At 43.2% G+C, this 144179-nt stretch overlaps 2 protein-coding genes and 2 pseudogenes across 2 annotated transcripts in view; 2 read left to right on the top strand and 2 right to left on the bottom strand.

Annotated features, from left to right (window-relative positions):
* Positions 1-705, top strand: part of LOC146607928 (mid1-interacting protein 1-B-like) — a 1608-nt gene extending 903 nt beyond the window's left edge. Inside the window, exon 2 of the mRNA XM_085347837.1 lies at positions 1-705. This exon is cut by the window's left edge and continues 103 nt beyond it. Coding sequence (XP_085203963.1) covers positions 80-562 — 483 coding nt within the window. The 5' untranslated portion in view covers positions 1-79 and the 3' untranslated portion in view covers positions 563-705.
* Positions 706-32304: 31599 nt separating this feature from the next.
* Positions 32305-44900, top strand: LOC146607927 (uncharacterized; annotated as a pseudogene).
* A 624-nt stretch (positions 44901-45524) lies between these two features.
* On the bottom strand, positions 45525-46286 carry LOC146607926 (uncharacterized; annotated as a pseudogene).
* Positions 46287-50762: 4476 nt separating this feature from the next.
* LOC146607925 (BCL-6 corepressor-like) lies at positions 50763-97683 on the bottom strand. The gene is made up of 11 exons (XM_085348041.1): positions 94081-97683; positions 86740-86998; positions 82115-82555; positions 81793-82020; positions 70629-70984; positions 65102-65260; positions 59537-59703; positions 58818-58963; positions 57282-57359; positions 56219-56402; positions 50763-52059 (listed from the first exon to the last, which is right to left on the bottom strand). The coding sequence occupies exons 1-11, from the start codon at positions 97657-97659 to the stop codon at positions 50763-50765; spliced, it is 6894 nt and encodes a 2297-aa protein (XP_085204167.1). The 5' UTR covers positions 97660-97683.
* Positions 97684-144179: the final 46496 nt, after the last annotated feature.

The following is a 144179-nucleotide window of genomic DNA, read 5'->3' as shown; positions in this document are numbered from 1 at the left end:
GTAATCCTTTAAGGAGCATTAGCGGGCTAAGTTTGGCGCTGCGACCGCTGGCCAACACGGGCCCTCACCAGCCGCCGTCATGCAGATACCTGACTCCTACAACCAGAAAAACTCGCTCTTCAACGCCATGAACCGCTTCATTGGCGCTGTCAACAACATGGACCAGACAGTGATGTTGCCCAGCCTGCTGCGGGACGTCCCGCTGGACGACAGGGATGACCTGAAGCCGACAGAGAACGGAGATGGTGGGGATGACGGTGGTGGCACAGGTAGCACCAGCCCCACTCACGACAGCGCCTACTTCCAGCCTGATACTGACATGTACAGCTCATACATCCTGCTTAAATCCATCCGCAATGACATCGAGTGGGGCGTCGTGCAAGGCGAGGAGTTGCGGAAGGAGAAGGCGGGTGTGGCCAGCATGGTGGTGGCAGAGGAGGATGACCTGGAGAAGCAGTTTCACTTCCACCTGAATGGACTCCACGCGGTTCTGTCGAAACTGACGCATAAAGCTAACACACTGACGAATCGCTACAAGGAGGAGATCGGCTGCAGAAACTGAGCGCTGAATGTCCTGACGGTTGGCGCTCTATGGGTTTTAGCTCAGTAACTACAAGCGAAGGAAGGAGCATGTGCAGACGCCAGAATTCACTTAAAAGCTTTTTCACAGCCCACAGTGGTGGATATCATTGTGTTAAATTAACTAGCCAGTCCCAAAAACGGTGAATAAAAATATCTGCAGATTGATTGTGTGACTGGAACAATTTGGGCATTTTTTGTCAAATAATGAGAACTACAATTTTAATAACAGTTATTCAGTCAACTGAGTCCTTGTAAGGGTCGTTAAATCATCTTAAATGCCACGTTTTTGTATTCACCGGCAGCTTTTTGGATCTCATTTTGGCACATGCACTGATGCTGACTTCATTCATTATAGCCGATTTATGCTTTGGTCTTTTTGAAGAGACTTGGCAGGGACATCAGTATATGTCACTAAGCACAAAGCTGATTCAAGCTTTAAAATTCTGAATTAAGTCTGGATCTGTGCTACTAAAGTCAGTACAGTAATGAATTTGTAGAGAATGTTTTCACATGAAATCAAATCACCTCAAATTAATACGTTTAAGAGATAGATGATGGGTATGCAGGAGAAGGACAAAGGATCTAAAATTGATTAATTTTGAATATTTGGGTGGTTTCATCAGAAGAAATCTGTTGCACTTCTAAACTACTGTAAACAAACATAACCTTAAAAAAACAAACAAACCCTAAACTAAACCATTTTAAATGAAATAGGATCCTGGTATAATCCCTGTGGAATGCCACTGATCCAAAAATCTGTCTCTGATTCCAATAACTCTTTCTTTGGCATACTTTAAACACCTGAATCCACTGTTTGTCTTCTGGATATGACATCTTGTTAAGATTCGGCAGATTAGAGTGTCTCTGCTCTGACCTCCCTACAGCAGTTTGTAGTTAAAGAGCTAAAACATGTTCTTCATGGACTTCCCTTTTTTTTTTTTTTTTTTTTTTTTTTTTTTTCTCCCTTGAAGACTTCGTCGAGGTGGTGGGCTGCTTGCATTCTATTTTCAGGGTTGACGTCTGTCCGTTTAAAAGAAACAAAAAAAAAATCTCCTGACATCCTTCATTTCATGCTGCAAATTCCAAACTATGCAAACACACGAGAGCACAAAAGAAGCTGGCTTGACATTTCTGTACAGCTTTAGACGCACAAAAAGGAGAAAATATGAATCCTTAAATTTCCCAATCGTAATAAGAACCCAGTTCTCATGGTGCATGATCGTTCATAACCTGTTAACATCTCCTGACAATCGATTGTAACCAGACCACAAATTCTCAGTTCTTTGGTTTAACTTAAATGTGGAAGTTCTGATATTTTAAAGATGCCACAGTTTGTCCATTTATTAAAGGACTAAAGCACCTTATTTTTAAAATTTTAAGGAGTTTGGCAGAAACCCATTGTTTTTGTCTGGTTTCAGCTGAATAAAAGAGAAGGTGTAATGAATGGTTATTGGCTGATTTTTGAACTGAACTTAAAGAAGCGAATGTTTTGTTTGTCGTCTCAAAGCTTTGTTAATGAATTGAACACTGTGCTTGATGGTCGATGACATGTGAAGGCGTTCTGGAGTCTGTGTGTGTGAAGAATGCTGGGTGTACATATACTGATGTTTATTGGTTTTTCTATTTCTGTCCAGTTTGACCATTAAAAGATTTTGGTGTGTATTTTTGGTCTTTTCGTTCATCAAAACTTACTGACCACATTTGGGGGAAAAAATGGTTTCCGTATTGCTGCAACCATCTACAGCTCCAGACCACGTGTTACCATGACAGCACTAGTGGCATGTCAGCATGCCGAAGAAAGGTGACACTGTGACGTTTTCTGTTCTCATTTCTGTCTCTGCGCTTGAAACAGAGCTTCTTCCTGGAGTTTTTAGAAAAGTGGCAACTGTTGTAGTTTAACCCCAACAATGATCTTTGTCCAACACTAACCCAGCAGTTTTAATGGTAATTAAAAACTGAATCTGCTAAGTTTCAGAGGTAGAGGTGGTTTCAGATGCTTTTTTAAGGGATCATTTTGCATTTCATTATGTTGTGGTTTTGCAGACATGTGACCACTAACCACATGACATTAAGTTATGGTAAATGGTCTATATTTGTATAGCGCTTTTACTAGTCCCCAAGGACCCCAAAACGCTTTACACAACCAGTCATCCACCCATTCACACACACATTCATACACTGGTGATGGCAAGCTACATTGTAGCCACAGCCACCCTGGGGCGCACTGACAGAGGCGAGGCTGCCGGACACTTGCCCACTGACCACCACCAGTGGGCAACGGGTAAAGTGTCTTGCCCAAGGACACAATGACAGAGACTGTCCAAGCCAGGGCTCGAACCGGCAACCTTCCGATTACAAGGCGAACTCCCAAGTTATCATTTGTGATGTGTGACAATCATGGTAACTGAATGATCAAGTAAATAAGGCCCCAGTCACAGGCCTAGAAACCAGTCTGAAACCACTTGTCATGAAGGAATTCATATTATTGTTATTAAGTATTTACCAACTGTTTGCTGATGGTTGATTGCATTCAAAGGGGAAATGATAGCTAAAGCCTCTGTTACACAGTCATGTTAGTGACCACCTGGCACTAGGAACAAATGTCTATTCCCCAACCAGGTGACAAATACCTCCTTATGCTTGGTTTAGTTGTTGGCGTCTTGCAGAGGTCATATTTTGCTTTGAAGTGATGGATTTGTCCACAAACTCCATCCAGCTGCCCTCTGAGCTGTAGTGAAACAAAAAATGTAACGAACTGGAAATGGCGGCCCTTTGCCTCATGCCTTGTGGGCACGACATCACATGAGAAACCTCAGCAGAAAACCCCTTAATAAATGTTTTAGGCGGAATATCTGGGAGCATGTTTCTATGAATGTGGACTCCCAGAAGTGAAGCTCTAGGTAAAGTATTTAGATATCTGGCAGCAGATTTGCCTGTAGAAACCAGAGCTTCTCATGTACGAGGCACATATTCACAGGGCTCACCACAGCAGGTAGCGCCACATGTTTGATTTGGCATATTTATGCCAGATGCCCCGTAAGGATTTGTGTATCCTCCTGGTCTCAAACCTTCATGTGTTAAGGAACATAATATCTTTGAAATAATGCAGGTAGTTTCACAGATATCAAAACAAATGTCCAACTTCATTGTGATATTCCCCATGTATGACACCATACACCAAATCCAGATGGACTTCTTTAGACAATGGAAATTTCTAATAAATAAATAAGTGCATCTTTGCCCTGAAATGTGTTTCCAGGCAAATCTGTGATGGTCAGGTGGGAGGAATTTAATGAGCTGGCATTGAATGACCCAGTTTTATTTAAAGAGCAAGGAAGCTCCAGTAAAAAGACATGTATTTTTAAAGTTCAACAAATATATGACAGTTAAGTGAATGAATAGTTACAATTATGTTTGTTTTTGCTGAGTTTTGCCTAAATTGAGCAGCCCGACCTTCAGGTTTAGGGTTTGACATTATATTAGTCATAACCTATAAGATACAGCAAAGACTGGGGATCTTACAGATGGCTCTAGATGTATTAATAAATAAAAAAAATAACTAATAAATCTAGGTCATCCACAGCAAATTGGTACAAATTAAAGATATAAGCAACATCTCTCCAAAATCCTAACATATTAAAAATTAACCAGTGCTGATAATCTTTTTCTTCAGATTTTTTGCTTGCTCTAAACTCCAGAAAGGTTCCCATTAATGCCCTGTGTGACAAAGAAAAGCATCAAATACTGTCTTAATCTTTTTTTTTTTTTTTTTGATCTGTAAAAATGCTGATTAACAGGAAGTCGTCATCGCCGGGTTATTCTGGGTTGTATCAGATCAGCAGGTGAATCTTGTCGATCATTAAATTCATGGAAAGACTAACAGGACATCTGCAGCCAATCACACCTCCATTCACCTGTAATCTTCCATAATCCCTCCGACCTCGGAGCTGAAATGACTAAACTCAGCTGCCAGATAGTTTCCAGCACAGAGGAGTCAGTGAACGCCCCTTCACCCGCCAGAAACCATCTGCTGCTTAGTGTTATGGAGCGATTGTGGCTCAAGAGTTGGCAGTTTGTCTTGTAATCGGAAGGTTGCTGGTTCGAGCCCCGGCTCGGACAGTCTCAGTCGTTGTGTCCTTGGGCAAGACACTTCACCCATTGCCTACTGGTGGTGGTCAGAGGGCCCGGTGGCGCCAGTGTCTGGCAGCCTCGCCTCTGTCAGTGCGCCCCAGGGCGGCTGTGGCTACAATGTAGCTTGCCATCACCAGTGTGTGAATGGGTGGATGACTGAATGTGTAAAGCGCTTTGGGGTCCTTAGGGACTAGTAAAGCGCTATACAAATACAGGCCATTTACCATTTATGTTGATTCATCAGTTATTTATACATAAAGAAAATAATATATAAAGAAGAAAAACTAATTAAGGAACAAATATTAAGAAGAGTAGCCTTATAGAAGGTTAGAAAAGTGACCAAAAAAAATTATTTTAATGTTTTTAAGATGGACCAATTTTATTATATTTTACTATTATATTATTTAATATTATATTATTATATTTTACTATAACAGTATGACAGGTTTGGATAGGAACACTCCCCTTAATTTGTTTGTCTCAATTAGGTAAAATACCATTCAGGTGAATCAGCCATGCAATGAGCACATAATGCCCATCCAAAAGTCACTGAATAGCTCCGTGAAATCACCTGGCCTAAGATGATGTTTGGATAATGTTGGTTTCTGTTTTTACTTCTTCTGGGCCTCAAACAAAACCCATAAATATCAAAACGTTACATTCAAAATGTAGGGTTATTGTCTCAAAATTTTAGGTAATTGTCTCAACACTGTCAAAATTTGGGGTCATTATCTAAAGATTTAGGGTTATCTCAAAATTTGTGTTCACTATTCCAGATTTCAGATAGTTTACTTCAAATTTAGGGTTAGTATGTCAGGATTGTGGGTTATCTCAAAATATTGGGTCATTATCTCTTTTTTTTTGTTTGTTTAGATTATCTAAAATGCTTGGTAAATGTTCTAAAAAATTGCCATTTATCTAAAAGGCCTGGGTTACCTCAAAACATGGGGTTAATATCTCAGTATTTTGGGTAAATTATATCAAATTTATAGATCATTTATCCCACATGTCTAAAATTTAGGGTTTTCTCAAGATCTTGGGTGAACATTTCAAATTTTTGAGATAGTTTACCCCAAATTTATGGTATCTCAGAATGTTTGGTTATTATTTGAAAATATTGGGTAAATAGCTCATAATTCTGGGTTATGAAAACCTTTTGGTCATCATCTCAATATTTTGAGTGAATTATCTGAAATTGTTTGGTCAATTGTCATCTCAAAATTTTGAGATTTACCCAATAGTTCTGATTAGTATCTCAAATCTCATTTTAAGATTATTGTCTCAAAATACTGGTCAATTATCTCAAAATAATAATTCACTACTGCATGTTTTTGGTTCACCAGAATTTATCAGGCTTTCTGTGAAGTGCAACCTGGTGGTGGAAAAAAAGGGATAAAGTTGTTGGGCCATTTCAACAATATAGTTAATGGAAATTTGTCTTGGTGTGCTCACACATACAGCAAAGTCAAGTTTATTTATACAGCACATTTCCAAAGTCCATGATGCAAGTGCTTAACAATGTAAAATGCCACTAAAATAAATAAAATGCACAACAACAATGCAGTAAAATATAGAAAAATTAATTAATAAATAAAATAGTCAATAAAAACAACTAAAACAACAACCACAAAAACCAAAATGTTTAGGTCAATGTGTTTTAAATGCTAGACTATAAAAATGTGTCTTTAGTAAAGGTTTAAAGTGTTTGAGCATTTGTATGATCTAATATTAAGAGGAAGACTATTCCAGAGTCTGGGACCTGCCACAGAGAAGGCTCTGTCACCATGAGATTTCAGTTTAGCGCGTGGAATAGTTAAAGGGTAGTTTTGACCTGGACCTCACGGTTCTTTCTGGAGCATAATTAAATAGGAGCTCAGACAGGTAAGAAGGAGTTTGGCCGTTAAGTGATTTAAAAACAAAAAGTAAGATTTTAAATTGGATCCTGTAAGGAACAGGAAGCCAGTGTAGAGAGGCCAACACTGAGGTAATATGCAGCTGCAGTTTGGACCAACTGGAGACGATACAGTAAGGCACATAACAGCACAACATGATACAAAACACAAGTGCATGCAACCCTGTCATACTACAGGGGGTGTCCCTATCTTTAAAGTGCTTTTCAGTGCAATGAGTTGCAGTCAAGATTGCAGGAGTGAAAAGCCCATACTGCAGAAGGTACAGTTAATGTTGCAAGTGCATGATGCATATGTATGAGATTCAGGGCATAATACACTCTGACTTCAAAATAAAAGCCCAGAGGGTTTTTTAAAGAAGGCTGCCAGGTAGTAAGACTTACCTATAAAGGGACTGGATTGACGCCCGAAAACAACATGCTTGATCTAAATAAAACAATGTTCTAATTTTTTTTAAATCTAAAATTGTTTTTTATACATTTTATTGAAAGTTAAAGTTTCCATTCATTTAATTTATTGCAGTTTGTCCTCTAACAGACTTCAATAAAAATGTCAGCAGGGGGCGCTGTGGTAACACCACTGTACACACACACACACACACACACACACACACCTCATATCACTGTGCAGCAGAGTGAGTGTGTGTATGTGTCTGTGTGTGTGTGCGTGTCAGAGTGCCAATTAGTGTTTGGGAGGTTGGGCCCAGAATAATTAACACACACATACACACACCCACACACAAAAACGGTTTTCATTAGTTTGTGTGTAAATGTTTGCGTGCGGAGGAATGAAGGCAAAGTGTGAAAATTAAAGGTCAAAGGTCAGCAGCAGGAGGGGGTGGAGGAGCGTGTTTAAAGTTTTTGTGTGATTGATTGCTGATCAGTGTGTGTGTGTGTGTGTGTGTGTGTGTGTGTGTGTATTTGTACTTTAAACCTAATCCCAGCCCTCCTCTTTATGTGTGTGTGTGTGTGTGTGTGTGTGTGTGTGAGTGTGTGTTTCTTTGTGTGCGTGTCTCCGGCGTTGTCGGTGCTGTCAGGCCTCGTTTCCGTGACGGCCGGCGCTGCAGCTCTGATTATTCACCTGTCACGCCGCTCGCTCTCTCTCCCACACGATGTTTCTCGCCTGCGCGCGTGTGTCTCCCTCCTCCCTCTGCGGCTCACTGCTTTGACAGACAGTCGGAGGTTTCCACAGCCTGTACACACACACACACATGCACACATCCCAAATGTCTCTGTTATGACAGCTTTCACACATTTTCTAGGTAAAATTTTTTTAATCACAATCCGACCACCAGGGGGCACCAAAACAAGAACTGTATTGTTACACTAAAAAACACCTTTTTTGCCAAGTTAACAGCAAATAATTTATGATAATAAAAAGTAGAAGAATAAAAATTATGTTATTTATTTTACTCAAGTATCTGACCTAACATGACCTTCATGTTTGTAGCTACTGTGGTCAATATTTTTAATCATCTTTCTGCCATTATTGGATTGACTGACGGATTAAATCTTTCGGGTCAATTTCCTATTTGTTAATGGGCATCCAAATGTCCAGAGTCAAGCATTGCTTTGTCACTGGCAGATGATCGCTGGTGCCCATCGAAGGTTCTAGGTGGATAAGTAACGTTTTCATTTGTCACTTAACTGTATCCCTTACTCTTATTAGTAGTCACTTAAGTCGCTTTCCTTCAAGCTGAGAAATGTTTACTTCAATTGTTCCACTTTGCATCGCCGGAAATTTCTTCACCTGCTATCTTGTGGAGCTGCTGAACATCATAAACTTTTAATGGTTCACAATCCAGCCTTGACGACCTGGCCAGAGTGTGTCCCAACTCTTGCCCAGTGACAGCTGGGATAGGCTCCATCACCCAGGCGACACTGATAAAGAAAGGAGAAAGAAAAGCAGAAGAGAATGGATGGCCGTATGGATGGATGATCATGGATGATTCATGAGCACAACATCTCTGCTAGTCACTTCCTGTGTGGACTTCCTTTTAGATTGTGTTTCTTCAAGCTAACATTAGTTTAATTGCTAAGAGGAGAATGAAACACAAATATAGCTTGACATCACCCATTGGTTAGAGAAGCCCCAATCCGAAGCCTCAAAAATGAATTTGATCACCTCTGCCTAGTTTGCAGTCAAGTGACCACTAATGACATTAATTTATCCACCTTTTTGGGCGTATGACAATGTAAAGTCAATCCAGATCTGATCCATGACTGTTTGCTATGTGGTTGCTGGAGACTGATGAGAGTTAGATAGTGACTGATCAGTGAGAACCTGGTAACCTCTGCCTCCTATGGAAAAATTTGTATTCCCCGAATGGTTGGTGAATGTCTTCTGGCAAACACTTTGGTTGTTAGCAGATTGCCGTGGTTGTCTGTGCTTTCCACTGAAGACGGCTACTTTAGTGAAACACGAAAATGGAGAACATTTGCCTTCAAAGTCTAAAGTAAGTATGTAAGTAGTGGCACAATTTTACTCTGGTTGCCAGCAGAATTATTTTAAGTTTTAGTACCATTTGGCTAATAGTCAGCAAGTGCTTGCAGACAAATCACTCTCTGCCAGACAAACTATGGGAAACTGATAACCAAAAAGGGAGTGGCAAGTGTAACCTTTGTTTTTTTTAACCATGGGTAGCTTGTGTTCAAAATAGTTCACAGTCACTTTCTGTTATTTAGGCGAGAGTCTGTTTGTTGACTAACATTAGTAAACATTAGTTAATGTTCCACTTGTTTTTGGCTTGTTATTGTTTTTTTTTTTTGTTGTTTTTTTTTTTATTATATTTTATTTTCAGATGTTACAGACGGGACAGACATGAGTGAGGGATAGGAAAGGGAGAAAGAAAGAGGAAGGAAAGGAAAAACAGAAGGGGAGAGGGACAGTGAGAAAGGGGGGGAGAAAAAAAATAAAAATCTCCTGGATCACCTGTTGAGAGAGGAATAGAAAACAAGCAAAAAAGACAAAAAAAACAAAACAAAGCAACATACTAAACACAACACCATCGCATTAATCTAGCTAAGTGTAAACAGCAGTAAATACTAAATATTCAATGTTGTTGTGCAGCACGCAGGACAGATGTGCCTCGAAGTAGCAGCCAAGAAAGGTGTAATTTGGGTCTACGAGCAGTGAACACCCGTGTGCATACCTGTGTGGATCAGCGCGCTTGTATTCCAAAGGTTTCTCCATGTAACGATCTGCTAGGGAGTGTGGGGGGGCCACAGCCCTGTCCTCCAGGGTGTGAAGCAGGTATGGAGGAGATCAAAACTCCAGACATCCAGAGGCCCCCAGAACACAAGAGACCATGGAAGACCAACAGAGGGGCAGCCGCGCCACTGTCCCAGAAAGAGCTGAGGAGAGTCCCAGATGAGGGCTCACTCAGCAGCCGCGGAGCAGAAGCCAGGGGGAGTTGCAGTGATGCGCCCATGAGCTCCGCCGGCCGCCAGCTGTTCCTGAGTGACCGAGCCCCAGGCCGAGAGGCCGGGGGCACCCCACCTCCGAAGTGGCCCGAGCGAGCCCCAGGCTCCAGGCCCCGATAAGCGGCCGCCAAGGAGTGAGCCGGTGTGTACCTGGACGCCTATCCCCAGACACAAAGAACCACCAACGCACCGACACCTGAGGGAGTCCGCCACCGGCAGGGGAAGTGGTGGTGGGTGGAGATAGGCCTCCAAACCTTGGAGGGCCTGAGGTGTCCCCAGAGAGGTGGTGTCTGATACCCAACCTGACATATAGACACAGACATACAGGCACACACAGACACAAACATCCATTCCCCCCCTCATGCTCTCATATGCACTCACTCCACACTCAACCAACGTGGAGACAGACATAAAGAGACGCTGTACACACGATCACACGCCCCAAGCGTACTCTACAAACCGGGTCTAGGTACCCTTGCCCCTGGAGGGGGGAACTGCACCCAGACCCAGGTGGTGTTACCCTTTTCCCTGCGGTGGGGGGAGGCAGACCGCCCCGACTCCACAGCAGCAGGGAGGCCCCACACTCCAGACCGCAGTCGGACGGCCAACTCCTCCTAGCCCTCCCGCTCCAGCAGGCCGCAGAGAATGGGGGTGGGAGAAGACTCCAAACCTCCCTCCACCCGCTCATTGTAGTGTTGATGCATGTGTGTTCTAAAGTGCAATTAAAACCCAGGAGGGCATGGAGCTACCTGCCAAGGAGCAGCAGGTAAGCGCATAGTCCCTCCTGCTAGCCCTCAATGTCTAAGTGTGTTTAAAATTGAGAGGTGGGCAACGACGCCAGGGGTGAGGTGTACACCCTGATGGTAATTTGGACTCCGTGATTGTGCCCACCCCCAAGATCCTATATGTATGTGTAATGAGAGTGTGAATAATGTGAATGTCTAAGTTGTGGGATAAAATTGAGGCAGAGGCAGCCAGAAGGGGACAGAGGGGGGGGGGGGGGGGGGGGGGGTAGCCTCCTCTGCACCCTGGTGACATACCCCTACTCCAAGGCCCTGCATGTGTGGGTGGTTGTGGTGGAGCGGGAAGAGGGAGGCAGCTGGAGATGGGGAGGGAAGGAAGGGAGGGGCAGGTAACCCCTCCCTGGGGCCAGCTCCCCCGCTGACCCCAGTAGGCACTCCCACACTCCGCGACCCGCCAGGGAAAGGGGGCCCAGGCCCATCCAGACCGGGGCCCAGTGCAGCAGCGCCCCCCAGCCCCACAGAGCCCGGGACAGTCCACCCAACCCCACCACAGAGAAAACTGCACCCACCCCACCATCCACTCATCTTCCAGACTACATAAGACAGTAAACGCCCAGGCTGAGATCTTCCTCCACCTCTCCTGTATCTCCCCCTCCTGCAGAGAGAGTTCCTGAAGAGAGGAAAGCTCCTGCAAGATGTGACCATCTCCCCCACCAGTTGAAGGGCCCCCCAGGTGGCTCGACACACCGGTGGCACCCTGCTCCAGGGCTGGGCCCCCATGCACCCACCCGCCCGCCCACAACCCTGGCAACACACCAACCAGGACCCAAGCCCCCGAGGCCCGGCCCGGGCCCCAGCCCAGAGACGGAGCGCCCCCAGAACCTCACGCCCATCCCGGACCCACCCAGGGCCAGCCAGGCTACCAGGTCAGTAACCCACGTCCGTCAGCACAGACCCTCCCCTAGCCCCGCTGCACGCAGCCACGAGGACACAGTCACCTGAGAGCCAACAGAGCCCCCAACCGGACATGACCGCTACCCCGGGTTGAGCCCCCCAAGGAAGATGCCTCCGGGGAACCCCCCGACGCCCTAAGCCTGTCCCTACCCCCACACCAATCACAACAGTGAATTGAGAGGTGGCTTGTTATTGTTGCCGCATCCATTTCTGCTCACCATTATGGATGTGGCTCATTACCGGTGGTGCAAGAGAAGAAGTCAAAACTGGAAATAATGTAATTGCATTTGAGTTTTTTTCCACAAACTGGATTTTTTTCCCAACCGTTGTAACATTTCTATCATGTATGATGTCAGATATCGACATTGTCAAAGCAACATCAGTGCGTCAAGTCGTAAAATCTGTGTACCACAAGTGTATGATTGAATCTCTTCAAGTTGGCAATTTCATGCAAACTGTGCAAACTTTTAATAGTGCAGTAGTATAGTAGCTACAGCCTTGTCTTTATACAGTAATATCACAGAAATACAAACAGCTGAGTTGAGTCCCATGTGGCAAAAAGGGATGATGAGTTGCTTTCATCTGAGTTACATTGATAAGCTGCGATCAGATTGATTGCAATGTGTTGGCATTTACAAATTAGACTGCAATTATTTGCACACCTTCAACAATCTGTCTGAGACTGAGCTGTAGTCAGTGTGAATCAGACCGTGATTGTTTGCAGACAGGTTGCCTCCTATCAAGCAACCTGTGCTAGTGTGTTACAAAAGTGGTCGCCCAGAGCTTCAGAGTGTTGCTCACTGAACTGTGGGATGAACAGGTGCAACTGGTTGCCTAATGCAGCGGTCCCCAACCCCCGGGCCTCGGACCGGTACCGGTCCGTGAGTCGTTTGGTACCGGGCTGCGAGAGTTGAGGCTCAGGTGTGAAATGTATAGTTTAAGGTTTTTATCGGTTTCCAGCGTTATTTTGTTATCGTTTTTATCGTTAACTCGGTTTTCCTGGGTCTTTTCACGTGTGTTATAAATAAATCTTTTTTTCGGTACCGGTACTAGTTTTGTTTTGTTGTATTTATCCGTGACACCTTAAAGGCCGGTCCGTGAAAATATTGTCGGGCATAAACCGGTCCGTGGCGCAAAATGCAATGAATTTCAATGCAAAAACAAGGCATCCACCAATTTCCCCTAGTTGCAAAGAGGTTGCTGTCCTATTTTGACTCTAGAGGGACTGAGCCATTAGAGGCAACACAGAGTTTGATCAGCCCCTCTTAACCTTTCCTTCAGTCTGTTTTCCATCTTCTTGTTTCAGTTCTTTCTCCTTCTATCTCTGCTGTATCCTGTTGGCTCCTCCTGAAAGCACACACACACTCAAACATGCACACAGTGCCTGTCAGTTGCTGCACTGGGGGAAATTTGCAGCACGGCGATCAATTTGTCACACAGAATGTGTGTGATTTATGCGACCCTGTAGACATCCATTAGCCTCCGTCTCTTTCTGTTTCCCTCCGCTCGTCCTTTCTTCTCGCCTCTTTTCCATTTCTTTCCATCACCCCCTCTCTCTCTGCTACTGTTTCTCATGCCATCATCAGCGGTGATTAGATGCAAAATGAAATGAGCAGCAGAAGATCATAAAAACATGAAAAAAGAACAGCAGATTTTCACAGTTACAGTAAAGTGAAGTTTGCATGGAGAGTCGACACTGACATCATGCCGCAGCTCGTGTAGCACATGAAATCTGATAACACGTTCATCGCACAGAGAAACCCACTCCAAACACAAATCCTTAAAAGCAGGATGTAAATGTACACAATAAACTGATGGCCACATTAGTCTCATCATATTTGTTTTAAAACACCAAGATAGTGGTGGCAATATTTGACTTGAAGCTTTGTGACGGAAGTTTACTATCCAGTTAGTGAGATCACAGTACTTACATCCACATCCAGACCACATCCTCTGGTTGCTTTGGGAAGAATGTGCATTTCGTGAGTGGTTACTTACTGTTTCTAGGTAAAATCGGTAACTGAAAGGATGCTGCATCAATCCTTGCAATTAATTTTTCTAATAGATTCCCACAATTGCTCATGGTTTGCTTGGAAGATGCCAACTTGTCTGTGTAAAGTAGTCAGACTTGAACGTCAAGGAAGGTGGTAGGGAAGCAGACTATGCAGACATTTTAGGTTTCCAAGGTGAGCAATTTATTTACAGTGAACTTAATTTAATGTATAACTTAACAAAACTTCCCCCAAATCAATTCAATTAACAAAAGTCAACATAACATGGCTCTGGTGACACAGTTCTCCTCTCCTCTCCTGCATCTGGTAGAGACTGGCTTTAAATAGGGCCATCAATTTCCCTCCAATTGCCCAGCCAGTACCACTCACTCAACTGAGGGATCTAAAACTCTACACAGATTATCTAAAAACACAAAACCTCTACACACTTCTAACATGCACATTTACACAACTAAATGGCAGTATTAACAAAAGGAAAAACATTCAACAAATCTCTTTAAACATTAACACAGACAAAAGGAAGCATCTCTCTGGAAAAAGAAACCCCTCCACTTGGTTTGACCTGATGATGTCATGTGTGACATGATCAGGACTTTAAAATGAGGAAATGCCAGGCGGGCGTTTCCCCACACCTGACACTCATGATGACTGAAAAGACAAACAGCGTAAGTATGAACAAATGACTTAATCTGTAACATAATAAAGTATAAAGAAACATAACTTAGTATTTGTCTTAATTTGCAGAATGTTTGATTTGCCGGCAACAAAACGCTTACACAAACAAACCCGGGATAGTGAGTGAAGCAATGTTACTTGACAAATAGCAAATACCTAGAAACAGAATAATGTGTACAATGTGCAAAAAAAAGGTAAACACATATGGGACAAATGGAGAGAATTGCAACTGCTTCTCCACTTTGTCACAGTCTGCAAATAGTTGCCAACTGAAACTGAAAAGTGCAAAACGTCAGTATAAAAGTTAAGCCTCACTGATGCGGCCAACACATTTCAAAGGCACAACTTTTATTTTGAAGGTTAGCTTTTAACAGTTTGTATTACTGCCTGGCAAGTAGTTAACAAGTCAGCAGACAAGTTGGGATCTTCCATACAATCTATGGGCAACTGCAGCAACTTGCTAATGATAAATTCAAATTCAAATTCAAATTTTATTTGTCACGTACACAGTCATACACAGTACGATATGTAGTGAAATGCTTGGACAACTGCTCGTGACCTAAAGAGAACAAAAAAGGAAAAGGCTATGAATAAGATAGGAAATAAATATGAAAAATTAAAAAGGGTAAATTTAACTAGGAAGGAATAAAATATAAATTAAGGTTAAAAATGAAATAACTGTACAACACAAATTAGAATGAAGGGTAAATTTAACTGGGAAGAATAAGATAAAGATAAATATATAAATTAAAGTTGAAAATAAAATAACTGTACAACAAAATACACAATACACAATATAGAACTATATAAGAATGTATGAAGAAATCTAAATCTAAATAAATATATACACAATAACAGCAGCTGTACAAGTATTAACTGGAAATGAAGAATATAGTGACCAGTGTTGTGCAAAACCAAAGTCCAGAAAGTCCAGTGTGTGTGTAAGAACTGTGAGTGTGGGTCAGTACTGTGTGGTGGTGTGATTGAGAGACCGTATCGCCTGCGGGAAGAAGCTCCTCCTCAGTCTCTCTGTGTTGGTCTTCAGGGAGCGGAATCGCTTTCCTGACCTCAGCAGAGAGAACAGTCTGTTGTTGGGATGGCTGAGGTCCTTCACGATCTTCCTGGCCTTGGTCCAGCACCGCCTGCTGTAGATTGAGTGCAGGTCAGGGAGCTCGGAGCGGATGGTGCGCTCAGCTGACCGCACAACCCTCTGTAGAGCTCGTCTGTCCTGCATGGTGCTGTTCCCGAACCAGGTTAAGATGTTTCCCGCCAGGATGCTCTCTATGGTGCACGAGTAAAAGTTCCTGAGCACCTTGGAGGGCAGTTGGAAGTCTCTCAAGCGTCTGAGGTGGTAGAGACGCTGTCGGGCCTTTTTCACCACGGTGTTGATGTGACAGGACCATGACAGGTCCTGCGTGATGTGAACTCCGAGGTATTTGAAGCTGTCCACTCTCTCCACTGGGCACTCGTTGATGACGGGGGTCTGGTAGTTCCTCTCCTGCTTAGTGCTGAAGTCCACTATCAGCTCCTTTGTCTTACTGACGTTTAGAAGGAGGTTGTTCCTCTGGCACCAGTTCTCCAGATTCCTAATCTCCTTCGGGTAGGCCGTCTCGTTGTTATCAGAGATCAGGCCCACCACGACGGTGTCGTCAGCAAACTTGATGATGGTGGTGGAGCTGGTAGTGGCCACACAGTCATATGTGTACAAAGAGTACAGCAGGGGGCTCAGAACACACCCCTGGGGGGCTCCAGTGCTGAGAGTGGTGGAGGCTGAGACATGTCCGCCCATCCTTACTGCCTGTGGTCTGCCAGTTAGGAAGTTGGAGATCCACTGACACATAGATGAGCTGAGTCCCAGATGCTCCAGCTTGGTGGTGAGTGTGGAGGGAATTATGGTGTTAAATGCAGAGCTGTAGTCTATGAAGAGCATTTTAACATAATTCCCCCTTCTAGTGTCCAAGTGAGTGAGTGATGTGTGGAGGAGATGAGAGATGGCATCGTCTGTGGAACGATTTGGACGGTAAGCGAACTGTAGTGGGTCCAGTGTGTCTGGTAGTGAAGAAATGATGAAGTCTCTGACCAGGCGTTCAAAGCACTTCATCACTACTGAGGTGAGGGCTACAGGGCGATAGTCATTGAGAGAAGCAGGGTGGGGTTTCTTCGGGACAGGAACAATGATGGACTCTTTGAAGCATGTGGGGATCACCGACTGAGATAAAGAGATGTTGAATATCTCAGTAAACACAGGAGCTAGCTGGTATGCGCAGTCTCTTAGGATACGACCTGGGATGCCGTCTGGTCCTGCTGCTTTCCTGGTGTTCAAAGTAATCAAAAGTTTTTTGGTCAATTTTTACAATTTCACCTGGCTCCTAGATCATTACCCAACACGATGTTCACCGACTTCAGTGTTATCGTTGGTGTCTCAAAGTGATCAGGTCTAGAATCAAACTTTTTATCATTTTTGTGGTGACAGATTGAAGCGACTGTAAGTGACAGTGAAGGATACCAGCTTACAGAGTTACCCAAGCAACATGAACCAGAGACCCCCACATGACAATGCATTGTATGCTGAGTGAATTGCTTCATGAGTGGACGCCCGAAACAAAGAAGAGTTTAACCGCCAGGCTAAAACTGGGGTCAGTGTCAGCATAGATTGTCCGTTTTTGGGGATTAAATCCAGCTGTTGGAAAACATACATTCATGTATCAGTAAAGTAACCTGATGGAGCAGGGCAGCCTGTGGATGACTCATTAATGATTTGGTCGATGCTAGCACGTACACGGAGAGCAAATATCTGATGCGGCGTCATTAATAATGATTTATGATGGTTATGCAGAGAACCTTTAAATTCTTTCTCTCCGTCTCACCAACTAGTCCAATGTGCATTTCTATAAGGAGATGGAAAAAGGTAAGAGTGTGTGTGTGTTTGTGAGTGTGTGCGTGTGCAGAGTGATGCATGGTGGGAAATCGTTTAGCGCCCTCGCCGGTCCTCGGCGACAGCCCTCGGCGACGGGATGAGAAACGAGGCGGCAACGAGGATGTAATTTGAGAAGGAGAGAACGAGGGGGAGGAAGGAGTGACAGATCGGAGGACGAGAAGGAGGAGGAGGGGAGGAGGGGTGAGGGTGATGGAGAGAGGGATGAGGGAGAGGAAGAGGAAGGAGAGGAGGGTATAGTGAGTGACAGAGGAGACGGGGGCGGGAGAGGACAAAGGGACGGTGAATGACAGAACGAGGAGACGGAGGAGGAAGGCGGGAGGAGGGAGTGACAGATCGGGGAGCTCTCGCTCTGCCTCTCTCCCCCTCTCTTTCTCTGTTGAGGCGTAAACGAGGCGAGTGCGTCGTTTCTCCTTCGAGCCAATTTGAATAATGAGGCAGTCTAATTTCCCTCTCTCTCTCTCACACACACACACACACACACACACACACACACACACACACACACACACACACTTTTAGCCTTCCATGTGACGCCCTGATTGCCTGTGTGTGTGTGTGTGTGCTAATGCGCGCACACGGATGTTTTTTTTCCTCTGCAGCTGCGGGCGAAGCTCGGCTCTATTTTTCTCTTCCAGCCAGCAGCCGGCACACAGAAAAAGAAAACCCACCAGCAGGAGCAATAAATCCTGCAGGTTTGCTTAAAATACCACCTGCGACGCCTTAATGCAGCATAGCTAGGGGGCGCTACAGCGTGAAACTGTCATGTATTTAATGCTGCATGAGAGTAGCACAGCTCATTTGAATCTAAACTGTTTACAGGGTGAATAAACAACAAAAGAAAAATGCTAACATGAGCGGAACCTTGCAAAACACAGGACATTTTTTACAAAACGTCCACTAAAACATTGTTGCACAAAGTCTGTTGTTAGCATTTTTATGAGTACTGATCGATGAGCTCCAGTTGACTTCATGTTAATAAATTTGCACGAAACCTGTAGCACAGCAGAGGGCGCTGGTCCTTACTCTCTAGCTACAAATCCTTCTGCAAACATATGCCGTACCTGGCGTGCACCTCCATAGAAATGAAAGTACATGTCGTTCTGTACCTCCTACAGTGCTTGAACTGCCCATATTTCTTAAATTGACTACTAGATTGTTGTATTGCTGATAATGTTTGCACTCCGTGCTTACTGTCCCTTGTGGTCCACCGTAGTGGCAACGGGGAGTGTTTGCTGTCACGAAAGTGGGTGTGTTTTATGTTGAAATGGACGAGCGGCAATAAAGATAATGGTGGCTCACGAAGCAGATTATGAACACGTTATTCATAAGTTTGAGACAGAATATTACATGGTGTCAGAGTAAATCGAACTAAACGCCCACCGACAGAGCGAAATGGATTCGTCGGGAGTTCCTGCACCACGGATGGACTGGGATTCAGCCAATCTTCCCGATGCCTGGCGGAGGTTCGTGCAACATGTGAAGCTAATGTTTAGCGGCCCGCTAAGCGGCAAGCCCGAGGAGACCCAGTGCAGCTATCTTCTTCTGTGGGTAGGAGAAAGAGGCAGGGACATTTATAACACATGGCAGCTGTCTGATGAAGAAGCTAAAAAGCTGACCACATATCTCGACAGGTTTGAACAGTACCTCATGCCGAAAACGAACACCATTTTCGCCAGATACAAGTTTAATGAAAGACTCCAAGGTGAAGGGGAGTCATTTGAACACTTTGTGACCGAGTTAAAGTTACTCGTCAAGCAGTGTGGCTACGTTAACAGTGATGAAATGGTCCGAGACAGGATTGTCTTTGCAACCAGTTTACCACAAGTCAGAGAAAAGCTGCTGAGCCAAGGGTCAGATTTGACTCTAGAAAAAGCCATAGACATTGCACGCTCCTATGAGATCGCACGAGAGCAATTGAAAGCCATGGTTGACCCACACACGAGCCTGCAGGGAGCAGTGCCCGCGCATGCAGTATCCGCTAAGCGCCAGAGTACGCAGCAAAAAGATAGGAGGGCACCTCATTATAATAAGATGGGAAAAGTGTGTGGAAGATGTGCACGAGCACACAGCCAGAAGGAGGAGTGTCCTGCAAAAGGGAAGAGGTGCAAAAAGTGCAATAAAATGAACCACTTTGCCAAAGCATGCCGTTCACAAGCACCACACCAACCCAACCCAGTGTACTCTATTAACCCTGACACTCCAAGCGATGAAGCGGAGCTATTCATAGATTCCATAACAAAGTGCAACGAAGGGGAGGCCGATGAACAGGCTTACGCCGACGTAGAAGTAGGCTCACTGCATCACACCGTGAGTTTTAAGCTTGACACAGGAGCCACTGCTAACGTCATCCCTGCCCGATTGTTTAAGAAGTGTTTTAAGCAGGTTAGCTTGGCACCGCCCACACGCACACTATCTGGCTATGGAGGAGAAAAACTCAACATCAAGGGCACATGCCAGTTGAAGTGCAGGTGGAAAGGCATTCACAAGATGCTGACATTTGACATAGTAGACACTGCAGCACCCCCCATCCTAGGGTTGAGAGCATGCCTGGATCTAAACCTAGTCAAGCTGGTCATATCAGTACAGATCACAAATGTCATGGAGGAGTTTGCCGATGTGTTCGAGGGCATAGGGAAATTCCCAGGAGAATGCGACTTACACATTGACCCAGACGCCATGCCCGTTGTGTGCCCCCCCCCGGAGGATCCCTTTCACACTGCGGGAACGACTGAAACGGGAGTTGGATGACATGGAGAAAAACGGCATAATCATCAAAGTAAAAGAACCCACAGAATGGGTAAACGGACTGGTGGTCGCAGAGAAGCGTACTGGGAAGCTCAGAGTATGCCTCGATCCTCGCGAATTAAACAAAGCCATCAAAAGACCTCATTACCCGCTTCCAACATTGGATGACATCACACCAAAGCTGGCAGGAGCACAGTACTTCAGTGTCATGGATGCTCGCTCAGGCTATTGGGCCATCCAACTAACCACCAAGTCATCGCTCCTCACCACCTTCAACACGACCTTTGGCAGGTACCGTTTTCTGCGCCTTCCTTTTGGGATAATATCAGCACAGGACATTTTCCAAAGGAAAATCGATGAGACGTATGAAGGGCTCAATGGAGTGGCAGCCATCGTGGATGACATCCTCGTGTTTGGCAGGACAAAGGAGGAACACGACGAGAACCTCCGTGCCATGCTTGAGCGCACACGGGAGCGAGGAGTACGTCTCAATCCAGAGAAATGTGTCATAGGCGCCACAGAAGTGAGCTACTTTGGACACAAACTCACCCGGGAGGGCATCCAGCCAGACCCAAAGAAACTGCAGGCCATAAAGGACATGCCACCTCCTGAGAATAAGAATGAGCTTGAGACAATCCTTGGAATGGCGAACTACCTGTCCAGATTCGCACCACGACTATCAGAGGTGAACGCACCGCTGCGTCAGCTGCTCAAACAAGACTCAGAGTTCATCTGGGATCAGACCCACGACAGAGTCTTCCAGCAAATGAAAGATCTCATAACCAGAGAACCAGGCCCCATACTGGCATACTACGACACGACCAAGGAGCTACGGCTACAGGTAGATGCATCAAAGTATGGTTTGGGAGCTGTGTTAATGCAGGACGGACATCCAATAGCATATGCTTCAAAGACACTGACCCTAACAGAAGTCAACTATGCACAGATCGAAAAAGAGCTCTTTGCAGTGCTGTTTGGATGCAAGCGTTTCCACACGTACATATACGGCAGGAGAGTCATCGTAGAGTCGGACCACAAGCCGTTGGAGCACATACTGAAGAAACCAATCTCTGTAGCCCCTGCTCGTCTGCAGCGCATGCTGTTACAGCTGCAGAGATACGACATAGAGATCGTGCACCGGCCCGGAAAAGACATACCTGTGGCCGACACACTGTCCAGGAAACCATTGCCCGACCAAGACAGCACGCTGAGTGAAGGCATGGAGGACCAGATCCACTCGGTGATAAACAGCCTCCCAGTAAGTGACAAAAAACTCTCAGAGATACAGGCTGCAACAGGATGCGACCCGCAGCTCACCCTGCTGAAGCAAACTGTGCAGGATGGCTGGCCTGAGGACAGAAAAAAATGCCCCAAAACCCTTTTGGACTTCTGGACTTTCAGAGATGAAATTTCACACTCCCATGGCATCATCTTCAAAGGTGACAAAATTATAGTGCCAATAGCCCTAAGAAACAACATGCTGGAGAGAATCCACACTGGGCACATGGGGATTGAGAGGAGTAAGCAGAGAGCAAGGGACGCCCTCTTCTGGCCAGGCATGGGCAAGGACATAGCTGCCACGGTGGAAAACTGTTCCATATGTCAGGAGAGGCGCGCGGCGAATCCCAAAGAACCTCTCATCCCACACCAGATCCCTGAGAGGCCATGGCAGGCAGTGGCCTCAGATCTCTTCACATGGCGTGGACGGGACTACTTGGTAGTTGTGGACTACTACAGCCGCTACTTTGAGGTCGAAAGGCTATTCTCTACCACTGCAGGGTCCGTCATCAAAAAGCTCAAGGCCATATTCGCCAGACATGGTATACCAGAGACGCTTATCTCAGATAACGGCCCACAATACAGCTCTCGAGAGTTCAAGGATTTTGCAGTCACATGGGACTTTGTCCACACGACCTCAAGTCCTTTGTACCCGCAAAGCAACGGCCTTGCCGAAAGAACAGTCAAGACGGCCAAATCAGTTCTGGATAAAGCTCATGCTCAGGGAGTAGATCCCTACCTGTCCCTATTGGAGCAAAGGAACACGCCAGTCGACAGCTTCAGGTCACCCGCGCAGCTCCTCATGAGTCGACGTCTACGCTCAGTGCTTCCTGTTACCGGATGCCACCTGGTACCTCGCATCATAAGCCCGACGGTTGTGCAAAAAACACGGATGGAAAGACAAGAGCATCAGAGGCGTTACTACAATCGCAGCGCCACACCACTACCGAGGCTGCAGCAGGGGGACCACATTCGCTTTCAGCACGAGTCCGGAGCCTGGAAACCGGCTGTCATCATCCGACCTGCAGAGACTGCCCGCTCTTTCGTGATCCGCACTGGCGAGGGACAGACTATACGGCGTAACCGACGGCACCTGAGAGGCGCCAAGGCTTCACCGGCACCTTCAGCACCAACATCCGATCTGGTAACCCAGCCAGATAGTGCGGCTCAACAACAAGCAGAGCCCCTGTCACTATCTAGAGACACTACAACACCAACCATGGACACTAGCCCTGCACTGACCACCAGATCAGGACGAGTGGTCAAACCGAGGGTTATTCTTGACCTGTGATGTAAAGGGTGTAGGCGGATCGCTGCCCTAACAAAAAACAAAAAGGAAACATGTCAAATGTCCATGTACTAATGAGTGCATATCCCACATCGCATTGTTGTTGTTAGTTTAGGCCGCAGTAATTTTACACATGGCAATGTTGAAAGACTGTTCCTTATCCTCAGGTTCGGGATGTTCTATTTTGAAATGTATACCAGCTGTGTCACTGGTGGGCATCTAAAAAAAAAGGGAGATGTTGTATTGCTGATAATGTTTGCACTCCGTGCTTACTGTCCCTTGTGGTCCACCGTAGTGGCAACGGGGAGTGTTTGCTGTCACGAAAGTGGGTGTGTTTTATGTTGAAATGGACGAGCGGCAATAAAGATAATGGTGGCTCACGAAGCAGATTATGAACACGTTATTCATAAGTTTGAGACAGAATATTACATAGATAACTTGGAGAGAGAAACTCCACCACCAAACTATTGTTTTGACCATGAAATCACAGAGCAACACAAGCACACTGACAGTGGCACTGGCCATGTGCACAGGCTACATCCTAGGTGCTATGATCGAGGTTTCATTAATCAGGCAACGATTATGTGTACGAACTGAAAGAAACAGTTCCCCTTTAGTTTTTCCTACAGAAAAGCTGGTTTTGACCATAAAACACTGTTTGTAATACATGATGATTGGCCGGTTAAAGATTTAGGACAGTCAGGACATGCTCTCTTGATTGGCGTCCATTTAGAAACGATAACTCCATAAGGCGTTCGGAGTGTTGTTAAAGCCCAGAATTAACCTCTGTCGAGTGAAACCCTGGGAATACACAAAGTAGACATCTTTGACAACAGGACTTCGGTGCAGTTTTGTTCCGTCCCTTTTCTTTTGAAAATTGCACAGATACGGCAAACTGTTCATGTGTCCAACTTCCTACTATCCTCACCTAGTCTGTGGATTGTAACATAAAAAATATACCTGCTGTTATTGTAAGTGATCTAGAGTGACAGGTGCTGCAGCATTGCATGCTGGTGATCCTGCATTGTTTTTGAGTGGGTGTGGTCAGCACTGGAGCTGGAAAGGAGGATAAGAATTCCCAGGTTGCAAAGCAGCTGGTTGGGGTGGTTAAATATTAGGCCATCAGGAGGCTCTTGCTTGCATGCCTTATACCAAAATGATGGATTGGTGGATACTATAAAGTGGCTTCAATGTAGTTCAGTATGCAAACAACATACTTGAGTTTTGCAGTGTGAATACTTACTGGAAATAATGGTGGAAAGGTGTGTCCATGATTGTCTTGCTAGAGGTCACATTTTGTAGAATTGAAGGCTTTTGGCATCTTCAAAGAGTCTTCAGTCCATCAATCCATCTTCTTCTGCTTATCCATTTCAGGGTCATAAAGGGTTGGGGGGCTGGGAGTGTGCACCTTAGTTGTCATAGAGCAAGAGGTAGGGTACGCCATGGATAGATCACCAAAACTATTGCAAGTGTAACCAGTATGTAACAAAATATATAAACAATGGGCAAATCAGAAGATTTCAGGAACGGCAGAAGCCTAGAGGATGGCTAACCACAATGAAAACACAATCACAAATGATGAAGCAATGGTTCAACTGTATTTGAAATTTGTGTACTGTATTGCATTTAACAATAATAACCAAAATTGTGTGCGCGCGCACAGATACCCAAAATAAAAGAAAAGAAAGGAATGTCAGACCAGGGTCTTTTAAAGTGTCAATAGAATCCAGTTCAGGCCTGTTTGGTGATCTGGCAGTTTATTGATGTGAGTTCAGTCCTCGATCGATGTATGTTTTGCACAGTTTTGTCCTACCACCGTTCAGGCAACCAGAAGTCAAGATTCAGTTCCATATGGGCTGTGGCTCGCCATCCATTGCAATGGAAAATTATTCCTCTTCTATGGATTTCCACAAAGTCTGTAATCCAAAGTTCTCCATGGAGTCTCAGCTCCTTTCTCCAAATCAAAAAAAAAAACCTTACCAGTGCAAAGCACTTCGTAGTCATAAAATTAGCTTTGGATATCCAAATCTGGTGGCTAATCAAACAGCTTCACTGTTTCAACAGCAACTACGTTTTCCCACAGGTACAGCTATGGCGCGTGTGGTCTAAGCAGCCTTAGCAGCGCAACAAAACTGGAAAACACAAGGCGGGACAAACAATCCGATTGGTTGAACCGACAAAATATAACCTTTGAGAAACAAAAATAAATAAATAACACAAATAATACAATTCCATACAAAATAATTTGGGTTTTTTCTTTAGAGTCTCTCTCCAATTATGAGTGTTTTTAACTGAACAGAATAAAACCCCTTTAATAATAATTACAATAAACAGTCTCTAATTGCATCTGTTTGCCACTGGGCTACACTCTCCCCTCCTAAAGTCATGCAAGTCCCTTTGCATGGGAGATGGCTGTGACCTCACCACTTGAGAGAGTGGCTCCTGGCAAGTTCCAAACTCTTTACTCTCTTGCAAAGCATCAGTAAAAGCTAAGTTCAAGCCTTGGAATAAGAATTGCACAACAGATATCAGTGGATTTCTCAACTGGGTATACTGCAGTCTTTCTGGCGGAACTCTACTTCTCACTGAACGATGAAGAGTGTCCATTTTATCACCTTCCACACTTTGTTGCGAATCTTTGTTGTTAATGGCCTTAGGCTCAACGTCAGAGTCTTCTCTGCTTAGAAGAACATCTCCCTGAAAAGTAGATTTGTCTGCTAAGTCACTTTCACTTTCAGGAACATCAGCAGCCGAGCGTTTTTCACTCATGGCATCCAAGGCAGTATCCTCAACAATGATTTCTTGATTTTCATGAGACAAGTCTTCTCTGACTACTGTATCATCAACAGCTAAGCAGTCTTCAGTTAAATTCGTCTGTGCTGCCTCACCATCATCTGCATCAGAGCATGATTTTGGAACCTCGTACACTGTGGTGAATTGAATGGTTTCTTTGGGAAGCCTCTCACGAAACCAAATGGTATCCTCCTCTGTCTCAGAAGGTTCAGTCTCATCAGACTGTTTAGCTGATTGCCGTGTTACAGGCTTGCGTGTGAAGTTTGTCATAACAGGCTTCTCCTTAGTAGGTGTGACAAAACCACAAGGAAGTAGGAGGTCTCGATGGATAGTTCGCCAAGGAGCGTCCTTGTTCTCAGGTTTTGTGGTGTAAACTGGGAGTCCCGCCTGCTGTACCACATAAACATAAACATCTGATTCCCACTTATCAGCAAGTTTATTTTTCCTCTCAGGCATACAGCACGCACTAAAACTCTGTCTCCTTCTTCCAATTTAGAAGCAGTTACACGCAAGCCAAATCTGGTCTTATTCTTGTCAGCAATTTTTGCTACATTTTGTGCCGCGATCCTGTGACTCTCTTCCAGACGTGACTTCAAACTTTGCACATATTGCGAATGTGACTTGTAGCCGTTGTCTCTGAGGGGAAGACCAAAAGCCAGGTGGGCAATCTGGGTTTACGGCCATACATTAATTCATAAGGTGAGTATCCTGTTACGTCGTTCTTTGTACAATTGTACGCATGAACCAACGGTTTCACAAAGCTATGCCACTGTGATTTGTCCTTGTTTTCCAATGTACCAAGCATGTTCAACACCGTCCTATTACAATGCTCTACAGCAGCGGTCCCCAATCCCTGGGCCTCGGACCAGTACCGGTCCGTGAGTTGTTTGGTACCGGGCCGCGACAGTTGGGGCTCAGGTCTGAAATGTATGGTTTTCGGGGTTTTTAATCGGTTTTCAGCGTTCTTTTGTCATCGTTTTTATCATTAACTCGGTTTTCCTTGGTCTTTTCACGTGTGTTATAAATAAATCTTATTTTTTTCGGTACCGGTACTAGTTTTATTTTGTTGTATTTATCCGCGACACCTTAAAGGCCGGTCCATGCAAATATTGTCGGGCATAAACCGGTCCGTGGCGCAAAAAAGGTTGGAGACCGCTCCTCCACAGGGTTTCCCCTGAGATGGTAGGGTGTAGTATGGATCTTGTGAACACCCATGATGTTGCATAGTTCCTTGATGATGTGTGACTCAAAGTCAGGCCCTTGGTCACTATGCAAACGTTCAGGAATGCCATAGTGGACAATGAAATTATCCCACAGGCACTTAGCAACTGTTTGAGCTTTCTGATTGGGTGTTGGGACTGCAATGGCATAAAGTGGTCTGTAAGTACGAGAACATCCTTAATATTGCTCCTATCAGGCTCAGTGGACAAAAAGTCCATACAAACAAGCTCAAGAGGTCTGGTGGACTTTATTGTGACCAAAGGAGCAGCTCTTTCAGGGAGAGATTTTCTCAGAACACAGCGATCACAGGTTTGAACCTTTTTGTGAACATCTGCAGCCATCCTTGGCGAGTAAAACCTTGTTCTCACCAGGTCGAGAGTGCGTTGAATCCCTAAGTGGCCCATATCATCATGGAGGCTACGGAGGACTGTGTCTCGAAACTGCTCTGGAAGAACAAGTTGCCAGGTTACACAAACTCCATCTTGTTGTGTTCGGTACAGTATTTGATTGTGTAGCTCAAGGCGACTGAATTCCCTAATTAATAAGGGAATATCCAGCAGTTGCTTTCTAACGGTGGGTGGAACCTTGTTCCCAGTCTCAAATTGAGCAATAATTTCCCTCAAACATGGGTCAGCTCATTGTTCTGCTCTTAGATGCTCTACTGGCATATGGGGAATAATTGGTAAACCACCACACTGATCTTCATTCACAAACTCATCTGGTATAGCAGATGCAAACATGGCTAAAGAATCTACCAGGGTGAAAGCACAGTCCATCTCTTTGTTTTCACTTGGGCTACAGCCAGAGGTGCCTCTCACAGATAGCTGGGACCACATCTGGGCCAAGAGTGACTGCTTGACCAGACAGATGTGTTTCAATGAACCGCTGTATACGTTCCTGCTTTTTTTGTGAAATGGTGTCATTGAGCAGTCCTCCATTTGGTCATCTTGAAAGACCGTTTGCATCAGAATTTAACCTCCCAGCTCTGATTCAAGTAGCTACTGAAGTCAATGATTTTTGTATATATTTGAATAACTCAGTGTAGCTGAAATTATGTTTTGTTTTTGTTGTTTAAAAGACGGATATTTTGGTAGAACATTTTTAACATTTTGTTAAAACTTTCAGGATAAATGTTAAAGGCTGATCCTGCACTCTTATTTCTGCTCCATATGATATGTTAAACCTTCATAAACCCTCCGCCTGCATCAGTCGCAGCACTTCTAGTTGAACATCTAAAAACTGAACGTAACAAAACACCAGAAGATCTGAAAGACGAGAAGTCGGGTCCGTGCCGGATGAAATCGCCCACATCAGAAAGGACTGAAGGGGGGAGGGAGGAGGCGGGGGGAGAAGGAGGAGGTGGGGAGTCTAATTGATTTCCTCATTTTCCCTCCCTGGAAAGAGAGCGAGCAGGTCAGACGAGTGCAGCGGCGAGCGAGCGAGCAAGTGTCTGCATTTCAGCGAGAAAGAGAGCGAGAGAGAAAAGAGACCGTTGAAGGCTTTGGCAGTGAAGCATGAAAACGTGTGTGTGTGTGTGTGTGTGTGTGTGTGTGTGTGTGTGTGTGTGTGTGTGTGAGACCTTGTCTGGCAGCGTGTGTGTGTGTATGTGCGATAGAGAGAGAGCAAGACAACGAGGGCGAGCGAGCGAATAGAAAGGGGGAGCCTTGAAACTGTCTTGATTCCCTCCTCCATTATTCTCTCTCTCTCCCACACACATGCAGACACATACTCGCTTACCCTCGTGCATTCCTCCAAACCTTTTTCCTCTCCTTCTTTTCTCTTTGTGTTTGTTTGTCTCCTGCTGTCAGCACCGCCTCGGAGGTCACCCCCACTGACCTTTGCCCTCTTGCCTTCCTGTTGACGTGTAAACATTAAACGACCTCCCTTCCTCTTTCTCTTTGAAAGATGAGAGCTGAGAGAAGCAGCAATTATTGTGCCAGTGAAGCAAAAGCAGAGGGTGAAAGTGATGGAGGAAGTTTTTCATGACGCAAAGCCAAACTCCAGCATCCATTTCACTGAGCTGTATAGGCTGTGATTAATGGGTTTATATAATGGTTAATGCACCATTAACTTCAAATTTAGTCCCTTAATTGATGTGGAAATGCCTCCAAAAGAATGTTTTTAACTGAGCCTGATGAATCGCTATAATAAAGAAAGAGCCTACAGCTTCCACAGTAACAGTAAGTAACATTAAGATAAGTTACAGTTAAGTTACTAGCTTAGTTTAGCCAAGGGATTGTTTATAAAGATGGACGAAGCTCCTGCTTTGCAGCAACAAAACCCACATTTTTGATCACCCCTAGTGGTGGTTCTATATAGGTCATAAAACCGCATATTTAACATTCAGTTGTCAATCCCACCTCCTAAACTGGCATCTCAAGACTCGATTCAATGATTCTAACTTTATTTGCAGATTCACCCTCATGCAACTAGGCTGATTTGAAGGGATGTGTTTTTGTTGTTTGTTTGTTTGAGCTTGCTGAGCTTGTAGTAATAACTGGATGATATTGAGAAATAAAGAAAAACCCTGCAGTTTATCTAATTTCCATTTGAGGTAGACTCCTAAAGGGAGTCAGTTGCATGTTACCAGGAAATGATGGACCCGTCTTGCCTATCACCAACATCTCAGACTGCTGGTCATGTTATGGTGTGGGATATAATTTTGTGGCACTCTTTGCACTCATTAGTACCAAGGCAGCATTGTTTAACCACCAGAGCCTACCTGCTGAGTATTGTTGCTGACCATGTCCATCCCTTTATGACCACAGTCTACAACAGCTTCCAGCAGGACTCACTATTTCACAAAGCTGAAATCAAACTGGTTTCTTGATCATGTGAAGTTCACTGTACTCAAATGGCCTCCATTGTCACAAGATTTCAATTCAACAGAGTCTGTTTGGGATGGAATGTGAGACTCGCATGGATTTGCAGTTGAAGTAGCTGTCTAAGTAAGTAATCTGGGCGCTACAGCTTTAAGCAGCTGTGTGCACTCCCATGGACGGCAATCACTTTCTGGCAGACAATCACTGTTTGGCACAACACCTGGAGCTGAGGGGGCAAAACAATCGCATGAGTGCTGCTGTTTGAATGAGGAAGAATTAAAGTAATCGTGGTAAACCAATCACATGACCACTTCAAGATGACAAAGCAACAAGATGATATATACCAGTTTTTAAAATTGTGTTGATAGGCCACATAAAACCAGAGTCATGATAAACAATGTATACGCGGCGTTTTCTCCTGAATACTTTCGTCACATTTACTCTCTAAGGCCAGCGCTAGCAAGGACTCTCTGCTTATGACCAAAAAACAAAACAAAACAAACCTGTAATTTCTAACATTACACTGTGACAGGTTGCGGGTGGTAGTAACTATGTAATCAAGCTCTAAACCATTACACTTAATGAAGTCCAGGCTAGACATTCAGGACAACTGATTTGATGGTTGTAGGGCATTGCCCATGATGTGTAAATAGATTATAAGAAACTTGTCATGTTTTGACTCAAAATTAACAGAGAAAATAGACCTAAAAATTTTATTTATTTTGTTTTAATGCAAAAGTGGATTTACTTGGAAGAAGTTAATAGGTTGAAAGGGAGGTTTCACAGCAGGAACGTTACTGTAAGCTTTAACAGAGAAAAGCAAACCTGTTATAAGTGGCCAAGGTGACTATGAAGCGATAGCCTTGAACTTGTGACTTAATTCAAAGGTTACAGACTGGAATTAAAGTTTCAGAGGGGTTATCAGTAGGCAGGCAGGATTCTAACATGCCTGGGAATGCAATGGTAGAAGGTGGGCAGGCATGTGATTTACAGGTAAGTACTTTCCATTCCTTTGCAGGTACAGACATCAACATACCTGTTGATTAGGCTCAGGTTAGAGTGGCAGGTTTGTCCATTCAAACTGTCTTCCAATGGATGACTAGAAAGATAGCACAATAAACTGCTAGTTTCAAAGATTGCTTGATTACTACCATACCAGTGACGATAATCTGGTGGAGAACAGCAGTAGCCAGCCAGCCTTAAAATAGCATTCTAATGCGTTAACTCGGAGCAGGTGCAGGAAGGAAAGTACAGAAAAGAGAAGCTCCTGTGGACCAGGCCAGGCAGACCAGTGAGAAAATGCCAACCCACAACTTCATCGTGGCTCTGAGATAGATAGGCTTCCGTGGGAAGCCTATCTCAGGCCCATAACAAACAAACAAAAAAAGGAAAACATCACAAATCTGGTGGGACCAAGAGAAAACTGGGAGATCTTCCACTTCTGGGGAAGTTCCTGGACATTCAGCTCCAAAGTTAAAGCAGTATTTACTTTTTTAAAAACTTTTTTCATGGTTAATTGAGTCATTCTTATACAATTCTTTTCTATTCCACTTGAGCACTCAAATCACAAAATATCTTATACAGCAATTTACGCGCACATTTATACAAGCACTTTTTCCCCATGTCCAAGTGGTCTAACACATTCACACAACAATGGATTTACTGAGAGGAACTTGGGGTTCGGTATCTTGCTGAATGATACTGCAGCCTACAGACTGGAGCAGCCAGGGATGACACCACCAACCTTCCAATTAGTACCTCTAACTTCATCCAGAAAATGGAATATCATCTCCAGATGTGAACTAGCTAGCTAAATTCCTGCTAACGCTGATCTCTGTTAAACTTCATTAATTGTCTCCTTTCGTGTATGCCATGGTTGGCTGTGTGGCAGGCAGGCAAGCAGGAGTGGTGGACCCATGCGGACGGCAATGGGGAAACAGTTCTGGGGGCCGACCGTGCGGGCGGCAACGGCGGCGACGGGGAAACAGTTCTGGGGGCCGACCTCGATGGCGATGATGTCCAGCTGGTGGCCCGGAAAGTGGCCGGCGATTCCGAGGTGCAGAACGTGGCTTCGGCGGCGGCGTGGCAGCCGCAGGACCAGGCGAGGCCGACGCAGAAGCAGAGGCAGGACCAGGCGAGGCCGGCGCAGAAGCAGAGGCTGGACCAGGCGAGGCCGACGCAGAAGCAGAGGCTGGACCAGGCGAGGCCGACGCAGAAGCAGAGGCAACGGCGTAGGCGCTGCAGGCCACGGCGTGGCAGCCCCAGGTGGTGGCTGGACGGGCTCCTCGGGCCCCCCAGCCGACGTGGCATGAGGCTGGACGGGCTCCTCGGGCCCTCCAGCTGGTGTGGCATGACCAGTAGGGGCAGAGACCACTGGCTGAACAGAAGGCTGAGCAGGTGGTGGAACAAATGACTGAGCTGAACACTGGGGAGATGGCAGAGCTGCACAGTGTGCTAAGGGCTGAGCTAACGGTAACACAGGAAATTGAACTATGGACTGGGCTGCTAACAGAGCTAATGACTGAGCTATAGACTGAAGCAGAGGATGGAGTGGTGGTTGTTGTAATGAAGTTTGTGGTGGTGGTGGATAAGCATTAAGCTGTACTAGTTCTCCTAAGCCTCCAAAACATGAGGCACCTGCTGGACACTGGACGCTCCCACCTGAGGAGTAGGTACGGGTGCGGAGACGGGCTGTATCCTGGCTGACCTCACCCTGGAGACCGGCGTGGGTGCAGGGGTGGACTGGTTCACGGCCCCCCCTCACCCTGGAAGCCGGGACAGGCACCGGCAATGGCTGGGCAGCTGCTGTTCCCACCCAAGGAGCTGGTACGGGTGCAGAAACGGACAGAGCCTCAGCCGGCCTGGAAACCAGAGCAGGGACCAACTGGACCTCAGCCTCCCTCACCCGAGGAACTGGTACGGGTGCAGGGTTACGCTGGGCCCAAGCTGCCCTGGCAGCAGGAACACGAGCAGGCAAAGGAGCAGGCTCAGAAAAAACAGTCTTAGAATGGGCAGGCTCAGGGTTAATATGTACCGGGTCAACAAAAACAGGCCTATCAAAAATACATTTTGCATCTTTCCCACCACATTTTACAGTCTTTGTTTTAGTAGAGTTTGAAGGTTTTGAAGTGTGTGACTTGTCCTTAATTAAACCCCCATCCCAGGGAGCTAAATGAAAGTAATTTTCCCAGTCAATTTCATCATCCAAAAAGGAGATTCCAACAGTGTCTGGGGTGAGTTTATTGTTCTTTTCAGTTATGGCTTCAGGTGAAATGTGTAAAAGGCAGTCATTATAACTCACCACTGGGAGTTGCTCAGCAGGTGAAAAGTGACGGCGGCATGAGCGCCGCTTCCTCTGAGGTGAGGAATATGACGGGGTGTACAGCTGAGCCTCTGACTTGCGGGACGGCAATGCAGAGGCTGGAGCGTGAGCATCAGAAGAAAAACGGAGCACTCCCACCTGAAGCGGCCCAGGCTTGGATGCGAGCGGGGCAACAGGCGGAGGCTTTTGGCAACTTCGGGGACCTCCAAAAGCCAGCCGAGTTCCACGGAATATGTGCTCAAAATCTGGAGCGTGCCATGGCTTCCACCGGAGCTCCTCCTCCAGCTGGGCAATGGCTGCTTCCTGGCGCTCATACAGCTCACTGTCTGCTGGGTCCATGTAATGGTCGCATCGTTCTGTCATGGTTGGCTGTGTGGCAGGCAGGCAAGCAGGAGTGGTGGACCCAAAATGCAGGACTCAGACTGGAGGGATGAACTCAAAATACTCAGCTTTATTTGCTGGCACGGGAAAACAAGCATACCAAGCAAGCTAAACTAAACTGGGAAACAACATAAACTCACAGGAAACACAGGGAGATCCACACAGCATGAGGGTGGACTGACGTTAACAATGCAACAACAAGAACTAACTGACAGGGACTAAAATACACTGGCAGGCACATGAGGAAACGAGGAACAGGTGGGCACACAGCTGGGACTCATTAGGCTAGTAAGGACAAGGAAGTAAAACAGAATACGCTAACATGAGACAAGACCTTCAAAGTAAAACAGGAACTCCACAGGCAGGATTCAGAGACAATACTAACACAGTACAGAGGAAACAGGAGGAACATGAGGGTAGAACTAAACCTAAGAGCTAGAAATCACAACTCAGAAGGACAAGAAATCTAGAAAAGCAAAACAGAACCCAATAAACAATAATGTAGAATCAAAACACTGGGCCACAGGCCCAGGACCGTGACAGTGTATGTCTTTTCATTAAACTTTACTGTAACACCTGGGAGAACAGCTACACTGATCGTAGTCAAAGGATCTGACTACGATCTGACTATGACCTGGATGACTGAGAACCTTCACAGACATAGCTACACTGATCATTTTATTGGAATGTAGACTGCTTTTAACTGTTTTTAACTCTTAGGAACTTTCAGTTTTAATGACTGGACAATTGAGCAATGCTAATAACCAACCAAAAGTTGTTTATTGAAACATCTGACTTTCACAAAGTTTATGTCAGCAGTGGAACACTTTTTTGATATCAGCTCCAAACTTTTGGTTGAAACTGGTGAGTCTGGATTCAAAACAATGCTCGTAACAAATTCTTAGATGATCTAAGAAACTTTTACCAAATCTTGCAAAGATCAAGAAGATTCCTGTTCTGAAGCCTCACATTCAGGCTTCTGCAGTTTCCCATACAGCCTCAGAGTCGACTTGCGCTCGGATGCCGGCTGTTTCCAGCACACACTCCTCTCCAGCGCTGTGTACACAGACAGGCTATTCATCTTTCCCTTCACCAACATCAATAAATGATGGCTGCTCTCTCTCTCTCTCTCTCTCTCTGTTTAAATATTCATCGGCAGCGCTGCTCGTCTCGCTCGCTAAACAGCCTCGCATGCTTGCCAGCCAGACGAACCACACACACATACACACACAGATACACACACGCACACAATCCCTGAGGCGCATTAGCAATTCAATCCGTCATCTTCAGCATCGTGTTAGGCAGCCACACACACACACACAGACACACACACACGGATACGTTTAGAGACACACAATCACGGTTACACACTCATTATACACACACATACACACACAGAAAACCACACACAAAAAGCCGGAGAGTAAGCGGCAGCTTTGACAGAGCTGCATGAAAGTGTGTGCCTCTGATGGGGGAGGTGAGGGTGATGAAACCCAAAGCCGCTGGACGCCTCGTTTATCATCACTTAAAGGAACAGTCCGTCACGCTAGGAAGTTTCCCAGAATTATTAATTTTAAAAAATGTATTCATGTTTTAACTCTAAACTGAATTAGTGACACAACTGAAACTGCTGCTGGAGTCATTGTGTCCTTTGAGAGGAAAAGGTGTTTAAGGCTTTAATAAAAACACTATGTGTTTGAGCAGCACTTTGAAGCAACGAAAAAAATGAAGCTGAAGCTGGAGTGCTGAAGGCATACAACATATTTCCACCAACATTAACGCCCAAACACACACACACACACACACACACACACACACACACACACACACACACACACACACACACACACACACACACACACACACAGCTGGTTCATATTCACATCACTCTGTATTCATCTCCACCTCTTTCACTTGTTCGGTCTTTAAGACTTTTTTTTCCCCCTCGCTAATTAAGCTCAGTTTGTTGCCATGGAGTTTCACAATAATGGAATATGTCTGTGTTCATTGTTGGCGGGTCAGTGAAAACCACATTTTAAAAAGCAGGAACGCACATGAAGGTTCCTTCACAAACCAGCTAGATCACTGATTAAATGCAGGAACTAATCAATATAAAATTAAACCAACACGAAATCATAGTAAGAAAGGACATAGCCATCATTACATCACTTGCTGGTTTGTGGACTTGGCTTAATGGCTATCACCATGTTAGTTGGAAGCCAGAAGTGACCTTATTTGGAAGAGAAAATGGAGTGCTAAGTTAACAGCTGTTGCTAGCAAACTTAGTACGCTGCATCCATAAACTAATAACATTTTATTTTCACTCACAAAAACTAGAGTACAGACTTCCTAGTGAGTCTGTTAGTAAATTAACCTCACAGCATCCATATTTCTTGTAGAAATGGAGCCTTTTGGAATATCCAAAAGGCTCCATTAGGACAAAATCAGTCCAGATGTTGAGTTCAGGGACTCTGGTTAGCTGAGGTGAAGCCTAAAAGATGGCTGGGGTTCAGGTGTAACCATTTTAATTACACTATTGTTTATATATTTAAATAAAAACTTGTCAGGTGCTGTAAGCTTCCCCGCCGCGAATCGCTACCTCATCGTGGTGGAGGGGTTTGTGTGTCCCAGGGATCCCAGGGGCTAGGGTTTTATCCCCTGGTAGGGTCTCTCATGGCAAATTGGTGGTCCTGGGTGAGAGACAAGACAAAGAGCGATTCAGACCATCGAGGAAACAGTTCACCCTGCCCGGGATAGGGGCCTTAGTCCATGGGGCCCAGCCGGGCACAGCCCAAAAAAGGGACATGGGCCCACCTCCTGCAGGCCCCCCACCCGCAGGAGGCACTGTAGGGGTCAGGTGCAATGTGATCCGGGCGGCGGCCAGGAGGGGAGGTCCTGGCGGACCAATCCCCAGCTACTAAGACTGGCAATTGGGGCATAGAATGTCACCTTTCTGGTGGGGAAGGCGCCTGAGCTAGTACGTGGTAGGTTGAGAGGTACCGGCTAGATATAGTCGGGCTCACCTTAAGGCCTGGGTTCTGGAACCAGCCTCCTGGAGAGGGGCTGGACTCTGTCTCAGTCTGGAGTTGCCCTTGGTGAGAGGCAGCAGGCTGGGGTGGGTATCTTGGTATCCACTTGGCTTGCTGCTGGTATGTTGGGGTTTCTCCCAGTGGACGAGAGGGTTTGTTCCCTTCACCTTAGTGTCGGGGAACGGGTCCTGACCGTCGTCTGCACTTATGCGCCGAGCGGCAGTTCAGAGTCCCCAGCCTTCTTGGAGTCCCTGGGTGGGGCAATGGAGGGTAATCCATTATTGTAAATTTAAATGTTTTTAGGAAATAACAGGACAAAAGAGGGTTTTCAGGAAACACTGTTAAATGTTCAGGTTCTATGACATATGTTAGAACAAGATCTAGAGTGTGATTAAAGTGGTGGGTGGGTTCTTTTATATGTTGAGAGAAGCCAATTGAGTCTAATAATAGATTAAATACCGTGTTGAAGCTGTCATTTTTAGTATCTACATGGATGTGAAAGTCACCCACAATATTTATTTTACCTGAGCTGAGCACTAAATCACATAAAAAGTCTGCAAAATCAGACAGAAATGCTGAGTAAGGTCCAGCTGGACAATAGATAACAACAAAACCAGGCACATCTGGTCCAATCATGTGGCTAAAGGTCATATTAGGAAAAAGCTTTAGTTTTAGTATAGCCCTTGCTCTTGTTTAATCTGAGCCTCCCCTCACCCCTCTCCGAAAACCCCCCAAAACATCTGCTGCAGTAATACTAATCAATATAATACTAACGGTTATGTTTTTCAGCAGAATAAGCAGCTTTACTTTTGATAATATGTGTACAATTTGCTAACAGTACAGTTTTTATATGTAGTTCTTCACCCAGGAAGGAAGGAGTGAAGAAGAACTGTATCTGTCAGCAGTGTGGTCATCGTCTCTGCTAGTCTTTGTGTAAAAGTCATGGCTCACCATAAATGTGTAGATCTCTGTTGATCTAGACTAAAGTATCACCAACAAATTAATCTAATTAACGAGACTGACAACTTCCCAATTTATTGATCCACCAAATTAATATTTATCACAAGCAAGCCCACTAATTCATCACCCAATGCTCAACTACCATTCAACATCCAACAAAATGACATCAGTTTAATATACCAAGAGATTCACTGTCAACTGACCAACAAAATGAAGTAATTTATCACACAAAATATTTGACTCAGGAACTTTTATCTTGTAGTTTGTATGCGTTTAAAAGACTGGATATCTATAGTTTTAGTTTTATTCTGACAAGTCTATTAGTATTCTCAGGGAGAAAACCACAGATTGTGTGAGTGTTTGCTTTCTCCTTCCCACACCTTTGTATTGTGTTTTGTGAGTACACCTGTGAGGACATTGTTTTGTGAGGACATTGTGTGTGGTTTCAGACTGATCGATGGGCCTCACAAGGAGAGAAGACCAAATGCGTGTGTCTTTGAGAGAAAAGTGAATAATGTGTGAATGACTCATCTCTCTCTCTCTCTCTTTTTCTATCAGGATAAATAGGGTGTGGGCGATCAAAAGTGAAGACAGCTGAGTGAGGGAGGGCGTGCGAGGCCAGCAGACACAGAGGAGAGAAAACATCCAGGATGCATGAATGGCCTCGCTCTCTTTCATATAAGAGAAAGTAGTTTGTCCCAGTTTCTGAGAATCCAGTGAGTCACCTCGTTTGCACTTTCCGTGTCTTTGTGAGGAACATCGGTCTCTGACTATCACAGCTAAACGTTGAAGGCTGTTAATGTAAAGAATGCAGCTTTAAACTTCCTGAATAAAATGCATTCAGCATGTCTGTGAGGCTTTGAGGACACATTGAGTGAGCGCGGTCAACAACTATGGGGTAAAAACTTCACACGTGTTTACATTCTTTTCCGTCAGCAACACCACGAGGAGGTGTCTGATCATTCCTGATTTCCTGTCCAAGACAGGGCCTGACATCGAAAAACACGACAGCCACTGTTTGAAAGCCAGATTTTAAACCAGTTCAAATGCCAAAAAAACACTCCAATATAGTGTAAAACCTAGTTTGAGCCAAAGTCAAAATAGTCTGAAACAAACAAATGAACAAAAAAAGTGCATAATGAGTCTCAAACCAAGTCTAACGCTAAGTCTGACAAAAAGTCTCAAAAATGAGTGTAAAACCATCCCAGAGCCATATTCCAAACTAATCTAATCCACAACTGAAGCCAAGGAAATGGTCAGAAAAGAAACTGGACATAAGGTCCCAAAGCTTCAGTATTAAACAGCCTGATATCAAACTGGTATTAGGACCACTGTGGGTTAATCTTTGTAGTGATACTCACTCCTTTTTTTTTATTTAGACCTGGTTTAATTCTGGGATAGTTGAATATTTGTATATAATCACCACTGACTGTTTTAGATTATATCTAATATATCCTTATAATTACAAAATGTTTTATGTAAGATTTATGTTTTGTAATTTGTAATTTTGTAATTTCAATAATGTATTTTGTAACTGCAGTACACATAATACTCATTTTAAACAATTTTGTCCAGGTTCCTTGCCACCGGGGACTCCTTCAGGACCATCGCGTTCAGTTTTCGAGTCGGTGTGTCCACGGTGAGCTAGATCATCCCCCAGGTAGCGACAGCCATCTGGGACTGTCTAGTGGACGATTTCATGGCTGTGCCTTCAACTGAAGACTGGCGGTCCATCGCAGAGGGATTCCAGGAGCGCTGAAACTTCCCTCTCTGCTGTGGAGCTCTGGATGGGAAGCACGTCCAGACGAAGGCACCCCCCAACTCAGGATCCATGTTCCACAACTACAAGGGAACTTTTTCCATTGTTCTCCTTGCAGTTGTGGATGCAGAGCATCGCTTCCGCGTCATTGATGTTGGGGGGTACAGGAGGACCAGCGACGGTGATATTCTGGCCAACTCCACCTTTGGTCAGGCTCTTCGGGCTGGGACTCTCCATCTGCCTCCTGACCAGCCTCTACCTGGTGGAGAACACCAGGTAGAGGCTGGAAAGGCGTGGGTCATCGCGCCTTTCCATTGACTTTACATGTGAACCTGACGCTCTTCATCAGCCCCATGTCTTTGTGGCTGATGAAGCATTCCCGCTGCGGCGTGAGCTCATGAGACCTTTCCCTGGACGCCTCCTCCCTTTAGAGAAGAGGATCTTTAACTATCGCCTTTCCAGGGCCAGGATGATAGTGGAGGGTGCCTTCGGTATCCTCTCCTCACAGTGGAGGTTGTATCGGCGCGCTATGGAGCGCCGTCCTGAAATTGCGGAGAAGTGTGCTCTGTGTGGACGAGAGAGGGGCACCTGCTGTGAGAGGTGTGGCACCTGCTGTGGTGGAGCCGTTGCAAGGCCTGGGTCGTATGGCAGCAAACAACTCCTCCAGAGAGGCTGTCCTGGTGAGGGAGAAATTCATGGCTCACTTCTCGACAGAGGGAGCTGTGTCTTGGCAACCAAAGGAGTAGCCTGTTTGAAGTCCGAGTGACTTCCCCACAACGGCTCTTTTAAGAGCCACCCACAAACCTCTAAAGAGTGTTCCTGTCTTTTTAAATTTTTCATAATAAATGGAGCTCTACTCCAAAATAAACTAACCTCTTTTTACTCTCTTAAGTAACTTGTCTTCACTATGTTCCTATATACAGTGTGGTACGCTAACCAGATAATGCGTTTATTCAGAGGACATCTGCAGGAGAAAGTGGAAGAGCCTCAGGGACACATATAATAAGGAGAAGAGGACAGAGAAGGAGAAGAGGAGTGGGTCTGCAGCAGGATCGGGGAGGAGATGGAAGTTCTTCGCGGTCATGGGGTTTCTGGACCCCTTCCTCACCCCGCGGGAGACTAGCGGCAATATGGTGCGGACCGTGGAGAACTTCTCCCCCGAGGACCAGGGACAGCCCGAAGAGGCAGCAGGGGTGTGTCAGTCAGAAGGTATGTTTACAATGATGTAAGATGTAAGATGGCGCCGGTGAGGTCGGCTGCCGTCACGACTGCTCTGACCACTTTTTCTTTGTCTTTGTTTTTTAAGTTAGTTTTCAGCGTTTCTAAATCGGCAAAATCATCACCATTGGGTACATTAGGTATGACAGTGACACTCTTGTTTCTATTGGTATACAATGTACTCATAATTCGAAGTTTTTAACTCCGGATCCGAGCTGGCCGAGTGAGATCTTGAGGGAGAACAAAGGGAAGCGGCGGCGGCCTAGAGGGAAGCGAGCCGGCGTCAGGAACAGGCTGAGAGCTCGTGCACACCGCACACCTCTGCCTAGCATCCTGCTCGCCAACGTCCAGTCACTGGAGAACAAGCTTGATGACCTCAGGGCCAGGATAAAGTTCCAGAGAGACATTCGGGACTGCAATCTCCTCTGCTTCACCGAGACATGGCTGAACCCAGCGGTGCCGGACCACGCCATCCAGCCGGCCGAGTTCTTCTCGGTTCACCGCATGGACAGGACACGGGACTCGGGGAAGTCAAGGGGAGGCGGCGTATGTTTAATGGTGAACAACAACTGGTGCAACAGTACGAACGTCGTTCCTCTCACACGCTCCTGCACACCAAATCTGGAACTACTGTCCATCATGTGTCGTCCTTTTTATCTACCTCGGGAATTTACATCGGTCATTATAAGTGCCGTTTATATTCCACCACAAGCGGACACGGTCACCGCCTTATGCGAGCTGCATTAGGCACTCACACAGCATCAGACACAACACCGGGACGCTGCGCTTATTGTGACGGGGGACTTTAATAGCGCCAACCTCAAACGCGCAGCGCTGAACTTTTATCAACACATCACCTGCCCCACCAGAGGTGAAAGGACACTGGACCACTGCTACACTACGGTCAAGGATGGCTACAAGGCACAATCCCGCCCTCCGTTTGGCAAATCTGATCACGCCGCCATCTTCCTCATGCCAAAATACAAACAAAGGCTGAAACAGGAAGTTCCGGTTCAGAGGAAGGTCGCGCGCTGGACGGATCAATCGGTGGCCGCGTTACAGGACGCACTCGATGACGCAGACTGGGGCATGTTCAGAAACAGCTCTGATGATGATGTCAACGTGTTTACGGAAGCGGTTGTGGGATTCATCGGGAAACTAGCGGATGATACCGTGGAGACAAAGACTATCACAACGTTTCCCAACCAGAAGCCGTGGGTGGATAAAACCATCCGCGACGCTCTGAGATCCCGCACCGCTGCCTACAACACGGGACTCACGACGGGGGACATGGACCCATACGAAGCCGCGTCATATAACGTGCGGAGGGCGGTGAAAGAGGCGAAGCAGCGCTACGGGAGGAAACTAGAGTCACAACTCCAACAGAGTGACTCTAGGAGCCTATGGCGGGGACTAAGGACAATAACGGACTATAAAGCACCAACAACCGGTATGACGAACGCGACCGTGACTCTGGCAGACAAGCTGAACACTTTCTATGCTCGCTTCGAGGCTGCAGCTAAGGACTCCAACAATGCTAGTGCTAGCGGCGCTAACGGCTGCAGACAGGAAGATACTGCCAGCACCGGAAACGTGCTCGTCATCTCCGAGCATGAAGTAAGGAGAGCCTTCAAAAGAGTGAACACCAGGAAAGCAGCAGGACCAGATGGCATCCCAGGTCGCATCCTAAGAGACTGCGCATACCAGCTAGCTCCTGTGTTCACTGAGATATTCAACATCTCTTTATCTCAGTCGGTGATCCCCACATGCTTCAAAGAGTCCATCATTGTTCCTGTCCCGAAGAAACCCCACCCTGCTTCTCTCAATGACTATCGCCCTGTAGCCCTCACCTCAGTAGTGATGAAGTGCTTTGAACGCCTGGTCAGAGACTTCATCATTTCTTCACTACCAGACACACTGGACCCACTACAGTTCGCTTACCGTCCAAATCGTTCCACAGACGATGCCATCTCTCATCTCCTCCACACATCACTCACTCACTTGGACACTAGAAGGGGGAACAGAGGAACAACCTCCTTCTAAACGTCAGTAAGACAAAGGAGCTGATAGTGGACTTCAGCACTAAGCAGGAGAGGAACTACCAGACCCCCGTCATCAACGAGTGCCCAGTGGAGAGAGTGGACAGCTTCAAATACCTCGGAGTTCACATCACGCAGGACCTGTCATGGTCCTGTCACATCAACACCGTGGTGAAAAAGGCCCGACAGCGTCTCTACCACCTCAGACGCTTGAGAGACTTCCAACTGCCCTCCAAGGTGCTCAGGAACTTTTACTCGTGCACCATAGAGAGCATCCTGACGGGAAACATCTTAACCTGGTTCGGGAACAGCACCATGCAGGACAGACGAGCTCTACAGAGGGTTGTGCGGTCAGCTGAGCGCACCATCCGCTCCGAGCTCCCTGACCTGCACTCAATCTACAGCAGGCGGTGCTGGACCAAGGCCAGGAAGATCGTGAAGGACCTCAGCCATCCCAACAACAGACTGTTCTCTCTGTTGAGGTCAGGAAAGCGATTCCGCTCCCTGAAGACCAACACAGAGAGACTGAGGAGGAGCTTCTTCCCGCAGGCGATACGGTCTCTCAATCACACCACCACACAGTACTGACCCACACTCACAGTTCTTACACACACACTGGACATTCTGGACATTGTTTTCACTTCATCACTTAACCTCTGGGTGGTCTTGGGTTGATTTGTGCCATTTTTCATTGTTCGTATACACGCCATTTGCACTGTGTTGAATGGAATATAGCGAAAGTCTGCAAAAAAAAGTTTGGTCACATTTACTGTTAAAATTTCAGTATGACTTCCGGAAATTAGCTTCAGTGGCTAAGCTACAGACAAACTTACACTATTGGTCTTAGTGGTCGATTTGTGCCCCATTGAAACCCATTATAAACGCTATTTTTCACTGCAGATTAATTACGGTTAAAGGGATCGTGATCGTTCCACCTTCAGTCTTTGTGGGGAGCTTGCCAGCAGCTGGCCGCCTGGAGGGCTTTTTATGCTCCTGCAAAAAAAAAAAAAAAAAAGTGGATCGAAATACATGTTGGTGCTAACCCTAACCCTAACCCTTACAACAACGAAACTATAATTAAAACTTTGTATGAATATTTCAGGGAGAAGTAGTTTTAAAAGACTGGCTAATTTAAAGTGGAAAGAAATATTAATATATAATCTTTTTATAGCACTTTTTATGGCGTGGTCGATTTGTGGCTCTAAGACCAATAGTGTATGCATTTTTCTAGGACCTCCCAGAGGTTAAATCACTTTAAGCATATTTGCACTGCACAAGACATAATGTGGATTGCACAACACTGGTCACTACATTCTTCATTTCCGGTTAATACTTGTACAGCTGCTGTTATTGTGTATATATTTATTTATATTTATATTTCTTCATACATTCTTATATAGTTCTATATTGTGTATTTTGTTGTACAGTTATTTTATTTTCAACTTTAATTTATATATTTTATCTTATTCTTTCCCAGTTAAATTTACCCTTCATTCTAATTTGTGTTGTACAGTTATTTCATTTTTAACCTTAACTCATTCACTGCCAATGGCTGGCAGTGAATGAGTTAATTTATATTTTATCCCTTCCTAGTTAAATTTACCCTTTTTAATTTTTCATATTTATTTCCTATCTTATTCATAGCCTTTTCCTTTTTTGTTTTCTTTAGGTCACGAGCAGTTGTCCAAGCATTTCACTACATATCGTACTGTGTATGACTGTGTACGTGACAAATAAAATTTGAATTTGAATTTGAATTAATGTAGGCAGTTAATTTATGCGTGTTGTCATACAGGAATATATTTTGTTTATTAATAAACAGTATATAGTAGTCCCGCTGATGGACCGTCACTGCCTCGCCTTTTCGCTGATTTTTTTTTATTGCACCGTACAGCTTTCAACAATGCGCATTGCATTCTGCAGCCCAAATGACAAATGTCCTCCGTGTCGTGTCTCCTGCGCTTGCCAAACTTATCATGTTTGGTTTTGATAACCATCACGTCCAATAGGAAAAAACAGCACAAAAACACTCTTAACTATGACCCTCATTCGGAAATAGACACCTGCACCGGGAGCGAAAAAGGCACACAAAAGTGGCGCCGCAGACGGAGAAAAAGCGCGGCATAATACTTTTACGTTTTAACATCGACAAAGGTTTGCACTTTGAGAATCAACTTGTGAGAACTGTGACTACTGTTCATGTGCTGCAATAAATGAGAGACCACTATATATAATAATAAGTATATAATAATATAATATTCTCTATGACTATTGTCTTCAACCTGTTAACATTTAATATTGTCTTGATAGAGTCAAGTAATCATGCAGCAGAGTCCTCCCCTGTTGCTTCTCCTGGCTCCCCAGTCCCTGGTCCCTCAGCTCCTGCTGCTGCACCCACAGGTATGAACATCAAGCACTGATAGCTTTTTACTTGCTTGAATCCCCTTGTGATCACCTTTACTAAATATCTACAACCAATCTGTTCATATCCTGTTTTTTTTTTTCAATTTTGAAAATGAAAATCTGGTTGCAGCCTTCTCATTACTTTGTGGTGTTTTGTGCTGTGTTTTACAGGCCCACAGAGGAGGACAGCTCGAAGGCGGGCGAGGGACGGGTCCCAGGACGGTCCATCAGCGGTGGAGCTGACTATCCTGGAGTCCCTAAAGGCGAGGCAGTGACGGTCCATCAGCGGGACTACTGTATACTGTTTATTAATAAACAAAATATATTCCTGTATGACAACACGCATAAATTAACTGCCTACATTAATTCATTGTAAACATACCTTCTGACTGACACACCCCTGCTGCCTCTTCGGGCTGTCCCTGGTCCTCGGGGGAGAAGTTCTCCACGGTCCGCACCATATTGCCGCTAGTCTCCCGCGGGGTGAGGAAGGGGTCTAGAAACCCCATGACCGCGAAGAGCTTCCATCTCCTCCCCGATCCTGCTGCAGACCCACTCCTCTTCTCCTTCTCTGTCCTCTTCTCCTTATTATATGTGTCCCTGAGGCTCTTCCACTTTCTCCTGCAGATGTCCTCTGAATAAACGCATTATCTGGTTAGCGTACCACACTGTATATAGGAACATAGTGAAGACAAGTTACTTAAGAGAGTAAAAAGAGGTTAGTTTATTTTGGAGTAGAGCTCCATTTATTATGAAAAATTTAAAAAGACAGGAACACTCGTTAGAGGTTTGTGGGTGGCTCTTAAAAGAGCCGTTGTGGGGAAGTCACTCGGACTTCAAACAGGCTACTCCTTTGGTTGCCAAGACACAGCTCCCTCTGTCGAGAAGTGAGCCCTCCCTCACCAGGACAGCCTCTCTGGAGGAGTTGTTTGCTGCCATACGACCCAGGCCTTGCAATGGCTCCACCACAGCAGGTGCCACACCTCTCACAGCAGGTGCCCCTCTCTCGTCCACACAGCGCAGAAAATTGTGGAGAACACAAGTTGCCTTCACACACTTCTCCGCAATTTCAGGACGGAGCTCCATAGCGCGCCGATACAACCTCCACTGTGAGGAGAGGATACCGAAGGCACCCTCCACTATCATCCTGGCCCTGGAAAGGCGATAGTTAAAGATCTTCTTCTCTAAAGGGAGGAGGCGTCCAGGGAAAGGTCTCATGAGCTCACGCCGCAGCGGGAATGCTTCATCAGCCACAAAGACATGGGGCTGGGCTCCACGGTGTTCTCCACCAGGTAGAGGCTGGTCAGGAGGCAGATGGAGAGTCCCAGCCCGAAGAGCCTGACCAAAGGTGGAGTTGGCCAGAATACCACCGTCGCTGGTCCTCCCGTACCCCCCAACATCAATGACGCGGAAGCGATGCTCTGCACTGTACAACAGTGGGAAAATCGCGGGACAGTAGGCGGGCTTGCTAGCTTTTGCGTGGCTTCATCGGGTCAGTCTGAAAATTAAAAAGAAGAAAGAATGAACTTACCAGGTTGCCCGATCTCCTCACTTATGTGTCTCCAAGCTAGGTCCTTTTTATTCCTGTCTCGGTAGAAATAGTATCTAGCATCATAGAGCTCGGGATGATTTGCCACGGCACTGATTAGCTTTTCCTCCATATTGAATGAAGAATGAAGGGCTTTGGCTGGATCTGCCCCTTTGACCTAGGTCAGAGCCATGTCACCAGCAGTGTTGGGGAGTAACGGAATACATGTACCGCCGTTACATATTTAGAATACAAAATATGAGTAACTGTATTCCGTTACAGTTACCGTTTAAAAAGGTGGTATTCAGAATACAGTTACTTTGTTGAAATAAATGGAATACACTGGGGTACTTTCCTGTTTCATTTTGTCGCGGGTCAGGACTGTTTGGGTTTTGTTTGACAGCTACGATCTGTTGTTCCAGGCGGCAGCGTTACGGTTGCCATGGTTACAGGGCGACGCTCTCTCTCTCTCTGCGACTGTGTGTTTCCTGGGTGAGAGAGCGCCTTTTCGTTGTTGTTGTGCTAAGCTAACAGGCAGAATGCTACAAGCATAGCTCTAAAGAATGTAGCATCATGTTCAGTGTAGTCCGTGCTGCTGGGAGAATGGACTGCCATACCTGTTATGTGTCTGTGAGCGCTAGGAGGGAGAAAAAGGGGAGTGGAAAGGTACGAGCAGTCATCGAGCAAAAACGGGAGCTGGAAGCATGTAAATATAATAATAACCACTGCAGCCAAGAAGAGTGCCTGACGAGCCCAGTTGTAAGTAAGCTATTAAGACTCGACTGTACACCGTGTTCGTGTTTTCCTCCGAAAACAACAAGTTCCGTTGGAGCAGCCTTTCAACGCCTCTCTCTGTCTGTCGCAAGAAAAGTTGACCCACACAACAAAGTAGAGCTATTTTTCGGCTACCAGCCGACAGGGACCCCGCCGTATTATGCTGGGCTTACACTGTGCGATTTTTTCAGTCGCGCGATTCAGCTCCTGCTCAAACTGTACGATTGACTCGCAGGGGTTATTAGTTCATAGGTCACGATGCAGGGTCTCACACTATACGGCCCGATGCTCTGATGCGACCTGAGTGCTCACACTGTGCGTCCATAAAAATGAAGGTTATAACAGAAATTCTGTCGCTCGCTCTCCCTCTCCGTCTTTCACTCACACAGACACACCACCACCATCAACTTTGCTAAATTGCTAATGAAAAACATTGGTCAGGCAGCTGTGATTGAGCAGCAGTGTCGATCCAACTATTTTCACGGTTGTTGTGGTCGTGATAATTTTGTGAGGCCACATCGAAAGGGCTCGGATGGTTCTACAGGTTGTGCCTCCATCGCTTGTGTCCAGATCACACGCTGCACTGCCGTGCTACGCCGTCTTTTTCGCTGACATTTGTGTTTGCGCGTGCGCAGTGTGGCAAACTGCGGTGACACCCTCACGACCAAGCGATTGATGATCGGGAGCTGGTCGTGAGGTGTCAATCGCTTCTCGTTACCCCACGTATACTACACAATGCACGACGCACGATGAAGGCCAAAATCGGGCCGATCGCCAAAACGATCGCACGACTCAAAAATCGGCTCAAAATGGGCCAAAAATCGCACAGTGTGAGCCCAGCATTAGTCAGAGGTCCCTTTACTACAGTTCGGAGTCGCGGACCTTCAGTAATAGTAATAAATCACACAGCAATAGTACATTCACGTTGTTGTAAAAAGCATGATAATATTGTAGCGGGTCAGGGCTGTTCGGGGTTCTGCTTGTACAGTTATGTTTTGTGTATGTTGCCATGGTGACGGGTGACGCCCTCTCGCTGCGACGGTGTGTCCTTCCGGGGTCAGAGGGCGCCCTATGTGTGTTGTGGTTGCCGCGCTGAGCAGTTAGCTAGTGGCAGTGTGTTCTTCTGCAAATGTAATAAACGGCTGTGCTCCCTGGCTAGCTCACGGGAAGCAAGACCAAACGATACCTCCGTCTCCTCCTTGTCTGAACTCGCCACAATATATTAAGTAATCCAAAGTATTCAGAACACGTTACTGTCATTGAGTAACGTAACGGAATAGGTTACAGAATACATTTTGGGGCATGTATTCTGTATTCTGTAATGGAATACATTTTAAAAGTAACCTTCCCAACACTGGTCACCAGGCTCCTGATTGGTTGTCGCGGCGCGATTTGACGCTGGAGTTCAGATTTTTCCAACTCAAGCGGTAGACGCGTAACGCGCGTATGCACAAAATGCAACACAAAAACTGACACGCGTGGTTTTTTTCGCGAGTCAAACACTCCAAACGTGCTACACTGACGCACATTTCAGGCGTTTTGGCATTTTAGCGACGCAAATCTGCTTCCCAATTTTCGCGGGAGCCGCAAACGCGGGTCATCGCGCCTTTCCATTGACTTTACATGTGAACCTGACGCTCTATTCGCATCCATCGCGTTCGGTGTGAACACACCGTTAGAGTCGACTCTTTGAAGTGAACAACGTGAGCGTGTTTTTTCTCTCTTTCTCTCACTCTCTCACACTTTTTTTCGCTTCACTCCGCACATGAGCCTTGTGCTTGCGCTGGGGAGAGGGGGGAAGGGCGGTAGTTACACTGGCCGTAGCACAGGAACAGAGCCGGCGGGACACAACAGATAACAGGCAACAATACATTTATTACATTTTAATGAAATTTGCAGACTGTTTCGGTGGAGTTTAATAAACTCAGCCGTCTGCTCCTTGCTATCTAAAATGTAACAGGACACCGGAGTATGTTCTCGAGCATCTCACATTTCTGATAATCATTTGACTGCTTGACGTTTATTCAGCTGTGTAAAAACTAGAAGTTTAATCTCAGCCAAACCGATTTACTCAGGAACAAATAAATACAAAAAACAAAACAAAAACGAACATTTTTAAGTTATCTAAGTGACTTCTATATCATGTTTAACCTGAGTAGCGAAAGACAGCGGCGGGTTTGAAAACGATTTGCCGGGAGTCCGGTGTTCTCACGGGCTCTAGTGAGCCTTGAACCCCGGCTAACTATCGAGCTGGTGGGTAACAGACGTCTCCAAAAACATCTGAACGCTTTTGAAAATATGTGGTGTCTTGATAAACTGAGCAGATATTTGAAGTTTACACAGCTACATTCTCGCCTGAAAATATGTTAAACATTTATTTTGTGACTGAGAAAGAATAATAAGAATAATATTAAAACTAACTAGCATCCGCCATTGTTGGAAACTGAGCAGGGCCGTGCTATGAATTCTGGGATAGGTTGGGCAGCAAAGTATACACCCGACCCATCTTTCAAATCTGGGGAAATGAAGGGCACATTTGTCGGCCGCATTTGTCAGAGTCTTCGAATTTGGACAGTCTTCGTCGTGTCGCTGTAACATAATTGGCCTACAAATGTGGGCACAGGAGGATGCGGTTCCTGAATTTGGACACAGCTACGATACCGGACACTGCTTCTTCTTCTTTGGGGTTTAACGGCAGCTGGCATCCTTGTACATGCAGTGCTGCCATCTTCTGTTTCAGTCCGTTATTACACTCTTAAATCCTACTACTTATTCCTGCGTCTTTTGGGATTTTGCAAAGCTTCAAGCGATGAGTCGACTATTAAATTAGCCGTCTACGATTTTGATAGTCGACATAATTGTGACTAGTCGACTAATTGTGGCAGCCCTAATCTAGGGGCCACCATATATATTTATAGATATTGGGTTGGCATTCTCTCAGCTTTAAAATCACTCTGGGTCCTTGGTTAGCTTTGCATTAGCATGCCCCTTTGCAGTTGTTTGCAAAGAGCGGAAGTTCAGTTAGCAGCATAATGCAGTTTTTCTATCATGGCCCCTGTTGCAATTTACAATCACATCATACCTCAACATCACTGAAATGCTGAAATTAGGACCTTAATAGAGCTGTTAATTAATGAATGCCAACAAACCTCAGTGAATGTAAGTAATGCTGTAAAGAAAAGTGAGCCAGTAGTGCTCAACAAAGATACAAGGGAATAATAAAGTTATACATAAAAAAGACTGCATCAAGTTATTGCTACTGACGGTGGTTCTACGAGCTACTGGATCATGAGGTGTACCTAATTTGCACCGGATTACAAAATCCGGTGCAAATTTTATTTTTTACATGACTGTAAAAATGAGTATATAAACTCAAGTCTTTGCAGTTTGCTCAGGATAATTCAGACAGTTAACTCATTTGTTTTCTTTCCTCATATTTATTGGACAGTAATAGATTGGTGACAAAAGCCAACAGGATGCTGAATACAAAATTACACACAAAGGTAACAAACAGCTTCCCAGACGTGAACCAACAATCTTAGCATGTCAACAGGAATGCCATTGTATTTACACCAGACTGCATTTACAAAGAAAAAAAATGATCCGTCAATTCTGTGCTCATAAATTAAAAAACAAACAAAACCCCGAAACAAACAAAGACTATTTACAGTTTACATATAACACACATTTAATACTGGTACAGTCTTGCCACAGAGTTAACTGTCTTTTCAATGTCCAGATATTAATTTACAATGTTTTTACATGTATGTTGGAATGCTTCTCAGTTTATTTCTGTCAGGATATGTCTCTTCAAATTTCCTGGTGTTTTGTCATTTCATGACTTCCCTTTGATCCTGGCACCCTTCCCAACCACTTTACCTGGCTCTTTCTTTAAGTCTCTTGGAACAGTGCCAACTTTCATTCCCAAGTCCCTGATATGAACTCTAACATTCGTCAAGTTCCTCTGCCAAGCAGGGTCCATCTTTATGTTCTTAGTGCATTCACCTTGGGTGACACAGGGATTAGCCTCTCTTTTTGGTGCTCCACTGTTGCTGCCCATTCTCTTTATTCCTTGACATTCCCATGTGGTGGCATCCACCCTGACATCCGACTTTGCAGGGCCAGAGATCCCAGCATTCTTACTTCGCAGTCGCTGGGGTTCCCAAGCACTACAGTCAACTGCAGCAGCTGGGTTTGTAGAGTCCAAAACCCTGTTGCTTATGTTTCCTTGATTTTCCCGTTTCCACACATTAGCATCCACTGCACCATTTGAATGAGTGGGAGTGGAATTCCCAATGTTCTTATTCCGAAGTCGTGGTGTTTCTAATACTGCTGTGTCCAATTTAGCATCAGAAATCCCAGGATTTCGACTTCGTAGTCGCTGTGGTTCCCACATGCTAGTCCCAGCCATCACATCAGATTTGACCGAAGTGATTTGGACCGTTTTATTGCCTTGCTGCGGTTGTTCCCACAGGTTTGAGTCCATCTTAGAGTCCGGATTAGCAGAACCCATGACCTGAGGATTCTTAGAACGCTGTCTTTGTGGTTCCCACAGGCTAGCATTCAATGTCATGTTTGGCTTAGTGGTTGAAGGACCCACAGCAATTTTAATTCCTTGCTTTTGTGGTTCCCATATGCTGGGATTTAGTTTAGTTTCTGCCTTTTCTGCTGGAGTAGAATATCCCAGGTTTTTAAATCCCTGACCCCTGGACTCAGTCTGGCTCAGCACCACATTTCCCACCTTAGGACCAGCATCTGGTCCATGTTGCTCTGGGGATAATGGTGGTGGAACACGCTGCAGCGGTCTTGGTGAATGTGGTGGAGATGGAGTTGGTGGTGGCGAAGCTTCCAGTGAGTCCCAGCGACTATCCACAAACTCCACTGAAGAGCCTAGCATGCCAGCCAGCTCGGGTGTGGCCTCCACCAGCTCCAGAGGGTCTTTGACATCTGGCCTGAAGGAGGCCAACTCCTGTTCATCAGGACCTGTCAGGAGCTGTGACAAGGATGCCTGCCGGTAGAACTCGTCTTCAGGGATGGACTGGACGTTGAGCTGTGGGAAGAGGCGGCGAAAGGACCGAGAAGTCATCCGAAGGCGACCCAAGACATCTGCAAGAAGGAGCCAGTTCCTGGGACTGGAGGAAACAAGAAGGGGAAATGTACAGATCAATTTCAAATGGTGTTTTAAAAGGCTCATAGAGTGATAAGTTCGATGTCAATATATATATATATTTTAATTTTTTTAACACATTGAACAGGTTCCTATGATTTGAACAACTTGAGTGAGATTAGTGCGTGTAGCCCTAATTTTGTCCCTGTGCTTTTGGCCTCTTGGAGCAAAATAATAAGAATTCAGGGGTGCCAAAAGGTTGATCCTGTTCATCTGGACATAAGTGTTTTCAGTGGGAGAAACTTTTCGTCACTCATCCACGTGACCTCTTCAGTCTCAGCTGACTGCAGGTTTCCCCAACCTTATAAACAATAAGCCGTTAAACATTTCATTCCCCACTCCCACTGAAAACGCTACGCCCCGATGAACAAAATCAACCTATTGGGATTTTCTTACCCGGAATGATTGAGCATGCATCAAGACAATTCAGGGGTGTCTCGATACTTTTCCATGGTACGCTATCATGTCAAAACTTGAGGAAAATTTTTTTGTTTTATTGGTAAAAATCTGGTCAAGTGGCTTGAATATGCCACTACAAAAAGTTGTCAAACTTGCAGCTCCCGCATTAGGCTTCCACTACATGTAACAGTTTTTAAGAACACATGTATCGTGTTTAACAAGTAAGCAAGTTAATTTTACTGTGTCACTATTGTGCAATTTTTTACACTGACACAATCTCCCAATGCATCCTGATTGGCCAGTAATCACTACAACTGAAACCACTAAAAGTGAAATGAATTCTACTGCAGTTTCACAGGGCCCTATCTTGAGAGTACCGCGCGTGAAACCAACAATCCAGTCGTGACATATTAGTGAGTGTTCTCTACTGCCGCATAGTGTACATTGAAAAAATAAGACTTCAGGTTTGAAGAGGTCTACATTGCCCATAATAAAACCCCTCACCCACTCATTGCTGCTCGAGCCCATAATTTAATATTGAACACTTTGGACTGCTGTATAATGACTGCAGTGGTGCTTGACAGATTATATATTATATATTCAGCTGAGGCAAAATTTTAAATTTGGCTTCCACGGATGCCAAAGAGGGAAGAGGAAGGTGGGAGGAAAAAAGAAGGTGACAGCTCCTCTTTTATATATTCTGCTGTAGCAACTGAAAACATCAATGGAGCTGTTATTGATTCACAATGTCTGTCAATGTGTGCGCGTGTCAAGGGCAGATTAACACACACACACACACACACACACACACACACACACACACACACACACATTCAGTGCCATGGACAAGGCCACATGTTGCTTTAAAGCCAGTTGCTGCCTGAATTTTAAACAGCTCGGTGAAATGTGTGTCGCTGCCCGGTGGCCTTGTATCCAGGAAGAGCCATTAATACAACATCAGACGGCAGAGAGGAAAAAAGAGAGTGAGCGAAGAAGAGAAAGAGAGAGGCGGAGAAAAGCGACAGGGGAGGAAGACGGAGTGGAAGCCAATTAGCTGCGTCGCCACAGCGATGCAATCCTCGTTAACGACCTCTCCGTCTGTCCTCCCTCTCCTCCGCCGAGGATCTTTTTTCTCTCCTTCTCGCACCACCCTTCATCCATTCTCCCTCCTCCGCTGCTCCCTTCTTTCCTTTCCGAGCTGCTTTCCGCCGCCTTAATTGGTGTCTGAGTGTGTGCGAGTGTGAAAAGACGTGTTAGAACAACACTGAGGAGGAATGTGTGAGTGTGAAGAAGATAAAATGAGTGTGAATAAGAAACACAAAGTGTGTACACAGGTGGGGTATTTGCTAGTCCCTCTTTCTTTAGTCACATCCATTTAGCACTATTTCCTGTAGCCCTTGGTCTTTTAGAATTAGTGCCTGTAGCCCTAATTTAGTCCCAGTGTGTTTGTCCTAGTTCTGTAGCCCCAATATTATTAATAAATTAGTCTTTGGTCTTTTTTTTTTTTAATCTCAGGTTAGACTTACTTAACCTTGCTGCTTTAGTTTGAGTTTGTTAAGCCCAGTTCTCCTGTACTATGTAGTCCTTAAACCTAATATTTGGTGTTTCTTTTAGTCTTAGTCCTTTTGGTTATACACGGGTTAGTCCCCGTTCCTTTAACCTACATTTTTTTTGTCCCTAGTCCTCTTAGCTTTCTACCTAATATACTTAGTTACGTTTCTGTTTTCTTTACCTCCTGTAGTCATTTTTTTGTCCTTTGTCCTTTAACTCTGTCACAATCTGCGAAGGCAGACCGTGCGGTGGTGTGTGTGGTGGACCCAGGTGCGAACACACGAGAGTAGACTGGAGTAAACTTAACTGAAAGCGAGCCTTTATTGTGGCTGGTGACAAGGAGTGCAGACAAGGCAGAAAGGCAGTGACAAACTAAACTATGACTAAACTGGGAAAGTAAAACAATAAAAAAAACTATGAAGACACAGGAAACCATAACTATGAATACTAAGACTGGCTGTGACAACATGGAGGGTGGGAACACAGACGACGCGACACAGACTATATGAAACACAGAGACTAAATACACATGAGGGATGATCAGGGGAAGTGGCCACACATGGGAGCACAGCTGACACACATGAACCTAACGACAGGACAGGAGAATTGAAACTAAATACACTGACAATGAATACAGACTTTCAAAGTAAAACAGGAAACATGGAGATTAGACATGACATGAACTAAACATAACCACGCAGACATGACGCATGAACCAGGGAGACTTAGTACAGGGGGAGATGACTTAAACAACTAAGGAACAAGACTAAACAGCAATCTAGAAATTAACTAGGTGAGCTAAACTAGGGCACAAATGAATACAAAAGATACATATAAGAACTCAAACACTGGGTCACAGACCTAGCCCATGACACTAACATTCAGTCCTGAATTTAGTTCTAGTTCAGTTTCTTACGGTACATGTTGTTTAAGCCTGTTCGATCCTTGTTTGTTTAACGCATACATTTTAAGTTCTCGTTCATCTCGCTTTGGCTTTTGTCTTAGATCCTTTGGTCCTTTTGGATTTAGCCCTGGTTCTTCTCATCCCAGCCTTCTTAGTCTTGGCCTGGATCTTTTAATCATAACCCTAACACACTTATGGCCCTTTTGTTTATCCTATTTCCTTTACTTCTAATTCCTTGACCCAGTGGTCCTGTAGTACTTCTAGGCATTTCATTCTCTGTCAGTGCGCCCCAGGGCAGCTGTGGCTACAATGTACATGTTGTTTTAGTTAGAAAAGACTAGGCTATTTTATATAGACATCCTCCATGGTTACACATGCATATATATTTAGCATATATATATCTATATCTATATCTATCTATACCTATCTATCTATCTATCTATCTATCTATCTATCTATCTATCTATCTATATATATATATATATATATATATATATATATAGATAGATAGATATTATTATAATTAATTTTTTTTTTTTAACTTATGTCCCAGACACTAGTTTATTGAGGTCTAATTTATTTTATCCACCTAGTACCTACAGTAATAGTTAATCAGGAGCACCACTAATCCTAATCCCATTCTAATGCCTGTTAATTCTAATACAGTCGATCCAAGTTTCTGTTTCCGCTATTCCGATGTGTTTAATCTACATCCTTGAGTCCAAGATCTTTTACGACAACAAAATTTGACATTTGTCCCTTTTCTCCATCTTTTAGGCCCATCAGGTTTTATCCTCTATATCCACCTCGCATTGTTCTAACAAGCTTTAGTCTTTCATGTCATTTACCTCTTTTCCAACAATGAGCTGCAGGTGCCCAATAAGGAAACATTTATTTCATTTCCACCAACAAGATCTGGTGCCAGCACCAAAAAGCTGGCATGAGCATGACACCACAAAAGGCACACAGCTGCAACCCGCAGTTCCTTGTTCACATGGATATTTTCCCACCTTTATATGTAATGTTTGTTTCTCAGAGCTGTCAAAATGCAGGTTGATGTCAAAGGCATCAAGCCAGAGCTGGCTCTGCATGGACAAGTATACTGTGCTGGTGGAAAAAGCTACCTAAACTCTTGCTCTATTAAATCTGTCCTCATTATTAGATTCTTAAGTTGATATTCTGAGCATACTTGCTCCTGTTTTTGACCTTTACGTTCTGGTTATGTAAGCTTCTAAGAGGGACATAAGGACGGTGGGTATTTTGGACTTACCCTTGGGAAAGTGACACCTGGATGTTGTAGCAGGGAAGCAACGGTCGGTCGGAGAGTTCAAACTCAAACACTTCCCTCCTAGCACGTTGCTCCTCCTCCTCCTCCTCTTCTTCATCTTCTTCCTCCTCCTCTGGTCCCGGTGGATCAGCAAGGATATTATATACACCTTCTTCACTGGATGGCTCTGCACAAACAAGAGTCCACAACAACACATAAAAATCATCATCGAAGGTCCTTTTCTGCACTAGTCCCAGTTTTAGTCTGGCTTTCTTTCCCTATTGTGAGTTGCTTTAACACCAATGGCCTCCTTGTAAATACTCTGGGAGCTAGCAGTTTGACTTGGTCACCTGTGATTTCCATGGTTGATGCTGACGTGATGGCAAACAGCTGTCTACTGCTCACTACCATGTGGTCTTAATTCTTTAATTGTAACTTTCCAAAGACCATTAATTCTCGAGCCCCAAACCTTCAGTTTAAATTTCTTAGTCCTATCCTAAACTTCAGTTCAATTGTTACTGGACAACGAGCTGCTCTTGTATTTACACTTAATTCTCATTTAACTGTTAACTGAAATATCGATAAATGCAAATGTTTTCAGTACCAGTGTCTTAGAGTTGGAATCATTACACACAGTTTAGTAGTTATGAGTGGTGTAATGGTAGTTCTTGTCATTGCAGTTGGGTTAGGGGTAATTATATATTCCTAATTAAATTCATGGCAGTGCCTTTACTCTTAACTGGTTTAGAGGTTAGAGGTTAGCTCTAACCGGTTTTGTTGTAGTTCCATCAGCTGTAATTGAGTTTGCTGTGGTTCTTTTAGTCCCGGCTGGTTTATCAAAGCTTCCTTTTGTCCTGATTTTTTCTGAGTCCCTGGATTTTTTTTTTTTTTTTAACAAAAGTTCAACTGCATTTCTTTTCATCTAACTTTTGTCTTCAGCTGCAGGCCATGCAATTCCTTTAATCCTAAATTATTTATCTTTCCCAGCCTTCCTGCCTTTCTCCTCTGACGATGTCATTGGTGTGTATGTGTGTGCACGTGTGTGTGTGTTTGTGTGTAAACTAACCGCAGACTGAGCTGCCGTAAAATTCCCAGTAGATTCCCGGATCGCCCTCCGACCTTCCATGGAGGTCAGAGAGATAGTCTGCAGGGAGAGAACGGCAGAGTCAGTGGCTTTTGTGGCTGATCAAAGAGCCGACCAATCAGAGAGGATGAAGGCAGCGAGATGAAAACAATAGAGCCACACACAGACGCACACGCATAGACACGCACACACAGACTCGCACACACAGACCCACAGTGAAAGATGGGAAGAAGAAGATGAGTGTTTGTGTTCAGACGGTGCCGGCTCGTCGCCGCGGCGCTTGGCGCTGAGTAGACGGATGCTGGCAGGAGTGTGTGTGTGTGTGTGTCTGTGTGTGTAGCAGTAAGCTGTTCTGGGATTCAGTAGCCAAGCCTCATTAAACCCCTCTGGAGAGAGAGAGAGGGAAAAAAGGGAGATGGAGAGAGAGAACAAATAGAGGCAGGGAATGGTAATCAGACAGGCTGGCGAGCGCACACACTAACACACAGAAACACACACACTCAGGCTGCATCGCTTTCCTTTCTGTTTCCCCCTTGTTTACTCCACTGTTTTTCTCGCTCTCACGATATGTTTAATTCTTTGTTTTTTCCACTTTCTTTTGTTCATTTTTCTTCGGAGGACAAAGGACTTTTTATGTGTAAATTTTAATGACTTTTGTAAACACAGCGAAGCGCATCAGGACAGAAAATGGGAGCAAGTGGGACAGTCGGTGGTTTTATCCTGTTTTGTGGATCTGAGTGTTGACAGCTGGCAGCCTGACTGCTTCATGAGGTCCCTTCAAAAAGGCAAGCCTTTCAGAAATGTAGATTCTTGACTGTGACCAGAAAAAAGCAAGGAAAGACAACATATATGGTGTTCTGAGTGCACCTTATCGATTCATCTACAGTAGTTCCTGTTTCAGGACACCACTCTGTGGCTCTGTTATGTCTCTCAGCAAAGAAATTCTGACTTGATAATCGTTTATAGGGAACCTTACAGGAAAAGCACTGGTGGAGCAAGATGAAGCTATTTCTTACTAATAACTACATCCCTACAGTGAAGCATGGTGGTGGTAGCATCGTGCTGAAGGAATGGTTTTTGGTGACCGGGGCTGAGAAAAGATGAATTTAGAAATATACAGAGCGATCCTGAAAACCTTTTCAGGAGGACAAACGATCTCAGGGTTTAGGTGTACATTTTAAGACAAAAACAAACTGAAGAATACTGCCTGGCTTTACGAAAAAATTCATCACAATCTTGGACACGAACTCAGCTAGAGTCCAGACCTGAGCATGTGAAAACGTCTGTGTAGTGATGCTCCATATTCATAACTGGCAGAGTATGCAAGACCTGAAACTGTCACTGCCACCTAAAACTTTTAGTCAATTAATGGCTCTGAAAACTTAAGTCCATCTGACCAGATAAGAAAGTGACAGATGTCAAAACATTATCATCAGCAGCACTTGATTTATGTGTAAAAAACAGCAACAGTTAACAGACAGCACACACAAATGTTCTTCCTTCTCCTTATTGTCCTACCCTCCAGAAAGGTTTCCATGGCAGCGCTGTGGGTCATGTTGATTGGTGCTCGTCCTGAGTAGGAGGTCAGAGTAGGGTCAGCGCCACAGGCCAACAGGAAGCGCACCACCTCCACGTGGTCGTTTTCCACAGCGTCATGAAGTGGCCTGATGAGAAAAGAAGAAAGAGAGACTGAATCTGTCCTCATCACTTGAAGGACTTTTTAAAATCTGTTTCAGCAGCAGCTGTTGCTACCTGACTTTAAATTACTTTATTTTGTGCTTAACAGTTTCTAATATTAATGTGCTCACTGGAAGAAGACACATAACCCATTATATTCACATAACCTTATTTAATTTAGATAAGGTAGATAATAAGATGTGAATCTGGACTGGATTTGAGTTCTTGGACTAGCTCAAACATAATAAGGCATCTAAAACACTTCTGACTCTGTATTCACATGGACAAACAATAAAAGCAATTTCTAAATTTATAAAGGTTATTCATTTCTAAAATTTGGTTCAAATGTGATTAAGCCTGCAAAACATTTACGTTTGCTGCAAGTCCATCTGATTTTTCATGACCTCAGTTTCAGCTTTGTCCCCATTTACACATCTTTCATGAATTACCGATAGTGGATAGGATTCAAACATCCAGGAAACCTGTGCAAGAACTCATATTACACTTTAATTTTATATTTTAATCTAACAAATGCAGAAATCTCCTTTGATGCAAGGTACCTGGTTCCATCTTGAGCACTGCAGTTGACATTGGCTCCATGCTCCACCAAGTGGCGTACAATGCCCAGCCAGCCACGGGCACAGGCCTCATGTAGGGCACAGTACCCAGCATTGTCTCTATGGTTGACATCACAGATTCGCCGCTCGAGACAATACAAGACCACCTCCTGCAAATGTGGAAACAAATTGAGACCACAGTAAATTTTCCCTCCTGTCACAAACCCATCACAGAATATGAACAACTTTTCATCTTGCATTCATTCTAATGTTGTAATCCTTCTGCAATAGTCCAGTGTGCACAATTTTGGCTATACACGCAAGATGTTGTGTCAGGCTGCAGTCACACAAGCCTTGAGACCTCTGTGAATACATCCCCTATGATACCCTGGAAACCACAGGTCACAAGGGGGAAAAAAGTGTATTTTCTTGCCAGTTGTTGTGTGGTTGCTCAGGGCCGATGGTAGTCACCACATGGAATTTGTTCTAAAAAGGATGCTGCATCAAAAACTTTCTAGTAGACTGCCATAGTCCTCTGCAGTTTGCATGGAAAATGGTGATTTGTCTACAAAGACACAAAGTTTGATACAAACCATAAAAGGGGACTAGTCACCTTCAAAGTAAAGGTTGTACTTTTTAAATTGTGCTGGTTGCAGTTGTAAGGCTCAACCTTACCTTGAAGGTGAATGTTTGCCATTTCTGTTTTGCTTTGCACTTTATCAGGTCTCACTATTATTTGGCAAGTAGCTGGTAAGTATTTGCAGACTGCAGCAATCTGCCAGTGAACAAAGCAATTTCAAAGAGCTTTTTAGTTCAGCATCAAATACCACCTTATGACTAATTTTACCTAGCTACTGCCAGTAAGTACTTGCCAACCATTCAGGAAATACAGATTTTCTCTTAGTGACCAGTGGGTTTCTGGCTGTTTTCTAGGTCTGTGTGACTTAGCCAAACGTGGCCACCAGTAGCAACTCTGGTTTTAGAAAGAGGTGATTTTTGGCTACATTTACCAACCAGTGCCACCAGAAAAATTTACTGTCTTTAAAAGATGTCCCCAAGTTAACAGTGCAAATGATAACTACAAATTGTACAACAAATGTAGAAACGTCTCAACATTCATTTCCATCTTCCCTGAATGTGACTTCAATTCATCATGGGAATATTAATTCTGTTAGCTGCACCATATGTTATCAATCCACAAACATCGTGCACTGTTGCTGGAACCAATCAGCAAATGACCACAAGAAGTTACTGAAATCCAGGAGAGAAAAAAATGACCTAAAAACAACAGAATGCCTAATATTATTTCCAAAATAAAGAAAAGAGTTTACTAATAAAATACATATAAAATTGACTTATTGTGAATATCATTTCCACTCTTTACTCATGCTGACTCCCCCCCCCTTACACATCCCACTTGACCTTCTGCAAGAATTGCACAGGACTAAATATATATCACCACAAACACACAAAAAAGTGATCAGATAAACAATGTTTTGTTGGGTTAATGTGGTAATATTTAGTTGTCTCTATGTAGATGATACAGTCATCTATACAAACAATAAAACCAACCACCTCAATCAAATTGTCCTTAGCTCTAAAAAATATATAGTAGCCCTTAAAGACACACCTTTGTTTCACAGGGCTTTATTATTCCACACTATATGGAGAACATACCAACATGGAAACATCATGTTACAAGTAAAGAGCAGTTCCACCTTAAGAATATAATTAAAGCCTCACTGTTTCTGTTCTTCTATACGTGTGCACGGAAACCTGTGTGTTAATGTGTGTGTGTATGCGATGATGGATGATGGCTTCATATGCAAACTGAGCTCATTAGCTTCACTGCTGCACCTCAATGAGAGAGAGAGAGCGAGCGAGAAGCTAGGCGACACCTGTGAGCCCTGACAGGAGCCGTCACACAGAGCATGAAATATTCACACCATGTGAATGTGTGTGTGTGACCCTGAAAACCCCCCAAAACAAAACAAAAATCCCAAACTAATTTTCAAGCCCATTGAGTGAATTTGAGTGAAATAACAAAAAAAAAAAAAAGTGCTGTGATGTTTGTAACACAATGTCACAAATTCAAGTTGATGTTACCTGAGATGACAGCCAGGAAAGCGGGACAGTAATATCAGCCTGCTTCCAACAATAGTTTACAACATATATTTACTAGCAGGTGGATATTTTTATCAGACTTTTCTGAATCAGATGTTTAATGTTAAAATTATTAAAAACAACAATAAAAATAAAAACCTTCATTAATCATCAGTTCAGCATCATTTAGAGGTAATTTTGGTAGTTGGCTGGTTTTCTTGGCATTCTGATGGTGAAGGAAAACCAAGAAGTCAAGGGAACGGGACCAAAGCTAAATATGGTCCAATATAATATTACACTGTCTGATACACTGTAGATAACTTTAAGAAAACCAATTATCATGAGGTTAATCAGAAAAAAAGGCTTTAGTTTGCTAGGGAACATACATAGACCGGACTCTCAAGCAATGGAAAATGTCATGGCGTTTGATGAGTTCACATTTAGCCTGTTCAGAGGTATGGGTGCATAAAGGTACGACGAGAGGTGGATGAAGTGAAGCACCCATCACGCCTGTTGCCTAATTTACAAATCTAAGTGGGCAACAATATTATCTGTTGCATCAGTTGGTCAGGTCGAGGTTCAGTGATATTATGTGCACAAAAAATGACGTCAGCTGACTATCGGACTGAATAATCAACAGTTTTTTCCCCTGATGGCGCGGGCATCTTCCCAGAAAACAATGGCAGGATTCATCGGGCTCACACTGAGTGTTTCAGGGAGCATGTGACATCATTTTATATTTTATTTATTTTTTTACACATGATTTGGCCGGCACAGAGTTCAGTCCTTCACCCTACTGAGAATCTTTGGGATGTGCTGTAGAAGTCTTTATACAACAGTCTTACTCATCATCTGTTCATGTGTTCACAATCCTGGTGAAAAATTATGCAAAACTGGACAGAAGCTTATTGAAACGATGCCATGATGCACTTGTGTTGTCATCAAAGCTAAACATGGTCCAATATAATATTACACTGTCTGATTTTTTTTTTCTTGGTCATGCAGTGTTTTAAAATGGTTCTGCATCTGATGAGTATTTTCATTTCCAATTATCATTCAAGAACACAGAGGAGCCTTTCCATTTTTTGTACAATCAGCAAAAAAAAAGAAAAGAAAAGAAAAACCCATTCACTTTACAGCAAAATTTCACATTTGAGAACAGAACATGAAAGCATCAGTTTTTTGCTTTGATTATGAACTGCAGTCATCTTGATCAACTGTTGCTGCTCTGAAATGCGGCAAAGAAAAGCTGAGACTCTTTACACACTTTTTCACTATTTCTGCACTTGCAATAACGAGACCAGTGCCTGATTTTTATCTCTTTTAACTGTTCCTTTCGGATCCAATTATTGCTTCGGTAATTTGAAAATATTGTTGCTGTAGATCGGTACACACGTGCGTTTCAGTTTGTGTTTAGATGAAGGTGAGACTTCATTTTTATGAAAAATGAATCAAACCAGGGAAAAAGAGGAATGAGTGAGTGGTGAGCCGAGGGCTAATTCAATTAGAGAGAGAGGGGATGTGAAAGGATGGGAAGCAAGTCTCTCTCTAATCTTTTTCATCTGGAAGCGGGGGATTAAAGTTCAAGGAAGGCGAGAAGAGGAGTGTGTGAATTAATGATCTCCGCTAAGAAAAAGAGTGAGTGAGGCAGAACAATGCTCAGCGGAGGAGGATGAATGGATGAATGTGTGAAAACGTCCAAGTGTATTTCGGTGTACATGTCTGATGTTCATAATGCCAAACTAAAATCTAAAAAACGAAAAGATTTTCTTTTAGCCTGACATCAAAGATAAAAAAAAAAACATTTATTTTTAAAGCATTTTGATGCAACAATCCAGAAGCCATGAATTCAGTGATGTTTGTTCTTGTTCTTAGAGTTTATAATCAGAACTGAATTTACTGATGAGAATGACATTTAAAAAAACCACTGAAGACAGTTGGATACAAATATAACAAAGAATAACTGGACTGGAAAACTAGACTTACATGTCAGAGAGGAAAACTGGACTCAGATTTTCATGTAAGAGAGGCAGCAGTTTAAGCAAAGATGCCAATTCTTCAGACAACAGGGACAGCAAGGCAACAGACTTAATCTCTCCAACATGTCCTGGGTCTCCTACCAGTTGAACATCTCACCAAGGAGGCATCTACAGCTGGCTGTGATAAGCTTTCTTGTGGTCACTACTCACAGCTCATGTTTATGTTTGAGGGCAAATCAACCAGTAAATCTACAGCATCTTCACCAATCTGTCTGTCAATGTCTTGCTCGAATCTTCCCTCAATTATGAACTTCTGAACAGCTTTACTTCATGTGAAACTTGCTGTCATCCTGGAGTGGGCTTCATCCTTTTCCAGCTGAGAACCTCAGAATTGAATGTGCTAATTATCGTTCCAGCCACTTCGCACTTGGCTGCACACCACCTCAGTGTGAGCTAGAGGTCAAGGCTCAGTAAATCCAACAAAACCACACAATCTGCAAAAGCAGAGACAAAAGTCTAAGACCACCAACCACTGCGGCTGTACAGGACCCAAATATCCTGTGACAACAAGCCCGATACCACATACCCTTGAATCCCTCCCCACGGGATACCTCAAGGCACATGGCTGAATAGCTTCTCCAAGTCCACAACGAGGATGAAAACTGCATCTTTCCACCTAAAGTTGAGGATTGACCAATAGGTGAAATCTCACCTTGAGTATGCCCTGATGTTGACCTTCTCAGAGAAACTGAGGAGTGGGATCCTGCTGAAGGAGAACATCCTCCGGTTGCCTTTCTTAAGAAGAGAAACCCCTACCCCAGTCAGTCCAATAAACAGCTGTTGAATTACTTCAGAGATTTTAACGACAGAAATGTGTGAGTCATCCTCCCCAGACTGCTTCCTCTGTGGATGACGTGTCAGTGGGTTTCAGGGGATCCTCAAATTATTCCTTTCCAACCATATCCACAGCTGAGGACAGCAGCACTCCACCCCCTCCACATAAACAGGAAACTACACATGAACAGGAAACAAATTCTCCAGAGTTGCCTGATGGGTTGCCAGAATCAATGCTGTTGTTCAATGGTTTCATCAAACTTCAGTTTTTGCTTCAACCTCTGCCAAAACCCCGCTCAAAGAGGAAAACTGGACTAAGATGGTAAAGGCACCAGTTGTACCTCTTTACTCTTAACTATCCTTTACGTGCTTTTTACACTGCAAGACACACAACATGCAGTTTACTTACCACATGCACACGTGCACACTGATGGAGGGAAACTGGACTAAAATAGCTCTCAAGGGGAAAATGGACTACATTGTCCTCGAGGGAAACTAGCCAAAAATGGCCCCGATAAATAAATGGACTAAAATGTTACAAACTGAACTAAAGTCAATCAAATTTGCACGTACAACCAACAGTTGTGACTGCCTAATTTAAAACTGTTACCCACCTCTCCGCACACCTGTGCGTGTGTCTGCATTTTATTACCTCGTATCCCAGCCGGGCGGCTCGCTGTAGCAGCGTCTCTCCGGCGTTTTTGTTCACAATGAGCCGGCGCACCTCTGGAGGGACGGGACGGGCGTTGTGGGTGTGTTGTGGGGAAGGAGGTCGATGACTGGGCGAGCGAGATGAGTCTGACAGAGCGACCTGTGTGTGTGTTTGGAGGAAAAAAAGGTGACATTTAAAGTGATTAACATGTGCTTGAGTTTTTTTTTTATACCCACAAAACAATTAAACACACACAAAAACATGTGCTCACTGTCTTTCTACATCTGTCATTGCCACATCCCCCCCCCCCCCCCCCCTCGAAAGCACACATGCACAGCCCTACTTTTTCAGGCTCGGTTGAAAATAGCACTGTCACCACCTCTGCTCCCGCGACTCTGTTTTCGTGTGATTTGTGTGTGTGTGTGTGTTTTCCTTTGTGAGTATGTGTGTGAAGCCTGAGGCTGATGACAGAAAGCTCAGGAGGAGATGGAGGAGGAGAAGGAGGAAGAGGAGGAGGGAGTGATGGTTTGTCTTAAAGTAAAAGACAGAGCAAAGGAGGAACAAATTAGGATTCTCTCTCCCTCTCCTCGCTGTTGGCATGCCTCTCTCGCCCCTCTCCCTACTGTTCCCCTTCATGTGTTTCCTCTTTATCTTGTTTCCTCAGGCGTGTTGTTGTGCGTTGTTGCCACTCAGGATCACACTTTGACTCTAACGCACAACAAAGAAAAGCTTTAGCAGGATTAGTAACGTCTTTTTTCTTGTGTGGGGTTCCACGTGGTGTCATTTTAGGTCCTCATGTGTTCTTGATGATCAGTTCTCTGCACAACTTTTTGGACTTGGAGAACTTGCTGCAGCTCCTGTGTGAATTTTTTCACATCATCTCATAAAATTAGATAATTTTTGGAGCTCAGGGTTTTGGCTTCACATTTGGTTAATATGTTATTAGTTTTAAGGTGGTATTTACAAGGTTTTTTGGACCACTGTTGTATAGATTTTAACTTGGTTTTCATCTGGTTTTGGACTAAATATTGGAACTGGTTTTGAGCTTATTTTACTACTTTTAGACTTTCGAACATGTACAGTATTCAGTGTTGGGGAGTAACGGAATACATGTACCGCCGTTACGTATTTAAAATACAAAATATGAGTAACTGTATTCCGTTACAGTTACCGTTTAAAAAGGTGGTATTCAGAATACAGTTACTTTGTTGAAATAAATGGATTACACGGCGGTATTTTCCTGTTTCATATTGTCGCGGGTCAGGACTGTTTGGGTTTTGTTTGACAGCTACGTTCTGTTGTTCCAGGCGGCAGCGTTACGGTTGCCATGGTTACAGGGTGACGCGCGTTCTCTCTGCGACTGTGTGTTTCCTGGGTGAGAGAGCGCCTTTTTGTTGTTGTTGTTGTGCTAAGCTAATAGGCAGAATGCTACAGGCATAGCCCTAAAGAATGTAGCTTCATGGGCAGTGTAGTCCATGTTGCAGGGAGAATGGACTGCCATACCTGTTATGTGTCTGTGAGCGCGAGGAGGGAGAAAAAGGCGTGTGGAAAACTACGAGTTGTCATCGAGCAGAAACGGGAGCTGGAAGCATGTAAATATAATAATAACCACTGCAGCCAAGAAGAGTGCCTGACGAGCCCAGTTGTAAGTAAGCTATTAAGACTCGACTGCATTTTTTGGCTACAAGCCCAACACGGAACCGACGTATTAGCCAGAGGTCCCTTTACCATGGTTCAGACCTTCAGTAATAGTAATAAATCACACAGCAATAGTACATTCATGTAGTTGTAAAAAGAATGATAATATATTAAGTAATCCAAAGTATTCAGAATACGTTACTCTCATTGAGTAACGTAACGGAATACGTTACAAAATACATTTTGGGGCATGTATTCTGTAATCTGTAGTGGAATACATTTTAAAAGTAACCTTCCCAACACTGACAGTATTGGACTGATTTTAAACAAATTGTGATTTCGACCTTGGACTGGTTTCTGGGTTTAGAATAGATTTGCAGTTGTTTTGGAATTGTTCCAGAGTGTGTAGTGGACTGGCTGCAAATTTGATCTTGGAACTGGTTTTAAACTGGTTTTAGACACGGTCTGGACTAATTTTCGAAAAAAATAATTGAGTTTAGTTTTGGACTGATTCTGATTATGACTTTGGACCAGGCTTTAGACGGCAGTGGATTTGGTCTTTGGCTCAAGATGTATTTGAGATGTATTTTGGGGTTGGTTGTGGATTTTATCTTGGAATTGGATTTTGACCTACTTTTGAAGTCTTTGATGTCTTTTAAGCTTGTTTTAGACTGGTTGTACATACTACCATCTACCAACTTTAGCTTATTTGGCTTACTATACTGTAATCATTTTGCTAAAAGAACATGCAACATCTGGCATTTTTGGTGTACTTTTTGAATCTTCTACACACCCACCAGCTAATTAATTACCCAGTTCACTGGATTGGACCCCAATTTGCATCCAGATGCCTTAATTGACCATGGCACAGATTCAACAAGGTGCTGGAAACATTCCTCAGAGATTTTGGTCCATGTTGACATGATAGCATTAAACAGTTACTGCAGATTTTTCAACTCCACACCCATGATGGAAATTTCCCATTCCACCACAAAGCTGATCTTTTGGATTAATGGTGTTTAAACAATGCCCCACCAGTAAGGGGCCCAATATGTGCCAAGAAATGACTCCGCAACACATGCTGTTTAACATAAGCACAGTCAGATCCAATCAGCTGGATATTTTCTTCTTCTTCATCTTTAGACTGCTCCTAAGGGATCATCTGCCTCCATCACAGTCTTCCTCTAGCCTCTTCTTTTGTTGCACCAATCTTCTGCCTCTGTCCTCTTTCACTACATCCATGAATCTTCTCTGAGTTTTTCCTCTTTTCTTCCTGCCTGGCAGCTCCATCTCCATCCTTTGCTCTATCCACTATCCCTCCTCTGGACATGTCCAAACCATCTCAGCCTTGCTTCTCTGTCTCCAGAATGCTCAACCTCAGCAGCTCAACCGCAGATGTACTCATTTCTAATCTTGTCCAGTCTCTAATCTTGTCAATTAAAATCTAAACATCTTCAGCTCAGCCTCCTGTCTTTTCACCAGTGCCATCATCTCCAAACCATACATCACAGCAATTCTTACTACCATCTTGTAAACATTCCATTTCAGTCTTGCTGCTGTCCTGTCACAAATCCCCCTGCACACCTGTCTCCACCCACTCCACCCTCCCTGCACTCTCTTCTTCAGCTCTCTTATGCACCGTCTTTTATTTTGGATGGTTGACCCCCAGGAATTTAAACTCATCAACTTTCACTACTTCTAATGTCTACTCTGACTACAGATCACAGTGTCATCTTTAAACATCACAGTCCATGGAGACTCCTGCCTGACCACATCTATCAGCCTGTCCATCATGCAAACAACAAGGAGGTCAGAATTGGATGATTTGGCGAAAAATCAAGATGACTTCTCTCTTTTGTATCGGCAGAGTAAACTGGATATAGCAGCAAACTGGGAAATCAGATCAAAACTAACAATGCAATTACTACTACTGCACCACACTACACAACTATCAGCCAACCAGAGGATACTGGGTCCTGCAAAGAGTTAATTATTTCGACATTAAGGTTCAAGGCTGTGAGTTCAACAAGTGTTCATCGCTCAGGAGCTCTTTGGCAGAACTGCCAGATTAATGAAAAACAAAACCAAGACCAACAAACACTAAACATTCACAATATTGGCAGAAGCAATTTGATAATGGTCCTAATATATTTACATTAAAATTAACTGGTCACTTTAATAAATGAGGACATTTTCTTGATCTTTTTCCAGTGATGAAAAGTATTTTCTGTGGTATTCAAGCAGAAACAAACCTAAATATACACAAATATATTCTGTACTTTTAATCAAATCAGAAGCAGGTAGAGCTGGATGAAAATGCAGCGCTGAGCTGCTGACGCCACCGTAACAGCCTCCACCGCTTAGCAGCCAGACGGTGTGTGCGTGTTAATGTTTTTATGTGTGTCAGGGTGTTTGTGTGAGTGTGTAATGTGCGTGTGCAGGCGTCTGTCAAACGAAGCCGCTCGCCGCCACGCATCGGCAAACAGGATGCGAGCTTTGCCCTGGAGGTGTGTGTGTGTGTGTTTTCTAGCGCAGCAGACTCCAACAAGGAGGAGGAGGGCTGAGCGAGAAGAGAGAGAAAGTGTGTGCGTGTGTGAGCGTGTGTTTGTGTCCTCGCTGCCCGGAGGAAATCTCCGGTGCAGCAGCTGTCAAAACGACACAATCCTCCGCCCGCACACACACACAGTATGAACACACACACGCACACCAGCAGTACATGTGGAGAATATTATTCTTCCTTCATAACCTTCAGTCACTCCATCCCTCCCTCCTTCCTTCGCTCGCTCTCTCCTTCAGTTTAATCTGCAGCGAATTGAATTACACGCGCATGCACACACACATACACGCAGACAGTAAAAACACACATACGTCCCTGCTGAGTTTTCCCAGTGAGCTCCAATCAGGACGATAATTGCAGCGATTGACAGAGACGGAAAAGAGACGAGAGGGAGGACAAACAACAAGACCGAAAAATAGAGTGTTGGAAAACCGTCCTGGCCATTTCTGCAGAAATTATGTTTTTACTTGGACTTGTTGCCATCTTGTTTTAGTCATGTGCGACTCGTTTAGGTTTTGTCATTATACCAAGACAGTTTTATGGGTATCTTGAACTGGTTACTGGTTTTATGGGCATTTTAGCTTAGACTTCTCTTGAGGATTAGGATATCTCACACTTATCTCATAGACTTTGACTTCTAGCCATCGTATTTCAAACCTATAGGGACCATTTTGTCCAGAGAGACTGGTGGGTGTTGTGACCTGGACTTGTTTTACCAAATATAAAACAACGGTTCCAGATGCCCTTTTCTTTTCGGTCCACAGACGAGCACCTGATTTAGACACTTAGATTTTACCTTCAGCTGTGGTGTATTACTACAGATATAAAACGATATCAAGGAGTTAAACAAGCGCTCCCTCTTGACATCATCCCTCTGGGTGAGTGTGTGGGCGTTTGAGTCATTCTGAGTCACATCATTTGCATGTGTTACCATTTCTGCATTTAAGTAAACAAGAAAACCAAAAACAAACTCAATTTCTCCACATTTGTGTGCATTTGAAGGGTGCAGTTTAAATCTAAGGTGGCCTGCCTGTCTCATTATTTTTATGTGTGATGGCAAAATAAAATGAATCACACTTTTCTATTTTCATATTTTGAGAGGAAATGAGTCAGAGGTCTTGTCCTCTATTCTTTTGATGTGGCCAGTAATCCCCTTGCTAATACGCAGCGGAAGAAATAGAGCACATAAACTAAGCATATACACAGATGACCTCTTGCACTTTCTCTCAGATGCTCACAGTTCTATTCAAGGTGTCCTTCAAAAATCCATTCGTTCTAAATAAATAATAAATAAATCACATTTTATAAAGAGAAAAAAACAAAAAAACTGACCTTCCCGTTCCTTTCTTCCTCATCACTTCCACCCTCGTCTTGTCCCTCCGCCTTTGCTGCTTCTCCTCTGGTGTGTTTCGTCTTGCAGGGACGCTTGCCTTTCGGCTTGTCTGGGTCATCATCATGGCAGCGGAATGGATGGGGGTCAGGTGATGAAGAGAAAGAGGGAGGAAGAGAAGGCAAGGAAGGAAGGAAATTTGACACCTTGTGGCTCTCCTTCAACTTCTGATGCTTGTCCTGAAGGTGGAAGGAAGTGAAGGTGGCAAAAGATGTGGGAGCAGGTTGCCGAGGTACAGAGCTGGATGGTTGCCGGGGTAGATGGGTAGGAGATGAGGGATGGGGGGCCATGTGGAAAACTGAAAGAAAAAACAAAAGACAAATCAGGGATGAATTGTTTCTGGTCAAAACATAAATTCTGGCAGAACTGATTCAAAATTACAAATGATATTAATAATAATTTTTTTAAAAAGTCATCAGGTATCAACTTGTTTATCGTGGTGGAAATACTTGAACAATGACTAAAAGCATTATGTTAGGTATAAAATCACTGTTTTGGCTGTGAACAGAACGCATGTCCTGCAGGTATCTGGTCACTAATTAAAGTTACATTAAAATGCTGACGGTCACAGTGATTCCAATTTATCCAGAGATAAGAATGACTTTTTATCACAATCCATCTAACAGATATCTCAGTCTTGAATCAGACGTTGTTAATTCTATTTTAGTTTTTATAAATCCTGAAGTGCAATTTATATGACGCTAGGAGAAAATATAATGGATTCAGTAATCTCTAGAAACAAATTTGTAGGTGAAAGTACAACATCCTCTTCTCTCCAGGGGAACATCCTAGGCATCTCCAGGCCGGCAGAGCGATATAACCTCCAGCGTGTCCTGGGTCTTCCTCAGGGCCTCCTCCCGGTTGGACATGGCTGGGATATCTCACCCAGGAGGCACCCTTGTCAGATGTCCAAACTACCTCAATAGGCTCCTTTCGCTGTGGAAGAGTAGCAGCTCTATTCTGAGCTGCTCTCAAATGACTGAACTCTTCATCCTATCTCTAAGGGAGATGCTAGCCACCACAACCTGACTTTGGATAAGCCAAGATAATAGATGGATGGATGAGGGTTAAAGAGACAGGATGGCTTGTTTCTGACAGAGAATATATTGAAGACCTAGAGTTGTTGTGAAAAAGTGTTTGGCCCCTTTCTGATCTCCTATTTTTTATGTTTGTAAGACTTTTTTTTTTCAGATCATTAAACAAATTCAAATATTAGACAACGATAACACAAGCAAACACAAAATTCACTTTCTAAACTAAGGTGTTTATTATTAAGGGGGAAAAAAATCCAAAACTACACAGCTCTGTGTGAAAAAGTGATTGCCCCCTAAACCTAATAACTGGTTAGGCCACCCTTAGCAGTGACAACTGCAATTCAAGTGTTTGTCATAACTGAGTCTTTTACAGCACTGTGGAGATTTTTTGACCTACTCATCTTGGCAGAATTATTGTAATTCAGTGAAAGTGGAGCGTTTTGGGGCATGAACCAGCTTTTTAAGGTCATGCAACAGCATTTCAATCAGATTCAGGTCAGGTCTTTGACTAGGCCACTCCAAATTCTTCAGTTTGTTCTTCTTCAGAGATGGACTGAAGTGCACTTCTTCTTGAGGTCATGAACAGATGCCTGGACATTCTTCTTAGGATGTTTTTGTAGACAGCAAAATTCCTGGTTCCATGAACCATGAATGTTGTTTCTTATGGAAGAGCCATGAACAGTGACTTTAACTGAGGCCTGCAATTCTTTGGATGTTGTTCTGGGGTCTTTGTGACCTCTTGGATGAGTCCTCACTGCACTCTTGGGGTAATTTTGGTTGGCCAGCCACTCCAGGGAAGGTTCACCACTGTTCCATGCTTTCGCCATTTGTGGATAATGGCTCTCACTGTGGTTTACTGGAATCCCACAGTTTTAGAAATGGCTTTATAATATTTTCCAGATTGATAGATCACAATTACCTTTCTCATTTGTTCCTGAATTTCCTTGGATTATGCTTGATGTCTAGCTTTTGAGGAGCTTTTGGTCTACTCCACTTTGTCAAACAGGTCCTATTTAAGTTATTTCTTGATTGACAACAGGTGTGGCAGTAAACAGGCCTAAGTATGGCTAGAAAAACGAAACTTCCAAAGATGTGATACACCACAGTTAATTTATTTTAGAACAATATGTCGTGTTCTAAGATTTTTCAGGGACTTGATGGAGATTTAGGCTGGATGGACATCAAGGATGATGATATCCCTTAGAAGTGCTGAGTTAGAGTTATGAATGAAAATGAGGACAGTTTAAAACACAGATCACACCAGATATGATAGAAAAATTAGTTCCATGGCTTTGTGTTAATGGTATTTTTTATCCAAGTTGCCAGCTATCAACGTATGTCCAACCTAAATGTGGACGTCACTTAAAAATTGTATTCTGTTAATCGGAGTCAATACATTTTCAGGGTGACCTTAAAAATGGCCAATTTGTGCGACAAACTTAAACTTTTCTTGCAGCTTGTGATCATTCTCCTGTTTGTGCAAAGACTCTATTCATCGCCCAAAATGAGCCGCCGTCTGTCCTTCAGCCGGGGACGGGTTAGATAATAAGAGACAGAGCAAGAGAGAGCGTGAGAGAGGAACAAAGAAACACACAGCTTCCTCGCTTGAGTGGAGCAGCGAGCAAGCAGGCGTGCGAGCGAGCGAGTGAACGGGCGAACGAGGTAGCAAATAGTGGGGGAGGGGAGGAGAGAGAGAGTGCTTGCAATGTTTTCCATTGCAGACGCCTGGAGGAAACACTCACACAGAAAAACACACACATGCTGTGCCGTCTCACACGCTCACGCACACACACACAACCGCTAATGTGTAAATGCCACTGCACGCGCATGCACACAGACACACACACAGCCAGAGGTTTTTTCTGAGAGCCGACGGGGAGTCACGCCGCTTCCATCTGCTGAATTATTTATCAGCCTGGACACACACAAACTCACACACACACAGAGACACACACACACACACACAGAGACACACACACACACACACACACACACACACACACACACACGCACACTTTATTCACCTACGTACTCATTCTCTGTGAATAGGATTAACATATACAGCACATAATGAGGGCGCACGTGAATGTGTGAAGCTACTAAACAGGAATTTATCATTTACTGGAAGCTAGTTTGCGCAGACGCACAAAATTAGAGACACGTGTAAAGACCCACACACATACAGGGCTAATACTGAGTGTGTGTGTCTGTGCGAATCCCTCTGGATGTGTCGCAGTAAAACAGCTCCTCATTTTAATCATCAAACTGCAGCATTCATTGTTTTCTCAAGCATGACATGATCATTATCTGGAATCACTGGCCACGCCCCTCTTGCAAACACCTGGTGCTTTCAGGTGCGACTGTGCATATCGATCGATCGTAGAAGAAAATTCTACTGTGTTCCCCAAGTTCCATTATCTCAGTTGTAAAGATCAGTGAACTGAATAAAACTAGGATTGAACATAGTCTTTATAGAACAGAATGGAGATGGCTATCTTTCAATATAGTTCAAAGTACACAGTAAATAGTAATTTTCCTTCAAATGCCCACGACCACACTCACTAGGAGAGGTTGCCTATAAATAATGTCACAACTGGTGACATTATCCCCAGGTCTAAAAAGTCATGAAATTGACCAACAAACGTTTTTCTTGAGCTTGTGAAGAAGAAGAGCCTTACGAATAGAATTCAACAGGAGCGTTTCTATCACTTTGTATCTTCCTCACTTGGCTTCAGGTTACAATGAGAACTTTTTAGAGTTGGAGCTTTTAATCTTTTCGCTCCTTTTGACACAATGAAGTAGTGACTCTGCTCCAATTTCCCTCCCATTATCTGAACTCTCCAATATATCTCATGGTGTTTTCACACCTTCGGTATTTAATCTGTTTTCCCCCTTGGCGCGGTTTGTTTGTGCAGGTGTGAACATAGTAATCGCACTGGGTCCAAAACAGCAGCACTGAGACCCTTTGAACAAGAGAGTTACAAATGAACTGTTACCAGTTATGTTGCAAGTTTTTTTAAATATATATTTTTGGCCCTTTTGACTAGCTTTATTGGATAAATACAGTGAATATATACTGGAAAGCGGAGGGGAAGAGAGAGGGGATGACATGCAGCAAAGGGCCACGGGCCAGACCCGAACCCGGGCTGGCTGCTTTCAACTAGGGCTGCCACGATTAGTCGAAGAGTCACGATTACGTCGACGATTTCGTCAACGATTTCGTCAACGACTGATTTGATAGTCGATGCGTCGTTTGAAGCTTTATGAGATCACAAAAGACGCAGGGATAAGTAGTAGGATTTAAGAGTGTAATAATGGACTGAAACAGAAGATGGCAGCACTGCATGTACAAGGATGCCAGCTGCCGTTAAACCCCGAAGAAGAAGAAACTGTATCACAGAATTAATAGCGCAGCCCAGCTCAGTTTCCAACAATGGTGGCTGCTAGTTAGTTTTAATATTACTCTTATTATTCTTTCTGGGTCACAAAATAAACGTTTAACATATTTTCAGACGAGAATGTAGCCGTGTAAATCTCAAATATCTGCTCAGTTTATCAAGACACCACATATTTTCAAAAGCGCTCCGACGTTTTCGGAGACGTCTGTTACCCACTAGCTCGATAGCTAGCCGGGGGCAAGGCTCACTAGAGCCCGTGAGAACAATGGACTCCCGGCAAATCGTTTTCAAACCCACCACTACTCAGGTTAAACATATATAAGTCACTTAGATAACTTAAATATGTTATTGTTTGGCTTTTTGTAGTATTTTATTTGTTCCTGAGTAAATCGGTTTGGCTGAGATTAAACTTCTAGTTTTTACACAGCTGAATAAACGTCAAGCAGACAAATGATTATCAGAAGTGTGAGATGCTGGAGAATATACTCCGGTGTCCTGTTATATTTTAGATAGCAAGGAGTTTATTAAACTTCACCAAAACAATCTGCAAATTTCATTAAAATTTAATAAACTATCATCTTGTCTTTATTTTTAGTTAGCACATACCTTACACACTTAAAGCTGTAAGCTAATGATAGTTATATAAGAGCAGATGCATGCTTGTGCAGTAAGCTGTACTTTTACGTCCAATGGATGCATGATCTGATTAGTCGACTAATCGCTAAAATAATCGGTGACTAGTCGACTATCAAAATAATAGTTTGTGGCAGCCCTACTTTCAACCATGTGGAACATGGTCGCTCGTTCATCCGACTGAGCCAAACCGGCACCCTAGTATGTTGTAAGTTTGAGCTAAAAAACTTACTTGTATGCTTTGCATTCTGGAATACTGAATTGCACTATGATGTACAAAGTTGTGTATGGACCAGCAACTAGCTGTGAGATGAACATGAATTCTCAGTGTTCTCGGATACATCAGAAGACTGCAATGTGTTCCTGTATTTACTTTTGTTGCTCCCAACCCAGACATCTCAGTAATAAGCAGACTGAACATTCTCACGTATTTCATTGTCATGTATTTTGGTTAACTTTGAGTTCACTCTGATTTTTCTCTGTGTGAAAACAACCCAAACCACATGGAAAAGCTACAAGGTTACAAACTCACCAACTGATTCAGACCAAAGTAATCAAACTATAGGTATGAAAACACCCTCAAAGAGTGATCCCAGATAAGGGTAGGGTGTCTGGTTGTCTGGTCTGGTACAACTCCCCTGTGGCTGTGAATGCAGCACTGGTCAATCTCATGGTCCACATTATCATCCTCTATAAACAAGATAAACTCTTTTACTTGGGGCAGCAACTCTCCTGCATCATAGAAGAACTTATCTGCTCTTTTCCTGCAGAGAATTATGGACTCAGACTAGAAATGTTGACACTCATATTAGTTGCTTCATACTCTGCTTCAGACGTCCCAGTATGTGTCAAAAGTATGTTCTGAGGCCTACAGAACCAGACCATCTGCAAAAATCAGATGCTATCCTGAAGTTCCCAAAATGGACACTCTCCACTTCCCAGCTATGCCTGAGATCCTGTCCATGAATAACAGAAATGGCAACAAGGGACATCCTCTATGGAGTTTAACACCCACCAAGACATGCTTGATATTATGTCAAGGCTTGCTTATACTGAGGTATGACCACAGGTAACTGTGACTCATGAAACCTGTAGTTATACAGTTAAGAGGACCTCTTACTTCACCTCAGGGAACCTGGAAAAAAATATTCTCCAAATTTATAAGACACATGCAGACTTGATTGTCAAACTCCCATGATCCCATGGGTACAGAGTAGGGGTGCAACGATATTCGTATCGATATTGAACCGTTCGATACAGTGCTTTTGGTTCGGTACGCATATGTATCGAACAATACAATTTTTTTCAATTTTTTTTTTTTCAATTTTTTTTTTTTTTTTTTTTTTTTTTGTGTCCCGTTTGGATCTATAGCCATCAGAATTGTTGTCTTGAGGCCAAGAAAGATGCCAAGAGGATTTGTTTTAAGTGGATCATCATATTGGTCCATTTGATTGACCTTTATTATAATTATGAATTTATTTTATTTTCAGTTGCAAACGGGACAGACATGACTGTGGGATAGGACAGGGGGAAAGAATGAAAGAAAGAGGGGGAGAGAAAGAAAGAAAACCAAAGGGGAGAAAAAAAAAGAACAATACAAAATTTGTAATTTATTTTATCAACTTTCCTTCTGACGATGCTGTCTGTGTTGAGCGCTCAGTGAATCTGCATTTGACTACTCCGCCTAGGCTCGAGAGTGCAGCCTAGGCGGAGTAGTCGAACGCAGATTCACTGAGCACTCAACACAGACAGGATGGTCAGAAGGAAGAGCGCAGGGCAAGCTAGCGAGACAGAAGTGGACCTCCCCACCCTCATTCAGATCTGGCGTTTGGAATTATTTTGGTTTTCATGTGACGTATGACCCTGAAGGTAAGCGAGTCATGGACTAAAGTAAAACAGTATGTTGGATGTGCCATGCAATGCTCAATTACATGGGTGGGAGCTAGTGTGTTAGCGCAGTTAGCTCGTTAACGTGTTGGCCGTCTAGCCCCTCTGTATAGGGTAGCTCGTTAACGGAGATTTGCCGTGTTGTGGCGTTAAGGTTATTTCAACGAGATTAACCTGAAAGCACTAGTGGGAACACAACGAATATGACTGCACATTTACACCGACATCATCCTAGTGCAAAGACAAAAACAACAAGCATGCATGCTACAAACTTTAGCCGAGTCATTTAGACAGCTGTTAGCACAGGATTCTCCTTATGGAGACCTGATATGTTTAATATGCTGCTGAGAATATAGCCCAGAAGAAGCGGATAGTATAGCTTTTATTTTGGAAAGAGACATTTCTCTGTAATAAACTCTCTTTTCCAAAGATGAGTGATTCCTCAATCAGATACAGGGCTCGCAATATCGCTAGCCCGACGTCCCGGGGCTATCTCTCCCCTGCCTGTCGGGCTATTGTAGGAAGAAAAAATATATGTCAATGCTTTTGCATTCTTTCAGAAATGTAGCTGGGTAATTATGTCATTGGGTGAGCCACTGTCAATATGTGACATATTGAAATCGTGTTTGAATTTGCGCTTGTTTTTTTGCTTTCACTTTGCAATCGTGCGAACTGTGTATAGAGAGCGACAGCACTGATCTGTGAGTGATGATAATTTGTGCACCAATTCCTCTGACATAGTCTTATTAATCGTTAGCTTACTATGCAAACATGACAAGTGAAATCTCCCGCAGCAAGCTTAAACATGTGAGAGGTTGGTCGCGCAGAGAATCGCTGAGCTTATGTGAGTGCGTGTGTAAAAGCATTTCAGTTCTGCTGAGCCAAATAAGACAGGTCAGGGTGAAGAAGTGACAGCCAAAGAAAAGCTTACCACAAAACGGAGAAGTTATGACAAATCAGACTATAAGGCAAAAAGAAAGTGCAGCTTTATGGTTTCATGGACAAAAGAATTTCTGTGGCTGCAATATGACGAGCTAAAAAACAACACGCACAAGGGTTAGGGTTAAATTTAAAAACTGTACTTTTGTGTTAAAATATATATTTATAATTTTAATAAATGACAAATTAAAAAGGCATGAACATTTTTTTTTGTATCGAAAAAATATCGAACCGTGACACCAAAGTATCGAACCGAACCGAATCGTGAATTTTGTGTATCGTTGCACCCCTAGTACAGAGCTTTCCCACTGTTCCAAGGTGGAATTTTTTGGAGAAGGAAAAGAGGGTCCAAGCTTCCGTCTCAGCTTTCTCCAACAGGCTGAACAGTGTGTTACCATGACAATTGAATCACATATGAGGGAACCCTTTTGCAAATGAGAACCACAATCTCTCCCAGCTACCTCATAGGTACTGTTCCAGATGTTCATGTATCCCTGAAAAGGTGTGTCTGAAGACTGCCCAACAATTTCTAGAGCTTTTAGGGGGAAACTTTTGCAACTTTTGCCCAGATATTCAGCAAGTTTTCAGTCTCTGCTTCCTTTGGTAAACTTGACCAACAACAGTGTTGTTGCAGGAAGGAAGGAGCTTTTCAAAGTACCACTTCCACCACATGGCAGTATTCACAATGTGCACCAGCAACTCCCCGACCAAAAATACCAAGCCCTGCTTTCCCTTCCTGAGTTTCTGAATGGTTTACTGGAACCTCTTTAAGGCCAACAAAAAGTCCTTCTGTATAGCCTCTGTTTTTGTCACGGCAGCAGTCTTTCTCGACCCCAGGTATTGGTGGTTTTTCAGGAGTCCCCTGGCCCAACAAAATTTGAAAGTACTCTTTCTACAGCCTGATGGCTTCTATTACCACCAACAACCATTAGTGGTTTCTTAGGTTACCACCAAGATTCACACCAATGACTGTCCTACGGGCTGCTTCTTAAATTGAGTATCATGGCCCAGTCAGATTCCATGTTACCCCATACATGCAGGAGGAGTTCTTATATGGCTTCAGTCTTATATAGAATGAGGCGTTTTTCATAAAAACAATATTACCTTATTTTGAGTGTAATGACAGAAAGACATGTCAATAAAGTTGGGAAGTGCCTGAAAAATCATTGGTGCTATAAAGAAACAATTGGAGGGCATTGTTATTAAGTTAACTGACTACATATCATTAATACGACTGGGTATAAAAAGAGCATCCATGAGAGGCAGATTTCACCAGTCTGTAAAAAATTGCAATTATTAATAGTTTATCAATATAAAATTGAAAAGAGTTGAAGATCTCTCATATAACATACACAATATCATCAAAAGATTCACTGAATTTGGAGGAATCTCTGTGTGTGAGGAAAAAGGCTTAAAATCAGTAATGAATGCTTCTGATCTCTGGGCTGTCAGGAAGCACTGCATTAAAAACAAAGATAATTCTGTCATGAAAACCACCTTATAGACTCAGGAACGCATCCAGAAATAGATAAAAAGAGTTTACCATGCCATCCACCATTGCAGGTTAAAGCTCTATCATGCAAAGAAGCTTTATGTGAACATTATACAGAAATGGGCAAAAGCTCATTTAAAATTGAGGCAAAATGGAAAACTGTTCTGTGATCAGACACATTGAAATAGTTTTTTTTTTTTTTTTTTTAAAACATGGAACACACAGCATCCTCTGGACTAAAAGAAGGGGGACCATCTGGCTTGTTATCAGTGCTCAGTTCAAAAGCCTGCGTCTCTGATGGTATGATGGCATATTAGGCCATCAGTGCTAAATGCAATAAACAGGTTTAGAGCAACATATGTTCCCATCTAGACAATGTCTTTATCAAAGAAGGCCTTGCCTATATCTTCAAAGTGCTTTAAGTCATTGGTAAAGTTAATCTTCTGGACAACAAAAACTGACATAACTTCAGTATTTACAGATTCATTCATACAGAGAAACAATCAGTGTGAGCAAAATCCTTGCAGTGCATGCTTTGGTAAATATAACTGCTCAGCGCTCCCAGCAAACTCCACGACAGCAGAAAAGTAACCATAAGCAGCCAATGGCTGTTCAAATTAAACACCTAAATTATTTCATAAATCTGGTGTACCACAGGGTGCTCCATTTGGTCCATTCCTATTTTGATGTAAATGGATCACATTTAAATCAATGCTTTTGATTGTATCATCTTGACAAATCAAGTTCCAACAGCATTCAAATGTGCTGCATTTGGGTTTATTTAAATTAATTACGTGTTGGTCTGCAATAATTCCAACTTGTTTCTCCTAAAAAGTAATAGCTTTACAGACCTTGTTATCAGCATCATTAGCATGTAGTAAATTTGCAGATCTTAGGCAAGTGCATGAAATCAGCAGAGACTTTGTAAGTCAGATGCACCAATACCACCACCACCACCACTAATGGCAGGTTTGGATTTAATTGGATTTATTTGGTTTGAGTTAAAGTGAATTTGACATCCTGAAGAGAACAAGCACAGACTGTGAGTGCCACTCCGAGCAGCCTTCAATAAACAGAGCAAGGAGACAAGGAGGAGGAGGCTGCTAACACATTCCCTATGTATTACTGCAAGTGTGACAGCTCCATCTGGGAGATGTTAGACGGCTATTAGCACGCCACGAGGCCGCACGGGTTCATACACACACAGATTTACACACACGCTCACATACACATACGTCGTTGGTGTAATTCCACTCGTGTGCTCCGGCAATCACAGAGAGAGGAAAAAGAGCTGTGAGGGAGAGACGAGAGGGGGTGGAGGAGGAAATGGAGAGGTGGAGGACTGATGACAGCAGAGAGACGCAGAGAGAGATTTCATCAGCACGAGCAGCAACAGCAGCAGAGCTTTCTGCTCTGAACCCACAGCTCTGCCTTCAGAATAAAAGTTGTTAGAGGTCTGCCGCTGACACATAAATGTGTGCCTCATGCAGCGTGGGTTAGAAGTGTGGTTTAATAAGTGAAACAAGTCCAAATCATCATGAAACTTGACATGGGCTGTCAGCTTATAGACATGTCTCTACTCGTGTCTAAACACATTTTATTCTTTAGTTTCCAGTTTCACAGTACATTAAATTTTTTTATTGTTCTTTAGTCGGATCCTGAATACACGTAGAATCATCTGAGGCAAAGTGTCAAGTTTAAAGAGCAAAATTTGAGGGTTTACCTCTCGTTCCATCCCTTCTCATAAATGTGGGCTCACACCAGCCTTCGCTGATGTCTGACCTCGCCCTGATGGATGGGACATCTGTTCTGAACTTCCTGTTGGCCTCTGCTGATCTCTGACCAGTGGGAAGCCATTGGTTGAACTCCCCGGGTAGGCGGGGCTTGTTGAGCCGAAGGCCATTCAACTCGATGCAGACCTTCAGCTTCTTCACGTCTTCCAGAGATGACTCTGTAATCAAGACCAGTGAGTCAGTAGGAGAAGACTCCAGCATCCCAACAGAAAAAGATAAAATCACAGACATGAAGACTTTCTGAATTCTTACCGTTTGTGAATTTGGCTTTCTTGCTCAGATTTTCCGTCCCCTCCTCCACCTCCATCTCCTCCTCTCTGTCCTCCTCCCTCCCTCTCTTCAGCCGGCTGTTTATGATGCTGCTCTGATGGAAAGGCTCAAGGCTGAAGATACGCCGCCGACTTATCTCCATATTCAGATTCGAACCTGTGAGGCCTGGGCTGGACATAAGGATGGAGGTGTTTCCCTGAAACAGGCCTCTGGATGGGGGGAAAAACCTTTGTTGTTGTTCTGTCTGTGAGCCAAAACAAGTGTTCTCTGTCTTTTTCTCCTGACCAGTTCCTCTTTCATGTTCATTCTTTTTCTCTTTCTCCATAAAGCCATCATTCTTCTCCTTGGGGATGGGAAGGTTGTCGGAGTTGCAACAAAGTGGCAAGACAGGGAGGTGGTTGTGAGGGCAGGGAGAGTGTAAACCTGCATGAAAAACAAAAAAAACAAACAAAAAATGTACATCTTAGTTTAACACCACTATTCATGTACAGGGCCTGAATCTTAAAATGACTGAGGGAAGACACTAACTACTGAAAACACATTGGCATAATTTGTAATAGTTTGAAGACACTGATTTCAATAAGTGATTTAAAGAAGAAGAAGAATGCACAGAAAAGACAGACAGCTAAGATTTTTGGTGGCGCTCCATAAGCCAAATGAAAATAGTTGCATTCAGTGCCAACAGACCTTGCATTATTAGTTACAACCAAAGACAACGACAGTTAGAGCTATGCATTCAGGTTGGTCAACTGGAGACAACTGATGTCAGTCGGTTAGTATTATTTCCAGTTGTTTCTGGGGTGTTTTTTTGTCATTTTACTTTGGAAAGTTTATGGCCTGCCTTTTACGAAATGTGACTTGGTAAATAATTGATCTAAAAAAACCTCAACTGAGACCATACATTAAAAACTGGAAGTTAGACTTAGGCGATATTACAGTATATGTGTTCTTGTTGCTCTTAACTGAACCAAAACCTACACAGCTGTGTGCCCTCATCATTTAACAGCATATGTTATCCCAACTTCCTTTATTTATGGTCTGCAAGCAGAGGAGTCCTTCATCTTGCAGCTTAATTTCAGGGGTTTATCCAGCTGCTTTCTTATAATTTTATTTGAAACATTTTTAATCTTCCCCTGGACACCACCACCACTGACCCAGATGGCATCCAGGACCTTCTGAAAAACCAGGGAAAAATGATGCCTTAACCTCATCTTCATCTTCAAGTGTCCTGATTTACCTTTTGCTTGTTTTTTGTCCCCATAAGGAAGCTGAGTCCTCACAAAGTGAGCAATACAAACACAGCTGTGTTCTGTTTTTCCGCTGAGAGGATCAAAGACAGGCGCCTTATACTCTCCCTCATCTTTTATGTCTCTCGCTCACTCTTTCCATCTTCATCTTCACATTTTCTCTTCTTCTCCTCATTCCTTTCTTTCTCTCTTCTGTCATCTTTTTTATTCTTCTTTCATCCTGTCTTTAATCATCCCGCCTCCCTATCTTTCTCCCTCCATATATTCCCATGCTCTCTCTTCTCTGAATCATCTGACTTGCCCTGCTTCCCGTTGCTTCCAGGCACATTATGCGCTATGGCAACGGGCCATCAAAGCAATCGTCATGGAAACGTTGTTGTCTGGCTGCGTGCACTAAAGACCGCCGCTTAGCACGCACACAGAGAATAAAACTGCCCTGAGAACAGCAGCGGCAGATTTGAGCAACTCTTGATTTTCCCGAAAACTTTTTAAGTTGCTGATTTGAATTTTGTCAAAAAAATACTTTCAATGTTTCTGAGATCCTTTCATTAGTTTAGGATTTCATTAAAAATCTTTTTTTGCAGCAGAGGTCAGCAATAATCTGACATAAAATCCCCTCCCAAAAAGTTGCCATATGTAAGGCAACACTATAATTCAAATGGAAAATGTTTGCATTCAAGGAAATGATTTTTGCACAGTCACAAAGTCAGATATATTTATAAAGGAGGCTTCTCCTAATCCTAAAATGTAATCCCACATTGCCTATAAAGCCATAAAAGCACAACTGTATCACCTTTCTGACAAAGCCAGCAAAACTGAAAATGCAGTAAGGCAGTAAAAGCACAACAGTGTATAGATGTTCACCGGTCTTTTATTTATTTGCTCTGTAGAAGCATGAGCCTGAACTTGTGTGACAGATCGAGAGATACTGGCTGGATATAGTGGGGGTCACCTCAACATGTTGCACTGGTTCTGAAACCAATCTCCTAGAGAGGGAATGGAGAGGGGATTTCCAAGGCTGAGAAGCAGCTACAAAGGGCAGGTTCACCTTTATTCCCTTTGCAGATCAGGGAACAAGCTCTGACTATTCTTTCACTTGTGTGTCAAGCAACAGTTAGGAGTACCTGAACCTTTACACAGTTCTTGGGTTGGGTGCTGGAGAGCGCACAATAGGTGATAACGGTGAAACCTGGAGGGGTTAGATTTGGAGAAACAGCCTGCCTGATCTGAACATGAGTGGTCTTCTGTGCTAACTACAGATGTGCAAAACAAACACGGTGTTCATGCATATGAGTGTTATTCAATACACATGGCACCAAGACACCTTTGGCTGCACATCAATAGTCAATACTGTAATAGAATAATTGGCTTTGCACGGCTGGGCCCCTCGGATGAAGACAGGAGAAGAGCTGACAGCCGATTGCAACCTGGTGATGCTTTGCATCAAGTAACAACGGTGGAGGAGGATGCTGGAGAGGCCTGGTGTGCCCAGTTGTGTAGGAAGGATACATTGTACGTGTCTAGCAGAAGTCGTGGTCCAGAAGATCTTCAAATTCCACCAGAACATCAAAGACCAGCAACACCGAGTCCAAACAGGCCAGGTCTGCCTCTATGTTGCTAGGGTCTGTAGCAAGATGGTAGATGCTTTCTGTAGCAGAAATCCCCAAACCCAATTAGGGACACCACAAGTTAAAAATGAGTCCTATCAAACTTATCTATCTTGTGGGGCTCTGGAAGAAGCTTACTACTACCAGCATACCAAGTGGAAAGTTGCTCTAGCAGTAGCTGAAGCAAATACATGGTTATGGAAGAAGTGGGGATCAGGTAGAGGACTTGATTGTAAGGGCAGAAGTTACTGGTTGCTGAAGTTTTCAAAGCACTCCTCTCTGGCAGGCCCCTGGGGCTGGATGATATTTGCCCTGAGGTCCTTAAAGCTCTGGCTGATGTGGGTTTTTCCTGGTTGACACACTTGAGCCTACATTTGATCACATCCCTCAGATGTTCTGTCCGAGTATGCTTAGGGAGAATGGGGTATCTGGCTCACTTTAATGGCTTATAAGTTCCCTGTTCAGACTGTCAGACTCGTTGCTGGTGGATAAGGAGAACACTCCATACTTATAACACAACCACAGTTTTGCAGAGCCTTTGCAGAGCCTACCACGTTCCCTTTGTAACTGTCTGACACTTTTATCAGCATTCATACTTTTCTTCCCCTCACCCCTATCCATTTGGGGTAGATGGCTGGTTCTGCTGGCGGTGTTTTCCTATTGAAAAGGAGTTTTTCCTTCCCACCGTTGCCAATTATTAAAGATTTTTGTAGGTTTTGCATTTTGTTTTCGTTACATATATGAGTCTTTATGTTGAGACAATGAGTGTACTCTTACCGATAAATAAACTGTAAAAAACAACAACAAAAAAACCCCTGCTAAAATGTTGAAAATGCTCAGGAGGAATCTACGGCACTGGTCAGGTCAACCACAATAGTCAGAGCCTGCACCAGCGCAGTGTGTAGTTACAAAGACACACTTTAGGATATGTTGTAGGGTTTCAGAGGGGCGTGTGGTTACAACGTATCTACAGTGTAGCTTTAACACAGAACTAAAAATTGTAATTTTACACTGCAAACAAAATAAACTGCTATATACCCAAGAATGACTCAATCTGAAACAAAAAAACAAACAAAAAACTGACAGCAGGTTAAACATAAGAATCCAGCCATGAGTAACACAACTGAACCTTAAAATGTCTCAGATTTCAGCCTGTGGAGCTGTGACTGCAAGAAATGCAAGTTAAAAATGACTTAAAGTGAATCATCACAGTCAGACTTGTTTGGTTAGTTTGAAAAACTCATTGAAACAAGCCAAAACCGACCACCTAAAAAACACCTACTGAATGATCCTGAAATAGCGTTTTGGGACTTTTTTTGTTTTTAGCAGCGTGAACCGAGCGTGAAACAAAACAAATCGGGACTCTGCGCTTAAAACTTTTACTTTTAAAAATGTGGAAGAGAAACCGCTGATGGTTTGCGTGTGCGACTGAACGGGCACGCTTGGCTTTCTAGAGAAAATGAGGGCAGCGGTTCGCTCAGTTTAAAAGGAGAGAAGTGCACCCAGAGTTCAAATGTGTGCGTGTATGTGAGATACACACACACACAAACAGACACACACACACAGATGGAGAGAGAGCACAAAAAGGAGAGAAAGAGACAAAGAAATTGAGCGACTTCAAGCGAGTGAGATCAACTGGAAAAAAGAAAGGCGTGTGTTTTTATGTCTTTGTGGGTCTGTGATGTGTGCATGTGTCTGTGTGCGTGTGCATGTGTGTGCGTCATCCTGCAGAACTCTCAGGAAATCCTCTTACCTCTTGGAGCCTCAGCAGCGGCTGCAGTGGGAGTTCTTCCTCCTCCCCCTCCTCGCCTCCCTTCACTCTGCTGGCAGCGTTCCCAACCCGCCTCATCTGTCTTCTTCTCCCCCTCCTCCTCCTCTTTTTCTTCTTCTTCTCCCTGCTGGCCTTCTGCCAGCTCCTTCTCCACTTCTTCTTCATCTCCTTCTCCTCCTCCTCGTCCTCTGTCTCCATCTTTCTCTTTCAGCTCCAGCTCGGAGAAGCGAAGCATGGCACGCTGAGAAAAACAGAAAAGCACATATGAGAGTTTGCGTCGGTCGAGCCTGAAACACGACTAAGTGTCAACATGTTGCTTTAGCCTGGAGGCGTTTGGACCCTCTTGACCTTCATTACACATCTTAAATTTATTATTTCCCCAGAAACCAACCAGCACTCCTAAAGCTGGATGGATCAGTACATTAATTAGTCCACTTATTCTGATTGATTTAGCCAACAGACAGCAGCTTATTCAATGAAACAAACAAACACACAAAAAAACAAAAAACAAGTGAGCTCAATAAAAAATGAAGGATAGAGGACTAGTTAAAAAAATTGAGATTGATCAAGCAGCAAAGTCTGGAGATAAAAATGTTAAATGTCCACATTTATGAAATAAACTTGTTTACAGCTTGATACAACGACTGTGTTGGTCTCTGTAGCTAATGTTCTCCTTTCCAAAGACTGTACTCAAAGTTTGCATTCTTAGGGACGTGGCCTCTTTGACTGATAGGTGGGTGGCGACACAGGTGGCTCTGGCTGCTCAGCTATCTGGAGTCCTTGAATTGGACCTCTGGACTATCTAACCAATGATGGGCCGCTGTGTGGTTAACTGTACTAACAGAGAAGAACACTGAGCTCCAGTTTTTGATTTTACTTCACACTAATTTGAAGGTATCTGTGTTTGTGTGTTTGTGTGATGCTTCCATACGGACTGTAGATGCAGCTTGCAAAACAAACCACCTGATATGAGGAGAAAAATTACAACTTGACCTTCTCGTCCAAAGATGGTCATTTCTGGCTTCAGAAAACCAACAGGACAACAAAGTAAACATATAGTAGGGTTGATGCTTTAAAAATTAGAGTCATAAAGAATCTTTTACATGGAGTTTATGCAGTACATACTGAGTTGATACCTGAGTTTTTAGAACCCTGGGCTTTTAATGTAAAGCATCATCCACACACGGTGAAGCAACATGGCAACCAGAGATGTAAGAAAGTCCATGACATTTACTGACTTTTCGTGATAATGGAGGACACATTTGCTGGCGTTGGATTGGTCTAGAGTTAAACTGTTCATTAAGTTACACAATTAAAGCGACTACCAATAAGTGCTAAGGATACCGCCAATATATGACTGGGTAGTAAATACTAGAGGGTTACCTAGGCAACCAGATTGAAACCCTGTGTGGACGGGGGTTTAGGCCCATCAAAACTGGAGTCATGCAGCGTTACTGTTTTGTTTCCATGTGAATATACGAAACCAAACAACCAGTACAGCACAGGTTTGATCTGTTTTCCTTGTTTTCAGTAATACATATTATTAAATGTAAACATTTCAGGAGTTTCAAATGAGGTAACTAAGGATGAAAGTGATCCCTATGAACCCAAAGCTGTGGTACTTTCAATATTGACCAGCTAACAAGCACTCGGTGCTGCTCCCAGGCAGACTTCCATGAGCTAGCCAATCAGAAGAAAGTGAACTTTTAATGAGGGCTTTAAGACACAGGACCCTAATACGGAGTGTGAACTGAGGAGATATATAAAGGGCTAGTATATAATACATGCGGATTATTCTGTACTGTCATTCAGAGTCCATCTTGGCATAGAAATATACGCAAGTAATTTTCAGGTAACATAATGAGCCCGCTAGAGGTTAGAGGTTTGTTTATTTGACAAATCTTAATCTTTTTAGATTTTGGGTCACCTTCCAGCTCTCAGGAAGAAGAGCTTCTGCTTTTGAACTGGATCCTGTTCACATTTGGTATTTGACCTCTTTCAGTCAATATTTGTAGGATTGGTCCCTAAAAAAGAATCAGCATTTGGTCGCCATCACCTTCCCTTCTTGACCTCTAACTCCGGACTTTCAGTGATCCTCACAGGCGGCGGCAGCTGTCAGCCAGAGGTACTCACCTCTGTTTCTCTGTGGCAGCTGGAGCCTCGAGAAGCTTCATGATTTCACTGCCTCAGAACACAAACACACCACAAATCCTAAACACTCAGAAGTCGCTCTGTGACCCCCCGACTCTGCTGCTTTGAAAGATAAAAAATACTCCCTGCTGGCATTGCAACAGACAAACGCAGAGAAATATGTGAAGCTGCTCCAAACAAACAGTGAACAGGTGCTGCTGGGATGAAGTCCAGAAAACAGCATCATATTTTGGAGAATCTTTCTTTCCTTCAAACGATCAACCAAAGGCAGCAAATTTAATGCATTTCTGTAAAATAACTGCATATGCTGTTAGTGACCAATCATTTATGACCAATTAAAGTACACTCATACTTTGATTCCTTTCAGGAAGCTTCAAACACAACAAAGTCCCTCAGTTCTTCTCCTCACAATCTGTCAGATTGTTTTTTTCAGTTCAACTGGGATCACAGTTTGCTTGAAACTTTTAGCATTTACACCTCAACTCCTTTCAGCATGTTCATCTCTTTTCATTTTTTTTTTTTTAACTTTATCTAACCTCTTTCACCTCTAACGCTTTCAAACTCAGCGCAATGATTTTGAATTTAGGGTTTTTAAAATCAGTTCATTCATTCATTTGAACTATGGATTAACAGTTCTGTTTAATAAAATCATAGTTCAGTGTTGGTATTTATGTATATGTCTGTCTCCACTTGGGCTTGTTTAACGTCACCTGTACGTAACTTAATGGTCAACAAAATTTTTATCCCTGCGTATTGTGTGACAGAATTTTATTTGAGTCACCGCAAAATACAGAATAAGGATTTTGAAAAAACACTGAAATCCTGGCAAAAATACCTACTTGGCTTGATTCGATGCAGCTTGACTCAGTTTTTGTCTTTTTCTATTTCAATGCAGTCACACAAGTACTGTTCTCTTAGCAACCACCAAACCCAGACTCATCCATTAGATTTCTAGACCATTTGATTTGTCACGCCAGAGAACACTTTTCCACTGCTCTAGAGTCCAGTGGGAGTGTGGTTTACACCACTGCATCCACTTGGAAACCCATTCCATGAAGGTCTCTGCCACTGTTCTTGAGCGAATCTGAAGGTCACATGAAGTTTGGAGGTCTGTAGCGACTGACTCTTCAGAAAGTTGGCAAGCTCTGCACTCTATGTGCTTCAGCATCTGCTGAGCCTGCTGCGTGAGTACTTAACTCCAAATGTTATTTTCTTTACATGATCAGATTTTCTTATTTACTGATTATTACATAAACCTCCGTAATGTAAAGTTTTTATTGCCTTTAAAGAGTTATTAATGGCATTAATAGTTGTTTTTTTTCTGTGCTTAACAGCAATTTGTCATTTGAGATTCTTTTAAAGACAGAGTTTCATGGCCATTTTAATAATAAAAAAAGACCTCGGCTTATTTTATTACTTAAATTCTAACCATTGGCAAGCGTTCTTGCAGTGCTCATCTCAAAAATCGCTTTATACTCCTTAAGTATTTTACCATCACCCGCCTCTCCCCATTCACTGTTACTGATGTCTTTTCAGATGCTCTTGTTTAGGATATTCTGTAGCCACCAGCACGTGATATTTTCTTTCAGAATTTAAATATTTGCCACTCCTGTTCTGCTCTGTTACCTGAACTAAGATACCAGAGACAAATCAAGAAACCTCCAATCATGTCTGAAAGACATTTTGTTATGATCCTAAAGAAGAAGATGCATGTTTACAGCTTACATCCCAAGATGCACCACACTCATTTCTGAAAGCTTCATCTTTGGTTTTACAGGCTTGTTATGCCCTTACTAACCATTGGTGCCTGCTCCCCTGATCCGCTGCCTGACATCCTGGTATTAGTCACTCACCTCACTCTGCCCTGACCGCAAACCCATTTTAAAAATTAATGGCCCGTGAAACGATCTACAAATCCATCCAACGCTGCTGCCCAGAGCTGAGAGCACCCAGGGGCATAGGAGCAAAAATGTGAGTTAATTTGAGCCGGCACCCTCCTTCAGGAGCCACGATTGACTGAGCAAACAGCTTTGTACAGGGAATAAACAGATGGACAGGAAACACATGAAAACATGGAGCCCAACATGAAGAATCAGTGCAACAATAAACCTGCATGTGCAACAGTAATGGCTAAATGTAATATTGCGTAATTAGTTTATCTGGTGCCTGGGCTTCAAGTGTCACCTGAAAAAAAAAGTTAAAAAAAAAAAAATAGTTAATAGAATTTTACTGAAAACACAAGACCCTGAAGTTGTTGTTTATCCTTGTGGAGCTGTTGGTTTAATGCTAAACTCAACACTGTAATTGATGAAGAATGGAACAAAAAGAGACACAAAATGAATAAAAATAAGTTAAAAATGACCATAAAGAAATAAAAAAAGACCAGAAAATGGCACAAAATGAAATAAACAGAAAATGATCAGAAAGCGATGCAAAATGATCACAAAGAGATAAAAAAACAAGAAATTGAAAGGCAAAATGACTGTAAATAGATATAAAATGACAACAAAGATGAAGAGAGTTAAAACACAGAGATAAAAAAGGACCACAAAAAGGCAAAAAATGACCATAAAACAAAGAGACATCAAATGATGACAAATTTAGGCAAATTGACCACAAAAAATTTATGCAAAAGAAAGGCAGAATTACCATAAGGACATATAAAATGACAACAAAGATGAAAAAGTACTACAAAGATACAGAAAATGAACAGAAATAGATAAAAAGGACCACAAAAAGAAAATGACCATAAGACGGTATAACGACCATAATAGAAAGAGTTAGAAAGTAGCCACAAAGAAAAGATGGAAAAATGACTGTAACAAAAAAGACATTCAAGAGATCCAGAAAGATGAAAAAGATAGAAGACGGAAAATGTCCATAAAAAGATACAAAACAACCACAAAAGATACAAATGTCTAGAAAGAGATCTAAAACAACAACGAATAGACTTAACAGAAGTGTGGTGCTTTTTGGGCTCAACCTTTCGTCTCACTATCTATTTGCCTGAATGTGGATATATATCTGAAAACTAATATATTAATTATAGAAATATTAATCACGTTATTTTAGACAGCTAATATTTTATTTTGCGTCCCAAATAATTCAATAGCGTTACATCAGCTGTAATGTAAAGTATAGGCTTTCTAAAGCTGCCTGTCTGGAAATGTACTTCATTATTCATTTAGCAGCTTCCATCAGTAAATAAAAAACAAAACAAAAACAAAAACTTTAAAGAAGTGAAAGCTAATCTGGGACTGCAGGATGAAGATGAGGACTTCTTAGGAAAAAAACCCAAAACAAAACAATGAATTCATCCTCTTCCATCTACTGAGAGGAGGATGAAGAGGAGGAGGTGAAGGAGGAACAAAGAAAGCAAAAATGATGTTCAGAGAGAAAGATGAAGAGAAAAAATAGAAAAAGCCAAGATAAACATATAAAAATAGAGACAGAAAGGAAGAAAAAACGCAAAAGAGACTTCTTCCTTCCTTCCTTCCTTCCACTGTTTCCTTCACAGTTTGGGGAAAAACCATCAGGTTAACAGTCGCCTGGAGCCACAGAGCCGCTGAGTTATCCTAACTCGACCTCAGCTCGACCCCAAATATCAGCAGGCAGAAAAGCAAAAGAGAGGAGGAGAAGGCAGCCACTCTCCTCCTAAATACCTCCTCATATCCGACCACTCTTCACTGCAGATTCAAACAAACCTCCTCTCCCGATTTACGGTTAAAATCCCATATTATGTCTGCTAAGTCTGTTGTTGACATTCTAGGTTGTTTTTCTTTGTATGGTTGGATTAGATCTGAACACTCTATGATCAGGGTTAACAATAAAAAAAATAGAAGCATTAACAGTAGACTCTGGCCCTGTGAGCGCAGCTGAAAGTGCTGATTTCTTTAAATGCAGACCAAAAATCCACCAGCTGGGGCTAACTTTAAGGTTGTGGCTTATAATTGCTTTTTAAAGCAACATTTTACTGTTTCTGTTTTACTTACCTCCTCTTTTACTGCCACATCACTGAATTAATTCAAATTCAAAATATTTTTCACTCATTAGCCACCTCATATAAGCCCATATTTACATTCAGTTTTTGTACATTGGGTCCTGTATAAACAAGGTTTAAGTGACTTGACTGTGCATGAAAGCAAAAGAAACAACCAACAATGAAAATGAACTTTAGAATCAGTCGGAGGGTTTTAGTTGTTCAGACATCTGCAAACGGTGATTCTATCCGAATGTTCATGTCCTTAACTGTCCACCACTTCCACAATAATTTAAAACTGCTGACGCTATGCTGTGGTTGTTTTGTTTTTGTTTTTTTCTTATTGAACAATCAGTTGATAAATCAAAACCGTAATTTAAAGACCAGCGCTCTGCAGCATATGCTGAGATTCACTCCTCCTACATAGAAGCCATAACAATCACAGCATTCTCTTTTTACTCCTCCTGCAACTTCCAAAGATAATTTGTAGGTGGGAAGCTAGTGAGGGACCGCATCCTCAGAGAAAACCAATTCCTGCTTCCTCCTACAAATATCTCCTTGGCTGCGCATCAGCAGGCAAAACTGACACATATGTTCATGTTTAATTTCTTAATAAAACCGAGAAACACCACAACAGTTGAGTTAAAAGCTGCATTCCAACCATATTTTAGCCAAAATGGCAAAGGAACTTAGCCACATATGAATGTTCATAAAAACCTATGATAAAGCTTTTTGATGCATGCTCAATCATCCAGCTAAGGAAGTCTCAATTTTTTAGGCTATCATAATGTTATAACTGCACAAGAAATTATTGAAATGACCTTCTTTCAGGCACAATTTATTATTTGGTAAATATTCTCAGTCTCCTGTGCATTTCCCTGCTCCAGGACTTTATTAGATAATGTCATTTTTAAAAAAGTAACCCTGGTTTAAAATACTTTTTCCATGTTTACAAGAAGCTTCACACTGTGGAATTGGACCACAGTGAATGGGGAGTCTGTTTCCTTTCAGTGAGTGTGACTTAAATTACCTTAATGAACAGTAAGCTGAAAAATCAATATCAGAAAACAAACCCAAAGAGGCAGCAGTGGTGTAATCATAGCACACCAGACCACCAGAGAAAATCTGATTTGCTCTCTCTGTCTCACCATACCATCATTGAATAACGAAGGGATGAGGACATGATGCCTTACCTGAAGTGCTCTCTGTTCTCTGCTCAGCTTGCTCGAGTCAGCGTAAAGCTCTGTGGTCACACATTTGAATCGGTCTCCCACGTAGCCAGATGAATTGGCAATGCGTTTGGTGAGGCCAGAGACACGGGATTTGCTGTGACCATCCTCTTCATCTGCCAGGGGATCCACGCAGTCTTGCATGTTGAATTCCTTCTCATTTCCACAGCTAATAGTAGAGGAAAGGTCTTTGTTAACTAACAGCTCCAGCATCGGATCCACTGGCATCGTGTTCAGACCATCACTGGTTGGTGAAAGGTGTTGACAGGTTGGGCCCTGGATAAAACTATTTCCATATGTGGGAACCCTGAGGGTGCTGCTTGCACCGGCTGTTTGGTAATTTCCAGAAGGCTGGCTCTTAGAGAGGGATCTTCCATAACTCTGACTACTAAACTTTCCAAATGCAGGAGCTCTGGCATTAGCATTTGATTGTACTGCATTGCAGTTCTCACCATGAGGGCTGTTGCTCCTGTAGCTTGTAGGCATAGAGTTAACATTTTCACGAGTTGGGCTGCTGAAAAGTTTCGGTTCAAAAGTTGGTGCCCTCACAGTCAGATTTCTGCAGCATGGCCCAACAAAATTTCTAAAATTTGGACTGTTTGCATTTCCGTTACATGATGAGGGGCCTCTTGGGTTGCTGTTGGCATATAGTTGGGCTCCTCCAGGTGATGGCCTGGAATTAAAACTTCTGGATGCTGGAACCTGAGGACTGAAGTCTCTACTACTCTGTCCCATACTGCTGTAAACGGGACTTTCTGATTGAGTGCTGCCATGGTGAGCTGAGCTCTTTGGGCTCATTGTACAGACTACTCCCATGCTGTTGTTGGAACTAGTACAATCACTAGAACTATTTTCTCTGCTTCCAGGAACCAAAGAGCTTACGTTTCTGGAAGGGCTTTGCTGAGGTTGAATATTTTTACTGCTTGAAACTTCTGATCTAACCTCACTTGTAACACTTTTCCCACCACCAGTAGCATTCAACGTTTGATTCCCAGAACCAGCAGAGGCTCCAGTTTTACATTTTCTAGAAAACTGCTGTGGAGACGTTCGGGCACATCGCATTGTCTCCTCCTCTGGGATATCTGGGAATGGACTAATTGCTTCTTCCTCCTCCTCCTCTGGGATTTCCACTGTGCTATCCTGACCAGTAGGAGGAGGTGAGGAAGAGGTGTGATGAGAAGTGTGGGATAGTGAACCTAGTCTCTGCTCTGTACCTTGAGTTGAAAGGATGCCTTTTGGAGGCCCTGGCTCTGTTTCTCTGATTTGTACATGTTTGGAGAAATCTTCGGTTCTGGTAGATGTGGAGCCACAATTACTGGTGGAAAAATCATCTTCTGCCTCATCATGCACCAGGTCAATGCAAACTATATCATCTCTTACGGCAGACAGGCCTTTACCTGAGGCCTTGGACTTGTCTTTCTCATTATCACGTGTGCGAGAGCTGTCAACATCTGGCTTTTCTAAAGTCCAGAGTTTATCCTGGCTCTTGGACCTGATCTCAAGCTGTTCTTTGCTTGTAAGACTTGAATATTTTGAAACTGGAGTTGAGGTAATCTCTTGGGAATTTGGATATGAATGAACTCCATATGGGAGGCCGTGTCTTGGTGGAATGTTAGATGAGTAAAAGCTGCTGCTACCGAGTAATAGTGGATGCGGGTACACATGTCCTTTACTTGCTATTGACAGTCGCTGCATGGATATATTTTCTGCAACTGAGTACGGGACATAGCGATTAGTATAACCTAAGCCAGGAGGAAGATAGGAATCACTATACATCTGGCTGGAGCCATTTCCATTTTCTAAACGAAATGGCTGCTGATGCTTAGTCTGGCTCTCTTTAACCTCTGGCTTAGCAGAAGTTAAGATTTGTTTTCCAGAGTGAGTTTCCCCTTTGCTGTTTGGAGGGACTTTGTCAGAGTCAGTAGGTGGGACTTGTGGCCACCCAACTTTGGCATTTAAAGAAGGAGATGCTGCAGAAGGTTGCCCTCCTGAGACAGTACTGGAAATACTGGCTAACTCAACTCTCTTAGAGCCAGGTGAGCCAGAAGGGTGCTGTTGGTGAACAGTATTGTCCACACTTCGGTTTTTCATAGACTGAGAGCCTCTGCTGTGGTCAGAGATGACAGCAGAGGAAGGACCTGGAGTAGCCCAGCTGGGGCCTGCAGTGCTGATCATTTCGGGATGATCTGAAGTCTTAGCTGATGTGCTAACAGGTCGGGTTAAACTCTCTTTGATCTGTTGGTCTTGACTAGTTAACAGCTTGTAATGAGATGGTGGCACATACCCCAACTTGGACAGAGTCTCTAATCTGGTTGGGAATCCACTTGGAAAACCTTCCATCTCTTTAGCAGACAAATCCAAAGGTTTTTCTCTGGGGTTTTTGGCAGCCTTATGAGGTCCTACTCTGTCAAGTGATGTCTTTGCAGGTGATATACACTTTTCTTTATTACTGCAGTCAGAGGTGACATCTTTGGTTTTACTGCTGCCTGAGTGTATAGGGGAGGAGCGCTCAGAGCTCATGTAAAAAGGGTGACACACTGAAATTGAGGTTGAGGATAAGGAAGTGCTTCTGCTAAGGGACTTTTGGAGTTCTGCAGAACTGTTGCTGAGATGGTGGGGTGTTGGAAGTGAGGAAGAAGGAAGGGTAACTGGGGATGACTCTAAGGCATCAGTACCAGCTGAGCTGGAAACATGGGTGCTACTGTTTCCACCAGTAGTTTTGCTGAGAGTATTTTTGGTAGAAGTGGTCTGAGTGGACTTTCCACCACTGCTGCTGCTACTCTCATGTTGTCGCTCTGTATGGTGAACAGCGTGAGCTTGGGTATCCTGATGATTCTGAGGACTGGTGCTGAAGGCAGAGGGTTCTTGATGTACCTGAGAACCAATGCCCTGCAATGTCTTGTCCTGGCTGTGGGGTAATGGTGAAAGTACTGTAGAAGCTGGGGTGGCTGTAGAAATCCTTATTGGAGGGCCTAGTGGAGAAGAGATATGGGCCGGTAAATAAGGAGGCAGGTAGAAAAGTCTCTCCTCTCCAGGCGTGCTGTTCCCAAGCCTGGAGGCACACAACGATTGATATGCCAGCTGTTGGTGGATGAAGGGTGGCTGCTGAGACAGGAATGAGGCCTTGTATGCCATGTCCAGGAAGGGGTACATTGTAGCATCGGTATAGGGGCTGATCCAAGGTAGTCTAAGAAAGCTACTGGTACCATTCAAACCCAGCTCTGGCTGTTTGTCACTGGATCCTACTCTGCGGTCCAAGCCCAAGCCATCACCAGCTGCAGCAGGAACAAGTAAAGGTTTCTGCAGTCCTGGTGCTGGGCTTTTATACAGTCCAACATATCCATTTGCAGATTTCTGGCCTTCAAGCAGGGATACATCTGGTTTATACAGGAGATCATAGCCAAGTGGCAGTGAGGTACCAGGCTCCTGGGGTTTTTCAGAAGACAGAGGATGGATGCCAGGATAAAAAATTCCTCCATGGGGGCGAAGGTTTTCCCCCACCAGAGCATTGCGGTCAATACTAAGGGCAGCTAACGGGTTCATCCTGTGAGCTGCACTGGCATCCACCTGTAACAGAGAGTAAGAGAAAATAATGAATAACTGTATTCTTTTGTAAAATCCTCAAGAACTGTTTTCTACAGTAATCATTAATTCTGACTAACAGAAAGTCAGAAAAACTTTCATGCACAAAAAAGGCAACAACCTTTCTGATTCTCAGATTGATACAGAAAATGCTAAGAATAATAGCAAATCTTTATATTTGAGTCAAGAAACAGTTTTTGAAATTTTATCTTATAATATTTTGCGATCCATTTCTTCATACGACATTTTGCAATGTGATGCAGCACACTGTGAAGCATTAAGTTGATACAATATTTTGTGATGAAATTTTGTGATCCAACTTTTCATGATATGACATTTTTCAATATGAGATTCCGCAGTGCATTTAATGGTTATATTTTATGATATGACATTTTGTGATATGAAATTACATATATGACTTTTGCTGAAGACTAAGTATCCCACACTGTCAGCTGGATGTTAGTGGGCTCTGCAGTGCAGGCGATTCTCCCTTTAGTACAGTACATACTCTGAAATATATGGTTAAGCACCACATGGTTAAATTCGCACTTCAAGGACAAACGGGAATGAAGAGAGGAAAAAAGAATTTTGTCTATTTAGGGGATCTCAACTGCAAGACATAAAGCCTGTGATTTCATTTTCCTGTCATGGAGAAAAATAAGAGCACTCTTTCCTTTTATTTATTTATTTTAGTATTCCTGGATGACATACGACGCCCGGAGCTACTCTTTCACTCTCTCTCTCTCGGCAGATCCAGGAAACAGAGAGATGAAAAAAAGAGAGGAGGCAGGGGGTGAGAGAGAAGAGCCAGAGACAGAGGGGGAAAAGAGGAAATGCTATAAACAAAGAGAGGGCAAGAGACAAAGGGAAAGCATGGCAGAAAAAGAGAGAGAGTCAGGGAGCGCAATATTGAAAGAAAAAAAGCAGCCTAATTGAATTTCCTGTCACACGGCGTGGTGAACCATCTCTGATTGGCTATCAGCCGCAGGGCCATTAGGAAATTATCCAGACAGCTGGGTTGCCGCCTGAGATGAGAAGGAGGAGGCAGAGATCCTTCACTCGCTCTGTTTTTTAAGGCACCGAGAAAGGAGAATGGTAGAGACTGAAAAGTGTAGCTAAAGGAAAATTAGGGTTAGAAAGCAGCTCGGAACAAAAATTAAACAAGATAAATCAGGCATTTATTTATTATAGTTAGACGATAACAGATCTATTTTCAAATTGCCATTAATTTCAAAAATCCTTGTGAAAGTTGTCGCTCGTCTTCTCCTTCAGCTGATTGAGGGAAACAGTTTCTTTGATAGATTCCAATCTTGAACCGATGAAGCCACAACAATGAAACAGCATACCTGAAAATCACTAATGATATATTTACTTTTATCTGAGGGCATAAGAATATAATATTCCATTTTAGTTCCTTAGTTCCATTTTAGACTCATTTGAAGCCATTTAACACGTTAGTGTAATCTGTAACAGATTACAGAATTGGGTTGGCAAGAATGTCACAGTTCTAAATGGTTTTCATTTTTATCTGACCAATTTCATTCAATAATTTGGATATTTTCGTTATTTTAGATATTTAGCATTTTAATTTTCTCCTGGCTTGATTAATATAGCTCACTATAGCTCATGTCTTTCTCAAGCCTTTCTCTTCAGTTGGCCAAGAAATGATGCAAAAATTAGGTGGTGCTTGGGCATAACCTCTATTCTTGCTTCTCTTTGGCTTCCACTAAAATTTAAAATAAAAAATAAATTTAAAATTAAAGCTGCAAGCAGCGTTATGAGGGCCCTCGCACCCCCGGCGTGTCGAGCCATGCCCAACACCTAAAACCAGCATCTCCGATCTGATGTCACATTGATGGAATTCATGCATTTAACCACCAGCTAACAATTCATCTCATTCAATCATGATTATAGTTGTCCCACTAGGTGGCGCTCTAACCATTACTGACAAATGGCATAACAAACATTTCCTAGCTCGAGTCTCATCACGCCTGCGACCTTTGGGAGAGATTGAACATTTTGATTTTGAGTGACAGCAGATTACTGCTTTTTGGCGAGTGATTGAAACTCCACGTGCCGCCATGACCACCCCGTTTCCCTAAATGTAAAAAGCTTCGCAATTTAACATCACAAAGGTCTTTAGATTCCACACACAGGAGATTGGTTCAATATGATGAAATCCCTTGGAGGAGTACGTCAAAGCACGGTGCCTGAAAAGAGGGGAAAATGTTGCCAAAATTGCACATTTATTTTAAAATGGCTGACTTCCTGTTGGATTTGGGATATTGCTCCAAGAGACTTTTTTGTACATCTTGATATCTCCTATAAGCCTACCAGGTTTCAGATTCATACATAAAACACAGAGCTGGGGCTGTGGTTTTGAAATTTTGTAGGGGGCGCTGTGGAGCCATTTTGGGATATTCAATGAAAATGATCACATGACAACAAAGCCTTCGTCACATTGGAGGTGTGTGCCAAATTTCAAGCCTCTATAAACTTGCCAAGACCCTCAAAAGCCACTTCATCTTTCATGGTGAACAGCGTTGCCACCAGGGTGCGCCGTTCAGTTTAAAGTCACAATTTTTGCACTAAAGCATCATCAAGGACTGATGGTGATATTCACCGCTTTTGAGGTGGCCACTATGAACCTGTGAAAATCAGTACAACAAAGTGTAAGACATGACATTTCCTCTTCCCACTAGGTGGCGCTCTTCATATTCCTGACAATGGGCACATCAATCTGTTCAGGGCGGGTGTGACATCATGCCTGTAAAGTCTGGTACTAATCAGACTGGATTTCATTGAGTTATACTAATTTGTTTCTTCATGGCGTGACATCAAAGTTCGCCATGCTGCTGGGGTCACACCCTTTCGCGAAAAGTCACAGTTTTCACTGTAACCCAAGACCAACTCCTTAAGGCTTTCCTGGAGAAATTTGAGGCTGCAGATGTCACCCATCACAATACTGTACCCCAAAGTGTAAAACATGACATTTCCTGTTCCCACTAGGTGGCGCTGTCCTTGATGTCAAATATGGCAGTTGAAATATGTTCAGGGGTGGAGCCTTATCATATGTGTTCACTTTGGTCAAGGTCAGAAAATGTATGACAAAATGAGAGGCAATAAGATTTTCATGGCGAGTCATCGAAATTCGCCATGGCGCCACGGCCTCATAGTATTGTGAAAACTCAAAAGCTCCGCAATTTAACATGGCACAAGGGTGTAGTTGACACTGTCCAAATTTGAAGCTTATAGGACCAAATGCCAAGGAGGAGTTCGTTAAAGTTCGAGGCATCGAAACGGTAAAATCAGAGCCAAAATGTCACATTCAATCCAAAATGGCGGACTTCCTGTTGGGTTTGCGTCAATGGGCCCACTGACTTTTTTGTTCGTCTTGGCATGATACACATGTGTGCCAAATTTCATACATGTAGCTCAAACGATGTGGTCGTAGGGCTGCATTTAACAAGGCATAGGTGGCGCTCTAGAGCCATTTCCCAGTGCTCATATGTAAAACCATTAAAATACAAAATTTTTCACCAGACCTGGCATGTGTGCAAAATTTCATGAGTTTTTGAGCATGTTTAGGCCCTCAAAAAGGCCCTTGTTTGGGGTGAATAATAATAATAATAATAATAATAATAATAATAATAATAATAATAATAATAATAATAATAAGAAACGGAGCAGATACAATAGGGCCTTCGCACTCTCGGTGCTCGGGCCCTAATAATCCATCTTAAAATTCTATTATTAACATAAAAAGCTCTATATGCCCAGGCTCCTGCTTATATGGCCGAGCTCTCAAGTCACCTGACCAGGGTCTTTTAACTGTCCCACGTTCTTATTTTAAATCCAGAGGTGAACACTAGGGCTGGGCAATGCGTTGCCCTTAAGGCATTTCTCTGAATAAATAGGTTCATAAGTTTGAAATAAATAATTCTAAAAAGATTTGCCATTAAAAAATTAATATGTGTTGTTAAAATGAATAATTCATGCTTTACATACGTTTTAGTTAAAAGGAAAATTTCGCTAAAATGTATTTCCTGTTCTGGCGGGGCACTTCCGGTTCCGGTCAAGTACTTCCGGGTTTTGGTCAAGCACTCGGTTTTGCTGAGAAACAGGCTCCTCATGCTAAAGGCAGTATGGAGATGTAATCAAATGCCATCTCCTCCGAATTATCAGGCTGGAACACCGTAAGTTACTTTATATGACAGTTTATACAGATAACTTTGGATATTGATGTATATTTTTCTAACATGAATGTTTTAGTAATGCACTTTATTGATGTAAACATCCATCTGCCTGTTGAGATGGAGTTTATTTTCTGTCATTTCAGTTTTCACCACATGTTCATGGAGACAATTAAACAAGCTGCAACTAAACTCCAGGGTCTTCATTTGTGGTTTAACTCGGTGTCACCAACATCCTCGTTGAAAACACTACAGTGAAAAGGCGCCTACTGATGATTCATCACGGTCAAAATGGCATCCAGTAACAAGTCTGCATACAGTTTAACCCTTTAAGACCTACCATAGAACCAAGTTCGCCAGAGCTTATATTATATTTTTACATGCTGTGGAGCCATTTTTGGGAGCATTTCAAGTTGCTATACATCAATACAACCATTATAGCCCAAACTTTAATAATATGTCTGCATTAGGTGCATAGTAATTACATAAATTGCAAAAAAGTGCAATAAACTACAAAAAAATTGAAAATCGTTTTTGTTTTTTTAACATATATTTCTAGTTAGAGAAATTTAAGAGGCTTATCCCTCAAAACTGTAAATACAAAAAAGTTACACAAACTAGTTTCCCACCACAGGAAATTTATTTTGAGTGTCTTCATAGTTTTATTTTTGAAATACACCAATTTTTATATACTGCAGGAAAAACGAAAATAAATATTATAGTGCAAATTTGCAAAATAACAGCATATGCATCAAAATAAACTATTTCCAGCAGTGCAATATGAGTCCTAAGCATCCCAGAAACGACACAGAAAGTCATAAACTCAAACATAACTTTTTAAAACACATAACAAGTAAAACACAAGCTCATAAGGGCCCGATCGTAAAAAACTACATTTCCGCAAAATGACGTCACTTCCGGTTTCGGGCAGGTCATGCGGTCATGTGATAGTTCGCGCTGATGGACGTAGGAAGTGTTACAAACAGCTGATGGATCGGCGAAGCGTGTTTCTGGAATATCATGTTTTTGTTGCTGCAAGTGATTTTTATGCAGTTTTTGCAAAGCTATATGTGGAAGGAAACTGTGACCTAGGACAAGCTGATGGCATAAGATGTAAGTACAACTCCAGTTTCATATGCAAAAAAAATTATTGTGCTAGCTTAAGTGGTTGCAGAGCTACCCGGATTTAAAAATAGTTACGCAAAACAGAGCGTGCCCGCTCCGATCGGCTGTAAAGGGTTAAGGACCAGCCGCTCATCTGGATCAGCAGTAAGCGCTGCCCATGCTCGAGCTAAAGCAGAGGCTGCCAAGGTGAGAGCATGCTATGCAACAAAAGAAGCACAGTTAAAGGTTGAAAAAGCTCAAAGCGAACTGAAAAAGGCAAAAATAGATGCGGAATTAGAAGTGTTAACATTACAGAGGGAAGCTGATACTGCTGTAGCTGAAGCAGAAGTGCTAGAGGAAGCTGAAGCAATACAAGAAGAACCTGAGAGTAGAAAATCTCCATCAGAAAGTGTAAAATTAGAACGTACAAATGAATATGTACGATCTCAAATGCTATCTCCCAGTCCACAAAAATTACCAACCACTTCTTGCCCCCAAGCAAGCTCACCCAACACATTTGTAACGTGGCATCCCTCTGAAGAAGGCAATTTAGAGCCACAACCCATCGACTCTGAAACAAGGCTTACCAAAGATAATATCGCTGCTCTAAATAAGCCAACCCAGCTGAAAGGTGAAACAAAACCTAAAGTGGAGAAACAAAATACCCCTCTCAACCCATGCGGCTCACCATTCATACCTCAACATAACTATAACACCACAGCCAGCATTTTAAATCCAGCAGAGCCCTTTGCCCAATACATGGCACGTCGAGATTTAATAATCTCAGGCCTTTACCAGTTCGACGATAGGCCAGAGAACTACAGAGCATGGTGCTCTTCGTTTACCAGTGCAACAGCTGAGGTCCGACTCACCCCCATTCAAGAGCTAGATCTCATGACGAAGTGGTTAGGGAGTAGGGCTGAACGATTATGGAAAATAATCTAATTGCGATTTTTTGCCCCAATATTGCGATTGCGATGCGATATGCGATTATTTTTTAAGGTCTTTGTCTTCTGTATTATTAAACAAAGACAAGCAATACATCATATAGTATGGCCAATACTATATTACATTAATTTTAAACTGTTCTTTCCTGGAAGACAGACCTCTGTTATGATGACATGAGGTGATGCATGAATTGATGACTGACATTTTTATTTAACTTCTTCAATCACAACAGTATATTTGAACATACACAATAGTTTATTTTTAGCTTACAAACATCTGAGCATAAAGTGCTGACAAGGAACCCTGGTGTAAACATTAAAATGAAAGTCAGTACAATGTGCAGATTGCAGAAATATACATAAAAAAAATCAGTGGCTTTACCACACTCAGTTTTTCGACATCTGTGAACTACTAGACAGTCATTCAATTAAAAAATAATATTAAATAAATAAAACTAATAAATAAAAAATACACACATCTTACTGATCTCTGCAGTCAGTAACATTACACATAAAGTGCAAACATAATAGCAATTGTATAAACACACACACAAACACGCCTTTAAAGTTTAAAGGCGTGAAATTGGACGGTCTAGCCTTCTGATTAGCTAATCAGAAGGCTAGTTCTGATTAGCGTCACCGCTGTCTCGGTGGAGTTTAATAAACTCGGCCGTCTGCTTCTTGCTATCTAAAATATAACCAGACACTGGTGTAAATTCTCGACTGTCTCATACTTCTGTTTAATAAGTTTTCTGTTTGACGTTTAGTCAGCTGTGTGAAAACCAAGGAGGAACCCACCCGGGGGATTAATAAAGTTTTATTTTATCTAATCTAATAACTTTAATCTCAGCCAAACCGATTTACTCACGAACAAACAAAACACTGAAAAAAGCCCAACAATAACATTTTTAGGTTGTCTAAGTGACTTATATATTACGTTTAACCCGAGCAGCGAAACTCCGCGGTGATCTGAAAATGATGTGCCGGGAGTTGTGCCGTTCTCGGCCGCATCAGTAACCCTCGAGCTCCCGGCTAGCTGTCGAGCTGGTGGGTAGCAGACGCCTCTGAAAACGTCGAAGCACTTTTGCAAATATGGGATATCTTGATAAACCGAGCAGATATTTGATGTTTACACAACTACTTTCTCGCCTGAAAATATGTTAAAAGTTTATTTTGTGACCCAGAAAGATTAGTATGAGTAATTTTAAAACTTAGTAGCGGCCGCCATTGCTGGAAACTGGAGTTTGGCTGGGCCGCGCTATGAATTCTGGGATATGGTAGTAATTTGGACAGCCTTCGGCGCGTCGCTGTGACGTAATCGGTCTACAAATGCGGCCTCAGGAGGATGCAGCCCATGAATTTGGACATGTCCAGAGTATAATCGCAGCCTTTGCGGTTAGAAAATTGCACTTGATCATGTCGCGATATTATCGCAAATGCGATATATCGTTCAGCCCTATTAGGGAGGGAGTCAAGTGATCAGGTGAAATGCATACGTTCAGTATATGTCAACAACCCCACATTAGCTCTATGCAAAGCATGGGAAAGACTGAATGAATGTTATGCAGCATCAGAAACAATCGAATGGTCACTTTTCCAACGGTTGGACAGTTTCCCCAAAATAACAGTCAAAGATCATGTCAAGCTACGTGAACTAGGAGATTTACTGCAAGAGATTCAAGGCGCTAAGGAAGACGGCCATCTGCCTGGTCTACTCTATCTGGACACTTCTCGTGGAATTAGCCCAATCGTAGACAAACTCCCATATGGACTTCAGGAGAGGTGGATGTCACACGGCTCTCAATATAAAGAGAACAACCAAGGCTGTTTCCCACCTATTGAGTACTTCTGTGAATTCATATGTAAAGAGGCAAAGAAATGCAATGATCCAAGTTTCCAACAGCAAAACTTAAAACCAGAAAAACCTTTTGCAAAAACTTAAATTCCAGCAAGCCAATTACTGTACACAAAACCAATATTTCTCCCCCTAACAAGGACTTTAACCGGAACTGCCCACTGCATAACAAGCCACACCCGCTCAAAAGATGCAGAACATTGAGGAATAAACCACTGGACGAAAGAAAGGCCTTCCTCAAAGAGAAAGGAATATGCTTCAGATGCTGTTCTTCAGACACTCATCTTGCGAAGGAATGCAAATCTTCAGTAAAGTGTTCTGAATGTGACAGCACAAGTCACAACGCAGTCATGCATCCCGGTCCTCCACCACAGACCAACAAGGCTCCACCTCCAGCACAAAAGAATGGCGGGGAGAGAGAAAACAGTCATGACACGGTTGATGTCACAACAAGCTGCACAGACGTGTGCGGTCCAGGTCAGTGGGGACGTTCATGTTCCAAGATATGTCTCACATGGGTGTACCCTAAAGGTTACAAAGACAGAGCTGTTAAGGCATATGTAATACTAGACGATCAGAGCAATCGTTCTTTAGCCAAGCCTGAGTTCTTCGAACTTTTTGACATTAAAAGTGAACCTTTCTCCTACAATCTTAGAACATGCTCTGGTGTTGTAGAAACATGGGGTAAAATAGCTGAAGGCTTTCATATCGAGTCACTGGATAGGTCAGTGGTGATCCCTCTACCATCGCTCATAGAGTGTCAGGACATTCCTAACAATAGGAATGAAATCCCAACTCCCAGCGCAGTGCTACACCAGCCGCACCTCCGTACCATAGCAAAGTACATCCCTGAGCTAGACCCTAAAGCCGAAATACTCCTGCTACTAGGGAGAGACATTTTACAGGCACACAAGGTCAGGCAGAGAATTAACGGCCCCCATAACGCCCCCTTCGCCCAGCGCCTAGACCTAGAGTGGGTTGTAGTTGGGGAGGTCTGTCTGGGTAATGTTCATAGGCCTACAGTCAGCACACTGAAGACAGTCGTTCTGGAAAATGGCCGCCCTACAGTTTTCAAACCATGCAATAGCCTTCTGCAAGTCAAAGAAATGCCACACACAAACAGGCCAGGTAAAGCGCCCGAACAAACTCTGGGTCAAACGGTTTTTAACCGGACAGATAACGACAACAAACCAGCTCACTCAAAACAGGACACTCTCTTTCTAAAAATGATGGACAATGCTATTTACAGAGACGTGGACAACAGTTGGGTCGCCCCACTTCCATTTAAGGAACCCCGCCAGCAATTAACAAACAACAGACAGCAGGCGGCCACAAGGTTCTCCTCCTTAAAACGCACCCTTAATAGGAAACCTGAAATGCAGGAGCATTATGTGGCCTTCATGAAAAAAATCCTCTCCAATGGTCATGCCGAGGTGGCCCCCCCACTGGAAAAGGGAGAAGAGTGCTGGTATCTTCCAACATTTGGAGTCTACCACCCACAAAAACCCAATCAGATCAGGGTTGTCTTCGATTCTAGCGCCCAGTACTTGGGTGTCTCACTTAACAATGTCCTCCTTACTGGCCCTGATTTAAACAACACACTTGTCAGAGTTCTTCTCCGCTTCCGGACAGAAAGTGTTGCAATCATGGCAGATATACAGCAAATGTTTCACTGTTTTATGGTACGCGAAGACCACCGCAACTTCCTCCGTTTTCTGTGGCATAGGGACAACGACCTAAACAACGAAGTTGTCGAGTACCGGATGAAAGTCCACGTGTTTGGCAACTCAACATCCCCCGCTGTTGCCATTTATGGACTATGCAAGGCCATCAGAGCAGGTTCGAAAGACTATGGTGCAGATACAGTAAAGTTCATGGAGAGGCACTTTTACGTAGATGGCGGCTTGATCTCTGTCCCCTCTCCTGCTGAGGCTATAGACTTGCTTCAAAGAACACAAGCCTCACTCGCTGAATCCAACCTATGCCTGCATAAGTTAATTTCCAACTCTCAGGCAGTTATGCAGGCCTTCTGCCCAGAAGATTGTGCTCCTGTCATTAAAAACTTAGATTTAAGTGGTGAAGAGACACAATCCCAGCGAAGCCTTGGACTCATTTGGGAAATAACAAGAGACACATTCACTTACTCAGTGGCCACCTCAAGCAAGCCATTCACTCGCCGTGGCGTATTGTCCTCTGTCAATAGCGTCTTCGATCCCCTGGGCCTATTGGCACCCGTTACAATCCAAGGAAGGGCCCTACGCAGAGAGCTTACTTCAGAATGTTCAGATTGGGACGTACCCCTTCCAGAGGACAAACAAAGCAGATGGAAACGTGGAGAAATTCCCTTCAGGATCTAAGAGAACTACATGTTCCCAGAACCTACACATCCACCTCACTAAGTCGAGCAAAGCGAAAGGAACTGTGTTTATTCTCAGATGCATCTACTAAGGCCATAGGAGCTGTAGCCTACTTAAAGGCAGTTCAAACAGATGGGAAGGTCGAGGTTGGGTTCATAATGGGCAAAGCAAAACTAGCCCCACTGTCAGAACCTACAATACCAAGACTTGAACTATGTGCAGCCGTCTTGGCAGCAGAAATGGCTGACCTCATTCAAGATGAGTTGGACTTAGACTTTGATGCAGTGCACTTCTATACGGACAGTAAGGTAGTGCTTGGCTACATTTGTAATGAGTCAAAAAGGTTTTACACATACGTTCACAACAGAGTACAGCGCATTCGCCAGTCATCAAAGCCAGAACAGTGGCATTATGTGCGCACAGAGGAAAATCCAGCAGACCATGCGTCTAGGTCACTGTCGGCATTCCAACTAAAAAAGTCCAGTTGGTTCACCGGACCACCCTTCATCCACCATCCTGCCGCAGAGACAACACAACTGAGTGGAAGGTTTGACCTGATTGAACCAGATAAGGACTCAGAAATTAGACCAGAAGTAAAAACTTACGTCACTCACCTCCAAGTACTCATCTGTAAGCGTTTTGAGCACTTTTCTACTTTTCAGTCTTTAGTCAGAGCCATAGCAAATCTTATCCACATTGCAAAGTCCTTCAATGGGACTAATCCAAACAAAAAATGCAAAGGCTGGCACAAATGTCATCTGCCTCAAACTCCAGAAGAGAATGCTCAAGCAAAAACTGTAATCTTCAAAGAGACACAGAAGGCATACTTTGAAAAGGAACTTTCTGCCCTTGATGCTGGCAAGCCAATCTCAAAACAGAGCCCCCTCAAGAAGCTCAGCCCAATGTTACAGGACAGTCTCATTTCTGTTGGAGGCCGACTCAAACACGCAGAAATTGAGAGTGTTGAAAAGAGCCCAGTAATTCTTCCAAAAAACAGTCACATCTCCCTTCTGCTCACTCGCCATTACCACGAGCTAACAAGGCACCAAGGTCGTCATCTGACGGAAGGAGCAATCAGAGCTGCTGGGCTGTGGCTTTTAGGCGGCAAAAAACTAGTCAATTCAGTAATCCACAAATGTTTAACCTGCCGCAAACTACGTGGAAAACAAGAACAACAACTCATGGCGGACCTACCCCTACCACCTGAACGCCTAAAAACTTGTCCTCCTTTCACCTACGTCGGCCTTGATGTCTTTGGACCGTGGTCCATAACAACCAGGCGTACCAGGGGCGGAGTAGCTGAAAGTAAGCAGTGGGCCATCATGTTTACCTGCATGAGTTCGAGAGCTGTGCATATTGAGGTAATCGAATCTCTGGACACATCCAGCTGCATAAACGCCCTCCGCCGCTTCTTCGCTCTGAGAGGCCCCGCCAAACAGCTGCTATCTGACCGTGGCACCAATTTTATTAGCACTTCAAAGGAACTTGGAATGGATAAATCACTCCAACCGTACCTAACTATCCAAGGCGGCAGTTGGGAGTTTAATCCACCACACGCATCCCACTTGGGAGGCTCTTGGGAGCGCATGATCGGAGTCGCCCGCAGAATCCTGGACTCCATGCTACTACAAAATAAGGTTCAACTGACTCACGACGTGTTATGCACACTCATGGCTGAGGTTACAGCCATAATAAATGCAAGGCCGCTCGTCCCAGTGTCCTCTGATCCAGAGAACCCTTTCGTCCTATCCCCTTCAATGCTCCTTACGCAGAAATCTTGCCTCCTATCCCCACCTGGAGACTTTTCGGATAAAGACCTCTACAACAAACAATGGAGACGGGTCCAAGCCCTTTCCAACCAGTTGTGGACACGTTGGAGGCAAGAGTATCTACCCACATTGCAGCAAAGGCAGAAATGGACCGGGTCACGCAGAAACCTCCAAGTTGGTGACCTGGTTCTGCTCAAGGACAAGCAGGTTGCACGAAACAGCTGGCCCATGGCCAGGGTCACTGCCATATTCCCAAGCAAGGACGATCGAGTAAGGAAAATTGAGGTAAAGACATGCAATCAAGGGTGCATAAAGACATTTATGCGACCAGAAGTTATCCTCCTCATGCCAAAAGACTGAATGCATAATGTTTGTTTAGCTTAGTGGCCTCCCGAAGCCAGGCGGGGAGTGTGTTGCCCTTAAGGCATTTCTCTGAATAAATAGGTTCATAAGTTTGAAATAAATAATTCTAAAAAGATTTGCCATTAAAAAATTAATATGTGTTGTTAAAATGAATAATTCATGCTTTACATACGTTTTAGTTAAAAGGAAAATTTCGCTAAAATATATTTCCTGTTCTGGCGGGGCACTTCCGGTTCCGGTCAAGTACTTCCGGTTTTTGGTCAAGCACTCGGTTTTGCTGAGAAACAGGCTCCTCATGCTAAAGGCAGTATGGAGATGTAATCAAATGCCATCTCCTCCGAATTATCAGGCTGGAACGCCGTAAGTTACTTTATATGACAGTTTATACAGATAACTTTGGATATTAATGTATATTTTTCTAACATGAATGTTTTAGTAATGTACTTTATTGATGTAAACATGCTTCTGCCTGTTGAGATGGAGTTTATTTTCTGTCATTTCAGTTTTCACCACATGTTCATGGAGACAATTAAACAAGCTGCAACTAAACTCCAGGGTCTTCATTTGTGGTTTAACTCGGTGTCACCAACATCCTCGTTGAAAACACTACAGGCAATATGGCCTACAATCCAAATTGCGGTATAATTTGAAGCATGTGCGGTAACGATATATATTGCGATAAATAGATCTTTTCTGTATACCAGCGGTCCCCAACCCCCGGGCCTCGGACCGGTAGCGGTCCGTGAGTCGTTTGGTACCGGGCCGCGAGAGTTGAGGCTCAGGTGTGAAATGTATAGTTTTCAGGGTTTTTATTGGTTTTCAGCGTTATTTTGTTATCGATTTTATCGTTAACTCGGTTTTCCTGGGTCTTTTCACGTGTGTTATGAATAAATCTTCGGTACCGGTACTAGTTTTATTTTGTTGCATTTAACCTTAAAGGCCGGTCTGTGAAAATATTGTCGGGCATAAACCGGTCCGTGGCGCAAAAAAGGTTGGGGACTGCTGCTGTATACCATATTTTCTGCACTAAATGGCGCACTTAAAATCCTTCAATTTTCTCAAAAATTGACAGTGTGCCTTATAATCCGGTGTGCCTTATGTATGAATTCTGGTTGTGCTTACTGACCTCAAATTTTATATGTGCGATTTTACGTGGTACATGGCGCTCAAAAATCTGTCAAAAATGTTTTACTACGACTTTGGTAAGCTACGACACTGTACCGCTTGATGGATTGTTGGAGCATTACAGCTACCATAGTCAGGAGCCTCGTGCAGTGTCGCCAACTTAGCGACTTTGTGGCTATATTTAAAATGTACAGCTCTGCTATCACTTCCAACATAAATGAAGACAGAAAACTAAACAGCAGTGACTTTTTTAGGGTTACTGATGTTGGGCTAGCTGGTATATAATGATGTGCTACGTGATTGCTAGCAACACAGCTATGTTAGCATAACATAAACACAGTGACGCTGGAGGATGAATGTTAACTTTTTTCCACTCGATGAAAGTTAACGGGAGGGTTCCTGATGATTAGGGACAAATGCAATCGCATGGCAAGATGCTGTAAACTAACTAAACTTCAGTCAGGAGAACAGCTGAGTAAATCCATCCACAATATGAGGCTAGTCATTAATATGCTGCAACAACATGGGAATAGAGCAGCTGCGAGAGAATTCAACATTAATGAATCAATGGTATGAAAGTGGAGGAAGCGCAGTTTTTGGCTTTCCTCATATTCCAAAACGTGCTTCGTCTCTTCGCTATTACTGTCGCCAGGCATAATTTGCAGATAATATTTTTCTGCTTAACATCCAACTGCTTAAACCCAAACCAGGTGCATATGACCGGCATCGCACCGTTCTTCTTTATGAGCACCGTCTTCTCCTCTTCATGCTTGCAGCCGCTGTGATGCTTTCAGTCAAAACAGGTGCAGCTTGATGACACCATCAACATGTGCTATCGTGGTAGAGCAGTATAGTCAAAATCTCTATCGTTGGCCAAATTCATATTGTTTCTACCGTATACCGTTTATACCGCCCACCCCTAGTGAACACACTTGAGGTTGTAGCGCCCAAACTTTTGACCATTCTGCCAATAAGGTTTGCTGTTTTTTCTAAACGCACTCTAAACGGCACCTATTTGCTTGTTGCTGTGTTGTGCTACAGTGTTGAGATGTACGCAGACACCAACAGATATATACCAACAAACAAACTACCCCAGGGCATGCAGCCTGATTATTTAATATCATATGTCCTTCCTCATTTAGGAAGGACATATGATTTAATTAAATCAAATTGCTGATTTAATTCTCTTCAGTGTTGCCCCTCACCTAGAAGCTTTTATGGTATAAATCCTAGTTCAGATCTTTCTCTGAGAGAGTTACTGCATTCACAAGATTTTCAGAACTTGTAACCTCAAATTTAAAGTTGAGGTCAAAGTCACTGATATTTTTAGTAGCTACATCTATGGCATCAATTTAAAAATTATACTTGACTTATTGTGGTCACAAAGCTGGTCATCCCCATTGCCCACCGGTGTGGTGAAGACAATATGCAATCAGCCTTTCAGGTGTGACGGAAAATACTGTATGCAATTTTTGGTTTTGTTAATTATATCTAAAATCACCAACCTTTGTTCTTGTTTTTTGATGTTTTACTTTGGTAATTGTGGTCACTTCCTTGAAAATTCAACTCAACAAATAATTAGCTTCTAAAGAGTAACTGCCAAACAGTTACTCTGAAACCACTGAGGTCATGGCTTAGACTGCTATTTCATGTCACGAAAAACTCTTGGAAATATTGGCTACAGTAGCTGTCTAGGGGAACAACAATCGACCGGTCGATCTTTGTTGCTTATCCAACATTTTCATTTATATTTCCCGACTCCTGTATCGTAAATACCAAACTCAGACTTTCTCTAAAAATCTTACATTAAGTTGAAAAAGTTTCATCATCATTTCAACTTCATTCTGCATGGAGTGATTATCACTTAACCCTTTACAGCCGATCGGAGCGGGCACGCTCCATTTTGCATAACTATTTTTAAATCCCGGTAGCTCTGCAACCACGTAAGCTAGCGCAATAATTTTTTTTGTATATGAAACCGGAGGAGTTGTACTTACATCTGATGCCATCAGCTTGTCCTAGGTCACAGTTTCCTTCCACATATAGCTTTGCAAAAACTGCATAAAAATCACTTGCAGCAACAAAAACATGATATTCCAGAAACACGCTTCGCCGATCCGATCAGCTGTTTGTAACACTTCCTACGTCCATCAGCGCGAACTATCACATGACCGCATGACCTGCCCGAAACCGGAAGTGACGTCATTTTGCGGAAATGTAGTTTTTTTTACGATCGGGGCCTTATGAGCCTATACTTGTGTTTTAAAAAGTTATGTTTGAGTTTATGACTTTCTGTGTCGTTTCTGGGATGCTTAGGACTCATATTGCACTGCTGGAAATAGTTTATTTTGATGCATATGCTGTTATTTTGCAAATTTGCACTATAATATTTATTTTCGTTTTTCCTGCAGTGTATAAAAATTGGTGTATTTCAAAAATAAAACTATGAAGACACTCAAAATAAATTTCCTGTGGTGGGAAACTAGTTTGTGCAACTTTTTTGTATTTACAGTTTTGAGGGATGAGCCTCTTAAATTTCTCTAACTAGAAATATATGTTAAAAAAACAAAAACGATTTTCAATTTTTTTGTAGTTTATTGCACTTTTTTGCAATTTATGTAATTACTATGCACCTAATGCAGACATATTATTAAAATTTAGGCTGTAATGGTTGTATTGATGTATAGCAACTTGAAATGCTCCCAAAAATGGCTCCACAGCATGTAAAAATAATAATATAAGCTCTGGCGGACTTGGTTCTATGGTAGGTCTTAAAGGGTTAAGTTCAGTCTGTAGGTAAAGCTCCGACAGCTCAGAGGAAAATAAACTTGAAATTGAACTTTAACCTTACCATGCTGCGGGCCTGCCTTCCGCTGGTTTCTGCTTCAGACGGAGCCGTCTGCCTCAAGGACGCCGCTCAGCCCACCATGTCTGTAGATGGAGAGAAAAACCACATGAGAGCAGGTCAGACTGAAACCACATGAGGTTTCTGCAAAGAAAAAGGTCTCACTGTGTAACACAAATCATTTCCTTTGACATTTTCACTACATTTCTTTCTTTCTTTTTAACCAGAGCAGGGATACTTCAGAAAACAGACTCCGTTTGATTTGTTGTACACACTTTTACACACACTACACACAAATTTTAACCTTTGTGTTTTAATTAAGCTGATGAACTAAAAGATCAGTGAATTCATAGAATTGCATTAAATATAAAAACTCCAGAGATTGTCATGGGCATTTAATGTGTGAATAGCAAGAAATATCATCTGTAGTGCTGTGCAATTTGTTCACATGCCTGAAAAACACGAGTTCAAACAGGCAGGAGTTGTTGCCTCCTTTTCAAGTAAGAACTTCACATAAAGTTTGGAAGCATTCCAGCTGCTGTTGTACAAAAGCAAACCTAATGAAGGTCTGAGAAGACGATACTTTGATAAAGTGAGCACAGGTGTTTGGAGGGTTGTGAAAAAAGTCAGTAGTAACTGGAACATCTGGTTTAACTATGCATTTTTCTTTCTATTCACTTCAGACTTTTGTCCATGTCCATGTCAGATTTCACTGAAAGTTCTTCAGAATTAAAACTTTAAATGAAGTCAATCAGTTACACTCATACACAAGTTGACCTGAAGAAGATCTGAGAACCAAAATGTTGAATAAAACACCAGGTGGTGAGCTGTTGACAGCTCAGCACCTCTCTTTACCCACGTATCCAAGAAATATGGCTGCAGGTGTGATGATATGATTACAAAATCAGTCATCGATCCGATGTGGGTACAGGTGCCAATTGGACTTATGAATACCTTCATTATGGATAAGCTGTGGTTAGAACAGAAGTTCAATAACAGAACACCAATAGGGGTACAGATCAGACAGGTCGTTCCTGTATAGACCCATCATTCTTCACCACGAGAACGATGGGACTACACCAGGCGCTGTGTGACTCTTCTATTACTCCCATCTTCAGCATTTCAGCCAATTCCCTCTGAACAATTTGCCTTTTGTGTTCAGGGAGCCTGTAGGGCCGTGAACGCACTGTCACGCCAGGCTGTGTTTCAAAATGACGCTCAATGAGAGACGTTCGGCCGGGCAGGGGGGAGAACACGTCCGCAAAGTGCTGTTGCAACGCTGCAACATCCACTCTCTGGGCCTGTGTGAGATGGTCATCACAATGGAGGAAGGCGGGAATGATAGAATTTGGTACCTCCAGCCCCAACTCATCTCTCCCCTTAACCAGGCTCACCAGAGAAGCAGACTCAGCCTCCCTCCATGCTTTCAGGTGGTTGAGGTGATAAATCTGCGTGGCCCCTCCCCTGTCCAACCGTGCGACCTCATAGTCAACGTCCCCCACTCGCCGTGTGACCACAAAGGGACCTTGCCATTTGGCGAGTAACTTTGAGCTAGAAGAAGGGAGTAATACAAGCACTCTGTCTCCCGGTGAAAATTGCCTGAGTCTAGCCCCTCTGTTATACAGGCGCTGCTGACGCTGCTGAGCCTGGAGCAAATTCTCCCATGATAACCTCCCCAAAGTGTGGAGTTTCGCTCTCAGGTCCAACACGTACTGAATCTCGTTTTTTGCGGGACTCGGACCATCCTCCCAGCTTTCTTTAATTAGGTCGAGCACCCCACGTGGCTTCCTGCCGAACAGCAGTTCAAAGGGAGAAAATCCCGTGGAGGCCTAGGGCACCTCCCACACTGCATATAACAGAGGGTCTAACCAACGATCCCAATTGCGTTCATCCTCGTGAATGAACTTTCGAATCATGGACTTTAAAGTCTTATTCAGTCGCTCCACCAGCCCGTCAGTCTGAGGGTGGTAGACACTGGTCCGAATAGATTTAATGCCCAACAAGTCATACAGTTCACACAGTGTGCGAGACATGAACGACGTGCCCTGGTAGGTCAGTATCTCTTTCGGGATACCGACTTGGGAGATGACCTGAAACAGGGCCTGCGCCACGCTCTTCACAGAGATGGTTCGCAGTGGCACGGCTTCCAGGTATTTCATTGCATAATCCACCAGAACTAGTACAAAGCGATAACCGCGTGCACTCCGGGGAAACGGCCCGATGAGGTCCATGCCAATACTGTACGTTCAAACAGGACCTCCATTAGAGGGAGCGGGCGCAAAGGCGCTTTTGGAATGGCCAGCTGATTAACAAGTTGGCATTCCGGGCAGGACACACACCAGTGGCGCACATCCACAGGTGTTTGGAGGGTTGTGAAAAAAGCCAGTAGCATTTCACTTGTATGGGAAGCTTAAAATGTACTGGAACATCTGGTGCATTTTTCTTTCTATTCACATCAGACTTTTGTCCATGTCCATGTCAGATTTCACTGAAAGTTCTTCAGTATTAAAACTTTAAATGAGGTCAATCAGCTACACTCATACACAAGTTGACCTGAAGAAGATCTGAGAACCAAAATGTTGAATAAAACACCAGGTGGTGAGCTGTTGACAGCTCAGCACCTCTCTTTACCCACGTATCCAAGAAATATGGCTGCAGGTGTGATGATATGATTACAAAATCAGTCATCGATCCGATGTGGGTACAGGTGCCAATTGGACTTATGAATACCTTCATTATGGATAAGCTGTGGTTAGAACAGAAGTTCAATAACAGAACACCAATAGGGGTACAGATCAGACAGGTCGTTCCTTTCATTCACAACCCTCAAGGTATAACCATCAATGGAGTCCAAATTATACAAGAACTGGATTTAAAATCAGTGTGTGATGTATGCGACACACACACACACAGACACACACACCGTTTTTGCTCACGTTTACGTTTTTATTTATAATAACAATGCGCCGTGACAGCTCGTCCCGGTCCAGCCCGCCTCCCGCTCGACTCTGCCGTCACTATATAGACACACAGAAGGAAAACACTCATGACACAATCGCCACCACCTGTGGCTCACCGCTCCACCCCTCCCCTGCAGCTACGCCAGGGACCACACCTCCGTCACACAGTGGTAACAGGTCTGATAGAGTGATTTTTAGGATCAAATCATCATCAGTATGTACAGAAGAGGTCCAACATTGTCTACAGCCATCTGTAAAACATGGTGAAGGCTCTGTCATGGTTTGGGGCTGCATTTCAGCCAAGGGTGTTCGGGAGCTTTGTTAAAATTGCTGAATTATGAACACAGAAAAGTACGGTGAGATTTTCAACCACAGTGCAATTTAATTTGGAAAGCATCTGATTAGCAACAGTTTCATTCATTTTTCAGCATGACAATAATCCCAAACACACTGTTAATGCAGTAAAAAACATACCTAGATAGGGTTCCATTGTATGTTTTTCTATCAGTCATGGATTGGCGTCCCCAGAGCCCAGACCTCAACATTGTTGAAACAGTGTGGGATCATGCTGACAGAGAACAGAACAAAAGGCAGAAACATCCAAAGAAGAGCTTTTATTGTCCTTCAAGAAGCCTGGAGAACTATTCCTGAAGACTACTGAAAGAAATTATAAGCTTGCCTATAAGAGTTCAGGCTGTGCTGAAGAGTGAAGGTGTAAAGGTGTCAAGGTTGCAAAACAGCTGCAAGCTGTGTTAATGCAGCTGAAGTGTTGCACAAAAGCCTGCTGCATAATGTGAGCCCACCTGTACCTTATGATTTTACTTTCACTCATAAAAGGTTAAAAAATGTAACGAGTTAGAGAAAGTCAATGTAGTCTGGTGCACGGTTTGGGCTTCATTTCAGCTGCGCTGACAGTGAAGCACACACACTCGCAGACACACACACCGTTCTCTGTCTGCAGCCACATAACGACGCTCGACATCTGTGTGTGCGCGCCTGTGTTTTATCGCCCAGCCGGAGGACTGATAAGGCACGTCGCCTCTTTTCCCGAGGAACTCATAATCCAGCGGAGAGAGAAAACGTATCAGCGCTGCTCGGCAGACACGCACAGAGCTGCCTGACGAGCTGCCACACACACACTCACACACACACACACACAGAGTAATTGATGGCTGTTAGGGAGCTGGGATTTCAATAACGGCTCTTATCTCCAGACCGCTGAAGGACAGCTGTGTGTGTGTGTCTGTGTGTGCACACGTGAGTTTGAGTGTGTATGTTCAAGTCTTTGTATGCTTGTGTGCACACATTGCAGTACAAAAACCGTCAAAGTGAGGACATCGTGGCTGCTTCAGACTTGGCATTAGCATTCACGTTAGCCTGGGAAAGCATTACGTCAAGTGTTACCAACACAGCTGGATCTGCTCACTGGGAAATTTATTGGCACAATTTGAGCCAAATTCTCAGAAGAGGAGGAAAGTTTTCTTTCATGTTTTTTAGATCTGTATTTTGAGTTTGTGCATAAAAACACAAGAGTCTGATTTACTTTTCACAGTATAAAAAAGATGTTTTTAACAAAAATACAAATTTTTTTCTTTGTCATCTCTTATCTATGTATTATTTTCCATATCTCAATTGGGACAGCAGCATTGTGACGTCTTTAAGCCTTCTCAGGCAAGAGATGATCTTCAATAATTTCACTGGACATCCAAATTAGCCAGCATCCCCTCTCTGTAAGGTCGTAGTGTCACATGAATTTCTTGTAACCATTTACTGAAGATCAGGCTACGTCACAGACTCTAAAGTAAAATAAAATGTATAATATCTTCCAATAAAACTCTGACTAGTTTAAAAATGTTGAAATACTAAAACATCAAAGCGCACAGTAAACTCACATAGGCTACAATAAGCCAACTAACAAGTTTTCATATTTTTTTTCTGGTAAACATATTAAAAATGTGTCAAAAATCTCCTCCTTGAATCGCTACCTTATCATGGTGGAGGGGTTTGTGTGTCCCAGGGATCCCAGGGGCTATGTTGTCTGGGGGCTTTTGCCCCATGGTAGGGTCTCCAATGGCAAATTGGTCCTGGGTGAGGGACCAGACAAAGAGCGATTCAGAAGACCCTTATGAAAAGGATATCGAGGGAACAGTTTACCCTGCCCGGGACAGGGTTACCGGGGCCCCGCCCTGGAGCCAGGCCCGGGGAGGGTGCCCGAGGGCGAGCGTCTGGTGGCCGGGCCTTAGTCCATGGGGCCCGGCCGGGCACAGCCCGAAGAGGAGACATGGGCCCATCCTCCCACAGGCCCACCACCCGCAGGAGGCGCCATAGGGGTCGGGTGCATTGTGTGCCGGGTGGCGGCCAGGAGCGGAGGCCCTGGCGGACTGACCCCCGGCTGCCAAGACTGGCAATAGGGACATGGAATGTCACCTCTCTGGTGGGGAAGGAGCCTGAGTTAGTGCGTGAGGTTGAGAGGTACCGGCTAGATATAGTCGGGCTCACCTCTACGCATGGCTTGGGCTCTGGAACCAGTCTCCTGGAGAGGGGCTGGACTCTGTCTCAGTCTGGAGTTGCCCCTGGTGAGAGGCGGCGGGCTGGGGTGGGTATTCTAATATCCCCTCAGCTTTCTGCCGGTACGTTGGGGTTTTTCCCGGTGGACGAGAGGGTTTGTTCCCTGCGCCTTAGGGTCAGGGAACGGGTCCTGACTGTCATCTGCGCTTATGCGCCGAGTGGCAGTTTGGAGTACCCAGCCTTCTTAGAGTCCCTGGGGGGGGGGGGGGGGGGGTGCTGGAAGGTGCTCCACCTGGAGACTCTGTTGTCCTGCTGGGAGACTTCAATGCTCACGTGGGTAACGACAGCGAGACCTGGAGGGGCGTGATTGGGAGGAACGGCCTCCCTGATCTGAACCCGAGCGGTGCTTTGTTATTGGACTTCTGTGCTAATCACAGTTTGGCCACAACGAACACCCTATTCGAACATAAGAGTGTCCATAAGTGCACGTGGCACCAGGACGCTCTAGGCCGTAGGTCGATGATCGATTTTGTAATCGTATCACCAGACCTGCGACCATATGTTCTGGACACTCGGGTAAAGAGAGGGGCTGAGCTGTCAACTGATCACCACCTGGTGGTGAGTTGGATCAGGTGGCGGGGGAGGACGCTGGACAGACCTGGTGCACCTAAACGCGTAGTGAGGGTGTGCTGGGAACGTCTAGCAGAGGCCCCAGTCCGCGAGATCTTCAACGCACACCTCCGGCAGAGCTTCAACAGCATTCCAAGGGAGACTGGGGACATTGAGTCCGAATGGACCATGTTCAGCGTCTCCATTGCCGAAGCTGCTGCATTGAGCTGCGGCCGCAAGGTGGTTGGTGCCTGCCATGGTGGTAATCCCCGAACCAAATGGTGGACACCAGAGGTGAAGGGATCCACCAGGCTGAAGAAGGAGTCCTATCGGGCTTGGTTAGCCTGTGGGACTCCGGAGGCAGCCGACAGGTATCGACAGGCCAAGCGGAATGCGGCTCGGGCAGTGGCTGAAGCAAAAACTCGGGTGTGGGAGTAGTTCAGAGAGGCCATGGAAAAAGACTTTCGGACTGCCTCGAAGAGATTCTGGCAAACCGTCAGGCGTATCAGGAGGGGAAAGCGGTGCTCTACCTGCACTGTGTATAGTGCTGGCGGAGCGCTGCTGACGTCAGGCGGTGGAAGGAATACTTCAAGGACCTCCTTAATCCCACTGACACGTCTTCCGAGGAGGAAGCAGAGTCTGGGGATGAGGGGAATGACCCACCAATTTCCGGGGGCGAGGTCACTGAGGCAGTTAAACAACTTCTTGGTGGCAGAGCCCCTGGTGTTGATGAGGTCCGCCCCGAGTTCCTGAAGGCTCTGAACGTTGTAGGGCTGTCCTGGTTGACACGCCTCTGCAATGTTGCGTGGAGATCAGGGGCAGTACCTGTGGACTGGCAGACCGGGGTGGTGGTCCCCATCTTTAAGAAGGGGGACCGGAGGGTGTGTTCCAACTACAGGGGGATCACACTCCTCAGCCTCCCTGGGAAAGTCTATGCCAGGGTGCTGGAAAGGAGAGTTCATCCGCTAGTCGAACCTCGGATACAGGAGGAACAATGCGGTTTTCGTCCTGGTCGCGGAACACTGGACCAGCTCTTTATCCTCTCCAGGATACTTGAGGGTGCATGGGAGTTTGCCCAACCAGTCTACATGTGTTTTGTGGACTTGGAGAAGGCGTTCGACCGTGTCCCTCGGGGTGTCCTGTGGGAGGTGTTGCGGGAGTATGGGGTGTCTGGCCCATTGCTACGGGCCATTCGATCCCTATACAACCGTTGCAAGAGCTTGGTTCGCATTGCCGGCAATAAGTTGGACTCGTTCCCGGTGGGTGATGGGCTACGCCAGGGCTGCCCTTTGTCTCCGGTTCTGTTCATAATTTTTATGGACAGGATTTCTAGGCGCAGCCAAGTGGCGGAGGGCTTTCGCTTTGGTGGCCTCAGAATCTCATCTCAGATTTTTGCAGATGATGTGGTTCTGTTGGCTACATCGGGTGAGGGTCTCCAGCTCGCACTGGAACGGTTCGCAGCCGAGTGTGAAGCAGCGGGAATGAGGATCAGCACCTCCAAATCTGAGGCCATGGTTCTCAGCCGGAAAAGGGTGGAGTGCCCACTCCGGGTCGGGGATGAGTTCCTGCCCCAAGTGGAGGAGTTCAAGTATCTCGGGGTCTTGTACGCGAGTGATGGGAGAAGGGAGCCGGAGATCGACAGACGGATTGGGGCTGCAGCTGCAGTAATGCGGACGCTGCACCGGTCCGTCGTGGTGAAGAGGGAGCTGAGTGTAAAAGCGAAGCTCTCAATTTACCGGTTGATCTACGTCCCTACCCTCACCTATGGCCACGAGCTGTGGGTAGTGACCGAAAGAACGAGATCGCGGATACAAGCTGCAGAAATGAGCTTCCTCCGAAGGGTGGCTGGCCTCTCCCTTAGAGATAGGGTGAGAAGTTCGGCCATCCGGGAGGGGCTCAGAGTAGAGCAGCTGCTGCTCCCAATCGAAAGGAGCCAGCTGAGGTGGTTCGGGCATCTGACAAGGATGCCCCCTGGGCGCCTCCTGGGTGAGGTGTTCCAGGCATGTCCCACCGGGAGGAGGCCCCGGGGCAGACCCAGGACACGCTGGAGAGATTATATCTCTCGGCTGGCCTGGGAACGCCTTGCTATTCCCCCGGATAAGCTGGAGGAGGTGGCTGGGGAGAGGGAGGTCTGGGTCTCTTTGCTTAGGCTGCTGCCCCCGCGACCCGGCCTCGGATAAAGCGGATGAAGATGGATGGATGGATGGACATATTAAAAATCTTCTTTTTTTTTCATGTGCCAGACCAGATCATTTCTTATCCAAATTATTCTATAATTTCTTCAGGACTTTATCCTCATAATCATGTGAAATGCAAAATATAAAATCTACAATCAACACTTTAGAAGCTCAAACTTGAACTAGCTGTAGCAGTGCTGTTAGCATTATGCTAGTAGATCGGTTGGCACACATGTCAAACTCAAGGCTCTGCAAACAAACCTGGGCCTTTGTAGATTTTAATTCAACCCACAAATGAACTTAGATTTGGACTATTTTTACACTCAAAGACAAGACTATGATCAATGACACTTTACCTTTTCATTGAAATGTCTAACAAAATAATAGAATTGTATCCCTTTTAGCTTTTCCACGATGAATTTTCTTATTCTCCATAGTGCTGGAAGTAGCTAGAAGTGATGATGAAGTTATTTTTTATTTATTCTTTAGAGATTTTATGTAGACAGAAGGTCACATAGCACATAAGTCCAGGATAATTACTAAAGCATATAAATAAATTACATAAATATCAGGCAAGCGTTGAGATTAGATGCTAAAAACATGCAATGTTATAAACGTCTGTGTGGAACCTCTTCAAACAATAAGCCAAAAATTTTTTCCCGTTTAAACTGCTCATATGGAAAAGAAATAGTAAAAACATATATGTGATTACTCATGAAAGTGGCCACTTTCTCATTACTTTCATACATTGTTTTAGTAAGTATCCAAAACATACAAGTTTCATTATATAATTTTTCAAGGGATCTTATATCTGTTTTCACTCTTATATGCTTTTCATACAAGTTTCACACAAGACAGATACAAACTTTATAAGATTTATATATATCTTTTCCATATGGGTGGACAGGTAAAGCTAGCAGGTCACAGGACCGCCACTGCTATATCTTTGCTACATCTTTACTCAAAAGGGTGGATTAAGTATGACTGAAACTGACTGATCTATTCACTTCTTTGTTGCTACATATGTGACAATGCATCATCAGCAGCAGGAGGGTCTGTTAGGCTTTGCTAGTATTTCACCTCTGCTACATTAACAGATTTTTTGTTTGAACAAAATTTTCATTGGGGTCAGGGGAGTGGGACAGACTGAAAAATGCCAGTGTTAGGAAGCTTTTTATTACACTTCCGGTAACATAAAGTGTTGTTTTTAACCTGATCAACATTATTTCTCTTCTCCAGTTTCTGTCTGCTCCACTCTGTGTGTGCGGTGGTGCAAACACAGGGAGAGCAGGAAAAGAAGAAACTAACAAGGCTCTAGATACCAGCAATCGAGACTCCCACACTGAGCTGAAATCTGACCAGTGACAATGAATTAGCAGGAAAAATAAATTTTTAAACGTTACCTTATCTTCATCTCGTCGTTTAAAGTTTTAAAGTTAGCAAATTTATATTCTTGACTTGTTATATTGGACTTTACAAAGTTAGGAAAGCAATATTTTAGTGCAGCCTGGTGTTACTTCACAGATAAAAAAAAAAAAAAAAGATTTCTAGCCTCTTCCTCACAGTGAGGAATACAGATGACCTTCATTCTACGCTGTCAGAAAATATCACGTTCCCCCCTCCAAAGTCTTGGCAGTCAGCAGACACAGAAAGTAATCATTATAAGTAATCATTATTGTCTGCTGCTAGGTCCAGGTCCAGGTCTAGATCACAGGGGCAGCAGAGTCAACAAAGATGCTCCTCCTCCAGCGCTCCTGGGAGGGCACTAAGGCATTCCCAAGCCAGCTGAGAGGTATAATATCTCACGTGTGAGTTTTCATTCTAGTTGGACATACTCGAAACCCCTCACATAGGAGGCGTCCAGGAGCAACCTAATTAAATGCTTCAGCCACCTCAGCTGGCTGCTTTTGATGTGGAGGTGCAGCAACTCCACAGCATCTCAAAAGGAGAACCAGATAGCCTTCAATGACAAATCCCATTTCTACATCCTATATCTGTGATCTTATTATTTCAGTCATCATGAAAAGCTACATCACAGGTGTGGGTGACTTAGACAATGATGACTTAGACCTAAGGGGGTCTGCAGATACAGTGGGGCAAAAAAGTATTTAGTCAGCCACCGATTGTGCAAGTTCCCCCACCTAAAATGATGACAGAGGTCAGTAATTTGCACCAGAGGTACACTTCAACTGTGAGAGACAGAATGTGAAAAAAAAATCCATGAATCCACATGGTAGGATTTGTAAAGAATTTATTCGTAAATTAGGGTGGAAAATAAGTATTTGGTCAATAACAAAAATACAACTCAATACTTTGTTATTGCCAACAAAGGTTATGTTACAGAGGTCAAACGTTTACTATAGGTCTTCACCAGGTTTGCACACACAGTAGCTGGTATTTTGGCCCATTCCTCCATGCAGATCTTCTCGAGAGCAGTGATGTCGCCGAGCAACACGGACTTTCAACTCCCGCCACAGATTTTCTATGGGGTTGAGGTCTGGAGACTGGCTAGGCCACTCCAGGACTTTCAAATGCTTCTTACGGAGCCACTCCTTTGTTGCCCGGGCGGTGTGTTTTGGATCATTGTCATGTTGGAAGACCCAGCCTCGTTTCATCTTCAAAGTTCTCACTGATGGAAGGAGGTTTTGGCTCAAAATCTCACGATACATGGCCCCATTCATTCTGTCCTTAACACGGATCAGTCGTCCTGTCCCCTTGGCAGAAAAACAGCCCCGTAGCATGATGTTTCCACCCCCATGCTTCACAGTAGGTATGGTGTTCTTGGGATGCAACTCAGTATTCTTCTTCCTCCAAACACGACGAGTTGAGTTTATACCAAAAAGTTCTACTTTGGTTTCATCTGACTACATGACATTCTCCCAATCCTCTGCTGTATCATCCATGTGCTCTCTGGCAAACTTCAGACGGGCCTGGACATGCACTGGCTTCAGCAGCGGAACACGTCTGGCACTGCGGGATTTGATTCCCTGCCGTTGTAGTGTGTTACTGATGGTGACCTTTGTTACTTTGGTCCCAGCTCTCTGCAGGTCATTCACCAGGTCCCCCCGTGTGGTTCTGGGATCTTTGCTCACCGTTCTCATGATCATTTTGACCCCACGGGATGAGATCTTGCGTGGAGCCCCAGATCGAGGGAGATTATCAGTGGTCTTGTATGTCTTCCATTTTCTGATGATTGCTCCCACAGTTGATTTTTTCACACCAAGCTGCTTGCCTATTGTAGATTCACTCTTCCCAGTCTGGTGCAGGTCTACAATACTTTTCCTGGTGTCCTTCGAAAGCTCTTTGGTCTTGGCCATGGCGGAGTTTGGAGTCTGACTGTTTGAGGCTGTGGACAGGTGTCTTTTATACAGATGATGAGTTCAAACAGGTGCCATTCATACAGGTAACGAGTGGGGGACAGAAAAGCTTCTTACAGAAGACGTTACAGGTCTGTGAGAGCCAGAGATTTTCCTTGTTTGAGGTGACCAAATACTTATTTTCCACCCTGATTTACGAATAAATTCTTTACAAATCCTACCATGTGGATTCATGGATTTTTTTTTTCACATTCTGTCTCTCACAGTTGAAGTGTACCTCTGGTGCAAATTACTGACCTCTGTCATCATTTTAAGTGGGGGAACTTGCACAATCGGTGGCTGACTAAATACTTTTTTGCCCCACTGTACCTGAATCCAAGTTATGTACACTGGATTGTGAATGGAAAAGGTTGGATTTGTATGTCCTTACATTTAAGCCCTTAAATGCCTATAGTGTTTTGTATTTGATGCCTTTTTTAATGCATTTTTGAGACTTTACATCATCAGTGTGATTTTTGCCTTCGAAACCCAAACCTAATTACACACATACATTAAAAAAATGCATTTTTAAGGAAAAAAAATTGCTAGATTTAGTAAACGAGTTACAAATTAAAAGTAATTTATGGAAATTAAAATGTAATTATCTTTTTAACAAATTTCTCAGATGGTTCAATAAACTCTCAATGTTACAAAAAAAAAGATTTTTCCACAATTATTTCATATTTCAGGCTTTAAGGGTTAAGAGTGACACAGTACAAGAAAAACAAGGCTTTTATGTTGTTGTGAATTAGCTATTCTAGCTGATTCTCAGACTAAGATGTTATACCTGGAATCTTCAAGAGCCCTGTTTGCTTTTGTGAGAAAATCTGACGAACACCAAATTACTTTGCATTTCTCAGCCACATAATTTTCTCTTAGATGTTAAAATCTCAAAGATAATGGAAACTGCAAGCCCTTCTTAGAAATATTATGTAATATTTTAAACCAAATCGGAGCTATTTTTTAAAGAAAGTCTCGAGAAAATGCAGCATATGACAACAAAATGCATATTTGACATTTATGTATGACTTTTTCAGAGTGGCTTCGTCCTTTATTCCTCTTCTTCCTTTATAAGTTACTTTTTCAAACTAAGCACATTTAAATTGTTGCTCAGATGAACTTAAACTACTCAGACATTTTTAGTTATGACGTGAGTGTATCTTTCCTCTTTCAGCTGCCTTCAGTTATATGTTTTGAAACATCTCTAAAATCTCTCCCTCCTCTCATTCCCTCACAGATGTAGATGTTACAGTTGCGAACGTCAGCTCCAGATTGCTGTGTTTGCAGCCAGCTGCACGTGGAGCTCCTCTCTCAAACTCCTGATGATCCAGCTGTGCTGCTGGCCACCGAGGCCAATCTGAGCTGCAATTTTCTGGACGCGTTCATTACCTTCGTGCTCTCCGCTCAGCTTTGTTTTAATTTTACGAGACGAGAGACTGAGATGAAACTTTAATGACCCCTGCAGGGAAAACGCTGTTTATTTAACCTGGATTTATCTGGACTGCCCTGCTGATGGCTGGGAAATCTCTCTGGTAATGAGAAAAGAGGAAATAAAGTCCCTTTAAAAGGTACTAAAATCATCTTTAACCCTCCTGTTTTAACCTCAAACTGAAGGCGATAGCGAAACATAAGGATTGATTTTCATTAATCGATTCTACCAGGATCTAAAGATCACATTCATCTTTTTAGATTTCAATGCCTGGTGCAAAGCAGTATAAAATAGCTTTTTTTGACCTAAGGATTGCAAGAAATACAGAAGAGAGAGTGGAAGAAGGCATGGCTACTGCATAACAGAAGGCCACATGGGATCAAATGAAGGCCATGTCCAAACTAATACGTTTTTGTTTGAAAACACATCTTTTTCTCTCTGTTTTGGCCTTCCATCCACACTGTGATGGCGTTTTTGGTCAAGGAAAACTGAGCTTTTTTAAAACGCTCTCCAAAGTGAATAAATTTGAAAATGCTGTTTTCGCGTCGCAGTGTGGACAGCGAAAACGGAGGCTTTCGAAGACGATGTCGCAATTTAGTCATGTGATGCAGTCATGTGACCAATTCAACTAAGATGGCAATGGCATTGTACAGCAGTTGTTTTGTTTGGTCTCAATTTTGACAGCCTTATTAAAAATTAATATCAGTTTATACATGATCCAGATAGCTTTTCTTCAAAGACGACGGAATGTTTACTCAGAGCTGTTGTTCAGCAACTTTGTACTTTTGTGTTACTCGCAACAACAACTCCACCTCATTGTCGGTCCATTTAAAAAAACTTTAAAAAAACTTTCCCATCTTGCCACAACATTTCAAAGAACTGGAAAATAAATAAACGGCAGACGGAAATGACGCAGGTCGAATCGTCTTACGTTTCACGCATCCGCAGTAAACGTTTTCAGTGTGCATGAAAACGATTGAAAACGATAGTGTGGACACGGAGCGTTTTTAGACAAAAACACTGCTTTCAAATTTACCCGGATTAGTGTAGAAGTAGCCAAAAATCTATTTTGCCCAAGATTTAAATGAGTAGCTGCAAAGAGAATGAGTCTGCCCCCAAAACTGGGTTTCTTTCTTCTTTTTCAGAAACACAGTGGGAGGTCTGGAAATATTAGGACAGAATGAAGACCAGAAAAAAAAAAACAGCTGAAAGCCCAGGAAAATCTTTGGGAGATTCATCAAAATATGTGACTTCAATTAAAGTTCCCTAATTGTTTTTAAAACTGATTACTGGTGTATGTGACTTCAGATAGTGACGCTCGATTATGTTAACAATAAAAAAATAAATAAATCATGACAGTTATTTTGGTCAATACTGCGATTACAGTTACTTTAAGACTTGTTTTTTAAAAAAGAATAAGCCTTGTCTTTTGTAATTTAGTAAATTTCCTCGATCTTTAATTATAATTAAGATGGATTGACTAACTAAACAAAGAAATACATAAATAATTGTGAGCTGACCTAAAGCTCACAATGGGGGAGAGAAGCTGACTTTCACATTCTCTTCCTTTACATTTTCCCTAATGTGTGTAATGCATTATTGCAAAACAGAGTGTGGCAGAATAATCTCAACCAGCTTATTTTAATAAGCAAATGAAGACAGAATTACAGAATTAAATTTAGCTGATTGCACAGCTCTGCCAGACAAGGCCTGAAAAATAAAACTATAGAAATCAAAACCACAAAGATAATCAGTTAATGAACGAAACACAAATAAAAATGACTAAAATAAATTTTCAGATGAGTTTAAACTTTGAAAAACTCTCTCACAGCAATTATGGCTGTAATCCGAGTACAGACGGTTGGATACATTACATAAGCGATATTTTTACACTCTGGGAACCTTGTGGGTTTTACATGATTTAGGAAGAAGTACTGAAGTGTCACAGCAAACTCAGAGCGTGAGTCATTGCAGGAACACAACAAGAGATAATTCACTGGGCTGAGAGAAATATTCTGAGAACGTGACACTGAAGAAAATCAGACAGAGATATAAAGAAGCGCAGACTCATTTCATAATAAACAGCATGTGATTTCTACCACTAGGGGTCTCCAAAGCAAACAATACGACATATCTTACTGGTGTTGGAAAGAAACACGGGATTATGAGTTTATTGTTCTCAAAGCCTTTGCCAAAGAAATCTGGTGCAGGCTTAACATCACGGTTTGTTCAATCTAAATAGCCACATCTGATGATAGTTAACATATTGCCAGTTTGCCTTATGATGACCTGACAACTAGCAAAGATACTGTAGCTAATGTAACCCAGTGAATTTATTTGTGGCTAACTGGACATATTTTCCAACTGGCCACCCACCATCCAATAAATGGTGATTCCAAATATATCTCTGAAGGTGGTTTGGGTGTTTGTTGTCTTTGGGGTTAAACTGGACAAAACTAGCAAGCTGAGAGCCCCCGAACATAGTAAGTTATTAAAGGTTTGCTTGTTTTTTTTTTTTAATACTGATACATCATCATTTTCTTTCTACAATACTGTACAAAAATCTATAGCCACCCCTCATTTCTTTATATTTTGCTTGAAAAATTGGAAATAGGTGCAGTGATTTGTTGAAATACCTGCAAACATACATGGAAATACATTCCACAAGGCAAAAACAGTTCTTGAACAATTTAACAAGCTTAAAATCAATATTTGGTATGACCACCTTTATTCTTCAACACAGCCTTAACTATTTTAGGTAAGCCTTCTTGTCATTTCTTTAAGCAGTTTTCAGGAATTGTTCTCCTGGCTTCTTGAAGGAGAACAAAGCCAGACCAAAGCTCTTCTTTGGATGCTGTCTGCCTTTGGTTCTGTTCTCTATCTAGATGATCCCACACTGCTTCAACAACATTTAGGTCTGGGCTCTGGGGAGGCCAATCCATGACTGATTGTTTTCCCTTGTGTGCTTTTTCGACCCAGGTATGATTTTACTGCCTTGTAGTGGGTTTCAGATCACAGTAATGCTCAGAAATGCCAGTGGTGTTGTCACTCAGATCCCCAACACCAGTGGCATTTCAATCTTGTTTTTTCATTAAGTGGCTTAACAACAACAGCAACAACAACAATAAAAAAAAGACTTTCCTCTGAAAATGGTCAGTTACAACCCGCAGCCTGAAAATGAGTGAAAAAGCAGCCAATGCCCAAAGAAAGAGCTTCAAAAAGCCTGAAGAACTTACAGCTGCTAGGTCTGGTTGCTTGGAAGCAAAATATAAACTCATGAGATGTGTCTCAATCATTTTGCACTGTGCTGCATGTTTGGAAATGTTTTGACTTAATCATAGCAGGGCTCTAGAGCGCGACCAATTTGGTCGCAAATGCGACCAAATTTTTCAGTGGTGCAACTAAAAAAAATATTTGGTTGCACCTGTGCGACCAACTGTTCGGGTAGCAAAAAAAAATAAAATCTGCAACCTTCCCTGTGGTCAACAACAGACACACATTATGCCCCTATCGTGGACTAAACCAATAAGAGATATTAAGGAGCGGGACCTCTCTGATTGGCCGTGGTCCAGTTGAAAGTGCAGGTGGAAGTGGGAGGTGAGTAGCTTGAATAAAGCGATATCAATTCATTAAATCCTGAATCGACTTTTAAATATAACTGTGTTTTGCCAGAAACGCCAGATTCTCAGATTAAAGCTCACAAAACCATTTCAACAACAACCAAACAGCAAATGAGAGCAGGTACACGGATTCCACACAAAGACGTAAACACAGAACGGACCCGACGCATCAGAATCAGCTTTGTCTTTCTCGGCTTTCTCACCCGACGGCCCGTAGACGGACACTCTGTCGGAGCTTAGCGGTTCTGATGCGTCCGGTCCGCGCTGTGATTACGTCTTTTTGCACTGATTCTGAGCTGCAGGTTTTGTCTCTCTCCAACCAAAATTCACCGAGCAAGCAGCAAAAGAAGCAGCAAACTGCGCTTCACATTTGATCAATGTCGTCATGAATTTTGCTGTTTTGCTTCCACGACTATTAAAAATCACACTTCATGCACAGCTAGCTCTCTCTCTCTCTCTCTCTCTCTCTGTATTTCAAGAACAGTTTCCCGTCTCCAATCTCTGTTTTCTGTATTATTCATTCGCTTATTACCCACCAGTCTACCGTTGTTTACAGCGCTGTGGCTGCTGTCTTTTCCTTTTTTCACTTAAATGACCTCGGACAAGAAAGCCTATTTTTTCTGTTGTTCAATACTGAAGAAATTTAAACTTTATATGCAGAACATTGTAGAATATTTTTAAGGTTATCTGCTATAAAAAGCCAGACCAGGAAAATCTCCTTCATGTTTTTCTGTGTTTTATTCTCAGTTACTTTCACACAAAGGCATCTGCTGTGATGTTCACAATTCTGATGAAGTCAGTACTGATAAATGATCAGAAATAATATTTCTGACTGTCTGAGGCTAAGTTGAATCGAATCGGGACTTTGAAAACCGGAATCGAATGGATTATAGAAATCAGTGATGATACCCAGCCCTAGTGAGCAGCCTAGGCACGACAGAAGTGGATGTAGCTGTAATAGGAAAAGAACTATTGCTAACTTTTCTGTTAAGTTAAGGCCTGATCCTTCTGAAATTCATAGCCAGTGCTCTGACACGGTGTCATCAATCTTTGAATGGTGAAAAAGCACAGTGTATCCAGAAAAACACATTATATTATATAAATTATTATAAAATTTGTGTGCGCCTAACTTTTGTGCCGGTACGCCTAACTTTTTAAAGTTAGGCGTACCGGTACGCCCATGGCAAAAAGTTAGTCTAGAGCCCTGCATAGACTGTGGACAAGCAAGTTGACACACTCCATCAAACGATGGCGCTTCTTTTAAACCACTCACATTAATCCAGTCTAATCTTGTGGCAAACACTGAGGTCAGGTAAAAAATTCCATCATCACTTAATTTAAGACTAATATTGGCCAATACTTTGTGTCAGTAAATAACCATGGCTGAGGTATTGGTATTATAACTGGCAAGAATTGAGCCTGTCCACCCAGTTTGATTCTGTGAAAAACATATGAGCTGAAGTTTTGATCAGCAATCAGAAATTAACCCCACTCCCCTCAATTGCAATCATGGAATTATTTTGGTTTTCAAAAGGACCAACCCAGCAAATTATAGAACAAAAAATGCCTTGGTTAAACATCTCTGTATAAACAAAATTTAGCTATTAAATGATCCACATTCAAAAACACACTTCAAATGGTCCATTCCTAACATTGCTAATTTCAATTTTCAGCACCAATCGACTGGACAGAGCACTCTAAAGACATCTTTGCTGGTGTTTACTGCAAGAGAGACTCGAATCAGGGCAGGCCCAACTTAAACTGCTACTGCCTGCTGTAATGGTGCTTTTCAGGTTTATGCTTTCAAACTGACCAGAAGTCGTACTTTTACATTAGCAAAACAAAAATAGAAAAATCACCTAAAAGAAACATCTGCAAACAAATCATTAGACAATGCACTCTCATAACTTGGTTGTCTAATTAACCTACTCTGTGGGGAAGTGCACTACTGTTTCCACAGGTCAAAATAACCACACTAAAAATAACCCACTGATGCACACTTAGGTACTCTCTAAGCGTGCATCACCTCGGGAACTGTTCCATCAAGTGACTTTAATTCCACCATAAAGTAGGGAACACAAGCAGGGCTGGACTGGGACAAAAAATCGGCCCCGGCATTTTAACTAGAGACTGGCCCACCAGGTATTATAGGAAAAACCATAAAGCCTTTGAATGAAAACAAATGCTGTTGTGACAGTGATGTACACTGTCTTGTTGGGATTTATGTATTAATCCAATGAACTTAAACCTACACCATCCTTCCTATTCTGATATTATAAAAAAAACTTAGCCGAAACCCAAAGACTGCTTGGTCGAATTAACCTCCTAAACCATCTATAACACATGGTGGAAACCTGAAATTAAGACAGAGAAAACATGATCATTACTGAATATTAAAAATAATAAATGACAGATTTAGTGATATTTTCATAAACTATTTACCACATCAATGGCAGGGCAAATATCTTTTCTAACATGGCAACCTTTAAAAAGTGAAAGGAAACAGATGGCCAGGTGAGAAAGAATAAAACTTACACACAGTACTGGTACAGCATCTAGAAAATGTGGGAAAATACTGGCATCATATACAGCACTTTCTTCTGAAGAAATTATGATGGGACCCCGAAAAAAGATTACAATAATCTAATGTACAATAATGGATTTCTATACATTTTACATCAAATGAAAACGTTGGTTGTACGATTCAGATAATTGTTTAATAAAAGCGAGACATTTTAAATTAGAATAAGAAAGAAAAGTATTTCCTTGTGCCCCCCTTTCCCTGGTAATGCCCTACCTGGCCCCCTGGCAAAACTTTGCTAGACCCGCCCCTGCACAGTTACCAGCTGTCAGCTACGTAGAAAAAGGATCCTGGTGTTATTTGTCTCTCAGAAACAGTTCATAACTTCCCTTCAACTCATTCATGTCACCTAAAAGGTAAACCTGTTTATCCATCACCTGTTCAGCTCTGATGATTCATCTCCTGGTTTCATCTTCATGTTTCCCTCTCCTCACATATCCAAACCGATATCATGACCAGCAGCTTTTACAGCTGTGGCTCCAGCAAACACCAGCTGATACTACAAAGTAATATTAATTAAATTCTAACAACAGCTGATCAAACGTGCTGCTGTTGTTTAGCGCGACATCCACTGATTTCCTCTTTTTCCACTGGTTTTCCACTGGTTTTCTCTTTCTGGCGCAAAGTGGGCGATAAACAAACAGCTGACGGGACTTGCGACAGAAAAGCCGATCAGCTGATCATTGATCAGTTTCTTGATTGAAGCAGCAACAGGAGAAGGAGGGGGAGAGAATGAGAGAAGAAGAGGCAGCTGTGCAGCGTAAAGACGCAGAATAACTCCAGCTTTGTGTCTTTTTTTTCTAGCTGAAGTCCGGGACAAATCGCGTTCCTTTTCACCTCAATACGAAACGCGTAATATTTTCTCTGAATACGAGACGATTCCGTTCTCTAATAACTAACCTTATGAAAAAAATAAAGCACCTGCCCAGAAACTTCATCATGCTAGCTAGTACGCAGTACGAATTTTTGTAACTGACTGTAAAAAGTCAGCACAACGAAAATAAACTCCACCTAAACTTGGTTCATATCTGACCCAGAGAGACTGCAGGTCATAACTTCTCACCTGAAGTTCAGTTCACCTGATACTCGGCCGGCGGCCGCCTCGGGTCTCTTCTCCTCCTGCCTCACCTTTCCCACCTTTCCAAGTGGTGGAGACCAGCCACTTGCTAATGTTACTGAATCTGTGGAAGCTCTGGCATAGCCACCACGAAGCAACTGAGTTATTTTTACACATCTGCCAGCATCTGGCCAATCCACCGCCTTTCATTGTTTATACCATTACGTAAAAAAACCAAAAAAAACATCGGCCCATAAAAACAAAAAATCACCATCGGCCCCCCGGGCAAATGCCCGGTATGCCCGATGGCCAGTCCAGCTATGAGCACAAGGTTCTTTGCAGACCTTGTGTGTACAATTTTTTTAGAGTATAAACTCATTCTCAGAGTCTCTGTACTGAAGTCCACCTTCTGCGCGTGTCCGTCGGGACCTCAAAGAATGTTTTGTGGTGTCTGCAGGTGTCCACATGCAGGTCTTTAACTGAGTCTAACCCAGGGGTGGGCAATTCCAGGCCTGGGTCAGCACACCTGAATTACATGATCAGTTCCTTACCAGGCCTCTGGAGAACTTCAGGACATGTTGAGGAGCTAATTTAGCCATTTAAATCAGCTGTGTTGGTTCAAGGACACAACTAAAACCTGGAGTTGCTCACCCCTGGTCTAACCCCTGCTTAAGCCTGGTGGCTGGCATGAGTAACCAGAAAGTAGACTGGGTGTGGATGAGGTTTCGTTCTGTCCTTTACATCAATTATACCAAGAACGCTTCGTAAGCAGTGCACATATGTTCTTTTATTCTGGAAATTGACTGGATTCTTTGTGCTGGTCCTGTGTTCGCCCTCTTTTGCTTTGTGCAGCAAAGGTGTTAATTTTACCTGGGATAAAAATAGTTTGCCACAATATGTGCATGCTCTCCACTCCATGTCGCTTAAAACAGTGAAAGGTCTACTTTTTATTTACAGAGAGTAGCAGCGTCAGATAATCTGGTTAAATTCCAGTACAAAAGCCGTTTTGCAGACTCTCCACTTTTGAAAGGCTCCTGATGAGACTCAATGCCATACAGAGGACAAACCAAAGGTATGACTTCAGAGGTACATACCCGGGATTCATGATGAGGAGTGCGTCAGATGTAATTGCAAGCTTTGCCGCAGTGATCAGCAGCTGCGCCAGAACTAAAGTGTGAAACAGCCGCACTCGAGTATTCCCGGGTTGTGCTCCTGTGCACTCTTACCAAAATCAAAACTGCTTGACATGGATGACACTGCAGGTTGTGCGAATGCTGAAGTGGTCCAGAACAAGGAAGGGAGGCGACACCGGAGCTCACTAAGAACAGAAGAACTGCCAACAAAACCCCCCAAAAACCCCATCAAATATCAAAAGAATGTAGGAGGAGAACGCACAAATTTCATTGTTTTTAACACAGAGAACACACTGTAGTTCTCTGTCGCTGGCTGATGCACAAGCAAGAGTCGTCCACAGACCTGTGGCATCATATTTTTGATGCTGACCCCACCTGACAGCAGAAGCTTTTGGCCAGTAGACTGCCAGTTTGTGTCTGCACTCAGGCTGTCAACGAGCTTCCAACGCTGAACCATAATTTCCCCATTATGTAGGACTTTTACTTCTGCATAGAGCCCAGGTGTATCCTTCCCACATGGCTAATGACCTTGCTATTGTGAGCATTTATAGTTGTGGTGGTGAGCAAGTGCTGCTCTGCAATTTAGGTGCTAAAACACAAGGCTGGTCGTGAACTTTCACTCTTCTAGTTGATCCATTCTCTTCACTCAATTTGAAAAATGACAGCAGAAGAAGAAGTAGCTGGAAGTGTACGAGGAAACAACGGCAGGCAACTGTCTCCGCGCAATGTGTATCTACATTTCTGGGGAGGTGCATGTCAGGTTAGGGCGAAGGTATGTTACGACGTACCTGCAGCATAGGTTTACTGAACATGTTCCAAAAGTAACAACGAAACTACACCAATGAGAGGCAACGAAATGAACAGCATTGTTATGTGACACAAAAACATGGACGGCACACATCTCCAATGATGGTATCACACAAGTGATTTCTTGAGAAACTTTAATGTGGAACGCTCTGAAAAGGTTATAACAAGTTATAACAAGTTCACAAGAAAAGCAGCAAATTCTTACATTTAGAAAACTCTAAAAGCTGTCCTGAAATAAAACACAAACGCACTAGGTCAGGAGATAGCGCTCTCTGCGCTTGTGAATGTGACAAAAAGTGCAATAAAAGTCATAAAAAAAATGTCGGAGATGAGCAGGAAAATTCTCAAACTGCAGGAAAAAATTATATCAGCAATGTAAAGAATATTTTCTTCAGTCTGAGGAATAACTGAGTGTTTTAAAGTGAATTAAAAGCAGGATAATATGAAGACGTCAGTGTCTGTTTATTGGTGCAAAGTTATATACAGACATGTTAATCATCAGTGGAACATTAGAGGATTAACAGAAGAGTTTAAATGTAAACTTAGCTCTATTTTATTTCAAAGATAACTCTAAAACTTACCGTGTTCTTCTCCTGAGCTGTAAAATCCAGTTTTTTCTTACTTCCGACTGAACATCCATCCGCTCCAAGCAGGTGAGATTAAAACAAACAAAAAAAAAACCATCAAGGTAAATAAATCCACAAATCCATCCTCCTCATCGATCCGCCGCGTGCGGGCGCAGGACGGGGTCGTGTGCGCACACGTGCACGCTCATGGACACGCTGTCACACACTCAGCGGGATTCGGTTTCCTCCCAGAATTAAATTAAAAATAAAAGAAGATTAAAAAAAACGCTCCAAAGTCATTACAAAGAGCACGAGCGCGTCGTGTGCGCCCGCGCACGCACAGGTCACAAACAAGGTGTCCCGTGCTGCGCAGAACTCCGCTGGAAAAACGCCAAATTTAACCCCGAACAGCAGACACGTACACACACTCACAAACACACAGACAACCGCGCACACCTGGGCACGCACCCACCGTCTTGCACACGTGCCGTCCGGCACCGGACTGAGCCCTGAGTGCGTATGTGTGTGTGTGTGTGTGTTTGTGTGTCCCTCCGCGGAGTCCCGGCTGGGAGCGACAGCAGCAGATCAGATCCAAACACTTTGAGCCCCAAAACAAAAAACAAACAAACAAAAAAAAGGAGAAAAATATCCCTCCGGGCGCCTCGCGCGCAGCTCGCAGGTTATTCCACCTTTTCTTTCTTTGCCGTCCCGTCGTCCGTGCGTCTGCTGGGTTTATCCCGCTCTTCCTCCACCTCCTCCTCCTCCTCCTCTCCACCCGCCGCTGTCTTTTCTGTTTTCCTCCACGCGAACACGGACTCCCTCTCTTTCTTTTTTTTCTCTTTCTCTACGTCTTTCTCCGCCGCGCTCGCGCTCCACTGTCAAATTTCAGTCAATTAACAAATTTCGGTTCCGGTGGGAGATTCCAAAATAAAACCAAACCGTGTCGTTTGTGTCATTTTCATGTGGAAGTAACCGAGGTGGGAAAAAGTGTTTATTCATGAGGCAGTATTTTTTCTTTTATTGCTGTGGATGAAACAACAACAACAACAACAAATAAAAGCCACTGCAACCTAAATATAAAAACTTTAGTATATTAATTATTACAATTCTTTAAAAAAATCCAGCACAGGACTCTCAAATATGTGTTATCCATAAGGCACTTTCTATTCCATATGTATCACAAAATGAACAGAGAGGCATAAACATATAAATACAATAAATAAGAATAAGCATGATCAATAAAAACAAACTAAAAGAAAATAATAGAGGAGTGAAAATGCCAAAAAAAAATATTAAAGCCTTAAGCCTGACTGAAATTTGATGAGGTGATCAGAAGAGAAGCCAATAACAAGGAGAACCATCCACAGAAGAGTGAAACTTATTTTTAAACACTTGATTAAAATCAAAGGTAATAAACCCCACAAGCAACAAAAGTAAACAACATTTCAGACGAGAAACTAGATGACAAACAAGAGTGTTCTGAGTTTAAAGGAGTGGTTTGAAACCCTGCACCTGATGTGATCCAGTGTTCTGCTTTTAGCAGGCTGAAGCAGAAGAGTTAAAAACAGATTCACCTGTATCACTTTCTGATATATATGCCCTGCAGATCCTTTCTAGATAAAACCCGTGTTTCCCTCCTCAGTGCACATTGTAAATATAACTTTAGGATGTTACATAATATGCAGTGAAAGTTCTTCCATTGATTGATTTCAAACAGTCCACTACCCCACTTTCCTTTGCCTAATGGCTTACAGGGGTTTGGTCCACTTGACTTTTATATTTTTTTTAAAAAAAGTTTTAAACATCAAACTAAAGATAGAATTTTACTGTTGAACCAAAGTGTATTTTGTTAGCTTCAGTTAAAGCTTTGAAAAGCGGGAGGTGTGCCAGTTGAACTGATCATAATTCGATGAATAAAAAGAAAATCAGCTGGTTTGTGTTGGTTTTTAATTATTATTATTTTTAATTTCTCAGTGAAGTTTCTGATTTTCCCGTGAAGCCCCTGAGTTATTGCTGGTCCTCTCCTGCCTCTTTTAAATATCCTGGGAACATCTCTGCTGAAGGTTGGATTCACTATTCAGTTTTCTTGTGTTTGTTTAGTACCATCTGCAGTTGTGGTATTACTGCAGGCACAAATCTATCTAAGAAAAACATTCTGTGACAGCTGGTATGGACTCCCACCCTTCTGTGAACGAAATTGAAATGGTTAAGAAAATGTAAGCTGGGTCATAAGGCAACAAAGAACCAGTCTAATAATGAAAATAGCGCTTATTGTGATCACACTTTAAGTTACTGTGGATACGTTGCACTGATGTATCTATCTATGCAGGGGCGGTCCTGGCCTGTTTGGTGCCCCAGGCGAACACTCCCTCTGGCCCCCAGTGTCTACTGTTTACTATCATAGCCAAGTGGCTAACAGTGATGGGAATAACGGCGTTACAAATAACAGCTTTACTAATGGCGTTACTTTTTTCAGTAACGAGTAATCTAAATAATTACTATTCCTATTGTTACAACGCTGTTACAGTTACTAACAAGAAAATGCGGTCGCGTTACTATTTTTAAACAAACAGACGGTTGAAGCTGTCTTCAGCTTACCGCACTTTATATCAGTTGCACGGAAGCTGTCTACGTAAGTAATCTGGGTGCTACAGCTTTAGGCAGCTGTGCGCGCTCCTGCGGACGGTAATCATGATCACTTTCTGGCACAACACCTGGAGCTGAGGGGGCAAAACAATCGCATGAGTGCTGCTGTTTGACTGAGGAAGAATAAAGTAGTCATGGTAAGCCAATCACACGACCACTTAAAGACAAAGCAACAAGGTGACATATACCAGTTTTTAAATTGTGTTGATAGGCCACGTAAAACCAGAGTCGTGATAAACAATATATACCCAAAGTTTTTTCCTCAATAGTTTTGTCACGTTTACAGTCCAAGGACAGCGCAGCAAGCACTCTCTGCTTATGAGCAAAAAACTCAAAACAAAGCAAAACAAAAACTGATCTTTGGTGTTGGTGGAAAAATGTACAATGTCGACCAATCAAAAAATGATATGGCAACATGACATTTGGTTGTTTAGGAGGAGGGGGAAGTTTTAGGAGTGATGGCGAGACAGAGAGAGAGAGAGAGAGAGAGAGAGAGAGAGAGAAAAGAAAGACAGCAGAAAAAGAGAGAGAGCGAGTTTTGAGATGTGAGAGATTTGTGACGTTTAGCGTGTTTCGAGTGTGTAGTTAATGTGTTATCTTGTGTAGTTAGTGTGTAGTGTTGTGGATAGTTTTGTGTTGTGTGTCAGAACAATGAGGCGACTGCTGGTAGAAACAGGAGTGATACACTTGCTGCTGTCAGACCTGCAGGTATCAGGCTGTGATGTTCTCCTTTATAGTGGACAAAAAGTTTTTTTTGGAGTGGCACAAATAATTTGTGTGGCATTTTATTGAATGTAGAACAGCTGATTGTTCTGTAAAACTGAATGGTTATTTTAAAAATCAAGGTAAAAGGTAAATGGATGCAAATAACTTTGTTGTTTGCAAAACTTGTGCATAGGATTTTAAAATTGACAATTTATATTTGCATTTCAAGTTATGAAATATGATTCATTAGAAAGATAATCTAACCCTAACCCTAAGATAAAAAGTAATCTTTTGCTTGTTTCTCCTCTTCTTTTCTCTTTTTTTTTCTATACTGATGACCCAATGGCTTTGACCTTTTCTTGTCCATTTTCCATCAGTAATTTTGCACTCCAGTGTCAACAGTCGACCCCACAACATAAACTAAGAGACTAATAGATCTACACCATGTATATTTTTTTCTGGGATTTCACAAAACCCAGGAAAAATAATTAATACATAATGGGCTTGGATTGACAACATTGTGAATGAAGTGTGCACTATTTGGAAGCAGCCCCTCCCCTTTCGACAGGTTTTGTGTGAGACTTCAGCCCAGCAGCAGCAGCAAGCAGGCGCATCGAGGGCCCTCGTGCTCACTTTTCATGTCTATGTGTGTGAAAGAATTTAGAAAACACATCGGTGTAAATTATAAGTCTACATCATAATGTCTTCAGTTTTTGTGTTTGTTGTAGGGTTGTCGACGTTAACGCGTTAACGCCTTCATCACAATTAATTATGCGATTACAATTTTTAACGCAATCAACCCATCTGGAGTGCAGAATGGACAAACTTTGGACAAACTGCCCAAAATGCGTTGACAGAGACATTTCAGGGATTTTGAGTCATTCTGCGCTCCAAATGGATTAATTGCGTTAAAATTTTTAATCGCACTAATCAGTTGATAACTGCATTAACAACCCTAGTTTGTTGGTTGGGTTTTATTTTGTTTTATTTTGCACGCTGGCTATAGATGTCAGCCAGAGAATCCCCCACCGCCCGCCCCTCTCCTCACTGTGTGGCAAGCAGCAGGCGCACCTTACAAATGGAGGGCGCCTTTTCTCCCAGCAAATTGGCAATAGAAAACTGATCGTTGCCCATTCAACCACCAAAATGCGCTGGCATGATGTGGGGGCAGCATGGGTGCGACCAACTTTTTTTTGCCAATGCCATGATGCCGCCCCCACCACGATGCCGCTCTGGGCAACCGCCCATTTCGTCTATATCAAAAACCACTGATGGATCTATGATCTGCTAATTTAATTCAGTTTTATTTATAGAGAACCAATTTAAACCACAGTGAGTTCAGTATGCTTTATACTGCAATATCAGAGAAAAAAAACCCAACAATTAGCTGACTCCCTTTGAACAGCACTAGGCAAAAGTGGGGAGAATGAAATCCTTTTTAACAGGAAGAAACCTGAATGAGAGCCAGGATCAGTATCGTGTGATTCAGCCTAACCTTTCCTAATCCAATCTTTAATGCAGACAGTGTCAAACTGTGAGCTGGTTCTACAAGACAGCTGAAAGCTGAAGAAGCTTTACTCTTAGAAATTCAGGAACCTGAAGTAAGCCAGCAGTCTGAGTGAAGTGCTCTGTCGGGATATCACATTACCCCAAGGTCTTTAACATGAGAAATTATTATTACACAACATTCAAGGAAGAGCCTATTTCAAGAAAAAAAAAGAACGCCCAGTTTATCATGAACACGCAAAAGAAACAGTGCTTTTATTTTGACAGCCTCACACCTTTACTTCCGTTGTTATCGTGGCGCAAGGACTCTGGCTTCATTCAGATCTATACTCAGTGAAACACTTCACATTTCTGTTTACTTTGTTTTAATATAACTTAGAGCTGTTTTGTTTATTTGCATTTTTGCCGTTGTTTGCTGTTTCAGAAAAAACCCAACACCATCAGGAACTCCCCTGAAGCTGGTGTGAGTACCACAGCTGCTCCAACACTGAGTGATAATACTACAACGTTTACTACGACTCTCTAAATCTCTAAAGTACATGCGCTTAATGCTGGTACTCCTGGGTGATTGGAGTAATACTGTGTGACCAGAAAGACTAGTGTTGCATCTGCCATCTAAAAACTACTTCTACTACTGCTATAGCTGCAGTACTTATTAAACTCACTATATGCACTTCTCCTTTCGATGCTAGTACTACTTTTAGTTCAACATTTTTACTGCAAACACTTCTAAAAACACTCTGCTTGTGCTATTGGAACTCTGTTCAGTTGAGCTGCACACCTTCTTTTGTAAAACCACAGCGCCCCCAAGTGGATTCACAGAGTGTTGCAGTATATTACAGGACTGTAACGAGCCAAAAGTCCTGAAACGTCATCCAGGGTTAAAACTTAAAAATAAATAAATAAATAAAATCATTTTACTTTAAATGCTTGTTTGTTTTTGTAGGTCAGGAGTTAAAGCAGCTCATCTGCTAAAGGTTGGTGATTCAATCCCTGGCTGCTCCACTCAAATATCCTTGGGCAAGATACTAACCCCTAGTTACTCTGTGTGTGAATGTTGGACAGAAAGCATAGACAAGTGTCCTTGTTTGAATCGGGGGGGGGGGGGGGATAAAGCAATTTGTGTAAAGTGCTTTGAGTGCTCAGAGTAGAAAGTGCCATAAAAGAATCAGTCCACTTACCATTATTTTCTGTTTAGTTAGTTTGAAAGTCATGTTTTCTTACATTAGTTGAATTTTATTGTTTGTTTCGGTTTGTTAAAAAAACCTCAGGGTTAGTTTACTTCGGGCAGGAGCACTGGGGAGGCCCTATAGTATCTGCTCCATTTCTTTTTCTTCTTCTTCATATTGCAGCAAATTAATCACTGTTTTGAATAGTGAACATCCTTAAAAACTGCTGAAATTTTGCACGTGTCAAGTTGGGTTTTTTACACATATGTTATGCAAAAAGGATCTACAGCACTACCGACACATATTTTGAGGAAAGGAAAAATCAAAAAATGTCCATTTTCTAACACTGGAAAATAACTCAAAATGTTAGAAATATTCCAGTGTTAGAAAATCAGCACTGCTCAGTGTTAGTCTTTGTTAATCTTCAAAACTGACTAGGTTACTTTTATCATCATCATCATCATCATCATTGTTTATTTGTATAGCACTTTAAGAACACACCAGGCAGACCAAAGTGCTGAACAACACAGATCAAAACAACAACCAAATTAAAAATACCATAAAATCATTACAAACAATAAAATAAATAAGAAGGTGTCAGTTTCCTACAGAGTTAAAAGCCAGGGAATAAAAATAGGTTTTCAATCTGGACTTAAAGACCTGCACTGATGACGCTTGTCTAATTTGGAGGGGAAGGTTATTCCAGAGCATCGGAGCCGCAATTGAAAAGGCACGGTCTCCTCTGCATTTCAGCCGCGACTTAGGGACCGACAGCAGCAGCTGCTCAGCTGAACGGAGCGAGCGAGGAGGAACATGTGGCTTCAGCAAGTCAGATAAGTACACAGGAGCCAGACCATTTAAAGATTTAAAAACCAATAAAAGGACCTTAAAACGAACCCTAAAATCAATGGGAAGCCAATGCAAGGAAGCCAGAACCGGAGTGATGTGATCGAATTTCCTACTACCGGTTAAAAATCGCGCCGCCGCGTTTTGCACTAACTGCAGGCGTGACAAGGTGCCCGACCCGACCCCTATTAAAAGGGAATTACAATAGTCCAGACGTGAGGTGATAAAAGCATGAATAAGAGTTTCCA

This window comes from Diplotaxodon limnothrissa, linkage group LG23 (assembly GCF_057381915.1).
Source record: "Diplotaxodon limnothrissa isolate DT_005_m linkage group LG23, D_limnothrissa_male_GT1.1, whole genome shotgun sequence".
Lineage (NCBI taxonomy): Eukaryota > Metazoa > Chordata > Actinopteri > Cichliformes > Cichlidae > Diplotaxodon > Diplotaxodon limnothrissa.
Note: the sequence above shows the minus strand (reverse complement) of the source record. Positions and strands in the feature narration are given on the sequence as shown.

Bases quoted from the DNA above. Each gene is read 5' to 3' on its own strand.
- LOC146607925 (XM_085348041.1), bottom strand. From the start codon at position 97,659: ATGAACCCGTTAGCTGCCCTTAGTATTGACCGCAATGCTCTGGTGGGG. The intron at 59,704-65,101 runs GTAATAAAATGC...CCACATTTGCAG, and splicing joins CCGCCCGGCTGGGATACGAG to GAGGTGGTCTTGTATTGTCT. The intron at 52,060-56,218 runs GTAAGTCCAAAA...TGTTTCCTCCAG, and splicing joins CAGGTGTCACTTTCCCAAGG to TCCCAGGAACTGGCTCCTTC.